The sequence below is a fragment of the Schistocerca serialis genome, chromosome 2, assembly GCF_023864345.2.
Source record: "Schistocerca serialis cubense isolate TAMUIC-IGC-003099 chromosome 2, iqSchSeri2.2, whole genome shotgun sequence".
Lineage (NCBI taxonomy): Eukaryota > Metazoa > Arthropoda > Insecta > Orthoptera > Acrididae > Schistocerca > Schistocerca serialis.
The window spans coordinates 408,559,860-408,704,038 of NC_064639.1; positions in this window are offsets into that span (position 1 = coordinate 408,559,860).

Below are 144,179 nucleotides of genomic sequence, written 5' to 3' on the forward strand. Positions count from 1 at the left end.
ACAATGCCTCTTGGTCACAGGTTCAGTCAACAAAGCATCTGGCTTGTGTTCATGTATTTGACTGTAATTCGGGTTTCTATGTGCAATTATAGTATTTCAGTTTTTTTTATTACTTCAATGTAAATGGTATTTAAAATATCTTGTCTTATTGAGGAAGAACCGTGCCAGATGTGTACGTTGAAACACAGAACAGTAACACTTGTGCTTTGTTGTTTCGTAGCTTTTATAGTTGCTGGGGACTTAATTAATGAATTGTGTTAACGGAAATTTCCTTTCTTTCTTTGTTGTTATTCTATGAAGTCGGATTGCATACTAATACTAGTCAGGGCCAACTGGTTACGAGACTTCGTAACCGGACAGTCAGCGACTAAAATTAAAAATATTTGCATTCTATTTAATTAAGCCCCCATGCAGGCTTCGCCGAATAGCACTGACTTCTCCAAGAGGAACCCCGAAACCCCGCGAACTAGCACAGCCAGGACAAGGGTGGCCTCGCCAAGTACATTACATCAACAACCGTAGCGTCCTGTACGATAAACGTCGGCTCACGACTCTCGCACCAGACGATCCTTGCCCCAGCAATACAGCCAACTGCTGCCCAAGAAGCAGGTACGCTCCGCCGGACACCACTACCAATCCCCGTCAGCCTCGACCACCTCGAGTCCTTCCTTCCTTCCTACCTACCACAGACAGAAACCAAACACAACTGAACCAGCAAAGAAAGTACTCAACTCGCCGGGTGCGAGCTATCGACCACGCGGAAGAACTCAGAAATATTAGAATGTGTGGCCAATGACATCGCTCTCGGATCAACGCCAAAAATGAGACACAAAAATGAAACCACATACACTGGCTTTCCAACTTCACTTAGCAAGGTAGTTACGAGAATGATATCGACCACCTAGTTAATAGCAAATAGTTGCGGAATAGATAAACTACACTTATACATCAGGATAAATGAAAGCAGGGATCGAAAAAAAGGGGGGGGGGGAGGCGTTAAGAAACAGAATAGAGATTAGCATCATTCTTCAAATGAAACATCGGAATGATGGCCGTGGAGAAATGTAGGAGCAGTTACCTAAGAAAGATAACACAATCAATGAAAAGAAACGTATATGGTTGAGGCTGTCTCGCCGATCACTCTCATAACAGAAGTATTAGCACACAGAAAAAAATCTGCAATGGGGTAAAATTCGTAAAAACTTAGATGACAGTTTTTTAAATTGGCACGGAAATAAAAGAGAGGTAGCATTACTGGTTTAGTTTAATATCATTTCTCAACACAAAATAAAACGTGTAAAAGCAGTAAAGTTTAGAATTTTATGTTCCTTCAGTGTCTAGATCATTGGGAAGGCGTGAGAGACCATCAAGTGTTCTAGAGAAATCGTGGAAAACATCAACCATTATAGCCGGACAGGAATTTGAACGCCATAATCACTTCTTCCTCTGCCCAGCCCCTCGCCCCCTATCCCCACACCTTGTTTCTAGATTACCAGTTCGTCGTCTTAGGTTGCGAGTAAAAGTAGTGCCTCAGGAACAAGAAGAAATTGAAGATATCATGGAACAGAGAGAACGCGCATTTAGTAACAGAGCGAAGGGTTCCAGAATGTTCGGTTTGACGTCCATTTTTATTCGCCTTAAATACCAAAATTCCATTTAATTCACGTGAAGCAGAACAGTATCATATTCAGACTCAACAGAGTGATACTGAGACAGGAGATCTTAAATAAGGTGTTTAAAAAACTACGGAGCGTTTAACACGTTCTATTTCATTTAATCACCTTGCGACATATGAAGGAATGTTCTGGACAATTTATGTGTAATAAAGGAAATTGGCCTTTCACATAAGCGTGCCGTGAAAATAATATGCAGCGGAACCAACGAATGTCTTGTAGACAGATGTGAAAGAAATAAGCTATACTGACAGTAGCCATAGATAAAGTAAGTTCCCTCGTGGAATTTGTTGGTAATTAATATCTATTACAGCTCAATAGGACTAATAACTTCGTAATTACAAGTCCATAAGAAAAAAGGAACTTCGTTATCTTCAATTAGAATGAACTTTAGTTCAGGAAGCAGTGAATAATGTTGCCTCCAAAATTTTTCATCACATACCCAACGACATTAAATGCCTGTGAGATACCAAAGCAAACTTTCAAAGTAAGTTAAAGAGGTTCATCTAGTTAATCCTTTCCAGCCCCTCGGAAATATTTCGTCTCGAAACTTTTAGCGTATACGGTGCAAAAGAACAACATATATCCCATTGTTATTAGGTTATGCACTTCCTCTAATGTTGTGTCAACTCGTTTATGAACATAGCAGCCGTAATTAAATACGAATTAATATAACAGCCGATAAATTGACTTATTGTACGTTACTGCTATATATCGTGCTAGTTACCCTTGAAACGTGTCATTAACCTTACTTATGTAAGAGAAGACTTCCTTTATCGTTATAAAGGGCAGGTCAAAGGAAAATAAAATTAGGCATGTCAGCGTATCGGGAAAGTTTTTATTGGGTGGGACAGCACAGCTAACGTGAAGGCGCCTCGATTATCCCTCCGGAACGACGATGAGAAAGAGCAGCGTACAATATCAGCGAATCCACGGCTGCCAGGGAAAAACATCAAAGGCGTAGCCTAATGAAAGCGTTAAGTGCCCTGCAGAGGAACCGTCTCTCTGCTCAGCGTCAGATGAATAAAACGGTAGGCGTGCCAGATCGTGCGCGAAGGAGAGTCAGGCGTTTAGTCCCACCGGCGCGGAACCGGGCTATCGCAGCAGTTTAGAGACCACCGCTGAAGGCGCAACTCACAGCCTGTGTGACGGTGCTGAAACGTCAGCCTTTGCCGTCGCGTAGTTCGCTTGATAACACGTCCCGCTTGAGACAATTCCCTGCGCGTTACGACAAAAAAGGAAGCAGAAAGGAATACCGTGTCAAACGTACAGAGCTTGTACGACGGTAAGAAAGGGACAGAGAGTAAAAAACTACGTGTACAACATTTTAGCGTATTTATGGAATATTTCGTCGATTCGTGGAGGATCATAGACAAATTAAAATCTTGAATACACGGTACTAACGTTGCATAATAATATTTACTTAACAGGCCATTATCGGATAAGTTAACACTGAACAGATGGTCCACACAACTTCAGCAGGAATTCGTAGCTGTAAAAAGACTGTTGTACCAAGGCTGTTGTAGAAAGACATGCACCGAGCAGTTGTTAGAACACTGGATTCGTGTTCGGAAGGACGGCTGTTCGAACCCGCATCCGGCCATACTATAAAACAAGTAACGGAATATCGCATTTCACTCACGAAAGATGAACACTACCGACAATATTATATTGACATTGTAGAAACACGGAAAAACTACAGGAAGCACATCCATGGTGGCATAAAGAGATAACACACTTCAGACAAGATAATGCAAGCAGTTGGGACAATACTAAGCCCTATCTGATTTTCCGTGATCTACCTAAATCGCTTCAGGCAAATGCTGGGATGTTTCCTTTAAAACGGCACGGCCAACTTCCTTCACCGTCCTTTCCTAATCCGATGGGATCGATGACCCCTTTGTTCCCCCCCCTCCTCCCCCCAAGTCAACCAACCAACAAAGATATGGAACACTTTACGTCAATATCGAGTAGTGATTCTCCAACAGAAAGAGGTTCCTACTCAATGGTCTGAAGATGACCAAAGCAGTGATCGGAACCGGTCACCGTGATAAATAAATCGTGATCAAGACTGTTTTTAATAGTAGATATCTATTATGTCTGTATCTGCTGCCGTACAGGTTACTAGTAATGTTTCCTATAATACAAAAGCAATTCTTTTTTATTCACATCTACTGAGTAAAACATTTGCTTGCGAAATACTGCACAAGGCTTGTAGGGAAAAAAAACCACTAGAAGTGATGGCTGTATTTCATCAGGGCAATACAGCTACCCTCAACAGTGCCTCATCAACAAGAAACCTCAGGGATCTGAAGTCAAATTATTGGAACGTTAACGATGTTTACCAGACAAAGTCCGCTCTGACTTTGACCTAGTTTAACTTCTAAAATAGTTCATCGCTAGAAAGAGATTTGATTCGAATGAGAGTTACATCAGCCGTAGGTCGCTATTTTGCATATATTTTAGCACGGCACTTCAGGGATGGCACAAGATAATTGTCAGACGAGGAACATTGTTGTGAAAGAACACTAAGTCAAAAGTAACTGCCTTTTCTTCCCTTTAGTAACTCAATTATCCTTTACTAGATCGAACACATTTATTTTGTCACCGTAAACTTGGTCTCTCGTTTCAACATCTGGAGGAACGGGTTCTTCGGTATTATTCTCATGGAATAGGAAGATCTATGGAGTGAAAACAGCGTCCTGTTGCTACCATCATTCGGGAATTGTTGTGTCACTTCAGTATAACGCCGTCATTTACATTTTGTGCCAAGATTCAAAATATGAGTATCTGTCCCATTTTTATGTTTCTATTTATTAGCAGGAACACGTGCGGTAGCGTTCTCGCTTCACACGCCCGGGTTCCCGGGTTCGATTCCCGGCGGGGTCAGGGATTTTCTCTGCCTCGTGATGGCTGGGTGTTGTGTGCTGTCCTTAGGTTAGTTAGGTTTAAGTAGTTCTAAGTTCTAGGGGACTGATGACCATCGATGTTAAGTCCCATAGTGCTCAGAGCCATTAGCAGGAACAACGGAGTAATGGTTACTGCTACTGCTTACGGATGCAAATTGGAAGTACGTCGCCGCGCGGTCTCAGGCGTCTTGTCTCGGTCCGCGCGGCTCCCCCGTCGGAGGTTCGAGTCCTCCCTCGGGCATGGGTGTGTGTTGTTCTTAGCATAAGCTAGTTTAAGTTAGATTAAATAATGTGTAAGCTTAGGGACCGATGACCTCTGAAGTTTGGTCCTATAAGACCTTACCACAAATATCCAAACTTTTTTCTTTTTCGTAGTACGTCAAGGGAGGAAAAGCTGGTTTATCTAGGTAAGTACTAAAAATGTGTAATTATAGTTATCATACTATTAACAGTTGCGTTAATGTTAAAAATATCGACACATGGTGCACTAAGGGGTTAATATGAACATCAAGTCCATGAAAATCTGCAAATGGTCTGGAAGTAGCAGAAAATAACCACTTCCAGTCAGTGATCGGTTCAGTCGGACCGGAGGACCCAGCCCTTTCCGTGTAAACACAGCCCACTCCATTATGGAGCCTTCAACAGCTTGCACAGTGCCTTGTTGACAACTTGTGCTCTTGGCTTTGCGAGGTCTGTGCCACACTCGAACCCATCGGGACTCATCTGACAGGCCACGGTTTTCCAAGAAGAGGCGCTGCAAGCAATGTCGTGCTGTTAGTAAAGGTACCCATTAACGCCAGATTTTGCCACACCGTTCTAGAGGTTACGTTCGTCGTTCGTTCCACATTGATTTCTGCGGTTATTTCACGTAGTGTTGCTTCTCTGTTAGCACAGCAAATGCCGCTGCTCTCGGTCGTTAAGTGAAGGCCGTTGGCCACTGTGTTGTCCGCGAGAGAGGTAAGGCCTGAAATTTTGTATTCTCGGGACACTTCTGACACTGCGGATCTCAGAATATTTAATTCACTATCAATTTCCGAAATGTAGTGTCTCATCGTCGGCACCCTTTCACATGAATCACCTGAGTACAAATGACAGCTCCGGCAATGCACAGCCATTTTATACCTTGAGTACATGATACTACCATCATCTGTGTATGTGATAACACTACCCCCCGTGCCTTTTGTCACCTCAATACGATGTTTTATTGTACATAAGAGTGAGTGAAAATTAAAGTTATTACACTAGAAAACAAAACCAGAATAATTTCTTTCTTAAAAACGTTTTTGTGTCACACTTCTTTACAAAAATAGTTTTGGTAGGGAGGAGTGTAGAAGCACACACGCAAGTGTTTGTATGTGTATGGGGGGAGAGGGGGGGACTTTATTCTGCATTTATTCACTTCTTTAAATTTTTTACTTATTATTTATATTATGATGTAGAAGGTAGTTATACAAAAGGCTCTGAGCACTATGGGACGTAGCATCTCGGGTGATCAATCCCCTAGGACTTAGAACTACTTAAACCCCTAACTAACCTAAGGACATCACACACATCCATGCCCGAGGCAGGATTCGAACCTGCGACCATAGCGGTCGCGCGGTTCCAGACTGTAGCGCCTGGAACCGCTCGGCCACGCCAGCCGGCCCGTATTCTCATCTCAGTAGTGTAAACGGCATCACCGTCGCCGTATATCGCACTGAATTAGTTCGCGTCTGCAGATTGGCAACAAATGTTCAAATCTGTGTGAGATCTTATGGGACTTAACTGCTAAGGTCATCATTCCCTAAGCTTACACACTACTTAACCTAAATTATCCTAAGGACAAAGACACACACCCATGTCCGTGGGAGGACTCGAACCTCCGCCGGACTGGCAACACACTCAACAGATTTGGTGTCTTTGCGCCTTCCTGGTCACAGCACCAGCTTAGTCTGACCCGAACGTCTGTTAACACTTGAAAATGCACTAATTCACGGAATAATGTAGGCAGAGAGGTATAATTGGACACACATGCCTGAAATGACATGGGGTTTTATTGAAACCAAAAAACGAGTGGAAATACTAGGCAACAGATGGCGCTGGACAGTAACATGTCAGTGACGCCATGTGAGAATCGTGTATAGAACGAGCTGCAGTGAGAAAGGGAGTCGGAAGAGCCAGCAATCGCGACACGTTGACTTTACCAGAAACGGCTCTGTTAATGAGGCTTTAGTATTATAATGGAGAATCCACTTCTATAGCTTTCCGATCCTACCACCAGCAGAAGAGTATTCGAATGGATGAAGGTCCTGTGACAAAGCGTCGCTGTGAAGAAAATGATCACAAACTTCAAAGCCACGGGCTGTTTAGACTATCGGCCAGGAGTGGGCGACCAGATACAAATTCTAGTGCTTCTCGGACAGTTCAGGAAGACATGGGGACCTCAACGGGTTCATCTCCACGTGGTGAAGTCAGCGCTTGTAAAGTCGTACGTCGCACCAGCATTCCACGCACTGCTCTTCGGAGAGCATTAAGGTCTACCCTCCAATACTATCCGTATCAAATCAGGTGTCATCATTAACCGATTTTCTAACATGGCAAGCATTTGCGGTGTGGGTACTATAAAAAATGGAGGAAGATGACGATTGGTTGTTGAATGCGTTCTGGACTGGCAAAGCCCACTTCGAGGGTCCGTCAATACTCACAGCTGCAGAATATAAGCTACTGAAAATCCTAGAGTTGTTGTGGAAACCCCATTGCATGACAAGAAAGTCACGGTGCTGTGTGGATTTATCTTATTAATCGTGATCCTACCCTGTTGCGGGGTACTGTTTTTCAATTTGTCCGTGTGATGGGGCCGAGATATGCCGATATGTTACAGAGTCGCATCATACCTAGTCTGGCTGAAAATGTGTGCTGGAAAGTAGAACTTTTCTGATGGCGCTGCAGCCCATAGTGCTACACATGTAAAAGGTCTCTTGTTCAGATGGTTTGGCGAGTATCGCGAGATGTGTCACCAAATCCATCATGTTTGGCATCCCATGTCCGCAGACTTCAATCCGTGTGATTAGTGGTTGTGGGCTTACTTGAAGTCGCAAGTCTACCGCAATCGTGTGGTCTCATTTTTTTTTTTCAGTCTTCTGACTTGTTTGTCGTGGCCCACCATGAATTCTTCCCCCTTCCTCATTAGTGATGCTAAAAGACAGTATCCAACGGAAGTTCTCTCCGTAACTACTGATGTGCTGTTCACAACATTTTCTCTGGACTACAGATATTGTTGTTGGATGACGGCTGATATGGTGAGCATTTGTTATAAAAATCATCATCTTTGTTAAAAACCAATTTTTATGCTAATTATTGCCTTTTTATCAAATGAAGCGGCATCTCTTTTTAATTTTATGCACTTATAACGGTTCTAATAAAACCCCTTGTCATTTCAAGTATGTCTGTCAAATTTTATTTGCCTACCTGCGTTATTCCCTGAAGTATTTTATCTTTAAACGTTGACGGACTTCTGGGTCACCCTGTACTTCAGTGAACAACACACATGTATTGACATTTGCCGCACCACGAACTCCTGTAATGCAAGTTAAAAACTTGCAGAGATGCTCTGTCCACTGATACGTGTGTGTTTTCAGTATGTATTGTAGTGTGAGTGCATTTGCCTTCTGAAACCCTGAAGAAACTTATGAATAACCCTGAACTTCCTTCTTTTCTTCCGCTTACTATCGATTAAGATGACATGAAGGTCAGGAACGTCATTCCCCCAGAGAAATAAATAATGTTTCAGATGACTAAGACTCTATCAACTTTACGCTAACCACTACGCCGATTGCGAATGATGTAGTGTGGTCAGCTATTGTTTTCGTTTCCATTCTGGTACGGATTGTTTTTAAAAGATTATTTGCTGTAGAAGTTCCATCCCATGGCTAGCCTACTTTCTATTTCAAGGGCCCCTTTCGTCGTACCTTCCAGGTCAACAACGGGAAACTGAGTGACAGTCCGACGTCACAGACAGGAGCCTACCATTCCGAGATGAGAGTCCTCGGACAGCCAACAACTAGTTGGCAGGAGTGAGCAGCGCAAATTAAGTGCGTGGTGTTGTGTGTGAGTGTGCGTGCGTGCGTGTGAGTTAACGGGCTGCCAGTGCCTCATTAGGCGGCGGCAGGGTCCATCCATCACGAGCCCTTCTCCCGGCGTCGGTCGTCGACGTTATCGTCTGCTGCAGCGCAGCGAAGCTCCCACGCGCCGCGGACCACGCACGCTGCCGGCCTACCACAGCGCTCTTGCACCCGCTGTGCACGTCATGACCGCAGAACGTGACTCCGATTCCCGATAGCGCCCACACTGTATCGCACCTGCCGCCATTAAAAACTGTCTGTGCGTAGCTGGGCATGTTTTGCTGCCCACCACCGAACTACACAAACGCTTCTCGTTTGCCAATGGAAACGCCATATCCCCAAATCACTCGCAGCAGTCCACGTCGCTCAGTTCGAAGTTTGTTGGTTGGAATCTGGAGGTGTAAGATATTTCTATCATGTATTGTTAAAGCCCCTTTCACCACGAAGATTAAAATAGTGTGCCACAACGGCACTCGAAATCGGGACCGTTGTCTTTCGCGGGAAAATGCTCTACCTCCTGAGCTACCCAAACACGACGCACGATCCGTCCTCACAGCTGTGCTTCCGCCGGTAGCTCGTCTCCTACCTTCTTCGCACTTGCCCGCCAGAGACAAAGGTCCGAGTTCGAGTCTTGGTTCGGAACATACCAGGAAGTTTCGTATCAACACGATCTCTGCGGCACTGTGGAAACCTCATTCCTTACCATCAGGCTTGACCACATGTATTGTGCGTTATATATCAGTATGCTGGAATTTATACTGCAGATGGAAAGTTCAAAACAGGGACTACCATTCTGAAATTCGAGATAACTAGACTATGTACATGTAAACGGGCTTCAATCTGTCACGGCTGCCTTGCTTGCGGTCCCTGTTGCCTGCAAGGTGATCGTAAGTCCCTCTCTAATAGGGATGGGATAGAACAACCCATGGAAACCGTACCTATATTTTAAATCTGAATAACCTGTAATTTTTGGTATCTGTTTGGTCTCGGTCGGAAAAGATTTTTTATGTTTCACTAATGACCGGGGAAAATGCAGGTCATAAATTTGTCATAGAAACAGCCCTACAATTTTCCGTTTTTAAATAAAACTTTTTTTAGTAAGAGTAATAATGATTAGCAAGATTTCCATTGCTTTGAAATCTGGGATATTATAAAAAATTGGGAAAGCTAGCAGTGCTCGTTTAATAACAACGGCGACAGAAATGAGCAGTGCACACATTGTATAAGAATAGTTAAAGCATTGCTGAGCCAGTAATGTACCTGTTGTTCATTATTACCCACAAGCAGCGATACTTTCGCTTTTTGGGAGCAAACTGAAAAGTGTGTGCCAGGCTTGCTATTTGTAGCTCAAAAATATTTACCATTGGTAGGAAGTTCCGTGGATTCTCTAAGGTTGGTGTGCACTTTTGAATGATATTGGTTCTGATGGAAATGGACCTGCAGTTCAGCATGTAACAGAACGACTGTTTATTAACAGATTGGACAATAAATATTGGCCACTGGATTAGGTCATTATTGAGATTTTAAAGTCGTGTTATTGTGCCTCTTGAATGTTCTTTTTTGCCTAATGTTTAAATTATTCATTTAAGTTTTTTGAAAGCGCGTTCGTAGTTTAGTCAGCAAACATTAATTGCATTCAAATGGCTCTGAGCACTATGGGACTTAACATCTGTGGTCATCAGTCCCCTAGAACTTAGAACTACTTAAACCTAACTAACCTAAGGACATCACACACATCCATGCCCGAGGCAGGATTCGAACCTACGACCGTAGCAGTCGCGGGATTCCGGACTGAGCGCCTAGAACCGCTAGACCACCGCGGCCGGCTAATTGCATTCAAATTTCTGTTAAATAGTAAATAAATATATGCTCCCTACAAAATGAGTTTTTCATTAGAAATAATTGAAGAAGAATAACGCTACACATTTTGAACAAAAGCTTATTATTTGTCTGTAATTTCTATGAAATAATAAAAGAGAAAGGAAGTTATGGCAACAGCAATAAATAAACAATCTCACTTCATTCATGGTTTGTAATAAAAATAAAATATAGCTTTTCTACTGCCTACCTCTACGTAACATGGCTAAATCAGCAAGTATACCTTGGAATCGTACAACTTAACACTAAAAATAGAATTAGGCAATCTCAGTTTTCATCTTTCTGCACTGATCATACGTATTGCTCAATGATGGTATGATCCTCGATTACAATACAGTTTTTGAGCAGAGTTTCAAAAAATTTGAATCTGGTGACTTTTGCATTCCGCTCCTCAATGCTTTTCCAGTAAAGCAGCGAATGGAAACTATTTGTTTTTTAACTACCTATTTTATTTCATATTTTGATTCTACATATCTTGAAATGTATGTTGCTTAAGTCTAAGGGAGTCTTAGGAGGACTTCCTTAAATGTGAGGTCGCAGGTTCAAGGCTTATTTCAAAGTGTTGTATTAACAGATATGACAGGAAAAATAGTAGCTGCTAATGACTCAATGTGTGCATCAGGAGGTGGACAAAAAATGAGCGTCCTGGGGGTGCACAAATCAACCATATATGGGATGTACGTATTATCCTTAACACATTGGGCGTCGTCGACATTCAAGAAATGTCCAAAACAAATCATTAAGTTGCCCCATGGACACCGAATGAAAAATGGCGTGTCACATTGACGACAAAGGTTCGCACCATCCAGATCGCAGACGAATTCCTTGGGACTTACAAACTGGTATACACTTAATGCCTGTAGAATCGTATTGTTATAACGTGGAGATGAGAAATGATGGAATGTGATGGCATGCAACTGAATGTGAAACAGTCTGTCGTGCCGCATATGATAAAATTGGCTATCCTTTAAGATTGAAACGTCCCCTTAGAACAATTATACCTGACTGTGCTTAAACTGACACACAATATTTTTAGCGCAACGCAATCTGACTTTCAAAAATCTCTACAAAAATATGGCCCTGACTAACATTAACCTATGCGTTTCACAAATCGCTTACCTCACAAAAATCTTGGTTACTCGAACTACTGCAATACAGCTAGCGCCACTACTGCCAGCTAAATAAAAGATTCAAACTACGGAAGGCACTAACTACTGATAGGCACAGTTAGCAAATGAAAGATTTTGACAGAGAACAAACAATGTATTTACCTTAATAGTCATAATATATATAGCAGTTCATGACATCCAGTCTTACAAATTTCAAAACTCCGCCATCTCTCTCCCCACATCCACCACTGCTGGCGGCTCACCTCCAACTGCGCAACGCTACGCGCTGTTCACATCCAGCTGCCCAACACTACAATGGCAGACAACAATGCAAACTAGCCACAGACTGCACACAGCACAGCCAGTGATTTTCATACTGAGCGCTACGTAACGTTGCCAATAAGAAAATATAAACAGCCTACTTTCAAGATGAACTACAGATAGTGCGATAATGTGTTTTACATGCACGGAAGCAACAACCAGATGCCGAATTTGTCCAGTGGTTCTATGTGGTACGAACTTCAATACCACAGACTTTTCAGGAGGGATAATTTGCTCTAAAAGAGTTTGATTTTTATACGCAGACCCGGAATCAAGCAAAAGCAAGTTGTTTTGACCAACTGTTGAGCAAAATCAATGCTCATACCATAGTTTTAGTTCTCTTAGCCATTTTTCCCACTCTGCCCTTGCAAGATCACGCAAACGAGACAGAATAGTAGGGGGCAGAGCACCTCCAACTTCTCGCAGCACAATAAATAACTTTCCAGTCGAAGCATTGTTTTAGTTGATCCTAATACAACTCTCTTGGTACCTCTTACTTCCAGGGTCCCTTCCATATGCATTTCCTCTTCAAATCCCGATTGCTCTGAGTTGACAACAAATTCCTTCCTGAACGATTGTATAAGTTTGTTTATCTAATCCACAAATTTTTCCGCCGATTCCACTTTGTTATCTTACTCTGCAGTTCTATAGCTGTTTTAAGTTATGCAACCATTCACTGTCCGCCCCCGGTAGCTGAGTAGTCAGCGCGACAGAATCTGAATCCCAAGGGCCCGGGTTAGATTCCCGGCTGGGTCGGAGATTTTCTCCGCTCAGGGACTGTGTGTTGTGTTCTCCTAATTATCATCATTTCACATTTCATCCCCATCGACGCGCAAGTCGCCGAAGTGGCGTCAGTTCGAAAGACTTGCACCCACCGAACGGTCTACCCGACGGGAGGCCCTAGTCACACGACATTTTATTGAACATACACTGGCTTCCCTGAACACTCTGAAATCTGTGCTGCGTGCAATTTGATGTGCATGACGTAGTAGGTCACTACCACGCACATCCTGTAAATTGTATTGAGCACCCTTGAAACGGGCAAGCACCATTTTTTGTAACAAGTGCCTCTTATCCTCCCTTGAATATTTGTAGTTATTCTTATACACTACACGGTCATATTGCTGTTGACTTATTCGAAATCTGTTCATAATTTTTTTTCTACTCTGTGTATGATCTTCTAAGTAATGATGTTTAGTACCCTCTCCTTGGGCAACGATTGTCCTTTACTACGCTTCACTGAAGACGGGATTTGTGGCTCCCTGTCCAATAAACATGATGAACTACATGGCTCGCTGTTGTAATACCACTTTCACTTGTTAAGCACTTATTGACGTCATTGTACTTCTCATGTATACTGTCCGGACATTCGAGCGTATAGACCACCACACATTCCACTGACTCCTCTTGCAGAAACATTAAGATTTCATCTCCCACTTCCTTACCACTCTGCGAAATTCCTTGGGTTTCTTTCTGACGAAATGCCGACTTCAGCAATTGTTGTTGTAGGTTTAAAGCATTGTTTGCCTTGTTTATCGTTGCCATTGCTCTGTTTTGTATCAACACCACTAACACTGTAGCACTGTTGTAAGTTACTCATAAACTACGATCAGCAGCCTCATACTGTGCTCATCACTGGATACCTCCAGTCACGCCCCTGTTGCCATTAGCAGCCAATATCGCGGTTGATGGTAGACAATATCTGGGACGTCGTATGCCGTAAACACGATTGGACATTTGCGACTTCACACCCGGTCACTCTGAACGCCTTAGACACACTGTCCAGCGCGTGCAGCAAGGTAGAGTTTCCCTGCTGTTTTGGGGTGGCATTACGTGGGGCCGACGTACGCAGCTGGTGTTATTCATGGAAGGCGCCGTTACGGCTGTACGATACATGAATTCCATCCTCCAACCGATAGTGCAACCATATCGGCAGCATATTGGCGGGAAATTCGTCTTCGTAGACGACAATTCGCACCCCCATCGTGCAGATCTTGTGAGTGACTTCCTTCGGGATAACAACATCGCTCAACTAGAACGGTCAGCATGTTTTCCAGACATGAACCATATCGAACGTGCCTGGGATAGATTGAAAAGGGCTGTTTATGGACGACGTGAACCACCAACCACACTGAGGGATCTACGTCGAATCGCCGTTGAGGAGTGGGACAATCTGGACCAACAGTGCCAGAATTACTTATGAATAGTATGCCACGTCGAATACAGGCATGCATCAATGCAAAAGGACGTGCTATTTGGTATTAGAGGCACGGATGTGTACAGCAATCTGGTCCACCAACTCTGAAGGTCTCGCTGTATGGTGGTACAACATGCAGTCTATGGTTCTCATGTGCAATAAAAAGAGGGGAAATGATGTTGATGTTGATCTCTATTCCAATTTTCTGTACAGGTTCCGGAACTCTCGGAACCGAGGTGATGCAAGACGTTCTTTGATGTTTGTAATAATAATACTATGCAACTCATGTTACATTCCAGCATTCGGTTTAGTCATAATGGTAATCAGGTGTAATAAATCTCAGAGTAATAAACTGCTCCACCGACCCTTCTACCTTCCACTGAGGACTGGGCATGAGTTACGCAGTACTTTTCGACCAAGATATACTTTACCTCTGTTATACCTATGCAAGTGTCTCCAGTCTTTCTTTGTGTAACTAGCGGCATAGTTATAGAGGTCTTGGATGTCTCTATACGTTTATTGAGTGAACAGCACACAATTTTAATCAAATGGTGCAGAAACAATGCCTTACAAAGTTTGTTTCACCATGAGAAACAACGAAATTTACAGGTGATGTCAAAACAGGAAGTAACAACGTTCCGGTATATACAACTCAACCAAATTATTATAAATGAAATAAACTTACAGAGGGATCCAAAACCTGTATGATTACATCGCTAATTACAGAAAGGCAGATTGGAAATACTTTGATAACTATGGCAAAAGTGAGGTTATCTTGCGCCAAAAACACCATGTAACTCTTGGCCAATCCTCACTTGTAATTCGTCTGTGTGAGTCCATTAGCTAACAGTTGCCCGAAGCTCTGAGAAGAAACTTATGTCGATTATATACCTGTCGGCTCTCTGGATTTCGTTCCTCATACATACATAGTGAGGGTTGCATGAAACGAATCAGTCGGGGCAGTTGGATCACCCTGTACTACTAGAAACATTTTCGACACTTTTTCTCGGCAAAATCCTCGAGAAACAAAAATAATGAAAGGATAAAAGGTTGTCAATTATTACATTTTCGCCTCTCATGCACTAAAACTTCAGCATCATGCGCAACGCGTTTAATTTATTACGCCTTGCTGGTAACTCTTGTCATAACAAATTTTGTAGACTGTATCTAATTATATCACTGAATGACATACTTGCAGAATTATATCAATGTACAACAACACAGTAATCAGCACATTCTGTCTGCCCGCGCGCGCTGTTAGCGCGCGCGCGCGCGCACACACACACACACACACACACACACACACACACACACACACACACACACACAGAGAGAGAGAGAGAGAGAGAGAGAGAGAAGAACAGCAGACGCTTCCACAAACACAAAACAAAGGAAATATACCACGATATCCAGACAAGGTATGCGAGGCGCAAGTGGATCTATGCAATGAAAACGAAAACTTATTCGGTTTAAGTTAAGTGCAATGTATTAAAAATCGAACACCTATGCCTAGAAGAACATTAGATATGAAGTAAGAGACAAAAAATCGTCAGTAATAATTATAATTTAACACTTTTTTGTAAAAGCTAACAAAAACATGAGAAGTTCTTAACGATCTTAGCAAACAGATTTGTAAGAAAAACCACTTTGTTACAGAGACCACTGAAGATTCTTGGAAATAAGGCGAAGCGCGTTCGGTCCGAGTAAGACTTGTATTACTGTCGCAAACGACGTTAAACAAGATAATCCAGCAAAGTTTCAGACGTGATAGTATGAATCAAACCAAGGAAAAAAGTCTGGCAAATGTAGGTTTTAAAATGGATGCCTTAAGAACGATGAACAGATGTTCATCTTCCATACTTTGAGTCACATCTCTTCCACTGAAAGCTCTTTGCCTTCCATATTTTAGAAGGTGATAATACGGACCAACAGTAACTTGGGCTTTGCAATGGATATCTTAAGAGATATGAGCTCTTCTTCATTTCGCAACTGTGAAACACATCTCTTGTACTCAACAAGTATTCATAGCTGTTGAGGTATGTATTTTAGAGCCGGTGTTTAATGGACATTTTTTTCTTGGCTGGTTCAAATGGCTCTGAGCACTATGCGACTTAACTTCTGAGGTCATCAGTCGTCTAGAACTTAGAACTACTTAAACCTAACTAACATAAGGACATCACACACATCCATGCCCGAGGCAGGATTCGAACCTACGACCGTAGAGGTCGCTCGGCTCCAGACTGTAGCGCCTAGAGCCGCACGGTCTTTTTTTCTTGTTTTCATGGTTTTTGTTTCTGGAAGTTGCCGGTAGGGTTCTGGTTCACCCCGTATAATCTATACTACATGTCTACTGAGTAGACAAAGTCAGGGAATAGCGATATGCTCATATACAAATGGCTGTACCATCACGTACACAAAGTGTAAAAGGGCAGTGCATTGGCGGAACTAATATTTATGTTCAGTTGATTCATCTGAAAAGGTAGCCAACGTTACTCTAGCCAAACAACGGGAGTTAACAGACTTTGAAGGCAGAATGGGAGTTGGAGCTAGACGTATGGAACATTCTGTTTCGGAAATAGTTAGGGAATTCAATATTTCTAGTATTAAGAATATGCCTGAAATACGAAATTTCAGGCATTACGTCTCACCACGGACAACGCAGAGACCAACGGCCATCACTTAACGCCCGAGAGCAGCAGCGTTTGAGTAGAGTTGTCAGTGCTAACAGACAGGCAGCACTGCCTAAAATTGAACCGTGACGAAATATCACGGTTGGTTCTCTGCGTTTCCTACTTGTCTGCAGCGCGTTCATTTTGAAATTCCCGCTTCGCGCTCTGTTGTTTCCTTACCATAGCTAGAGGGCGCTGTGGCATTGCTGCGGCCGGCTGCCTGCCGTGTTTGCGAGAGCGCGTCGGTCGGGAAGAGGAACTCTAATTGCGGACGTCTGGGAGCGTGGCCACGCCATTTTGTTGATGTTCGGCGTGACTCGTGTCAGGTAGGATGCATCGTTAAGGCCGTGATAGCAGCCAATCTTACTGTCCTGGTCGCAGATGGATCAAAGGGGATGAGGCCCAGTTGTCCATTGAAACTCCTATCCTACGAATGTCGTCGGACTTGAAGTAAGACGTTTTGACCATTATTTTGAGTTATTTGCAAGCAATTGGGCATTCTGGCGGCTAGAGTAATTCGGTGAAGATTATTTGTATCGTTAGTGTGTAAATGACTGAACGAGGAGCAGTTTATTTAATGTGAAGATTATTTGTATCGTTAGTGTGTAAATGACTGAACAAGGAGCAGTTTATTTAACGTTCACCTTACGCTCGTGTTCTGCGTGTGCTGCTTGCGAGTTTGAACTTGACTCTCACCTTTGTCTGTTGATTTTGAGCGCATCGTCAAATACTGGATCCAAGTAGCGAGTTTCAATTAATTAGCTGGATTTTTCCTTTTCCTCGTCACGACGCGTGTTAAATGGCAAAGTAGAATTGTAGACCTTAACTTGCTACCTCATTTGCGTGGCTTCAGTAACCTGCTAACTAATTAAGGCTTTTGGTAAACAAAGATATTTAAGTATGTTGTTTTAAAATATTATCTGAAATGTGTCAATGGTTTCTGTTGTGCTAGTTGATTCTGGGGTATGAACGGATGTGTTGGCACGTCTGCTGTGTAAGGGAATCCTGCTAGTTTTGATTACCTTCTGACCAGGGTCCTTGCTCGACGTTTGTCTTTAAATACGCCGCTAACCTGGTTAGCGTATGTTGTGGCAATTTTAAATTAATCAATGCTCAATAGCCCAACACAGTTTGTCGGCCGTCAGAAGCCGTGTATGTGTTATTTATTCCTTCTATTTTAGTCAATCCATAAGCATGCTGTTCTTAATTTGTTACTCTAGGTAGCCATTAAGTTGTTATTTTTGGGGTGTTTAGATGGAGTGCGGCTCCTTTGAGGATAGATTTGAAAATTTCCAATTCATTGGTTTTCATCAGTTTTTAATTGTATATATACACTAAATTTTTTATTACTATTGAGCTGTACTTAATGTCATATTGTGAAGAAAGGAACTTATTGGCGGTTAACTGTCACCGTAAGGTGTTATGGACGGTCCACTTCCCTGATACTCATTTTAATGTTCTAGTCAGTGTGTAAACTTGCTAATTATTTCCTCTTTACCTGGTGTGCATGCCTTGATGTTATAAGTAACTGTTTCATAACCAGCTCTTTAACGCGCCTACGCGCATATTTATATTTAAAGGAGAACTTAAAGTGTGTTCCCCTGTTGAACTTTAACTAAAGTGCAGAAAACTGAATAAGGTGAAACTTCCTGGCAGATTAAAACTGTGTGCCCGACCGAGACTCGAACTCGGGACCTTTGCCTCTCGCGGGCAAGTGCTCTACCATCTGAGCTACCGAAGGAGCTTCTGTAAAGTTTGGAAGGTAGGAGACGAGGTACTGGCAGGAGTAAAGCTGTGAGTACCGGGCGTGAGTCGTGCTTCGGTAGCTCAGATGGTAGAGCACTTGCCCGCGAAAGGCAAAGGTCCCGAGTTCGAGTCTCGGTCGGGCACACAGTCTTAATCTGCCAGGAAGTTTCATATCAGCGCTCACTCCGCTGCAGAGTGAAAATCTCATTCTGGAAACATCCCCCAGGCTGTGGCTAAGCCATGTCTCCGCAATATCCTTTCTTTCAGGAGTGCTAGTTCTGCAAGGTTCGCAGGAGAGCTTCTGTAAAGTTTGGAAGGTAGGAGACGAGGTACTGGCAGGAGTAAAGCTGTGAGTACCGGGCGTGAGTCGTGCTTCGGTAGCTCAGATGGTAGAGCACTTGCCCGCGAAAGGCAAAGGTCCCGAGTTCGAGTCTCGGTCGGGCACACTGTTTTAATCTGCCAGGAAGTTTCATAAACTTATAATATTTAATTGTTTAAATATTGGAGGGAACTGCGTGTGTCTCAAGTAATGGTGAAATCAACGTGAGTCGTACTACGAACGTATCCATTACGACAATGCGGCGAAACTTGGGCTATGGCAGGAGAGGACCGAAGCGAGTGCTTTTGCTAACAGCACCACGTCGCCTACGGCCCCTCTCCTGGGCTCTTTACCATATCAGTTGGCCCACAGATGACTGGAAAACTGTGGCCTGTTCTCATGGGACCTGATTTCAGTCGGTAAGAACAGATGGTAGGGTTCATGTGTGGCTCAGAACCCACCAAGCCCTGTACCCAAGCTGTCCACAGGGCACTGTGGAAGCTGGTGGTGGCTTTGTGGTCTGTGTTTACATGGAATTAACTGGGCCCTATCGACCAACTGAACCGAACATTGTCAGGAAATGGTTATGTTCGGTTACTTGGAGACCACTTGCAGCCGTTAATAGACTCCATGTTTCCAAACTACGATGGAATAACAATGCGTCATGACACCGGGCCACAATTGTTCGCGATTGGTTTGTAGAACATTCTGGACAGCTAGAGCGAATGGTTTGGTCACCCAGATCGCCCGACGTGAATCTCATCAAACATTTATGAGACATAATCGAAACATCGTTTCGTGCACAAAATCGTGCACAGGCAACACTTTTCCAACTACGGACGTGTGTGGAGGCAGCATGGATCAGTACATCTGCATGGGACGTTCAGCGACTTCTTGTGCCCATGCTACGTCGAGCTGCCGCACTTTGCCCGGCAAAAGGATGCGCGACACGATGTTAGGAGACATCCCATGAGTTTTGTCACTTCAGTATTTAACTGCGACTACGGAAAGCAAGCCTAAAAATAAAAAAGAAAGACGACATGGTTTACGAGACGTTTTTGATTTTAGGAGCTGCCTAGGCAGTAGTGACGTCAAGAAATGTGTAACGTTGCCCAATATTTTATTCGTACTCTTTTTGTCAATGTTAAGAGCGATGTAGTTTTCGCTCCTGATTTGTTACTCTGAACAGGTACAACTGTAATAACACGAGGAGTTTGATATTAACGAACGAAAGGAATATCGACCGATTTTTACTGCAGTGAAAGTGTGCAGACAAGACACGGGAGATGTTATAAACAGAATAGGTCAGTCAGCGCGCTGATGTTACTTTGTAAGACTTCACTTCTGTTTGTGCACAGCTCTGTGAGCAGACGCTACTGACACGGCAGCCTGTAGCGCTGTACGGTGCAACCACTGCCTCTGACTCGTTAGACGTGTAAGCTCCCTCTCGGCTAAACCTGTCCTCTACGGGCCACACTGCCCACCAACACGCCAGGAATCGCTATGGTGGTCGGTTGCTGGTACCCAGACGGTGCCGCAGAGCATTGAACGTCAAAACACCTTGTGTTATCGGCATTCGGAAATTTTTTACCTGTCAACTGTTGGAAAGAGCAGTTTTTTATTACCAAAGAGTTAAATTTCAGACAAGTCAGGGGTTTATTTGTATGATGTATCACTCTTTTTCTGTAATTACAAGCAACAAAACTAACCGAATGTTTTGAATAAAAGTCTGATACGAAGTATGTGACAGCAGCTACTACGGTCAGCGTACTTATGGAATATAAGAAGCACTTTATTCTTCAAAAATTTCCTGCAAAATTCAGGTGGTTCTTATACTCGAAAATAATATAAAAATGTCCACTGTCTGATTTAAAATTCTCTCCAACTTTTCAAATGCCCACATATTCGATGCCGCGGGAAACCTATGAGTATGTATATCTGGCAACATTGGATTCAACTGGCAGCAGCAGTGCATCGATGCGACGAAAGTGAGCTGCGAGGATTCACAAACTTGCCAACAGTGTCTCCCACCATCACAAATCCAGAACACTGTCTAGCCTGTGATGTGTCATTGCAGTCAGTGTATGGTGCCAGCGACCTTGAATTGAAAGTGATTTGTGTTATAGGTAACAAAATGGCTCTGAGCACTATGGGATTTAACATCTCTGGTCATCAGTCCCCTAGAACTTAGAACTACTTAAACCTAACTAACCTAAGGACATCACACACATCCATGCCCGAGGCAGGATTCGAACCTGCGACTGTAGCGGTCTTGCGGTTCCAGACTGCAGCGCCGTTAACCGCACGGCCACTTCGGCCGGCTATAGGTAACAGTATGCTATTTTTGTTAATGGCTAGTTTCGTATTGCAAAAATATATAAATTGAAAGTAATAGCATATGCAAAAGAACATGGCAAAAGAGCAGCTGAGCGGCATTTCGGCCCTCCAGCAACAGAGAAAACCATTCGCGATTGGCGTGGTAGTAAAGAAGAACTGAGAAAAATGAGGAAGGCAAAACGTGCAAAGAGAGTAATGAATGCAAAATGGCCGAAAGTAGAAGATGACGTATTGAATTGGATTCGAAGACACCGTAAAAATGGCACTGGAATTAACACGAAAAGGATTCAAATACGCGCTCGCAAGCTACTGTCACATTCGAAATTAACAGATTTTAAGGTGGCGTTGGTTGGTGCTACAAGTTTATGAGGCTTCATGGACTTACTATGATAACCAAAAGCAAAATACATCAGAAAATGCTACAATATTATGAAGGGAAAGTATTATATTTCCATCGATTTATTATTCAACATCGAAAGAAAACCAGAGTCGAACTAAACTAAATAGCGAATATGGACGGAATACCTCCGGGTTATAAATACAAAATCAAATAGGGGTAATGCAGGAGTCGGTTTAATAATGAATAAAAAAAGGAGTGCGGGTAAGTTACTACAAACAGCATAATAGACGCATTATTGGGTCCAAGATAGACACGAAGCCCACGATTACTAAAGTAGTACAAGATTATATGCCAACTAGCTCTGCCGGTGACGAAGAAATTGAAATAATGTATGAAGAGATAAAAGAAATTATTCAGATAGTGAAGGGAGACGAAAATTTAAGTCATAGGTGACTGGAATTCGGTAGTAGGAAAAGGGAGAGAAGGAAACGTAGTAGGTGACTATGGATTGGGGGTAAGAAATGAAAGAGGAAGCCGCCTGATAGAATTTTGCACAAAGCACAACTTAATTATAGCTAGCACTTGGTTCAAGAATCATAAAAGAAGGTTGTATACATGGAAGAAGCCTGGAGATGCTGACAGATTTCAGATAGATTATGTAATGGTAAGACAGATTTAGGAACCAGGTTTTGGATTGTAAAACATTTCCAGGGGCAGATGTGGACTCTGACCACAATCTATTGGTTATGAACTGTAGATTAAAACTGAAGAAACTGCGAAAAGGTGGCAATTTAAGGAGATGGGACCTGGATAAACTGACTAAACCAGAGGTTGTACAGATTTAAACGGAGAGCATAAGGCAACAATTGACAGGAATGGGGGAAGGAAATACAGTAGAAGAAGAATGGGTAGCTTTGAGGGATGAAGTAGTGAAGGCAGCAGAGGATCAAGTAGGTAAAAAGACGAGGGCTAGTAGAAACCCTTGGGTAACAGAAGGAATATTGAATTTAATTGATTAAAGGAGAAAATATAAAAATGCAGTAAATAAAACAGGCAAAAATGAATACAAACGTCTCAAAAATGAGACCGACAGGAAGTGCAAAATTGCTGAGCAGACATCGCTAGAGGACAAATGTAAGGATGTAGAGGCTGATCTCACTAGGGGTAAGATAGATACTGCCTACAGGAAAATTAAAGACCCCTATGGAGAAAATAGAACCACTTGTATGAATATCAAGAGCTCAGGTGGAAACCCAGTTCTAAGCAAAGAAGGGAAAGCAGAAAGGTGGAAGGAGTATATAGAGGGTCTATACAAGCGCGATGTACTTGAGGACAATAATATGGAAATGGAAGAGTATGTAGATGAAGATGAAATGGGAGATACGATTCTGCGTGAAGAGTTTGATAGAGCACTGAAAGACCTGTGTCGAAACAAGCCCCCGGCAGTAGACAACATTGCATTAGAACTACTGACAGCCTTGGGAGAGCCAGTCCTCACAAAACTGTACCATCTGGTGAGCAAGATGTATGAGACACGCGAAATACCCTCAGATTTCAAGAAGAATATAATAATTCCAATCCCAAAGAAGGCAGGTGTTGACAGATGTGAAAATTACCGAACTATCAGTTTAATAAGTCATTGCTGCAAAATACTAACGCGAATTCTTTACAGACGAATGGAAAAACTAGTAGAAGCCGACCTCGGGGAAGATCAGTTTGGGTTCCGTAAAAATATTGGAACACCTGAGGCAATACTGACCCTACGACTTATCTTAGAAAATAGATTAAGGAAAGGCAAACCTACGTTTCTAGCATTTGTAGACTTAGAGAAAGCTTTTGACAATGTTGACTGGAATACTCTCTTTCTAATTCTGAAGGTGGCAGGGGTAAAATACAGGGAGCGGAAGGCCATTTACAATTTGTACAGAAACCAGATGGCAGTTATAAGAGTCGAAGGGCATGAAAGGGGAGCAGTGGTTGGGTAGGGAGTGAGACAGGTTTGTACCCTCTCCCCGATGTTATTCAATCTGTATATTGAGCAAGTAGTGAAGGAAACAAAAAAAAATCGGAGTAGGAATTAAAATCCATGGAGAAGAAATAAAAACTTTGAGGTTCGCCGATGACACTGTAATTCTGTCAGAGACAGCAAAGGACTTGGAAGAGCAGTTGAACGGAGTGGATGGTGCCTTGAAGGGAGGATATAAGATGAACATCAACAAAGCAAAATGATGATAATGGAATGTAGTCGAATTAAATCGGGTGATGCTCAGGGAATTAGATTAGGAAATGAGACACTTAAGGTAGTAAAGGAGTTTTGGTATTTGGGGAGCAAAATAACTGATGATTTTCGAAGTAGAGAGGATATAAAATGTAGACTGGCAATGGCAAGGAAAGCCTTTCGAAGAAGAGAAATTTGTTAACGTCGAGTATAGATTTAAGTGTCAGGAAGTCGTTTCTGAAAGTATTTGTATGGAGCGTAGCCATGTATGGAAGTGAAAGATGGGCGATAAATAGTTTGGACAAGAAGAGAATAGAAGCTTTCGAAATGTGGTGCTACAGAAGAATGCTGAAGATTAGATGGGTAGATCACATAACTAATGATGAAGTATTGAATATAATTAAGAAGAAGAGGAGTATGTGGCACAACTTGACAAAAAGAAGGGACCGGTTAGTAGGACATGTTCTGAGGCATCAAGGAATCACCAATTTAGTATTGGAGGGCAGCGTGGATGGTAAAAATCGTAGAGGGAGACCAAGAGATGAATACACCAAGCAGTTTCAGAAGGATGTAGGTTGCAGTAAGTACTGGGAGATGAAGCTTGCACAGAATAGAGTAGCATGGAGAGCTGCATCAAACCAGTCTCAGGACTGAAGACCGCAACAACAGCAACCTCTGATGTTTGATGTGCCGCGTGACAGAACTGTTGACATGAAAGGTGTTAAAACTAACCATAAAAACAAGTGGACACGAAAAAATGAAGTACGCTATTGTCCTTCAACGTTGTGCTCACGATACTAAATTTAATCCAATGATCATTTTCACGCTCAATACCATGGCAAAACCTTCTGAAATATTGCCAGGTGTTGTTTTTCAGGTATATAAGAAGAATTCGACGAGACTGAAATGAAATTATCGTTTAACAGAGTATGAAAAAGAAGGAAAAGTGCTTTATTGTAGAAGAGTTCTCTTCTTGTGCTAGATCGGTTTAGTAGTAATTTGGAAAATTCTGTGAAACAGAAACTGAGATAGGCAAATGCAGAGCTTGCTATTATTCCGGAGGGACTTACTTCAGAGCTGCAAACTCTTGATGTCTTGATAAATAAACCGTGTAAAGTGCATATGAGAGGAAGAGGAACAAATGGGTGATGGTTGAAAACTTGAATTCGCGGGGAAGGGAGGTATAAGAGACCTAAAACCAAACAAGTGTCAGAGGATAAAACTGTCGTGGTGAAGAGCGGGAGAAGACACTATCGTTAAATCTTTCAAGAAGTGCGACATAAGTAGCGCTGTCGATGCTAGTGAAGACCATCTTAAACACTGAAGCGCCAAAGAAACTGGTATAGGGAAGCGTATTTAAATACAGAGATATGGAAACAGGCAGAATACGGCGCTGCGGTCGACAACTCCTACTTAAGACTACAAGTGTCTGGCACAGTTGTTACATCGGTTACTCCAGCTATAATGGCAGGTTATCAAGATTTAAGTGAGTTCGAACGTGGTGTTATAATCGGCGCACGAGCGATGGGACACAGCATCTCCGAGGTAGCGGTGAAGAGGGAATTTTTCTGTACGACCATTTCACAATTGCACCATGAACATCAGGAATTCGGGAAGACATCCAGTCTCTAACATCGCTGCTTCCGGAAAAAGATCCTGCAAGAACGGGACCAACGACGAACGAAAAGAATTTTTAAACGTGATAGAAGTGCAACCCTTCCTCAAATTGCTGCAGATTTCAATGCGGGACCATCAACAAGTGTCAGCGTGCGAACCATTCAACGAAACGTCATCGATATGGGTTTTCGGATCCGATGGCCCACTCGTGTACCCTTTATGACTGCACGACACAAAGCTTTACGCCTCTCCCGGGCCCGTCAACACAGACATTGGACTGTTGATGCCTGGAAATAATGTTGCCTGATCCGACGAGTTTCGTTTCAGATTGTATGGAGCAGATGGACGTGTACGGGTATGGAGAAAACGTCATGAATCAATGGACTGTATGTCAGTAGCGGACTGTTCAACTGGTAGAGGCTCTGTAATGGTGCGGGCCTGTACAATTGGAGTGATATGAGACCTGTGATACGCCTAGATATGACTGACAGGTGACACGTATGTAAACATCCTGTTTGATCACCAGCACCCAATCGAGTCCATTGTGCATTCCGACGTTCTTGGGAAATTCCAGCAGGACAATGTGACAACCCGCACGTCCAGAATTGCTACATGGTGGCTCCAGGAACACTCTCCTGAGTTCAAACACTTCGGCTGGCCACCAAACTCCCCAGACATGAACATTACTGAGCATATCTGGGATGCCTTGCAAAGTGCTGTTCGGAGAGATCTCCACCCCCTCGTACTCTTACGGATTTATGGACGATCCTGCAGGATTGATGGTGTCAGTTCCACTAGTACTTCTGCGTGCTTCTGGAGCCCTACACGATATTAGGCAGGCGTATCGGTTTCTTTGGCTCTTCAGTGTATATGAAGAGGACAAGGATGACGACTACGAAGAACGATTAGAAGAGGAGGAGGAAGAAGAAGAAAGTTAAGATGTTGATTTTAAGGGATTTCGAAGGTGATTTCGTTTTTATAAACTAAGAATTTCCTTTAGTCTCTCATTGTAATCTAATAATAAAAATGGCAAAAACGTCATTTTTTTAAAAAAATTGCTTAAAATTCAGGTGCATCTTTCAGTCAGTAAGATACGATACACTTTTTCAGAAGTAAGAGTGATCACGGGTGCGTGAGTCAACAATTTTGGTGGGAGGTGGGGAGTGGGCGGGCAGAATCAACAGGCTTGTGGCTTGCGACTTGATACTGCCGATGTTGGCAGCGTGTCAAGCGAGGCTCGGCGCCGTGGCACTATGCCAAGGGTGTGGCGCCACCTGTCCAGTGCTCCCAAACAAGTGTCCCTGTCCAACGACGAAAGCCACTTATTCACTTCCGAAACCAAAGTGTCCGTTCCATGCATCCTTCTGTTGTTCTGCATGTACTAGAAGCACGTCGTACAGGTTGCTTCCAATTGATACGTTACATTTAAACATTTCTTCCCACGTAACCTGTACACAGCATATTGCCCTTGTTCTTGTTCACGTGCCTTAGGGCTGTCTGAGCGATCATGGGAGATGTCGCAAATTGAATATTGAGCCGAATATAGAATAAATTTCCTTTACTTAACATCTATGGTCACAAATTTTTTTGTCGTCCGATTACCGGTTTCGGTCTTTAATGACCATCTTCAGACCTGTTTTACAAAAGCATGTCCTAATATACTGGAGCCATAGTGCCATCGTGAAGTGCTCAACACAAAACCAGCATATTAGGGCACTTTTTATAAAAAAAAAGATCTGAAGATGGACATTATAGAGCGGAACCGGTAGTCTCATGACAAAAATTTGTGACCTTAGAAAATTTATGCTATAGAAGGTGAGACTATTGTGGGGTGTTGGGGTTAGGGTGGAGGTAAGGTAGCAGGTAGGACATTTTGTGTAAGAATTTGTGTGTGTGTGTGTGTGTGTGTGTGTGTGTGTGTGTGACAGTGAGTTATGTTAGGGCATAAAACTGTCATGTCTGTTTCTTTCCCACTGTGCTGGTGATTTTCTCTTATTAGATGTTCCGCATGTGATGAGCGGGTATGTGCACTCTTCAATGCCCTTATACTTTCTTTGTATTTGGTATTAAAATTTCTTGCAGTCATCCAAATACATTTAGAGTTGCAGCTATTACAATGGTAATTCGTATAATCCTGAACTGTCGTATTTATCTTTCTATTCTTCACAGTTTTTAATTTCTGTCGTACTGCATTCTGTTTTGTATTGTATTGTATTTTATTGAAGAATATACTAATTTTATGTTTTCTGAAGATGTTACTAATCATGTGTGGGAGATCTTCGTGATGCATGATGCTATACGATTTTGTGTTTGTATTGTGGGATGTGTTTTCTTGTGTGAGTGTGCATTGTGCGTTTCTTTTGTGTGTCTGTATACCGGGATCATTTTTAATTTTGCTGTCTTCTGTCTTTATTTTCTTTTTAATGGTGTCATGCAGTTTGTTTGCTGTTTTTGTATGCTCAGTTTTGCGCTATGTTTAGTTCTTCTTGATGGTTCTTTTTGCTTAGATGTGTTCTCCATAGTACCGTATGTCTGACGGCTGCTATTGTGGGAGAATGTGAGTCGTCTGATTTCTTTTGTATGCTATCATGTCTTTAGCTGTTTCCTTTCTGAAAATGTTGAAGGCGAATGTGTTGTTAGATTCTGCGATTTTGACGTTGAGGTAGAATATTATTACTTCTATTTGTTGTTCCACAGTGAAATGAATGTTGTGGCGCATGGTACTTAACTGCAAGTGTAAACCGTTTTTATGTTCTTGTGGTTTGCCTGCGAAGGGTACGATATCGTTTGCTTATCTGTGTCAGCGTAATGCTTTTTTTCCTTGTATTTCAGGAGAAATTCTGTTTCCAGTATGATTCATTAGGAAATTTACTAGTGTATGTGAGAGGGTGGCAGGGCAGGGGTAAAATACAGGGAGCGAAATGCTATTTACAATTTGTACAGAAAGCAGATGGCAGTTATGAGTCGAGGGGTATGAAAGGGAAGCAGTGGTTGGGAAGGGAGTGAGATAGGGTTGTAGCCTATCCCCGATGTAATTCAATCTGTATATTGAGCAAGCAGTAAAGGAAACAAAAGAAAAATTCGGAGAAGTTATTAAAATCCATAAAAACCTTGAGGTTCGCCGATGACATTGTAATTCTGTCAGAGACAGCAAAGGACTTGGAAGAGCAGTTGAATGGAATGGACAGTGTCTTGAAAGGAGGATATAAGATGATGATCAACAAAAGCAAAACGAGGATAATGGAATGTAATCGAATCAAGTCGTGTGATGCTGAGGGAATTAGATTAGGAAATGAGACACTGAAAGTAGTAAAGGAGGTTTGGTATTTGGGGAGCAAAATAACTGATGATGGTCGAAGTAGAGAGGATATGAAATGTAGACTGGCAATGGCAAGGAAAGCGTTTCTGAAGAAGAGAAATTTGTTAACATCGAGTATAGATTTAAGTGTCAGGAAGTCATTTCTGAAAGTATTTGTATGGAGGGTAGCCATGTATGGAAGTGAAACATGGACGATAAATAGTTTACACAAGAAGAGAATAGAAGCTTTCGAAATGTGGTGCTACAGAAGAATGCTGAAGATTAGATGGGTAGATCACATAACTAATGAGGAGGTATTGAATAGGATTGGGGAGAAGAGAAGTTTGTGGCACTACTTGACCGGAAGGAGGGTTCGGTTGGTAGGACATGTTCTGAGGCATCAAGGAATCACCAATTTGGTATTGGAGGGCAGCGTGGAGGGAAAAAATCGTAGAGGGAGACCAAGAGATGAATACACTAAGCAGATTCAGAAGGATGTAGGTTGCAGTAGGTACTGGGAGATGAAGAAGCTTGCACAGGATGGAGTAGCATGGAGAGCTGCATCAAACCAGTCTCAGGACTGAAGACAACAACAACAACAACATGTGAGATTGGGTTTCCTATTGGAAGGTTTTTCATTTTTTAATAGAATGAATTGTCAGATTGAAAGCTGTTTTATCTTTTATAATTTTTTCTGTAGTGCTGATTGAAATTACTGTGCTTCCTGTCAGTTATTCTTTTATGCTATTAATCCTTCACCAACCTGAATTAAAGGCTTTATCGGTAATTTCGTATGACCTGCCTCCGTACCCGTTGTTGAGAACTCAGCTGTTGTAGCGGGGCACAAGACTAAAGACATTCCAGTTCCAGTTGCAGCTGGGTAATTTTTCCATCATTGTTATTATTCTGGATGTAGTAATGAAGTTCGTAACTACTGGTCACCGCTCGCTGCCTCAGTGTCACGAGTTGTCTCAGAACTCCTGTTCATTGTCTCTAGCAATGAGAGCGAATAACGGTAACACTAACACTGCCAGTATTTGCAACCAGTCTTCCTCAGTTTGCTACTTCCGTCATGTTTGCCACGCAAATCCCAAATGTAATCCGTTATTTCCAATTGAATGTTTATTCTGTTTTTAACAAAACCGATTTCTCATAATCTGGGTGGCATCACTGGTGTTCTACGTAATAAAACAATTTAACTATATATATTTTATTAAAAGACAAGAAGTGTTTGCTGTCAACCATATCTAAAATGTCTAACTATTTGCAATTATAGGATTCAGATTTATCGCTTACTTTTAGTTTTCTTATTCATTTCGTTTCATTATACACAATGTTCGTAATGGCACACGACGTTCCTCCAGCACCTGTGGCCTGGGAATAAACTCGATGGCCTCCTTTGTTCTGTTAAAGAGGAGAAGGCTCTATACCGACAACAGATCTCAGCGTTCAGAAAGGTGAAATTCCGATCTCTGCCGCATTCTGGCAATGAAAGAATTGACTGGCGAGAAGTGACAGTTCGTACCACGGCCGAAAATCGAACCCGCGTCTCCTGCTTACCAGGCAGACTAGTTAACCACCTACGGCACCTTAGCACAGTGGTTAGACACAACTGCACCGTCTACCCAAGCACGCCTCATTCCTCAAACCGAATTCCTATTTACCACGCACTACCAAAGCAGCGTCCCATTTATCTTTTTCGTCTTTGTGCTCGTCGCACCAAGAGCAGAGGTCGGGTGAAGAGTGGTCTGCACAGAACGATCACAGTAGTCTTCATGGCGTGTATACAGGGTGAAGAGAAATTCAGTCACCCGGACATCGCAAGACGATTCCTCACATATTTGCGATACAAATATGTCTGTCACAAAATTTCGTCCCGCACCTATTTCCTGTAGTAAATGGGTGTTAAAGTTGGCAATCTGGCAACACTGTGATCACATTCATGGTAACTATCTCTGTCAGCAAACGGCAGTAGTGCTGTGCAGTTGGTGCAGAGTATAGTGTTTTGGGTTAGTATGCAGTTTCAAATGGCTCTGAGCACTATGGGACTCAACTGCTGTGGTCATCAGTCCCCTAGAACTTAGAACTACTTAAACCTAACTAAGCTAAGGACATCACTCACATCCATGCCCGAGGCAGGATTCGAACCTGCGACCGTAGCGGTTGTGCGGTTCCAGACTGTAGCGCCTTTAACCGCTCGGCCACTCCGGCCGGCTAGTATGCAGGAAATGGAGGGTTCGTTTCTGGGTCGAGATGTATTTGTTGTTGTTTGCCACTTTCATTCTGCTATATAATGCTTTAGAAAAAACCGTTCCTTAAGCCACATGAATCCGACCTTTACATAGCACATTTTTATCAATTATTTGCGAAGCATGTTGCTAACGCTACTGGTGGTGCAAAGCCATCACTAAATGTAACGGACCTGAACGTGGCAACAATAATAGTTTGCACTAATCGGTGGGACCATTGTGACAGGTTAACTCGCGTCCACGACGTGTAAAAGGTTTAAGAGATGAACAGTGAAAACGATTGTACTGCCATATCTGTGTTCGTAGTATGTAAGGTGAAATGTTTTGTAGAAGACCCACAGTAATCTCTGTATGAAGATTAAGGCACAATATCCCATACCACGCAGACTACATTTAGCAAATAAAAGAAATACGCGTAGGCCTAGAGTTGACCCCTTCATCTCCTGCATGCTAACCCAAAACGCTATCCTTTGCACCAACTCTACAGGACTACTATCACCTTCTGACAGAGGTACTTAGCGTACATGTGACTACAATGGTACCAGACTGACAATCTCTAATGCCCACTTGCTCCCGAAAACATGCGCAGCACAATAGTATATGCGGAATCGTGCTGCGAAGTCCGAGTGCACGAAATTTTCTTCACCCTGTATAACTGTATTAGTGGTGTGTCTCTTCTTTCGGACATGTCTCCGTTGATCCATTTTCATTCTCTACACCTATACCCCGGAAGCCACCTTACCGAGTGGGGCGCAAAATATCCCTGACAGCAAGATCACTTCCTTCCTTCTCCCTTTCCTGTTCCTTCCGCGAATGGTGCATGGTATCAACTGTCGCAAGCGCCCTGCATGAGCTCTGATTTCAGGTGTTTGACCGTCGAGATTTGAAGTGGGAAGTAATATGTTGTCCGGCTCCTCTGGAAAGGTACGCCTTCGGAATTTCAGCTGTTAGTCTACCTTCATACTGACGACCTAGTCGCGGCAATTCAGCTGCGCGGTGCAGTTGCGACCATCATGCTGTGGAGTCGCGTGGCTGAACTGCCCGGCTGCGACAGTGTGGCATGTGATTAGAGCCGTGTGCTTGGGCAACCTAGTTACGGAGTGACAACAAAATAGTCAGTGTTTCGTCGCATAACTAACAGGACCTCTACAGAGTAATAATTAGAGCACGGTGCGTTCTGAACAACTTTGTACGCCAAAGAGATGGATAACTGGTTTAGAAGACGTAAGAAGCACCTCACATACAAAAAGCCGCTGTGTCTAGAGTACAGGAGACAAGTTCAAAATGGTTCAAATGGCTGTAAGCACTATGGGATTTACCATCTGAGGTCATCAATGTCCTCGACTACTTAAACCTAACTAACTTAAGGACATCACACATATCCATGCCCGAGGCAGGATTCGAACCTGCGACCGTAGCAGGCGCGCGGTTCCAGACTGAATTGCCTAGAACCGCTCGGCCACACCCGCCGCCGCAGACCAGTTCACAGATTACTTTCTTAGCGTTGACGGTGATGCTAATTTACAAATAAACGAGATATGAAAACTATTCTCTTAAGTAACAAAATTATACATACAAGATCCGTTTTTTTTATAAATTCCTATTTTCGAAGTGATGAACAAATTAATGTACATCTCCTTTCAAGCAATACGTTTTTCGATCTCATTGCTGTAGTTCTTATTAACTGAATCCCGAATTATAAGACGAAGATTCTACCTTAATAATGAAAGCGTCCACGTTGAAAATGATTCTTGCAGCATGGAAGATGAACAAAAGTATTTACAAAGGCACGGGAAAAGGTAGTTGTTCAATAGTCATGAAGGGCTTACAAACAACAAAATATGCAGCACAAAGTGTTTGTTTATTCCCGCCCTTTGCAGCCGTGCTGCTGGATCGCCACTTGTAGAACTGTTAAACGCAGTTGAGACGCCGCGACCAGTTCCGGGAACCGGCGGGTGCACGTTGGGTTGTGTAGTCAAGTTGCCAGGGTGTAACGCCTTGTGAGAACGACGTGTCAAATGAAGAACGCGACTCCGCAGCGAGGGCACCTCGCGCGACCAAATCGCTCGTGTTTAAGTATCCATGCTCTCCCATAATGTAACTATCAGGTAAACCCACCTAAGGAATACACCACTATTTTGATCGGCTTTGGATATCTTGTTGTATAGGGCGACATAAGAGAGCCAACATTTTTTTGTACGTGCCCATAAGGCTATTAAGCAGGTGAAATACGTCCTTCAAAAAATCTGAGTTTAATGTTTGTGAATGAATATGTTGTAACGGTAACAGACAAAAAAACCTCAAATAAAAATTCTATTGTTTTCAATGTACGTTAGAACGGTGCGTCCATATTTGGCGAAAAAGTCGTTTTTTCGAAATCCCCGCTACCGTTCGGCATTTTTTGACCTAAATAGTGCTACGCTTCCTCAATGAACAGGTTTACAATAATGTTACAACAATGAGCTGCTAGCCATATCAAAAATAACATAATTAAATCTGAAAAGGTTACAACTTGAAAACAGAAAAATAATACACAAAACGTCAAAGGAAAACAAAGGAATACAACAAAAGATATTTTATATTTCATAAAATTAAAAGAAAATTATATATATATATATATATATATATATATATATATATATATATATATATATATATATATATATATATATATTTAGAACATATTTGTCTGGTAAAGATATAATAAAAAATTCAACATTAGAACTGGCACTGAAACGGATACATATCGTGTGCGTGTATAATTATACAGAGGCATTTCTAGCTTATTTCTGACCAATGCGCCTTTGGAATAACACTTCATCATATGTGATTGAATTTGGTATTAACGATACTACACGTTTGCCCATTACTCAAATGTGACAATGAGAAATAAAATTGTGTGGAGGAAGGGAATTCGAAAAAATTACTTTTTCGACAAAAATGAGTTCACTTTTGTAATTTACATTAAAAATTTTTGTCTGCAACCATTTCAGTTGCATTCGTTCAGAAATATTTTTTTCGTCACCCCCTTAACGGTCGTACGGGCACGTATAAAAATGTTTCCTTTATGTTGCTCTAAACTACAAAATATTCGAAGCCGATCATAGGTAGGTTTACTTATGAGCGCAACCATTTCCAAAGGCGCGTCTGTAGTAGCGTAACAGCAGAGCCTCGAAAACGGCACGCTTCAGAGAAGTGCAATTTGACAGACGCACAGTTACTTCCACAGAATCACAAGTTTTGGCACTGAAGCGCCTAGAGCCGCTCGGCCACACTGGCCGGCCTTCCATTAATCCAAACTGGTGAAGATCCCTGACTGATGTGTAGTACTCTCGATCGTGCGAGTGTTTCTGAAGCCACTTCTTTCACGGATGAAAGATCATTATCCACAAGAATGTCAATATAGTTGTGGTCTTCAATGTACAAGCAATCACAGACGATTCGCATAAAGTTAATCTCAACATAATTTTTGCACCCTTTTCACTACAGATTATGCACTTAAAAAAAATTAAAAAAAGAGGGGGAATCCTAGTTCACTACTTCATTACATATCTCGAAGCCCCGTGAAATTTGGCTGCAAATATCTGATTTAGAGATAAAAAGATCCAGTGCTTTAACACGATCTGACGCATTGTATGGATGGGTGACCGATCGACCCTGTGTGCTGGGTGAGCCATGAGCTAAACAACTCAGAGTTGAACTGCTGTTTGTGTGACATATGTCACCATGTGTCCTGTGAGGGTACGCTTCTTCTTCTAAATAACGTCAGCGTATTTTAATTTCCTCTTCTTTTTTTGTCTGATGACAGACATGCACTGCAATTTATTCCTGCTGTAGTTGACTTGGTGCAACAGTCACAGTTGCTAGTGTTCTGCAAAATTATCTGGAGCGTTATCTGATATTTTCGCAAAATGAAGTTAGTTTGCGTCCAAAGCTTTATTCCCTTTCTGAATTAATGAAAAGGATTGCGCTAACTCTAGTAGTAGATGTCCGCTTTTAGATTTACTAGATTTACTACTTTCCTTAAGGGCTGTGAAGTTGGCGAGATGAACGCTGTTTTACGATAACTTTTTTTTTTTAATTTAGGTTGAATGCGCTAGCTTCTGATACGACTACGCTGAACGATGCATCCTAGAAATATGTACAGTAAATTTATGACAGTAAATATACTTTATAATGAAGCCTACATTTGTTTTCCTTCCGTTTATGCAAACTGCCCGTGACAACCGATTGCTTCCATCGGGCCATTCTACTGCTTTTAATTTTTTGGTACTGACCTCTTCCTATCGCGGATTATATAACAGTCTTTTCATGTAAAGTGCAGGGCTATTTATTATGGATTGCGTCAATTAACATCAAATTGAATATGTAAAACCTCTTTCAGCCTACAGTAAACTTTTTGTGCAAAATTCGCGCGAGAAATGGCTCGCATTAAAAATACGTTCAGTGAAAGTACTACATAAATTTCTTTATCGCGACTTGGGATCTATATTTTATGTCTTCTCCATGCCCTTTTCTTGGCTTTACACCCGTTCTTTACATAGCAACGACATTAAGAGTGACTGTAGGAGATTTAAATGAAGGAGTTTGTACTATAAGCAATACAAGGAAAAGGATAGACTGCTACTCACCATAAAGATTACACTCTGAATTGGAGACAGGCACAACGAGAAGACTGTTACACATTTAGCTTTCGACCAAAGCCTTCTCAGAAATGAAAACACACACACACACACACACACACACACACACACACACACACACACACACACACACGTCATTGGCACTCCGGTCCGAGTTGCCGGAGATTTTGGTCATGTGCACATGAGGTGTGCTTGCTAGAGGGAATGAATGTTTATGAAGCAGCCTATCCTTGTTCTTATATTGTTGATTTTACAATATGGAGTTTCCATTGTTTGGAGGTTGTACTATAACATTTAAGGAAAGAAACTAAGTCAAATGAAATTTAATTTGCTCACGAGATAATCAGAAAAAAGCAAGAAGCTAAGTTATGCGATGAAGGACTGAGAACGGATGCACGATTCAGATACAAAGATTGTAAAAACAGACGCCTTGAGTATCTTATGGACCATAAATAAATCTTTCCAAGCCCGTCGGAATGCACAATGAACTTGAATGGATGCAAGTGATCCGACAGGATGCTTACGTACATGTCACCTGTCAGAGTCGTTTCTGGACGTATCAGGGGTCCCATATGACTCCAACTGCACCCGCCCACACATTACAGAGGCTCCATCAGCTTGAACATTCCCCTTCTGTCATTCAGAGTTCATGGATTCATGGGTTGTGTCTATACCCATACACATCTATCGCCTCGATATAATTTCAAACGAGATTCGTCCGATCAGGCAACATGTTTCCAGTCATCAACAATCCAGTGTCGGTGTTGACAGGTCCAAGCGAGAGGTAAAGCTTTGTGACGTGCAGTCATGCCATCAAGGGCGCACGAGTAGGCCGTTGGCTCCGAAAGCCCATATCGATTATGTTTCGTTGAATGGTTCACACGCTGACATTCGTTCATGGTCCAGCATTGAAATTGCAGCAATTTGTGGAAGGGTTGCACTTCTGTCACGTTGAACGATTCTCTTCAGTCGTCGTTGGTCCCGTTCTTACATCAACTTTTTCCGGCCGCAGTGATGTCGGAGTTCTGATGTTTTACCGGATTCCTGATATTCACGGTACACTCATGAGACGGTCGTACGGGAAAATCCCCTCTTCATCGTCACCTCGGAGATGGTGTGTCCCATCGCTCGTGAGCTGACTATAGCACCACGTTCAAACCCACTTAAATCTTGATAACCTTCCATTGTGGCAGCAGTAACATTTAACAATTGTGCCAGACACTTTTTGTCTTAGGTAGGCGTTGCCGACCGCAGCACCCTATTCTGCCTGTTCACATACCTCTGTATCTGAACAAATACAGAGATATGTAAACAGGCAGAATGGGGTGCTGCGGTATATATATATATATATATATAATCTTTCACATACCATACGGAATTCGTGAATGAATTAGTTCATTTTTAACTATAAGATACTGCACAAGGAACTGAATGCAGTAGTAGGAAGAAAGCACACCTCACAGCTGTCAAAAATATGGATAACACAAGTGATGGGCTAAACGATCATCTAGTATGTTTGAAAAACATCTGTTGTAGGATCTTAGAACATATACTGAGATCAAACTTAAAGAAATACCCCGCAGGCACAATTCCTTCGCGAAGTATGAGAACAGTATGTGTTAGTATACCTGTTAAGTGTTGTTGACTGTAATGACGTGTGTTTAGCGCAGAGTCTTGTTCGTGTTGGAGATGATGTGAGGAGGGAGAGGGTGAAACACGATGCCGGAGCATAGCCTACTCTTTCCTAAGAGCACCAGGGGACCGCCAAGTTTGATGTCCCCGTCCGACCGACGGTTCACCATCAACAGTGCCACATGCCCTCACTTCATGAGACACTGCGGCGACCTTTGGGACTGAATCCAGAACATTGGCACCAAGTTGGTGATCAGGTGCTCCACACCACCACCTTCCCCCCTTGCCGGCAAAATACTCGCATTTAAAAGTTGATCCACCACCAAGATTCGATCTGGCTTACATCCGGGGCGACCTTTTTTCTTTTCTTTAATCTCAATTTGTTCGTTGCATTTGTTCGCGGCAGACGTCCCGGGACACTTTGTTGAATTTCATTGTTGATCCACTCACTCACTTTATTATTATTATTGTTATTATTATTATTATTATTATAACAGAGAGCAGCTAACTATCTGACCGAACGCGCTCAGCTTGCACGCCGGCATCTCGACCACGGAAACGGTCTGGCATTATACCGGCGCTCCATACGCGATTAGAACGAGAAGCAACTCCAACATCTTCAGAGTAAATTCCTGGCAGATTAAAACTGTGCGCCGGACCAAGACTCGAACTCGAGGCAAATATAGCAATAAATAATATCCGCCTGAACAGCGGTTCACGAGATTTTTTAAAAAACCTTTTACAGACGGACAGAAACGAAGATGAAGTAGTCAGGAAAAAACTGACGTAAACCTACGGTAGAAAGAGCAAAAAACCCGAATGGAAATTAGCTGGATGATGTCGTGGGACAAAGCTAGTACAGATGAGGGCAACAACCAACTCGGAACCTGCAAAAGATTTTTGATACGGAAACCAGGAAGAGGGACATGTGTAGCACCGATTTATAGTGTACGGTAAGAATATAGACTGCACTGAGTGATTTTGAGGAAGATCTCTGCCCCACAGCAAGGCAGTCAAGGCAAAAAATAGTAACAATAAAAGGTTCTGAATCGAGACGAATTGGCTGACGAATGAATGGTTACTCAGAATCTAAAACTTCTGACGAACAGGAACACAATTCAGAATTTGTCTCTACGTAGTCTGCATCAAAAACAGTTGTTAATATTTGCTGCTACAGGTTACATACAGGGTGGTCGGAAATTCCCGTTACAAATTTCTAGGACATGTTGTCAGTAGGTAGTGAGTACATAACATTTTGAACAGGAACCCATGTCCGGAAACTTATCGCTTCCGTTCTACGACAATTTCAATGCAGATGATTATCTCATCCACATCCACGTGAGAAATGTACTTACACGTGACCCAGTACAATTGTTGCAATCCATTTGAAAAAATGCTGACCCGTTCCGTTATTACTTACGCATTTGCATTACAACTTATATCTTATGGTCTAGATTAGTCGACAACAACAAGAATCCAGCATCTACGGCACCAGCCGCAACGTACCGATGCATTTCAACAGCGACTCGATGTGGCGACCATCAACGTTGTTACAGACATTGTACCTCCGAAGCATGTTCTGGTACACTCTCTCCATCCTACCTAGTATCTCTTCAGTGTCTTGTGCAGCGGCCAGAACTCGTGCCAGCAGATGTTCCTCAGTCTTTACAGGCGTCTCATGAATTAGGCTCTTCATACGACCCCACAAGAATTAGTCCATAGGGGTTAAATCCGGCGATCGTGGCGGCCACGCCGTTGGACCACCATGGCCTTTCCATCTTTCACCATACCGTCTGTTGAGATGTCTCCGGACAGCCAGTGAAAAGTGAGGTGGTGCTCCATCATGCTGAAACCACATTTCCTGACGGACATTAAATGGCACAGCTTCCAAGAATGGGTCCAGTACGTGTCGTAGGAAGACAAAGTGTGCGGGACCCGTGAGCTTGGATGGAAGGAGGTATGGTCCAATCACATGACCGTACAGAATACCTGCCCACACGTTAATTCCAAACCTGTCTTGAAATCCCTGAACATGCGTGGCATGAGGGTTTTCGTCCGCCCAAACATGGATATTTCGAGCACTCAGAACACAATCCCTTGTGAACCTAGAGTCATCTGTGAAGAGAACTCGACGTGGAAACTGGGACGCCTCGATGCAACGGTGCAGGAAGCATGTGCAGAAGGCGACGCGTTGTGGAAAGTCTGCTGGACCCATAGCGTGTATCCTTTGTAAGTGGTACGGATGTAATTGTTGCTCATGCAGGACGTCCAAGACGGTACTGTGACTAACAGCCTTGCACTAGCAATTGTTCGCGAGCTCGTTGCGGGCTATCTTCAGTGCGACGCAGTACACCTTCTTCAAATTCGGGAGTGCGGCGTCGCCGTGGGGCACCACAGTCCTGCCTCTTCACGGTGAAGGCACCCGTTTCTCGTAGCCATTGTGTAACTTTGGAAAACAGTTTGTGCGATGTAGTGTGACAGTGTGGAAAACGTTCGTGATACAGCCCACTAGCAGCTCTTCCGTTACCTCCAGCTTCGCCATACACAAGGAGCATGTCCGCGTATTCAACAAACTTGTACTGCACCATGTTTGCTCTATCGTTGATGCACAGGTATTGACTCGGTCTCACAGCAAAGCGGACAATAAGTGACATCTTGGGATCGTTTGACGTACTACGCGTCATCGTGTCTACCCTGTTGCATACCAGGTCAGGGAACTCTGAGACATTTCACTTTCCCTAAGCAGACTTTGACGAGGTACACATCTGAATTGAAACTGTGGTAGAACGGAAACGATACGATTCGACTCCGGACATGGGTTCCTATTCAAAATGTTCTGTACTCACTACCCTCTATACGTCCTAGAAGTTTGTAACGGGAATTTCAGACCTCCCTCTATTTCTTCAACTGATTCATACACAAAACAATAAGAAAAATATCATTTCCATTACTTCATTAATAACAAATCGATGTCGAATAAGTCATATATCTGACACTATACTTAGAGTACAGACATATTTACGCAAACAACATTTAAAGTTTGTAAGCTTGTTCTATTTATTATAGATAAGGAGATATGCCCATCAACAAGCATCTCTAGGTGACCTCCTAAAAAGAAAATAAAAAAAGGAAACTCGAGTAACTGATTTAACAAAACAGTGATGGGCTGTGAAATTTGCATCAAGCACCAGCTCTGACAGCTAAGTCCACAAGAAGGGAACTTTACGCACGACGGCTACAGTGTAGTTGCTTTGCTCTTGAGTCAGTCTGTTCGAAGCTTTTCAGGAGTAGCATAGGCATTTAGGTCTGCTGAATTAGAGAATGTTCGTTTCACCCTCTTTCACGGTTGACGAAGATTGATAATTTTTGCCTTTTGAAGTCGTCTGTTTAATCACCTACAAATCAGGAAAAGGGTTACTGCCAATGAACTATAAAAGATAAGCATATGCTCTCGCAGACTTTTTTGTAGTTCTTTTTTTGATTTACAATTCAGTACTAAATGAAATTCATTTTTGTGTGCCGGCCGCGGTGGTCTAGCGGTTCTAGGCGCGCAGTCCGGAACCGCGCGACTGCTACGGTCGCAGGTTCGAATCCTGCCACGGGCATGGATGTGTGTGATGTCCTTAGGTTAGTTAGGTTTAAGTAGTTCTAAGTTCTAGGGGACTGATGACCACGGATGTTAAGTCCCATAGTGCTCAGAGCCATTTGAACCATTTTTTTCATTTTTGTGTAATAGTTCAGGCAGCGTATTGCAAGTGAGTGCGCTGGCGGCTCCCTTCCTTCAGACTCGATTTGCAGTTATCGCCACTGCTTAGACCTAACTTCACCTAAGGTAGGTAAATATAAACCAAATGTAGTCAATAAATATATGTTAATTATAAAAAGGAACACGCACATGCATTCCACAAGTAAATCTCGATTTGTAAGTGCCTATCTGTGTACCTGGTTCTGAACTCAGTCTTCACAGGCCACGATTCAGCCAGACAGCATCGAGGGCATTGTTAAATTTGAATAAATTTTTCTTGTCTCACAGAGAAGCCAATAAATTCTCCAATTGGCGCTTGCGGAATAAACATTCAACAATTACGCTGCATACATCAGTCAGTTCCAGTTCAGTAGCTGCATAGTCTGTTCTGCTCTGAACCGACTGCATTGTTATAATTTGTTCGTATTTTTTATTTAAACTAGGTGACTGTGATTGGATACGATAATTTGCTTGTTACGTATACCTCTACAAAAATTATTGACTGCTTTAAACCTAAAAGACAAAATATTTGTGAGAACAATGAACACCGCAGTTTAAATTTAAAATCTACTTCAGCTGTCGTTGGAAAATAAGCCGCAAACAACAAAGAAGGTAACTCTTCACCTAGGTTGTCGGCGCTAAACGAAAATGTTTCCAGGTTAGTGGATATAGGTATGGATAAATCATCCTTAGAAAGTAATGATAACTGTAATGATCATAAAAATGAACAGTGTATGCATAAATATTATAAAAGTGGATATGCGCGCGAGCGTGTGCGTGTGCGTGTGCGTTTTTCCACATCGCCTCCTAAACCACTGGACCGATTTCAGCCAAACTTCATACATTTATACTTTACTGTCAGGCATCAAACACTGTAGGCTTAAGAACTACTAACATATTTCAGGAGATATGACATCATGAACAGTGATATGCGTGAAAAACTGCCGCATCATGTAGGACGTATAAATGTATTACTTCGGTGCTACCAACACTTTTCGCAGCATATTTCCCTGACAGTATCCACATACGCCGCTGAATGTACCTACACAAATGTATCATTGTGCGGCACATAATTCAAGAGACAGATGTCATAAACACTAAGATGCGTGAAAGATTGTCGCATCATGCATGAAGTTTTAGTACAGTAATTTTTTTTTTTACTAGTAAAACACTCAAACATTCGGGTCAGATTAAGGATGTCTCTGCCACCTGTCAGCGCTTTGCAAAGCGCAAAGGGCTGTAGGCGAAAAGAGTAGTTGTAGAGTTACGGAGATGTGGCGTTACAGAGACGTTTACAAAATCATGCTGTCAACACGCGAATTAAGAAGACTCTCAGCAAGAAGCACAAACTTGCGACCAGGGCGGACGTGGCAAGCACATCGACGCTACGACAGATTCCGACACCCACGTCTTCGAGAACGCCGGCGCGCGGGCGCGGATGGCGAAGAGAGCGGCCCTCGGGGGAAGGGTATTTAAATCGGCCGCCCGCCCTCAGGAGCTCAGTAGCAGGAGGACGACAAGATTCGCGTGAGAGATGTCGAAGCGAACGGAGCTACGTACTGCGAAGGGTGTGGCAGATCGCCGTCCGGCGGAGCTTTCTACGTCGGCGGCCCCATCTGGCCCCCCACTTATGACGGACCACGCAACGATTGAGGATATGATGGATATCGCTATGGATGCGCTTACAGTTCCGCTTCCGGAGTCGGAAGAAGACGAGCCGTCTGCCGTACCACCACCTCGTCGGCAATCCGGCAAAAGCAGAAGAGAAGACGATACGGCCCCTACCGGCGGGCGCAGCTCCCCGGCTGAGAAGCGATCGAAACGAACGCCTGCTGACGATGCTGACGGATTCACTCGCCCGAAGCGACGCCATACAGCGCGACGACGGGTGCTGTCCACCCACGAGCCGGCATCCACTGCCAACACTTTTGCTGCCCTTGAGGATGCCCCAGAGGAACCACCGCGCCCTTCCACGGCGCCAAGGAGGGATGCGCCACTTCCGCCGATCGTTCTGAAATACGAAGGGACCTTCCGGCAGCTGCAACAGCTTCTCAATAGCTGGACGACGGCAGTCTACAATGTGAAGGTCGCCGGACGAGACATGTACAAGATTACGCTGCGCTCAGCAGACGACTACCGACGCGTCACGCAGGAGGCGTCTGAAAGGGCAATACCTTTCTTCACTCACGCGACCACACCGGACCGCGTCCTGAAGATTGTCATCCGGCATCTGCCCTTCAACATGGAGCCGGATCACATTCACGAAGAACTCGAAGAGCTCGACTTCAGTGTCAGAACTGTGGTCAAGATGAAGCAGCCCAAATCACGTGACTACATGCCCCTGTTTCTCGTCATCGCAACCGATACAATCGAGAACAGGAAGCTCTACCAGCTCACCCGACTCGCCAACGTCTCGGTGACCACAGAAGACTTGCGCGCCAAGAGAGGCCCTGTTCAGTGCTACCGGTGCCAGGGCGTCAACCATGTCGCCCGGCATTGCTCCATGCCTGAAAAATGTGTGAAGTGCGCCGGTGAACACCCAGCGAAGGACTGCCCCATCCCTCGGAAGCAGCAGCCAACGTGCGCTCTCTGTGGGGGCGCTCACGTTGCCAGCTACCGCGGCTGTGAAGCTTGGAGACGCGCCAGTGCTCGTCAGCGAGGCCAGCCAGTCGCCGCGAAACAGAAGAAGTCTACCAAGGGTGAACCTACAATCTCCCACGCCACGGTTGTCGCCAGAGGACTGGCGCCCCGCCGACCCAACAGCGATGACGCCGACCATGCAGGCCCACAGGCACGTCACCGCATTGAAGACTCCCACACCCGCGATGTTTTTGACGACGCAGGGGCACGACATCCACTACTACACTGCGCCACTCCACCTGTGCAGAATTCGTCGGACCCGGAATCGGGCCCCTCCTCTGCTGCCCTACCCGTGACGTCTGGTGCACGCCCCCAACGCCGCGGCGGCCGGCGCAAGACGGGGGGTCGCACAACCAACGCCCCAGAAGAAGCCACATACAATGGCGAAGAGGTGGCCACTTCCATCGGCGCCAGAGAAGATACGGCTCCTGCCGCCTCCGCCACGGACATCGCCAGTCTGATTACTCAACTCACCGCCCTTGTGGCGAGCACAACAAAACTGCTTGATGTCCTCACGCAGCACCTGACCGCTGCACAGAAGATTGCCACTCCGGCAGCCACCAGACGCTCCTCCACTACTCATCATGGGAAGTGTTAGAGGACTCACGGTCGTCGCGTGGAACACCCTCTGTCTACGCACACAAGCTGGCGGATTTCGTCAATTTCTTCGTGATGAAGCCGTGGACATCTGTCTGCTCAGCAAAACCCGCCTTAAACCAGGCATTGCAGTCAAAGCGCCGAACTACTCCTGTTACCGTGCTGACAGGCCAACTGCCGGCGGAGGAATGGTCATCTACATACGGAATGGGATCCGTCACCACCAGATTCAACTGCTGCCGCTCGTGACTGGAGGCGATTGGAGTTGTCGCGCACACGTCAGCGGGAGCCATAACCTTCATTGCCATCTACAAACCACCGTCGCATCCATGGGTAGATGCGGACTTAGAATCTCTTCTCTCCATCGGAGGCAAGCTGTTCATCGCTGGAGACTATAACTCCAAGCACGTCGCTTGGCGTTCACGACTCACCAACAGAGACGGACGCCGCGTCCTCCGAATCGTGGATCGCAATGACGCCGTGGTAGTGGGTCCCTATGATCCCACCATCTTCCCCGCTAATGGACAACCGGACATCGTCGACTTCGCGGTCGTGAAAGGCATTCCGCACCGCATCCTCGCCTCGACACGGAATGTTCTCTCCTCTGACCATGTGCCAGTTGTTTTTGACGCCGACCTCGACCCACTGCAGTTACCCAGGCGTGGGGTGTCACTCTCTGGAGTCAACTGGGATCTCTTTCGCCACAACCTGACCGAGTCCCTAGCTGGGATGCCACCTGTCGACGACGCGGAAGCTGAAGATTCCCTTCTCCACTTCACGGACGCCGCCCTCGCCGCAGTCAATGAAGCGGCTCCGCCCAGACGCGAGCGCCAGGACCACTCTCGACAGCTGCTCCCCGATCTCCTTGCACAAATTGCCGAGAAGAACAGAGTATACCGCGAATGGCAGCGTACACGGAACCCCGCCACCAAACGGCAACTCAACCGTATGCGGCGGGAAATCACGGTGGCTGTGGACAATCACCGCAACCGGGAGTGGGCCAGCCGTGTGGCGACTCTTCAGCTTGACGACGGGTCTGCCTGGAGGACCGCGAAACACTTCCTACGGCGAACGCAGCGTATGCCGCCTCTCCGAACTGCAACCGGAACTGTCTGTGAACCAAACGCGAAGGCTGATGCCCTCGCCGATGTTTTTGAAGAGAACTTCAAGCCTGTAGAGGATCCACTGGACGCAGAACATGAAGAGATGGTCGCTGCCCGGCTCCCTCGCTATCTGGAAACGGAGGGCGATGATGACATAGAGGCCACAACTCCTGAAGAAGTCTCGGCGGCTCTGAAGGCCCTCAATCCAAATAGAGCTGCAGGCCCTGACGACGTCTCCACTGCCATGCTGAAACAACTGCCTGAGGACGCCTCTACTCACCTGGCTGCACTCTTCAACAAGATCTTTCGCACCGGTCACTTTCCCCTGCAGTGGAAGCATGCTGAGATTGTGGCTATTCCTAAGATGGGAAAAGATCTCCGGCAGCGGAAGAGCTATCGCCCGATTAGTCTGCTGCCTGCCATCTCGAAAGTTTTCGAGCGCATCTACCTGAAGAGGCTACAGCAACACGTCACCGCCGAAGCTCTACTCCCAAATGCCCAGTTCGGCTTCCGTAAGGGCCACTCTACGGAGCACCAACTTCTCCGACTCGTGGAAGAAGCCTTCGATTCCCTGGAGAGGCGCGAATACTTCGGAGCAGTCTTCCTTGATGTCTCGCGCGCTTTTGACAGCGTCTGGCACGATGGGCTGCTCTTCAAACTTCTCGAAATGGGGGTCCCTGGATCCCACATCCGTCTGCTACGGTCCTTCCTCGATGGACGGACTTTTCACGTCCGTGCAGAAACTGGCCTGTCGACAGTCCGTCCCATCAGAGCAGGCGTGCCACAAGGGTCGGTCTTGGGGCCGTTCCTGTACACGCTCTACACGGCTGATACGCCGACGGTCCCTCGTGTGCATCTAGCACTGTACGCCGACGACACTGCGCTCTACTCACGAAGTATGCGCGCGGACACACTTCGCCAGAGGTTGCAGCACGCTGTCGACACCCTAGCCGATTGGGCCGTCAAGTGGAAACTGCAGTTCAATGGCGCCAAGACGCAATTTTTCATTGCAACCCGTCGTGTCATCCCAGCCGCTCTGCCCCCACTCGTCGTTGGAGGCAGTCCTGTCAACTGGCGACCGACAGCGCAGTATCTTGGGGTCACCATAGATCGCCGCCTCACTTGGGGCCCACACGTGAAGGGCGTCGTAAACAAAGCAAGGGGTCGACTTCTCCAGCTCTACCCCCTGCTCAACCCGACGTCGACTCTTCCTCCGCGACTGGGCGTCACGTTGTACAGGGCGCTAATCCGCCCTGTCTTCGATTACGCGGCTGTCGTCTGGGGGAATGCGGCAGACGACCACCTGAAGAAACTACAATCTCTGCAGAACAGGGCTCTCCGCCTCGCGCTGCACCTGCCGCGGGACTTCCCATCTGGACCACTGCACGACCTCGCTGAGGTCCGCAAAGTCAAGGACCACGTCCGTATGGTTGCCCGCCGCTTCTACGAACAGGCGCGGCAATCCGAGAACCGGTACATACGCTCTCTGGGGCAGAAGATACGGCGCAATGCCAACACACGCTGGCCCCAGCTCCTTACGGCATAGGCTGTAACTGAAGAAGACGACAGAGTGGAAACAATCAGAAGCCAATCACTTCTAGAAGACGCACCACCAGAATAAATAGGAGGCAAAACATGTATATGTTGCGAACTCCGCTTTACTCGAAGACTGAAGTTTCTTCGCGAAGAAGCCACGCAGCTCAGGAGCTCAGTTCGTCAGCGCTTCTGACAGTGGCGACATGTCTGATCGCCGAAATATTGTGCCCGTTGGACACTGTGAACCGGCAGTATACCCGTGGATTGTTCGTGCAAGTTTCCAAAAATTTACCTACAGCAGGTGCTTGAAAAAAAAGAAAAAAAAAGAGTTGAAACTGAATGAGCAACGGCTTTTAGGAATTGTGAGCTCATATGGGGCAAATGAAAACAGTTACAAACATCTCTTAGGGGGAAAAGGAATTGGTCATCGCACGTCTGTAGCGCGCTATTTAGCTAGCAAAATCCAGACTAATGCCAAAAGCGTCAAATGCATATTCAAGATGGCCGCCGAGTGAGATCACATGTATTTTCGTCGTCCGCTAAAAGAACTTAATGGTTCAAATGGCTTTGAGCATTATGGGACTTAACATCTGATATCATCAGTCCCCTAGAACTTAGAACTACTTAAACCTAACTAATCTAAGGACACCACAAACATCTATGCCCGATGCAAGATTCGAACCTGCTACCGTAGCGGTCACGCGGTTTCAGACCGAAGCGCCTAGAACCGCTCGGCCATACCGGCCGGCTAAAAGAACGTATTCAAGAGGAAATAGTGTCAAATTTAAATTTTCTTTGTTTCTTATACTTGCTATTGTGTCCGTTCTTGTCTCACAATTGAATATTAGCGTCCCAGCAGAGCTTTTCTTGAAAAATCATCGTGTTATCTGAAGTCCCGATAGCCTCGACATAACCCGATATTTTGCGTGACAGAAGCACAAAAAATTATATTAAAGTTTTCTTGATAGTGCAAAATTCGTTCAAAAAGACAGCTACTAGTTTCATCAATGTCTTTTGTCGCAATAAAAGTGTAATTAAACGTTTGTAAATCATATTTAACTGATACATTTTGTACTTTTCGTTAGTTAGTTAGACTCGAAGAACGACTAAATTTCCCGTGTTAGAATCGTTTAAAACCCTAACCGAATACGCTTGATAACGTAAACTTTCTAAAAGCAAAATAGTTAATAATTAATTCTTCTGTCATTATATCTCTAAATCAGTACAAAAACAACAATCGCACACTGGACCTTTGTGTCGTTTTTTGTTTACATACAGCCAGTCTCGCGTCGTTGACAAATTTAAAACATTCTTCAAAAGTAATAATTCTTTCGAAACTGACCATGAGAGAGAAATGTCGGAGTTGTTATATGGTAGTGAGTAGAGGAATTTGTTGCCAATCTTGTAGGACATATTTTCACTGTGTGGGGGGGGGGGGGGGGGGGTTGCAGCGGGTAGAATTTAGAGAGAACAGAAGAGGCTCTCTCCTGGAACTGCAGAGTATTCAGTAGGAACATTTTGATTGGGGAACAGGAAAGGAAAATCAGTGCCCTTCAGGCACAGTTAGAGGAAGAAAGGAATCAAGGGAGTTAGGGGGAGGAGGATGCTTGGGAACTGGCAGCTGGTAGGAGGATAGGAACAAAGAGAACGTGATCTAACGGTTTTCTCATCATTAGGAAGAAGAAAGTGCTGCTGCTAGGTAGTAGTCATGGGGGAGGTGTAGGCCCTCAGTTAAAGGAAAGTTTAGAGGCAGCGTACCAGACCACCAGTATCTTCAAGCCAAATGCAGGGCTAAGTCGTGTGATAGAGGACTTTACAAAAGAGGACCACGTAATGATACTGGGTGGGGCGGGAAACGGTTTGGACAGGGAGGGGTCATAAGTCGTAAGTGGTGACCTGGACAAGATAGCTTCCCTGACTCAAGGCACCAACGTACACTTTGTTGGGCTGTTCCGGCGACATGAACGACTATATCTTGATGGTTCTGTGAGGAGAATCGATGTGGGGTTAGAGATAGCTCTGAGGGCAGCCAACGGTGCTCATGTTTCTCTGGTACCCGTCCGAATTATCAATTGATGAGGTTTCACTAGGCATGGCCTACACCTAAACAGGACTGGGAAGGCCAGATTGATACAGCTGATTCATGGTAGTATAGGGAATGGATCTCGGGCCACACATGGCTAAGTACCTGTTGTCATGGGTAGCAAAAGTAAGTCTTTTTAGGATAAATCCAGACAACAGGTTCCCTTGCCCAAATACTATCTCCAGCAGTTTAAAAAATACTGAAACACTTACTCACAAGACAGATTTTAACACTCCAAATATCACACATACCAAATGTCACAGAGAAAAACAATCCACTGGAAAGGTAACTTGGGGCATTTCACAGACTTAACAATCCTCCATCAAAACATGCAATCAATAAAAAATAAAATACAGCTATTAGAAGCTGAGCTGCAATCTTCGAACTGCTAACTAGTATGTGTTACTGAGCACTGGTCTAGAGACACAGAAAACCGGCATATAGCATTATCACTGTATGAAACGGCAGACTCTTACTGCAGAACTGCTTCAAGGGGTGGATGATCATGCATTTATTTCAGAAAAGGAACACAGTTCAAATCAAGACATGACCTCAGTACAGTAAGTGAAGACAAACAGTTATTGAATTAACAGGGCTTGATATCACCAAGAAATTAATAATTTTGTGTGTGTATAGATCTCCCAGTAGTAGTGTAGACACTTTTTTTTATAAAGTAACAGAAGTTCTAGACAAAATCTCAAGTACAAAGGTCAACATAATTTTGTGTGGGGACATTAACATCAACACTAATATCATAAATGAATCCAGCAGCACCCTCATAAATATCCTTCAAAGTTTTGGCATATCACTATTGGTCAATAGTGCAACAAGGGTTACTACAATGACTGCATAAGTAATTGACCACGTGGTCACAAATATGGACAGTGAAAAATGTGATGTAACTGTAAAAGATCTTTGACTATGAGACCATGTCTTTCAAATAACAACAATGAAGTCAGGCTTCGAATCATTCCCTAAACTACAAGCCTACAAACGACATCTATCAGAAATCACAATAAAAGATTTTTCAAAATAAATAGCAAAACAAAGTTGGAATGAAGTGTGTAAAGAAACCAATGTGAATATGAAATTCTCTAAATTCTCCACATTATTTAAAGTGAACTTTGAAAAGGCATTTCCGAAAGTATGCATGTCTGTATCAACATATCACGAAAACAGATGGATAACAGCAGGTATCACGAAGTCCTCCCAAACACTTAGATACCTCATTTCCATGAAAAAGTCGAAAAGATTCAGAATTCTTAAATTTTTATCATACATACAGAAAGATCTGTAGGATGGTGCTGATTGCTGCAAAAAAGTTAATTAATGACAAAATGACATATAAGCGGAGAATAAAAGCAAAGCAGTCTGGGATGTTATAAAATAAAAAGGAAACGGGGAGAGGCAAACAAATGCAGAATAATATACTGCTAAAGGAGGGGGGTAAGGTAATAAATGATCCACAGCACTTAGCGAACTATACAAACCTGCATTTTTCAAGTATTGCAGAGAAGTTACAGCAAAAATTCCTCAAAACAAATATAACACCTGTAAATAATGCTGCACTAAATACAATGTTGTTACTTCCAACCACAGAGAATGAAGTCAATAAAACTGTTCAAAAACTAAAAAACAAAATGTCAGTAGGCTTTGATGGAGTACAAATGTGTGTACTGAAACAATGTGTAGAGATTATACAAGGCCCCTCCAAAATTATAATAAATGAATCCTTCACATCAGGGTCATTTCCAGAGTACTTAAAACAGGCAAGAATAGTACCTTTGCTTAAGAAAGGTAATGCAGAAGATATATAAAATTATAGACCCATTTCCCTGCTGTCACCATTCTCAAAAATTATAGAAGCAATTATGAAAGATAGATTAGTGAATTACCTGAATAAATACAATCTTTTAAGTGAGTCACAGTTTTGTTTCCAAAGTAGCAACAATACCAAATCAGCCATAGTAGAATTCACAAAAGTTGTACTTGTTGATCTTGACGAAGATGAGTGAGTCACAGGCATATTTTTTGGCCTTTCTAAGGCCCTTTATTCAGTCGACCACAAGATTCTATTAAATAAATTAGAAGCATTAGGAATAAGAGAGGTAGCTAATGACTGGTTTCGATCATACCTAGCAGAGAGGGTACAAATAGCAGAGATAACACATACTTAAAATAGATCTTAACATTTACTAAAACACTTATCAGAACCAAATACCATTAATCTAGGGGTTCTGCAAGGTAGCATATTAGGACCAATACTATTCCTGATATACATCAGTGACTTACCCAGTAGTGTTAGTCATGGTAAAAAAATTCTCTTCGCTGATGACAGCAATATTATAGTCACTGAGAAAACAAGAGAATTCCTTGTAGAGAAAGCAAATGAAACTTTCAAAAAAGTTTACAATTGGTCAATAAGCAATAAAGTGACATTGAATATAAAGAAAACTAATGCCATGTATTTCAGTTTGAAGAGGGAAAATGAAATGTTAATTTAAATGTAGATGGCACAACTACAGACTGTGTAGCAAATGCAAAATTTCTAGGAAAGAATATTGATTCTCAGTTGAAGTGGCGTGAACACAGAAAGATACTTGCAAACAGAATGTCATCTGCATGTTATGCCCTTAGAATCCTATCATCAGTGTGTAACATGCAGTGTCTTATTTATATACTATTCATATGTACACTCAATTCTTAGCTATGGCATTCTATTTTTGGGACCAAATGCACAAAATATGAACACATTTTTCAAACTCCAGGAAAGAGCCATAAGGATAATAACCAAAAATAGTAGTTGGGCTCAGTGTGAAGATCTGTTCAAAACACTAGGGATTTTAACTGCTCTATGTGAATACATTTACCAGTCAGTTGTACACATCAAAAATAACGTTGGTAATTACTGCATGGACAGCTCTTTCCATGACCATGGAACATTTACGAAGAAAAAATAAAAATAAAACTCAAACCAGTATTTTCTACCCAGGAATAAAACTGTACAATAAATTAACAAAAGAGATTGGCAGCTAAAAAGTACCTGCTATGCAATACATTTTATACATTGAAGGATTACTTAGATTAAACAGAGTAAAGGTTTGGTAAAAAAAAGTTACACAAGTAAATAATAATAGTGATTATAAAACATTCAACATTCCACATAACACCTTTACACTGTTTTTTCCTTCTTTTTTCCCTTTCTGGAAACTGACCCCCAAGCTATGCATAGCACAATACTAACACTTCTTCCTCTCTCTGAGCTCAGTATCTCACTCATTACAGTGGGATGCTGACTCAATTTTTCAGGGTAGCAAATGGGAAGTTATGGTACAGAAAATAGCCCAGAGATCACCAGTGTGTGTGTGTGTGTGTGTGTGTGTGTGTGTGTGTGTGTGTTATGAAACAATGTGTGTAAAGTGTGTAGACATGGTGAGACATGAGTGAACAGTGTGGCATTACATTATTCAATAAGTTTTTTAAAGAAAGTGTTCCATACCACGAGTAAACTTAATGATTGTCTCTAACTAGAAGTCTGTAAATGTATGTATTAGTTTATTTTAAATTGGTTTAAACTTGTAAATACTTTGATATGACCTACATCCTTGTAAAAAGATATCTATGGATGAATAAAGTTACTACCACTACCTCTACCACTACCACTACCAATACTAAAACTAAATACAGAACTCAGCTGCCTCCAAGGCAAAGGAACAACAAACTGTTACAGAGTGTGTTTTTCATACAGCTTGTGAGCCAGCAAGGTTGAATAGACCATTTTATGAGTTTGAGACAGAAACTGAGCTCATTATTAAAATGGTTTGGGTATGAGCCATGTTGCGTCTAGGAGTCCTGCATACCCGTTCGCTAGAGAAACAATCAAACAACTCGTTTTAATGAGTTTTATTACACTAAGACAAGATACAATTATTTAACTTTGATGGGTGTCTCGCAAGCAAAGGGCGACATACTAAATAATCAGTCCTCTTCAGAATAGACAAACATAAGTCTGTGCTACGTAGAGAGTACTAATAAAGTGGGTACGATTGAAGCTGCCATCGAAGTGGGACGCGGCGCTTATGTCCTTTTCACATTGGGGCCGCCGCTGTCATGTTGTCCTGGAAGGAGGTTGGTCAGCGTTCAATTGGCTGACCTCTTCTCACAGCCGTCTCTTCTCTGTCGTTCCCGACTGGCGTTCCGGCGCTTACTTTACGCAGTAACATGCCGAATATTACTTTCAAATGTTGCTTGATTTAATACAGTGCCTAATATTTATGACCAGATAACATCAGATCGAAGAAATAATTTAATAAAGAGTGGTTCAAAAATTTTACTGCTTCTGGATGAAACCATTTCTCCATCAAAAAAACTTGCTCTTATTGTATGTATTACAAAGAGTGGAAAACCTTATGACATTTTTGTCATTTTTGAGCTAAATGACGCAACAGCATGTGGCATTTTGGGAGAGAATTCCAAGGAGTTAAGTGTAACGACGTCTACGTTGTGACCTTTTGAAAGACCATTTCATCGCTTTGACTTGAGGTGGAGCTCCTATTATGTTAAAAAGGATTGTGGTCTCGCAAAGTAGATGATGGAAATGTTACCAAGAATACTGGTCTGGCATTGTTTGTATGCCTGGGATCAATCAGTTTAAAACACTCATGGTTAAAGTTAGAAATATCTTCACCTGCTCTCCGAAGACAGCAGGGACCTCTCATTTGTTGCCAAAGCTCTGGAGCAAGAAATTTTTAAAAATCTGTTGTGTGCTTGTTGGCTGGTCTCCAGTTTGTTCGCATTACAATTGTCTGTACAAAGCATTTTAATCTTTTCTGTAATTTATGAAGCATCAGAGGAAACCAAAAGGGACTCGGAATAGCTATATTTTTACAAAGGGCTCTGTAATAAATAGTCATTTACATCTTTTGTTTACAGTTCAAAGATCAAGTCTGAACCTCATTGAAGCTCACAACGACATAACACTTATGAAAGTGCTTCAAAGCTTGGTTTATGCTAGCCTGCAAGCGCACCTAAGATTTCATTGTACAATACGAACTTTCAGTGTTTCAAACTTTGCGAAACAACAAATATTCCTAAGTTTGGTGATATATAGTTTCATCGCAGCTTGGTGAATAAATTGTCATCCAGGCTGCTATCAACAGTGAACGCACCAGAAAACTACAACGATGTTATACAATAAATACACAATGTGACTCATAACTAATTGGTCACATGACACTGACTTTAATCAGAATGCAACAGCAAATGTTTTTCATTGTAAGTTAACACGCAATGTTGAAAACGTGATAAAACTGAAAGGGAAATGTCTAAATAAAATTGTTACCTTTAGGTCAAAGATATATAATAAACGTTGACAAGACTTGTTATTTTATCAGTGAAAGGAAATTATATTCGTATTTCAGTCTACATAACTGTAATGTCAGAATTAGGGCTGAATACTGTTTATTATCAGTGCAATGTTCATTATCTGGAATCATCCGTAATTTTATTATAAATGACTAAATAGGTCGGTACTAAATTCTATCGATTCTGCTTATTGCTCGTCAGTGTCTTAATCGTTGAACAGCAAATCGCCCCAAAAAAACTACTAAGGTGCGAGTTTCTTAGGGTTTTATCATTGGTAAATATTTCGCTGCTGTGGACTAGAAATTCATCATCAGGACAGAGTTTCCTACCATTGTGATAGAGGTTTTGCCCTTATAGAGAAAAAACAGAATATCCTTTAGTCCAGACGACTGGATTCATGTCATTGCAAACGCCAAGGACATCAGAGTCCTTGTCTGCGAGATTGAACCAGAGGATTTGAGGGTTCTTAGCGCACTAGACCAAGTGTTACACGGAGCCTAATTCATAGTAACTGAGTATGTCTGGCTACACATTTCATCTCACAACCGTACTACAGTAATGGTTTTAAAGGATCATAACATCTAGTAACCATGGATTTGTCAAAGCACTGCAAAGAAGCCGAGAGGATCCGGGAAAAGAATCTGCTGCTAGATAACATTTCAATCGCCCTATATTATATGATAAACTTCTGTCAACAAAAGTGCAAAGAAGAATCCCTTACTTGACATGTGACCGTGTATTTCACCTGAAAAACGGAATTTCTGTGAGCAAATTTCAACTAAATAGTGTATCTGCACGTCTGTGTGACAAAACCCATTTATTGAGGGCCGAAAATGTAATACTGATTGTACATGTTTAATGTAATTACAACACGAATAATGTTAATTTTTTTGTATCGTCTGCTGCTGCTGCTTGCGCAGATTTGTACTGTAATAAACACTGTATGATTTGATCCGTGCTGTTGTACTTTCTCAAAATAAGCTTTATATTTCTGTAATAAGCAAAACAGAAAAGAAGGGAGTATTTCAGCAGCACAACGTGGTAACTGTACACATTGAATGTTGTTCGTCCAAGAAAATAAAAAAAATGAAATTTTTCCCAAGATAACGTAATTAATCAGTTAAAAATTACAAAAATATGGAAATCGCATTTTATCCCGTACACAATGAATGCATCTAGAAAGCCGATAAAGGTAAGCATAAAATAGGTAAGAATGAAAGATCCAAAACACACCATACTTCAGTTACATTAGTAACAAATTATCATTTCACTGTCTTTGCTCGCTGAAACACACACCATTTGCTTGGCAGAATATAAATAAAAACGGTTACTGAAGGTTACCCAAATGAAATTTCTGATGGACACACGAAAAAGTGACATACATAGTATACAGTTAACTGTGCCGCTGGATCTGCTGTTGTCTGTCTATTTTTAAAATGAAAATTGCTTTTAAAGCAATGTTGACTTTAAATCTGAATGTTACATAGTTCGTAAACAACATACAAAAGTGAAACGCGAACCACAAATCAGCATAGAGCGCGACCATAACGTCGAGTGTTGTGCGTCGTAGATCCTCGCGACCAAGCGTCCAAATATCTCTTTTATTTACTCAGGACTGAAAGAGGTTTCGCTCTCCGTCAGCCGGTAAAACCAATTTCAATATGTTGGCTATATTTCATATATGTTCTAAAACACACCAAACGTAAACTGCCCAGCAATTACTTTCTTCAGTTGCAAACTTTTCAAATATGCCGAGTGGTTTACTTCTTTGAGAAGAATCAAAATAATTATGGGTAATAACGGAAGTAAAAACAGTTCACAATTAAGATTTCGTGTCAAACTATAAGATGCGGCTTTTTCTTCTTATTCCGAATAGTTTTCTTAAAATCGAATGAGGACCCCACAGCGAAGGACAAGCGCGAATTCCAAAACAGTGGTTTTTAGAAGTAATAGTTTTACTGAGAAACTAACTACAGAGACGGATGTAGATCTAAATCATCTCGCATTGTGGCACTTCAAGTTAATGAAAACAGCACAGCGTTACTTGAACGTCTCCACCTACGGTCGCTCGGTGGCAACAAAACGACGTGGCAAGGACCGCGAAGCGATGCCTACCCGCCACGATGCCTACCCACACCTCTTTGTGAATTCCTTCGTTTGTTAATACTGAGGTAGCCTGGAACAGCGCCACGCTTCCGGCACACCATTTGTGTGTGAACTGCGCCTTGCTCTCTATAAAGAGAACAAGTTGCAGCGTCAACAATGAATGATTATAGACTAGGCAACTGGCATTATGCACCAAGATCACTTCTACTCGAATTTCCTTGTGTGATCCTACACTAACCGTTATCTTGGTCTAGCACACTTTTCTTTAACGTTAGAATCACTTTCTGTAGCGTGCTCCTCTAAAATATTAGTAGGAAAGTTTGTTTGCTCTTAAGTGGCAGATGATATGGAACTGTGTGACAAAAAGTATTAATAAAAGTAGTAGGGCTATTTGTATCACAGTGCTTCTGTAGGTTAACCAACTGATGAGTCCTTAAAATTCAAGTGACAGACACTAGAAATCATCTTGCTGTCGCACTCTCTGAATAGTGTTAACAGAGTGATACGGAAATACTGGGTGGGGCAAATAAAAGAGGGTACAACTGAAAGTGAAAGTGAATGTATGCATATAACTATACCCCTTGATCTAAAGTTACTTCCAACACGACGGAGCAACGGCCATACAGCCAGCCGAACCTTGGAGCACATTTACCTCACCTGACCTGTCAGTATGCGATTACTTTGTGTGGCGAGCCATAAAGTCTAAGGTGCATCACAATAACTCTCATAGTCCTCAAGAACTGCAGATGAGACTGCAGTAATTCCAGCAGTCCAGCTCCTATACGCCTCCAGTGACTTGTTGACCTAGGCCCAAAAGCGCCAAGAGATGAACTGTGGTCACTTTCAACATCACCTACAGTCAGGTTAGTACTGTATTTCCTTTCCTCTGTTGTGATTCTTTGTACCCTGAAACTCTGTTCTCCGGGCCACTTTTATTTAGCCTACCCTGAACTAAGTAAACTCAAATGGGAATCCCTGGAGGACAGAAAACTTTTTTTTTCGCAAAACATTGTAGAGAAAGTTCAGAGAACTGGCATTTGCAACCGACAGAAGAACTCTCCTATTGCTACCAACATACATATCGCGTAAGAACTGCGAGGACAAGATAAGAGAAGTCATGGCTCGCACAGAAGCATACGGCCATTTTTTCCTCGCTCTGCTAGCGAGTGGGACAGGAAAGCGAATGACTAGGAATAGTATAAGGTACCCACCGCCATGCACTGTATGGTGACTTGCGGAGTACACTTTCCGTGATGATGTTACAAACTTTCAGGGATGATGGAGAAGGGTAAATGTCTCTCTGGTCCACAAACGATCGGGTCGAAAATTACAAGCGAAAATCGTTCTAATACCTCTGACAGTGAACCTCTTCTGCTGCAAGCTCTATGCTTTCCACATTTTGGGTGGAGGTATTATGGACCAAGTAAAAAAGTGCCCAATTAACATGGGATCTAAAGTACATACCAGAAGTGCTACGATCACTATAGATGTAACCTGGTACTATGAAGAAGGTGTCTTTTTTTTCCGGAGAGCTTATAAAATAAATCTAAGGAGAATAAGTCCTAATCTTCCTTAAAATGAGAAACTAAGAAGACGGAAAACGAAGGAACATAGTTTAAGGAAGCAGGAAATACAAGTAAATACAGAACAGTTTACTGACCTGGGAATATAGGCCAGGCTAGCCTAGAAGTGGAAAAATAATCAGGAAAATTGAGCCTATTTTCTTAAGAGAACATCGGCAGTTTGAATGAAATCATTTTGAATGTTAGGCGTCATTAAGAAACTACGTAAAACCGCCATTAAAACCGATGTTTCGATCCTCTATGCAGCGGTTCTCTTCAGGGTTACTTTTGGCACAATATCGGAAGGTTTACTGAAGAAAGTATAACTTTACCACAAAACATTGTGCAACCCTCTTCAGTTGAAACTTCCGGGCTGAGAGGCCGTGGTCTATTGAAACAGAGAATACACACTGAGAAAAAAATTAATACAACCAGACAGTTTCCTGCACAGCAACAAACCAGTTAATATGCTTAGCAGTCTGTCTCATCTCTTACAAACAGCTGTGTTGAGAACTGGTAGGCTTGGTGATAGTCGATAAACTGCAATTGAGCTTCCTAGAGCTTTCTGTGAACGATTAAGACCTGGACGTCTCACTGTCCGGTTTGTGTCGTGTTTGTCTTCACCTCCGAGAAATTCATCCTCCACCGCAGTTGTATAAGGGAGGCTACTGTCGCCATGACGAAGAAATTTGGAAACACAGACGCTCACAAGTTCCAACATGGTCGCCAAAGATCACCTCGGTACCTGTGGGCGTAGGTAATGATTGTCTGACCACCAACAAAGACGTGAAGTTCTCAACCCTCCAGAACCATCACCATCACAAAATCTTAGTTTTTTTGACCATCTATGTACAGTTTGTCGAAAAAATAAAATTCCTGAAACAACCATGAGATCAGAGGGAGACTGTCTTGCGGTCATCGTCGATGCAGCGCAGTCGATGCTGTTGCGAAATGCTTCTGGTCAACGTTGCAAATTCCTTCGTCTCCGAGCTGTCAGTAAAGCCTTGAAAGGAGATTTTCTGATACACTGAACACTGCTGAAAACACCATTTGTGTCTGACCAACTTAATGTGTACTGAATATTCGATCTGGCAAAGCAGAGCGTGCACAATGTTGCACACGTCAGCGAGAACCTATGCTCTGTCCACAGTGGAACTGCAGACATGAATGAGATATTATAGGCTTAACTCACAAATCTTCGTTATCTTTAGGTATTCAAAATAGAAGGGTAGCAAAACATCGCTTTCCAGAGAACTTTTGACGGCTGTTTACGAAAATTAGTCTCTCCTCCTTCCATTTTTTCCCGCTTTCCAATTATTCTCATAGAAGACGTGACAGAGATTATTCTTGGACACTAACTGAAAAATATGTGACTGAATGAAGCTTCGAGCACATTCATATTGAAGGAGTATTTGCGCTGACGTATTCCATCTTCTCAGCACTTCCATACGTGGTAACTTTTTTCCCCTCCAGCAAGATAGAATCTTTTGCAAAAATGGTCTCCAGACAGCTGTACATAACGAAATGTGTTCATCTTGTGACTAGGAGATCTGTTGCTACCATCATATGAGCTCCTTAGAAATTAATTTAAAAATGATTTTCCACATGACAGGATTAAATGTGTGGCTCAAGTCAGGAGTAGGGTTATTGGATATTTAATATACTCACCTCATTCCTGATTGGTAACAGCGAATGTTTAAAAGTAATGGATTAATTAAGTACGTAATTATCGAATTAATTATCCAGAACTCATTTTTGCCGTGAATAGAAGAGCTGCGAAAAGTGAGTATAAATTTGACGTAACAAATTATAGGGGAGAGCAGCTACACATTTGTAACTCATAGAAATAACTATAACACCTAATGTTTTCATTGGTTTTCCTATTCCGTAACATGCGATCTTGCTAGCATTTCTAACACTCCTCACACCATTGTGATACAGATTTACTGTTTTCGTTTTGTTTAAACATAATTTTATGACTCTCTTATATATTCTGGAACTTAAAGGCACAACAGAAGGCATACATATTACAAAAATGAATATACTTGGGTATGTATGTATGTATATATGTTCCTTAATCTCCTCCTTAACCACCGGCCCTATTTCAACTAAATCATACATCTCTCTCTGACTGGATTGAACCGCTGTGATAATACGAACAAATTAGCTATCAAAGAGGTTAGGAATGGGAGTCAAAAAGTCTTTATTCATCCAGTGTTTGAGAATGAGAGCAGTTAGTAACTTGCACTAAATTTTACACCCAATTTCAAACCTTTACGAAATCTTTTCACGCTGACATCTCTCACAAAATGATGAAAGGGAAAAAGTTTATCGCTTAATACATTTTCGCTGTGTATGTAGTAAAACGGCCACATCAGGTAAGACGTTTAAATTTATCACTTCTTTGCTACTAATTCTATTCGCAACACATTTCACAAACATTATCCGCCCATGCCACTGATTGTAACTACAAAATTGTATCTCTGTACGACACACAGTCCGGGAGATATGTCGTCATAAACATAGAGAGGCGTTAGGAACGAACTGCAGGGCGAAATTCGCTAAAGACACAGGTGAAAAACGTCTACATGCATGTGCGAAATATGTGACGCGTGCGTATACGGTCGATGCTGCCGGTATGAAGCGCCTCCTAACCCCTGGACATGTATTACTATCTGAAAAGAAATACATTGGGTGTAAGTACCACCATCCTCCTATTGGTCTGGGAATGAGTTCGATATCGTAATGATGTACAGAGATGGGTGAAGGAGGAGATGGACAGAGAGAGGGAGAGAAGATGGACAGACAGCACGGGAGATGTGTGTGTGAAACCATGTGGGACAGAGTGTAATGAAGGAGGGCGAAAAGGGGAGAGTGGAGTAGAAACGTTATGGCAAGTTAGGAAAAAAGTTTCGATTTTTCTTGATTATTTTGGTGAATCAGCAGAGACACAGACATTTGTGTGTGCTACAAAGCAAATACAGTTTCCAGATTTTTTATTTGTTTGCAACCTTACGGATCTGGCTCCGTCTGCCGCCACCAGCAGCCATAATGGCGTTGAGAGGGAGGATGGTCTGAGGAAAGTGCCGAAACCGGTTACCAACAAATGAAGAAAATCTGAAAACGCGATCGAGTTTATTTTTATTTGATTTTTAGCATTTCTTATCTATCGCTGTCCTCCAATTACAACATGATTCCTAAATTTGTGTGTGCAGTAACTGTAACAAACATGTACGCGGGCAAAGCCAGGGATAAAAGCAGACTTCGTATACATGTCACTCAGTACCTGGAAAGAGACATTGAGACTGTACTTCGGAAGTAAAACAGACAGAGAAAGGAGAAGGAGACGGAGATGTAGATAGATGGGGAAAAGAGGATGTATGGAAGAGGAGGGAGATAATCAAGTATAGTGTCTGTGGGTCAATTGCTCGATGAAAAATACTGAAATATTCACCCGCAGACTTCAAGGTGGCGGTTGTAACATCTGTTATCTGTCTCATCTTCTGTTTTTATATCAAACGTGGCGTTAGTGAGCTATGGCAGCAGATATCCGACACGAGGGCTTTTGCTAACAGCACATCTCCTGCAGCTTCTCTCCTGGGCTTGTGAAGACATTGGGTGGATCCTAGACGACTGGAAAACCGTGGCCTGGTTTTATGAGCCCCGACTGCAGTTAGTAAGAGCTGTGGTGAGGTTCGAGTGTGGTGCAGACCCCACGAATCCATGGACCTAGGTTGTCAACAAGGCAATGTGCAAGCAGGTGGTGGCTCCATATTGGTGTGGACTGTATTTACGTGGAATGGATTGGATTCTTTGATACAGCACAACCGCTTAATGACTGGAAGTGGTAGAGATGGGCTACTTGTAAACCATCTGCAGACACGCGTGAACTTCATGTTCCCAAATAACAAAATTTTTTACGGATGACACTGCGCCACATCATCGGGCCGCAACTGTTTGCGATTGGTTTGGAGAAGATTCTGGACAGTAAAGCGAATGACTGATTTGGCCACCCAGTGAACATTTATGGGACATAGCCGAGTGGCCACTTCGTGCATAAAATTTTGCACTAGAAACACTTTTGCAACTGTGGAGGGTATAGAGCCAGTGTGACTCAATATTTCGGCATGGAGCTTCGAACGACTCGTTGAGTCCATGTCACGTCGAGATGCTGCAATACGCTGGGCAAAAGGAGGTACGACACGATATTAGGAGGTATCCCATGACTTTTGTCACCTCAGTGTATGTATGTCGATATCCAATAAGGGCGCTATTGAACATGCAGTTGAACGCCCTGAATTCAGCATCGAGATCGTAAAGACTCTACACTCATTCTACACTCCTGGAAATGGAAAAAAGAACACATCGACACCGGTGTGTCAGACCCACCGTTCTTGCTCCGGACACTGCGAGAGGGCTGTACAAGCAATGATCACACGCACGGCACAGCGGACACACCAGGAACCGCGGTGTTGGCCGTCGAATGGCGCTAGCTGCGCAGCATTTGTGCACCGCCGCCGTCAGTGTCAGCCAGTTTGCCGTGGCATACGGAGCTCCATCGCAGTCTTTAACGCTGGTAGCATGCCGCGACAGCGTGGACGTGAACCATATGTGCAGTTGACGGACTTTGAGCGAGGGCGTACAGTGGGCATGCGGGAGGCCGGGTGGACGTACCGCCGAATTGCTCAACACGTGGGGCGTGAGGTCTCCACAGTACATCGATGTTATCGCCAGTGGTCGGCGGAAGGTGCACGTGCCCGTCGACCTGGGACCGGACCGCAGCGACGCACGGATGCACGCCAAGACCGTAGGATCCTACGCAGTGCCGTAGGGGACCGCACCGCCACTTCCCAGCAAATTAGGGACACTGTTGCTCCTAGGGTATCGGCGAGGACCATTCGCAACCGTTTCCATGAAGCTGGGCTACGGTCCCGCACACCGTTAGGCCGTCTTCCGCTCACGCCCCAACATCGTGCAGCCCGCCTCCAGTGGTGTCGCGACAGGCGTGAATGGAGGGACGAATGGAGACGTGTCGTCTTCAGCGATGAGAGTCGCTTCTGCCTTGGTGCCAATGATGGTCGTATGCGTGTTTGGCGCCGTGCAGGTGAGCGCCACAATCAGGACTGCATACGACCGAGGCACACAGGGCCAACACCCGGCATCATGGTGTGGGGAGCGATCTCCTACACTGGCCGTACACCACTGGTGATCGTCGAGGGGACACTGAATAGTGCACGGTACATCCAAACCGTCATCGAACCCATTGTTCTACCATTCCTAGACCGGCAAGGGAACTTGCTGTTCCAACAGGACAATGCACGTCCGCATGTATCCCGTGCCACCCAACGTGCTCTAGAAGGTGTAAGTCAACTACCCTGGCCAGCAAGATCTCCGGATCTGTCCCCCATTGAGCATGTTTGGGACTGGATGAAGCATCGTCTCACGCGGTCTGCACGTCCAGCACGAACGCTGGTCCAACTGAGGCGCCAGGTGGAAATGGCATGGCAAGCCGTTCCACAGGACTACATCCAGCATCTCTACGATCGTCTCCATGGGAGAATAGCAGCCTGCATTGCTGCGAAAGGTGGATATACACTGTACTAGTGCCGACATTGTGCATGCTCTGTTGCCTGTGTCTATGTGCCTGTGGTTCTGTCAGTGTGGTCATGTGATGTATCTGACCCCAGGAATGTGTCAATAAAGTTTCCCCTTCCTGGGACAATGAATTCAAGGTGTTCTTATTTCAATTTCCAGGAGTGTATTTGTAGAACGAAGCAGCGAGAGCGCCCAATTTATCACGTTAGGCAGGCTTTTGATAACCATCTTCAGTGTAGGTTTGGGCGGCGGAATTGTGCAGCAGAGGAGATGGAGCGGGGAGCCGTGGCGCAGGTGGCAGCGGCGATTAAGCCTGGCTCCCAGGTGGCGCCTGTCCCCATTCCCCCCCCCCCCCCCCTCCCCACCCCGTCTCGCTCCTTCCCACCCTCGTGGGCGCCAGCCAATTACGCGGCGACACCACACCACACAGTGATTACGCCGGGCCGCGGACTCCCGCCCAGGCCCTGAAAGCGCCTCTCCACTCGCCCCCACTCCATTACTCAGCTTCCACAACAGTCCAGTGCAGAGGCGTCGTTTTTTCTCTCACTTTACATTCATCCACCCTCCCCACCTCTCCATCACTCGGCCGACTACATCTACTTCTCCATTCGTAGTGTCGTACCCAACACTGTAATCTGCTGAAACTCCGGAGGAGTCGCATCGTAACAGTGGAAATGCGTAGTCCCTATCTGTCCACTCCTCTGGTTGGATCCGTAGACATCTCAGTGACAGGTCATATACTAAAGTTTCTCGAAATGGCTACTGCAACCTTCACAGCTATTTTTTCATATATTTTTCCCTTCGTCACTGCATTCCTCAGGGCAGCGTGGACAGCCGAATAAGTTGTCTGTCGTTTGCTGCCCTTTGCAGTCACATTGCCTCCGTCCTTTCGAATATCCCGATTTGACAAGGTTGTCCCTGAACTTATCTAGCTTTTTCAATGGCCTCCAGGTGGACCAGCAGGTTGCATTCATGTTTGAAGTTGGTCACGTACAGCTACCCACATTTGTTCTCTGGTAGCGCATGGAGACATAGTTACGAGTTGGAATCAAACAATACGTGAACAAATTTCTTTTTAGCAGCGACTACTGACACTGCACCCATTTGGCGTGATTTATCTGATAGCATGATCCGTTGATACAGGCAGCGTAAGTTTGAACACGTTCCTGACTTGTCAGTCAGAAGCCAGAGACACTAGAGAGAATGTGTGTTTACTATGTCTGTGAAACATTAATTTCTGTTTCACGTTGTAAAAATGTGCCGCAGAAACTCATAAAATGATGAAACTTGAGTATAGAGATAATGGTGCAACTCTAAGACTGCTTACAAATGGTATGAGCGATTTTAAAGCGGAAATGAGTCGGCAAAAGACAAACAGCGTTTTGGACGTCTGTTAACTTCAAAAACAGAAGAAAAGGTGCAAAACTTGTTTGCTCAAAAAGGAAAATAACTATTCGAGAGCTTACCAAACAACGTAGCATCTCGTACGGGTCCATGCAAAGCATTTTAACCGATACTATGAAAATCAGACGAATGGGTGCAAAACTTGTTCCAAAACTTTGTAGTGATGAACAGAAGGAAAATTGTGTCTCACTTTGCACAGAGTTGAAGGAGCGTCTTCCTTCACATGTTCAGTTCCCAATGGAAAACCAGTGAATTTCCTCGTCCTAAAAAAACGAACTTCAGTCGAAATCGAATGTCAAAGGATACTCATTGTTTTTCTCGATACTAAGGGCGTAGTGCGATCATACTTTCTAAGGGCAACGAATGTAAACGCCGAATTTTACAGGAGCGCACTGCAAGGTTTGCGGAATAATGTATGAAGGAAGAGAACAGACAAAAGCCCAGTGGTTTGCTTCCTCACGACAACGCTCCGTGCCGTACCTTACTTTTGATTCGCGAGGTTTTAGCTGGAAAAAGTGTTCCTGTCTGTCCATCTCCGCCTTCCCAGTTGTAGCATCATGCGACTTTCGGTTCTTCCCAAAATTAAAACTGTGCTTAAAGGAAAATGTTTTGACACCATTCCAGACACAGAGGGCCTCGACGGGGTATGATGCCCTTCCAAAAGAAACCATCCAGAAATGCTTGCGGTTATTGATTCAACGTTGGGATAAGTGGATTGCCAGCCAAGGGGAGTAATTTGAAGGAGATTAAATCAAATTCCATGTAAACTTTTACTTTGTTTCCAATACATTTGCCGTATATTTTGACCACATATCGTAGTGCTGGCGTTGAACTGAGTAAACTACTTCTGGATTTCAACCTGGATCTTGATGGACGATAGAAATGGAGTGGGTTTAATGATTTAGTCCATCTTTCCTCACTCAACGTCTCATGAAATACATCAGGTGATGTAATAGCAGCCAAGCAATGAACCTTGTCGGTAGGCATTCGTTTCAGACATCCAGTGGTCATTCGCACACATTTATTCAGAGCGGCGTCCACTTGCATCGCATGAGCAGAGCTAGACAATACACGGCACGCGTACTTCCCTCCACAGAAACAGTGTGCCGAGACGGAGGTTCTAATGACTTGATGTTGGACTTCCCTGTGCTGCCAGTCAGTTTCCCAATGAAGTTATTTCGGGCTGACCCTTGGTGTTGAGACAGCGTTTGCGGTATGTTAAATAGATGTCTAAAATGGTGCCGAGGTACTTAAGTGTAAAGCAGTGTTCCAGCTCGGTGCCCTCCCAACTAACATATAGCTTTCAATTTGCCTATCTGTTTCGGAGATGGATAGCACACGTCAGCGTTTTCTGAGGATTAGTTTCAAATGAAACTATATATATGAAGCGGCATAGAAACTGGTTCAGGGATGCGTATTCAAATACAGAGATATGTAAACAGACAATACGGCACTGCTGTCGGTATCGCCTATATAAGACAACAAGTGTCTGGCGCAGTTATTAGATGGGTTACTGCTGCTTCTATGGCAGTTTATCAAGATTTAAGCGGGTTTGAACGTGGTGTAATGGTCGCCGTACGAGCAATGGGACACAGCATCTCCGAGGTAGCGATGAAGTGCGGATCTTCCCGTACGACCATTTCACGAGTGTCCCGTAAATACCAGGAATGCGGTAAAGAAAATCAAGTCTCCGACATTGCTACGACCAGGAAAAGATCCTGCAAGAACGGGACCAACGACGACTGAAGAGAATCGTTCAACGTGACAGAAGTGCAACCCTTCCGCAAATTGCGGCAGATTCCAATGCTGGGCCATCAGAAAGTGTCAGTGTGCGAACTATTCAACAAAACATCATCAATGTGGGCTCGTATACCCTTGATGACTGCAAGATACAAAGCTTTACGCCTCGCCTGCACCCGTCAGCACCGACATTCGACTGTTGATGACAGGAAACATGTTCCCTGGTCAGACGAGTCTCGTTTCAAATTGTATTGAGCAGGTGATCTTGTCTGGGTATGGCGACAACTTCAGCCGGCCGTTGTGACCGAGCAACTGTAGGCGCTTCAGTCCGGAACCGCACTGCTTCTACAGTCGCAGGTTCGAATCCTGCCTCGGGCATGGATGTGTGTGATGTCCTTAGGTTAGCTAGATTTAATTAGGTCTAAGTTCTAGGCGACTGATGACCTCAGAAGTTAAGTCGCGGTCTACGATATTAGAGTAAGGATGGATGTGACTGAACTTAATTTTGCACCACAGGTGTGTGTGCGTGTGCGCATTATATTTGCTTTTAATGTATAAATGGTTACTAAAGAACTGTTATCAGTCTGTTACCATGACATACCACTGACACACAGACAACTTTTATAGCTTAAGTCTTCCATCTCCAATTTCATACACCGCCGTCACACCTACTGAAAAATGGCGACTGACAGCTAGCTTCTATTATTTTTTTCTGCAAAAATTTCTGATCTTCCATGAGAGCCTCATCGACGGCGAGATGCTGCTTGTGGACTTATTGAAAGCTAAAGCTGGAGCTGAAGCTTAACGAGCAGCAAGGCCGCTGCAGTGCAACAGCGCGATTCTTCTGAACGTCTGCTTCAGCCGCATTGTTTTCGTGCCAACAATAGAGAAGTGTCGGACAGGATTTGCTATATTTACCAGTCGAACACCGTCGTGCACGCCATTGAGAGATACGATGACAGTAGCTCTGCGGCTTATGTAATCACAGTGCACGGTCTTGTAATTGTCTTCATTCAGGTACCTGTTACAGGCTGGCGCACAACGAACGGTAGCGTTGTTTTCATTCAGGTTTTAATTACTGGGGCTTTGTCAGCAGACTGCGGCTACTAAACAGACTGCTTTGATACTGCCTGCTGCATTTGTATCTGCACTTCTCTTGTTAACGTCCCCTCTCTGCTAAACTGACAGTGCTATTCAAAACTGTTTTTACACAATTGCATTTCCATTTTGTTTTAACTCACGTACCGGTGATTAGATTACCTCGCCTTTATATCCTTTCCAGTGAAACAAATATGTCATCATACAGTATTGCGTGATCCTGCACTGATTTAAAAAGTTTCGCGTCGTTTGTAGTGTTTTGCAAAGCTGGCTTCTGTTTACAGAAAGCGGAATGGCGCAAGGGGTGGGGAAGGGGGAAAGGGGGAAGGGGGGAAGGGCGGGAGGGGGGGGGGGGGTTAGACTCTATAGTGTTCATTGACAGGACAGTAGGGATGAGGGCTGGCGTTTTACGTGCTTTTGGTCTGACGCGATAGGCAACCACGCCTTGAGATCGTGATGTAGGGTGTTGGTGACTTACCAGCAAGCTTCTAGATCAGCTAGCTGTGCTCGCTTTCAGGCCTGTAGCAGATGCACTGGATTTCCCTAATCCCAACACAGTGTGCTGCAGGTGTGATACATAGCATACTGAAGTTGCGTTTGGGAATACTAGGGGTTGAATCCCTCCTTTCACTTGTCATTGACTTCAAGTATTCCCTCGAAATCTTTCTTTAATAGTATTGTGAGAAAGCCTGCCATGAGGCAGTACTGTAGGTACTAATACATTTCATTTTCGCCTCTAAATATGAAGTTGCCTAAGTAATTTTTTGTATTATGTTTCATCGAGCTGTGTTTCTTGGCAGTGAACATCATGCAAAAGTTTCTATCGTCCTTAAGTTTTGCACATGAGTATTTTGTGACTTTGTAGCTGAGAACAGTAACGGTGTCATACTGAAGAGTGCTCTTTGTGTAGAAAACTTTTAACTGACAGTACTACGCCAGTATCTATAAACTTTATTGCAGAATTACGTCGCGCCGGCCGCTGTGGCCAAGCAGTTCGAGGCGTTTCAGTCCGGAACCTCGCTGCTGTTACGGTCGCAGGTTCGAATCCTGCCTCGGGCATGGATGTGTGTGATGTCCTTAGGTTAGTTAGGTTTAAGTAGTTTTAAGTCTAGGGAACTGATGATCTCAGATGTTAAGTCCCATAGTGCTTAGAGCCTATCAAACCATTTTTGAATTACGTCGCAAAATTCTCTGAACTTTCTCGTGCTGTAATGAACGATCAACAGTTAGTTCTGACCACGTACGTGAGATTAACCTGTAAGTAGGCTGTTTAGGTTTTTATATTGGTAACGCCGCGTAGTGCTCTGTATGAAAATCACTGGCTGTGCTGTGTGCAGTCTGTGGCTAGTTTGCTTTGTTGTCTGCCATTGTAGTGTTGGGCTGTTGGCTGTTAACAGCGCGTAGCGTTGCGCACAGTGTTGCCAATTTAGCGACTTTGTCGCTAGAAATGGCGACTTTTGCTTTCGTCTTAGCGACAAAAAAACTTTTTAGCGACAAAAATTATTTAGCGACTTATCTGGCGACTTTTGGAGTACTGACGACTTTTGAAGTACAAATCAAAACTATTTTGGGCCAGTATTTTCGTTAACAAAACTAAAATTTTAACTACAGAATGGGTATTACACTGACTTTGTTCTAGATTTAGTAAGTTAAATTAAGTTCTTAGCAGATCATGTAGCATTGTTCAGCATTTAGTAAACCTGAATGTGGGAATTGCCTACAGAGTAAGAAAACCTTGACTATCGAACGTGTCATTATTCATTAGCCACTAGCTCGTTATCGTCGATAGCGTATCGATCTATGATTCTTCAACTTTTTAACTCCCATTATTTTTCAAATTGACAAAAAACATACGTAATATTAAGTATAATAAAATACATTTCTGTCCAGCAACTTCTAATTTTTCGAAATGTTAACTCGCAGTCAAATTATTACCACATGCACAGTGGTAACGCAAGAACAATTCAGTGGGGGTATCTCAGACATTATTACGTTTTAAAAAATGAACAATAGGACTGATATCGAGTTACCGAGTGAGTAGATTGTTTCATGACTTCTAGTTCGCCTGAGTTTTAATGTATTTTCAGTGATTATAAATTGGTGAAACTTATGTTGTGGTGGATTACATAATGGATTTACCGCAGAAGAAGAAGCAGTACGCTCAAAAATGTCGGGATGCGTGGGAAGCAGAACCTGAATTCAATGGGTGGCTGAAACCAGTCATTGGAGAGTTATCCAAGGCAAGATGTCAAGTATGTGCAACAGAGTTTTATGCTAAATTGTGTGATATTAGAAAGCATTCGAAAACTATTAAGCATAAACAAAAAATTGATTAAAAAAAACATAAACCACCTTACCTGTGAAAATTGTTCCGAAAACTATAGTTAGAATAGCAAGCAGAGCGGAAGGCGCCCTTTCTTTATTGCTGAACATTGTTCTATTTTAGCTGTAGATCATTTAGGAATACTGTGCAAGAAGGTGTTTTCCGGTGATGAGGGCGCTGAAAACATGCAATTACATCGTACAAAGTGCACTAACATTATAACTGAAGTTTTGGCTCCACATTTTACACAGTCATTGGTTGAAGATATAGGTAACCAAAAATACAGCGTACTAATAGATGAATCCACAGATGTATCAATATCTAAACTGCTAGGTGTCGTTATACGGTACTATAGTGTAAACAACCAAACCATTAGATCAGCATTTCTCAAACTCGCTGTAGTAGAAACTGCAGATGCAAGAAATCTGGCTGCTGTTCTTGTGAATTCTTTGAGAGATCTCAAACTTCCAATCGCTAATATGGTAGGAATTGGCACAGACAATGCTTCTGCAATGGTTGGAATAAACAATGGGCTCTTCGAACAACTCAAGAGATAATATGGTTTGAAGCATTTGGTATTGATCCGTTGCACTTGTCACTTTCTTCAGCTTGCAGTTTCGCACGCCTCAGTGAATATCATACCTAGAAACATAGAGTTTCTTGTACGGGAAACCTACAATTGGTACTCCGTTTCACCCAAAAGACAAGAGGAATATAAAAAGGTTGATGAGACAATAAATTGTGGAAAACGGCCACTAAAAATTCTGAAAGTCTGTGCAACATGTTGGCTTTCAATTGCACCAGCAATACGAAGAATTCTGGAGCAGTGGAAAGAACTAAAGCTACATTTTTCACTTTCCATGGTTCAAGACAATTGTTACACTGCCGATCTTTTGTACAAGATGTATTGTGACTACTCAAATCATCTTTACATGTTTAACCTTAAATTTGCTTTAAAATACGTACAAATAGCAATAAAAGCTTTTGAAGGAGAAGACTATGACCCCACTAAATTACTAGATACACTTGTATTTCCCATGCAGTCACTCGGACAAAACACAGTTTTTCCAACTGTTGATTTGTTGACAACACCAGTTCCAAGCGAATCTATGTACGCAAACTCGAACCTTGGCTTTATGTTTGAACAGAAATTGTCTGAGTCAAGTTCGTCTGAAGAAAATAAAGTTTATTTGAAGAAGAGATGCATTCAGTTTAGTCTGAAACACATAAAAGAAACTCAACAGAGACTGCCAAGTAACGTTACGATCCTGAAAAAAAATGTCAATGCTGAATGTTGAAGAAACACTAAAAGTGAATAAAAATAATGCTGTAGCGGATGTAGCCAAAGAATTGGGTTTTAGTGGCGATTTCATAGACGGTATGCTGCAAAAATGGCATAATATCAACTTCATTAGGTGGAATAACACTACTAACATTGTTCGATTTTGGAGTGAGGTTTTGCAGTATAAAAATGCCGCAGGGGAGTATCCTTTTCCTTTGATTTCACAGCTAGCAATGACTGTTCTATGCCTACCGCATTCAAATGCAGATGTGGAAAGAATATTCAGTTCTATGAACATTATAAAAACTAAACAACGTAACACATTATCGTTAAAGACAATTAATGCTTTGATCATATTGAGACACCAGCTGAAGAAACAAAATAAAGATTGTGCATCTTTTGACATACTGTCAGACGTATTGGAGCGTATTGGAAAGAACAAAAGTTACTTTTTTGCGACAAAACCAGTCTAACTGCAACATCATCTTTTGAGCGACGTTCAACCCTTTACATCAATTACAGTTCTGTCAGAGCATGAAACAGAAGAGTTATTCGATCTTCTGGGTGACGACGATGAATAGCTCACATACCGATATGTATATTTTGTTACCTAATTTGAGTTCCTGCTTTCTTTTGTTACAAATATAGTCGTATATTTCTAGTATATTTCACTACTGTGATTGAAACAACAATTAATGTGTTATGTCAATTATGATAACATGTTTAATTAAACGTTAGCGTATTTTATATGTACGTTGTTGCAAGCCATGCGTCATTTAATTAAGACAATATAGCAATTACGTATGAGACAATTTTTATTAATATTTTATTACCTCCCCCCTCCCCCCACTGGCTTATTGTCAGTACACCCCTAGTAAAATCAGTTTTAGCGACTTTCTAGCGACTTTTGATATTGAATCTAGCGACTCGGGTTTTTTAGAGTTCGCAACACTGGTTGCGCAGTTGGAGGTGAGCCGCCAGCAGTGGTGGATGTGGGGAGAGAAATGGAGTTTTGAAATTTGTAATACTGGATATCATGAACTGCTATATACATTATGACTTTTGAACACTATTGAGGTAAATACATTCTTTGTTCTCTATTAAAATCTTTCATTTGCTAACTATGTCGATCAGTAGTTAGTGCCTTCCGTAGTTTGAATCTGTTATTTAGCTGGCAGTAGTGGCGCTCGCTGTATTGCTGTAGCTTGAGTAACGAAGATTTTTGTGAGGTAAGTGATTTGTGAAAGGTATAGGTTAATGTTAGTCAGGGCCATTCTTTTGTAGGGATTTTTTAAAGTCAGATTGCGTTGCGCTAAAAATATTGTGTGCCAGTTTAAGCACAGTATTGCATAATTGTTCAAAGGGGACGTTTCATAAACCGTTTTCCAGTGTATGGGATTATTTCATTGAATTTTCAAAAATATCTGAGCGTGTCTCTGAGGTTGTGAGGTGTCATTCCAATTTGGGTTTGCTGTATGCGTAGTTAACGCTGCCAGATACGACCTGCTGTGTGGACAGTGACTGATTGCAGCCTCTCAATCACCGAAAGGGGAGTAACTGACGTAAACTGTGTCGTGCTATGGTTGGACATTAGCGAACACACAACTGCAGCACCTACATTTCATTTCCTAATGCTTCATGTACATGAATATGCAACACGGTGGAATATTCTAACCAAACAATGCCGATACACAACTAAAGGCGCCTACATCCCTGCAACGACCCATCTAACGTAAAATCCACTAAAATATCACAAGATTTTGTTATTTCTGTGAAAATAAGTTCGGTTGGTGCTTTACTTTATCCAAACCACATCACGACATGCCAGTGATTAAGTGGGCTCTGTTAGATAAATGAAGGAAATTTTTACATTCGTAATTTATACTTGTCCTTGGTGTAGCATTAACAGGAATGAGATTCTTAATTCGTAATAAACCGATACACTTTGCTTACACCTTTGCTTTTATTCTCTTGAGCAGCAACGGAAAGTTATAGACTGAAGACGATATTTAACGAGGCATAGACCAGTCGCTATCCACACATGTGATGCCCATTCATCTGCAGCTGCGGCCACCGGCGGACCTCGGCATAGTGGCTTATAGATTGTGTTGCGGTACTCTTGGAGTCGTGAGTACCGCCGTCACCACACTCCCCTTTTGTCATTCCGTGGAGCGGTGAGGGTGAGCTTTAAAAGCTCTAGCAGTATTTTTAAAGCTCTAACAAGAAGTACCTACCTGCTGGGATATTTTATGCGCGGTATCCCATGTACCCCTCGGTATCAAATACCAATCAGTCCAAAGGTGCCTAAGTGAAGGTAAAACGCATGATTGGGAAATAATAGACACATTTGACAGTGCATGGCTATTTGCGCGTTGAGAGACTGAAACGGAACTTCTTGTTCCGTTCCATATTTTTCTCAATAAATTCCGGTACAAGAGAATTATGGCGAGTGTGTTTGTTACTCTACAGAAGTAAGTCTGTGAGTAACAAGCAGGAGAGAATAGACCAAGCGGGTTTATTTATTTATTTGTTTCGTGTGTGCCACTTTTCCTTGCATCCTTTCCCTTATGTGACCTTTGACTGTATGAATGGGATATCATGTGAAGTAGCAGAAAGCTTTGGTCAGAGGTCGTAGCATTGTACGAGTAGAGTGGTTCTGTGGTAGGATAGTACCAACCCCTAACCGCGAACAAGTTTGGCAAAAATAGTGTCCAAGTCAGGTTAGAGAAGTCGCGAACCACCCCCTCCTCCACCTTTTGAACGAACAACGGTTAGGCGATGTGTTCGCAGGCCCACTTGTTCCTGGGTAGCGGCGCTGGACAGACGCGGAGACACAGCTCTCTATTTATTTTATGTTAACAAGGGTACCAGAATATCTCAAAACTGCTAATAATAAAGTCCATATGTTGAAATCAGATGTGAGATTACCACCAAACCCCATAAGGGAGTTTAATTTCATAATTTAGTCAAATTTCAGTAAGAAATTTGCATTTGTGCCTTGGTCAGGCCACGCACCATGGGCCTTAAGCTCAGGGTCGTTTTATTGCTCTGTGTTTAACGAAGTTCACTCACTAAATGTATTTTAATGTGGTCTTTCTTTTACAGTAATATTTTGATGGATTTTCATTTATTTCTGATATGATCTCCCTGTGTACTTGCTTTCCCGCCACGTGACGCAACCACCACACTGGTGAAGTGCAGTTTCGGTCTGAAAATGTATAGTAGACGAGTGAATAACAATACGGTAGTGGGCGAGTGTAGGAGAGGGAAGGAATAATCTTTATGTATGAAGATAGTAACTGTTCTCGAAAGAACAGGTACCATTGATGACCTTGCAGCATCTATGCAATAAATGATAATTAATTGAAACCCTCAGCTGCCGGCAGGTAGTGCTGATATACCTCGATGAGGCCAGCTGAAAAGCCGGCTGGAGTGGCCGCGTGGTTCTAGGCGCTACAGTCTGGAGCGGCGAGACCGCTACGGTCACAGGTTCGAATCCTGCCTCGGGCATGGATGTGTGTGATGCCCCTAGGTTAGTTAGATTTAAGTAGTTCTAAGTTCTAGGGGACTGATGACCTCAGAAGTTGAGTCCCATAGTGCTCAGAGCCATTTGAACTATTTTGAACAGCTGAAAATGTGTCCTCGGTGGCTCAGATGGATAGAGCGTCTGCCATGTAAGCAGGAGATCTCGGGTTCGAGTCCCGGTCGGAGCACACATTTTCAGCTGTCCCTATCGAGGTATATCAACAACACCTGTCGGCAGCTGAGGGTTTGAATTAATTGTCGTCTAAGGAATAATCTTGTGTGTCTGCATTTTTTTGCATGTCTGTTGGCTGGCGCAGCTTGGTCACGTGTATGGAATACTATTAATGTGATAATTAGTTAATGTTTCTTGTGCCCCCCATAACTATTTCATTTGCTGGCAATGTTGCATGTTACATAAAATATACAGGTGAAACTCTTGTATCCAGATAAGTTTAGATTTTAATGACTATTGATGGAATAGAGACTTGCAAAGTTTTCCCGCCATACGATAGTAAATGTTCTTATCCCCAGGTCAGTAACGTGGTGGTGTTTCTCAAGTCAAGATTCATTCATAGTTAAGTGCACCACTTGCTACCCATTCTTCAGTGTACATTTTAAAGAAAATTGAAATATTTAGGCAAATTCTCTACCGGCCCTACCGAGTTCGCTTGTGTCTTTGCTGAACTTGTTCTGCGTGACCTATAGTAATTGATTATAATAAGCGTGGGGTTAGGCATAGTTGCGTTCATGCATAAAATTACATTGAAGCCCGGTCTGCCCTCCCCTCTTCCTTTCCATAATTACGTGGCAAAAATGAATTATGTTAGCTAGAGTTACCAGTTGTGATGTATATTCCAACAGACACACGGGTAGTTATTGAAATGCCATCAGTATTGAATGAATATTAATTAACCTATACCCTATGACTATTTCCTCCTTTCATCATAAAGAATAGGTAAAAGTCAGTACCACAGTTCAGTGCTGGGTCATGAAGTAAATAATGGCTCTATGCTACCTATTAAGCCCTCCACAAGTGCCTTCTGTAGTGGTTCCAACAAATATTGCCTTATCCGTTGCGTTCACATTTTTAACGTTTGGTTGAACCAACCCGCTAGAAATTATTTATACCCCAGCAGTAACTCAGAGGGACCTGTAATTTCGTGGATCACACGAATTTGTTTAACAATTACTACAGAGGGTAGCTTGCAGGAGCTGTAGGACATGACAAGCGACGGTAATCTTCGTACAAAGTTGAGTTATAACTATACCACCACCAGTAAGAAGGTTCCGTTGCAAGATACACTTCTTTTTTCGTTCGCACCTCACAGGGGTTCTCCCCCCCCTCCCCCGCCCCCGTCCCCCTCCCCCGCCCCCGCCCCCGCCCCCCCCCTCCCCCATCTCCTGCCCAGATAGTGATATTTGTACCAAGTTTGACTGAAGTCGACCCAGTGCTTTGGGAGGTGGTGTGGATCTTACATACATACATACATACATACACACACACACACACACACACACACACACACACTTTTATAATATTTAAGGATTATAAATTATTTCGTAATATTTGGCTTGAGCAAAACCTCTCACATCATTTCAATTATTAACGCTGGTTGTAATATAAAAGAAATTTTGCATTTCAAGGAAGTTACTGTTTTTGATAAATTTGAAATTTACTAGACAGAAAGTTTGAACTGCCCCACACATCCGTGTTTACATCAAACGTTATCGGTTTACACAGTTAGTGGAATCAAGTTTCAAATGAACTAAAATTTTTTGAAAAATAATCAAAGTTGAGAATGATCTCAAATGCAAAGACTGTAGAGATTTATTTCGAATAGGAAATATACGTACTTATAGGATAGTAAATTAGTGCTGTGTGTGGTGTGCTGCACTACTATTTGACATTGACGGTGACAGTGAGATTGCACCCATAAAGTTCATATACAGGATTTTCAGTTAGTTTTGGTTCAGTTGGAAGTGTTTCAAATTTTCGATAGCGGGTACACGTGCCAGAACTCTGTGAACACTTCATCGTAGGCGATCCGAATTTTTTAAATACGGAGCTGTTGGGTCTTGGCGCAGCGACAGCGAGCAACAGGTAGCGTGCCCCTCAGGATCTTCCTGCCAAAGAGAGACGGGCAAGCGACGGCGTTTACGCAAACGGCGAGATCCGGTTAACTGGCCCGCGCCTAACACAGTTAGGCTGCCTTCAAAGGGCTCTACCTGCCGGCTGCCCAGAGCGTCTCTGTTCTCCTCGCCCTTCATGGCTGCTCAGACGCGCCCTCACGTACCTTTGCCACTCCGTGTCGAACACGCTGACTCTAGAGAAGTCACCATTTGTCGATAGAAGTTAATCACAATCCTCCCAAAGTTCCATTATCTTTCATTGGAAGTACCAGAGGTAGGATCCCAAAAGCGCTTTCTCATAACCAATGTGAATAAACACGTTGATATCAGCCGAAAATTTGAAGACCGCAGACGACTATCGTTGTCAGACAACAAAATCGTCACACGTGTTTTATGACCTCATTTTTCTGTTCGGTACATAGTTTAGTACTTCCGTCCATCTGAAAACCAATTTGCCTGTGGTGGGTGACAAAGTAAATAACGTTTTTAATATTAGCTATGGTGCAACTGGAGGAAGTTGGAGGGCAAAGCTCCAACCCAGAGTAAATTAATGTCCTTTTAAAACGTTTTTGTTAGGTCACTTTCTTCTCTGTCGTTTCGGGACAACTTTTGCAATTGATTTTAAACTAACTTACTGATGAGCTAGAGGCTTGAGACTTTCAACAATACTCCTAACTGGATGATAATGCAGTATTAACTCGCTTTCTTGGCTGGTGTGTGACGATGGGTACTCAGTTTACCCCTACAATTCCGTAGTTTTTTCCTGTTCCAGGCGCGAATGGTTTGCAGGAAGAAAGATTACTGGTAAGCCTGCGTGTCACCTCGTATGCCTGTAAGTTTTGCCGTATTCGCCTTTTCAAGAGATATACGTAGGAGGAAGTTATATATTGGTTGACCTAGGTGAAGAAAAACTGAAACATCCTGAAATTTACCACATGTATTTCTTCTCTTGTAATCTCATCAGAATGTTAGAAATCTACTGGAAAGCATCACATGCACAAGACTAAAAACCAGAAACTAAATATGTTTATAAAATTTAGTTATTAATATAAAACTTTTTTAAACTCAACTGTAAATTATAAAATACTTTCTCCTAGCCCCATACAAATTCCGCACTGGGACAGTTTGTCTTGAAAAATTTGAGTGTGAAATTTTAATAGCTGTGAAAACACTTATAAGACCTGTATCGAAAAGTTGTATGCATTCAACAGCTAATAATGAGGTCAACTATTTATGTATGTATTGGATGTGCCGCACGTTTTTCGTTATAAATATAACAACTAGTTTTACAGCTATTAAATTTAACAATCACAAATTCTCAGAACTTTCTGTATGGGGCTAAGAATCTATATAGTTCTAAGAGAAATAATTTTGCACTTTTTAGTCCAATTTAAAAGACGTGTTAGGTAGGTACATTAAAAATTGATTTTTATTTAAACATTCGTTTTTGATTGTGAGGCAATTCCCAATCCCCCTACCAACAGATGGTCGAGACTTGCAGAAACTACGTGCATTTTAAGTACGTGTTTCTGCCTTATGTGAGAACTTCACATTGGCCTAACGCATTTTCTTGGTTTCTGCTACATTACCAGAAATTAAGTCAAAATCAGCAAGTTGTCCATGCAATAATGTTTGTTCAAATACTCACCTCAGGCAACTCGGAATTTATCTCGTACAAGGAGAATTAAAAAACAAAGTAAAGAAATAATTACATCAATTATTTGCACTCTGTTCATGATTTTATCTCATCCATTTATATGCTATTACGATTTCAACGTTGCCGACGAAGTCAATAGAAATAGAACACTTTAGGAAAAGACTGTCAAACTTGTTAGCTCTCTCTCTCTTTCTCTCTCTCTCTCTTTCTCTCTCTCTCTCCCACTATTTTCAGTGTGTGACTCCATCAGGCCGAAAGCAAGATATAAACATGGCCACTAAAGTTGCAACATCCTGAATGTGGCATGTAACAATGTTAAATTAGCAAGAAGTGTCCTGAACGCCAGTAGTGGGGCAAAGCTGTTCTGCATCACTTTTGACATCAAATTGATGCACTAATTAAATTGATCGATTATACCATCCTCTCTCTCCTCCTATTAACGTACTGTTATGCTAAGTGGTTTAAGACCACCTAGGATTGATTTATGACCACAGAGAGATAGTCTCCTTCTGAGGAACCCACATCTCCTCCCCTACCTTTCTGGGGCAAGCGACCCTTTTTTGTCATGCCTCTCCAGTTCAGTTCTGTGCTGTATTTCCCCTCCTGGGAAATTCCCCAGACCTCCCTTCCCCTACTTCCCTCTGCCCTTCCTCATTTGGAAATTGACAGGAAAATGACAATCTCTGCTGAGGTGCCAAACATGGAGGATCTCATGACATGAAATAAGAGATAAATTCGAGCCATATTTTGTTTATTTATTTAAAAATTAATTAAACCAATTGATTAAATTGGTGGGAAATGCTGGGCTGTGTTACTTTATTTGGGCAGGAAAAATAGCCCATCCTTATGACATCACAAATGCAATATCAAAAATGGCAAGAAAAAGTCCATTTGCACTACCATAGCAAATTAATTGTTTAACATTTTACAGGAGACAATGTAGGGAAGAAAGGTCTGGAAGGTGTAAGTCAAATAGATCGCTTAAAACACTTACCATCACCTTACCATCATTCTTCTTCATAATAAAACATATTTTTAACGTTTCAGAATCACATGCATACATTTTGCAAATCACATAATTAAATTTCCACTAAAAATAGGTCGCAGAGCTAAATATATCTTGTAGAGACCAATGTTTGAGAACACAAGCATCCTCTTCCACAACAACATTTCCACTAAACATATCTGGTGAAGAAACACCACACTCACAACTGCAAAGTGCATATATCCAACTGAAGGAGTGCCAGGAGCTGCATCTATACCAGCTTGGAAACGACTAGATACCTGCACCCACATCAGGCACACCATCTATTGCGCACCCATCTCTCAGTATGCACATACCAGCAACACCACATGCTCAGAGGCGAGAGAGACTATCACTGTGATTGTCCAACCATCAACTGATCAATTTGCATGGGGGGAATAATCATCATATGAGTACAAATCAACATATTGAACTTCTCAGATTTACAGTTAAAAATCCGAGAACACACGTAAACATGCATCTGATTCTGTCGCCACTCAAACAGCTTACTGGTTAATTCGCTGCTCGGCCACTCAGAGGGTACTGTGAGTGCCACTGCTGGGACCTGTCCCCACAGCAGCAAGCAAGAGCCGACTAGCCACAGCCTTTCCTTGTAACTAACTAGTTGGCGCATGTTAACACCTCAAATTTCTTATGTGAAATGAAGATTCTTCCGTTTTATAAGCGTTATTTTCGAAGCAGAATAAACTGGAGTATACACGCGTTTCCACATCACTAAACTATCGTTATTTCTTGTGAAAATCCTGTACGACAGTACGGCAGATGCTATATTTCCTCTAAGTATTCTCTCATTATGTATTATCAGCTTACTACCTGTTAAGTCCTGCATCACAGGACTAGAATATTAAATTCATATTTGGCTCATTATGGAGTGCCAAGAGCTTGCTCTACATGTCGCAGGATGCCTCCTCACTTTCGAACTCTCTTCCAGCAGGAAAACAACAGCACAGAGGAGTTGTAAGTATCAGGTTAATACTACAAATCGAAGTGTAAATTCATTAATATGGATGATTTTATTACAATGGCTGTGTCTTCCTGTCTAAGTAGGAAATTAAAATTTCCTTAGAAGATCTCACCACAATGAAAAAACGCCTGATTACTGCTCCAACTTGCAAATCATGTGTGTGGTACCCTCGTCCTCGCCTCCACTCGCCTGGTGACACGTCATTGATACCAAACTGATTCACTGATTAATTAATTAAACTGATCTTGAGAGTCCCTTTGAACTGTGAGTAATTTTTTTTCCTGTAGTCGGATTACAATTGTCAGGTAACCACTACAGACGCTTCTGACATCTCTAGGGACTTCCCCACAAGCAAGGTAGTCACTTCCTCCGATACCAAAATGAGTGGTAACCATCGTCAAATAGCTGAAGATATCCAATGCTGATTGGTTGCCTTATCATGCTTGTGGAAGTAAGAGAATTCTGGTATACTGTTCCTCAACTAATCCTGCTGAGACGATGGGACTGCACCATTCGCAGTTGACAAGCCACTGCTTGCCATGCTGGACAGCTGTCAATGATTCCAGACTCGCATAATTCGTCCCATCATTCTCAGGACTGGGTGCTTAAATGTCACTGGGCTAAATACCAAGATATTGGACAATACGCTTCCCCTCCTCCCACCTGCAAACCAAAACACTATGAGATGTGTTTTCGAAATATGCAGGAAAGGCTGACCCAGTGAACAATAGCAATATACCTATATGCTAACCATCGCACCCCAAACGTGTATGAGCCTGCAGACCCAGATTTCCGTCAGAATACAGAGCTGTAGAAGCGATCCTACTGGGTTCTGACAAATGAAGGGTAGTTGCTTGGAGAACACAAATGGGAATCCCTGCAAAAAAGATGTTCTCTTCAAGAAACACTATTGAGAACCAACATTTGAAGCTGACTGCAGAAGGACTATACTGCTGCCAGTATACATGTCGTTTTAAGACCATGAAGATGAGAGACGAGAAATTAACGCTCCTACAGTATCATATAGACATTCTTTTTTCCCCTCAAGTGATCCAGGAAAGGAAGTGACTAGTCGTGGTACAGAGTATCCTCACCCACACACGATACGATGGCTTGTTAAGTATGCATATAGATGCAGGAGCAAATTTAGTGTACCTATTAAGATGTCAGTCCACTCATTTATAGGTACACAAAACTCGTGGAAGAATGTCGTCTCTTACTGAGAAAATAAAAGAACTTATGCTGCTGACTGTCTCTCACTAAATATCGTCGTATTAGCCCCTAATTTTGTCATTGTAGTCAGTTCGTGGGATGTATGTAGGAGGTTGTAATATGTTTGCCTACAACACAAGAAGCAGTATAGAGCTCACCTCTCTTTCTTTCTCTCTCTCTCTCTCTCTCTCTCTCTCTCTCTCTCTCTCTCTCATGTGTGGTGTGGTATGTGGTTCAGTAATATCCATGCCTGTGATTCGTCATGTCTGCTTGCTCTAGTTTAAAGTGTCTAGCAGCCCTCAGTTTAATGGTAGGAGAAGGAGTCCAACAGACAAACACTTTCAATTGTGCGTGGTGGTTTTAGCAGCTATCAATGTGCCAAATTTCTGAAGTTCGTCTCTGTCAGCACTGAGAATCCATGTAACCTACATGGGGATAAGAATGTGATGGTAGTGGGAATAGTAAGTAAAAACAGCAAGAAAGCAGCTGGAGACCCGTGGTGAAACCATGTAAGTTGTAAATGGCTGACATTAAAAATTACTGTTCTCATGGGACACCTTGTCTGGAATATCTCAATAGCCACCAGTTCTTACAATTGTTTTTTTCTATCGATCATGGTTATTTTCTTAGAATTTCAAACATATAGTCACCACATCATCAGAAACCACCCTTCCTGGCTCCGACTGTGTCACAGACTCTTCCCATTTCTGTAGAAATGCAACAGGAAGAGCCTTGTTCTTGAAAGTCTCTTCAGGTTTGCTGCCCGATCCTAAAATCAACTTGACTCGATATTTCGGCGATCCAACTGGTCGCCATCTTCAGGAGAATGCTGCTTCTGCTGATGAGTCCTGCTGAGAACTGACTCCAGGCTGCAAATCGACGTCCTATATAGGCAACCGTTCAGTAGACGGCGCATGCGCTGCCCATCACGGTTGCTGCCCTCCAAGACCGGGAGGTGACGCCGCCCTTAGTAGAACACTGCTGGCAACGATATATCACACCCAGGGTCGCACCGAAGAACGTTCAACTTTGATACGAGATAATACAGGATTCCACGTCTTGCTAAGAGGAAATCCATTGTCTCTGTTGATTTAATTATCCAGCAAACTAATTTCAATCGCCTCTTTATAGACACTGTTCCAAAAACCGGAAATGTTGGCAACTACCACAGTTTCATCAAATTTCATACCGTGTCCGTCATTTAAGAGGTGTTCTGCTACTGCCGATTTTTCCGCCTGTTGTAGCCTCGTATGACGGCGGTGTTCCACACACCTGTCATGAACTGTGCGAATCGAACAGCCAATGTAAGCCTTCCCACATTGACACAGAATTTTGTATACACTGGGTTTCCTAAGCCCCAAATCGTGTTTCACAGAGACAAGTAGTGCCCTCATCCTAGACAGTGGATGGAACACACTCTTAATGTTAAAATTCCTTAAAATTCGTCCAATCTTAAACGATATGCCTCCAGCCTAAGGAAGAAAGGCTACCGATCGATGTTCCTCTTCATGCACCTCCAGAGATGGTCCAAACTCCATAGCCAGACCAATCTGCTTCTCGGAGTATCCATATTCCATAAAAACAGCCATCAAATTTGAAAGTTCTTAGATTAAGCTGTCCTTATAGGGAATGGCATATGCTCTCAGTACCAAAGTCCTAAGGACGCCACTGCGCTGGTGTGGTGGATGACAACTCTTAGAATGCAGATACCTATCTGTGTGCGTCGACTTACGGTGAACTCTGTGTCCGAAAGTACCATCTGGTTTTTTATAAACCATAACGTCTAAAAATGGAAGCATCCCATCACTTTCAACCTCCATAGTAAATTTGATGTGGGGATGAAGACAGTTGAAGTGCTCCAAAAATCTATTAAGAGCATCACGTTCATGTGGCTAGACGAAAAAGGTATCAACCACATATCTTCAAAAGCCTGTTGGTTGCAAAGCTGAAGTCCTCAGTGCCATATTCTCCAAGTCCTCCATAAATAAATTGGTAGCCACTCTGTCATGCTGTTCAAAAATGTTTCCGTTCTGGTGCTACCTCCCTGTCTTGGAGGGCATCAACTGTGATGGGTGGTGCGTGCGCTGTGTACTGAACGGTGGCCTATATAGGACGTCGATTTGCAGCCTGGAGTCAGTTCTCAGCAGGACTCATCAGCAGAAGCAGCATTCTCCTGAGGATGGCGACCAGCTGGATCGCCAAAATATCGAATCAAGTTGATGTTAGGATCCGGCAGGAAACCCGAAGAGACTTTCAAGATATATTACGATACGCCAGGTAAGCCTACGTAGTCACAACAAGATCCTTGTTAATGGTCATATGTTGGAAAAATCTGTGAGAAGTCATACCACAAAATGTACCTCTCAGACCTTTCAGGGGTAGCGATACAGGGATGGGTGCAGATCAGCAACAGCATGCTTTGTCTAAGTGGTTTGAATGTCGAATATGGATAGTGATCTAGAAATAGTGCCATTGTAACAGCTGAACTGTTTAATTTTACCTCATGTAAAATGTGGTAGCAGGGAAGCTTCTACATACCACAAATGAACCACGTAGGATGGAAATGGCTGACATTAAAAGTGCTATTCTGACAAAGCAACTATTTGGAATGTTGCAGTAGGTACCAGTTCTTATAACTCTTTTTCCTATCTCTTACACTTAATTTCTTGGAATTTGGAATATGTGTGCACATTATTCTCGAAGTAAGGTGGTGGTGAGTGTTTTAAGCCATCTATTTGACTTACACCTTCCAGAGTTTTTTTCCTACCTTGTCTCCTGTAAACTGTTAAACAGTTAATTTTATAGGGTAGTGCAGATGAACATTTCCCACCATTTTTCATATCGCAGTTGTGATGTCATAAAGCTGAAATACTAAACACCTTTTTCCAAAGCTGTTTCACAGAGGAAGACCGCACTGCAATTCCTTCTCTAAATCCTTGCACAAACGAAAAAATGGCTGACATCGAAATAAGTGTCCAAGGAATAGAAAAGCAACTGGAATCACTCAATAGAGGAAAGTCCACTGGACCTGACGGGATACCAATTCGATTCTACACAGAGTACGCGAAAGAACTTGCCCCCCCTTCTAACAGCCGTGTACCGCAAGTCTCTAGAGGAACGGAGGGTTCCAAATGATTGGAAAAGAGCACAGGTAGTCCCGGTCTTCAAGAAGGGTCGTCCAGCAGTTGCGCAAAACTATAGACCTATATCTCTGACGTCGATCTGTTGTAGAATTTTAGAACATGTTTTTTGCTCGAGTATCATGTCGTTTCTGGAAACCCAGAATCTACTATGTAGGAATCAACATGGATTCCGGAAACAGCGATCGTGTGAGACCCAACTCGCTTTATTTGTTCATGACAGCCAGAAAATATTAGATACAGGCTCCCAGGTAGATGCTATTTTTCTTGACTTCCGGAAGGCGCTCGATACAGTTCCGCACTGTCGCCTGATAAACAAAGTAAGAGCCTACGGAATATCAGACCAGCTGTGTGGCTGGATTGAAGAGTTTTTAGCAAACAGAACACAGCATGTTTTTATCAATGGAGAGACGTCTACAGACGTTAAAGTAACGTCTGGCGTGCCACAGGGGAGTGTTATGGGACCATTGCTTTTCACAATATATATAAATGACCTAGTAGATAGTGTCGGAAGTTCCATGCGGCTTTTCGCGGATGATGCTGTAGTATACAGAGAAGTTGCAGCATTAGAAAATTGTAGCGAAATGCAGGAAGATCTGCAGCGGATAGGCACTTGGTGCAGGGAGTGGCAACTGACCCTTAACATAGACAAATGTAATGTATTGCGAATACACAGAAAGAAGGATCCTTTATTGTATGATTATATGATAGCGGAACAAACACTGGTAGCAGTTACTTCTGTAAAATATCTGGAAGTATGCGTGCGGAACGATTTGAAGTGGAATGATCATATAAAATTAATTGTTGGTAAGGCGGGTACCAGGTTGAGATTCATTGGGAGAGTGCTTAGAAAATGTAGTCCATCAACAAAGGAGGTGGCTTACAAAACTCTCGTTCGACCTATACTTGAGTATTGCTCATCAGTGTGGGATCCGTACCAGATCGGTTTGACGGAGGAGATAGAGAAGATCCAAAGAAGAGCGGCGCGTTTCGTCACAGGGTTATTTGGTAACTGTGATAGCGTTACAGAGATGTTTAATAAACTCAAGTGGCAGACTCTGCAAGAGGGGCGCGCTGCATCGCGGTGTAGATTGCTCGCCAGGTTTCGAGAGGGTGCGTTTCTGGATGAGGTATCGAATATATTGCTTCCCCCTACTTATACCTCCCGAGGAGATCACGAATGTAAAATGAGAGAGGTTAGAGCGCGCACGGAGGCTTTCAGACAGTCGTTCTTCCCGCAAACCATACGCGACTGGAACAGGAAAGGGAGGTAATGACAGTGGCACGTAAAATGCCCTCCGCCACACACCTTTGGGTGGCTTGCGGAGTATAAATGTAGATGTAGAACAGTGGGCTATTTTTCCCACCCAAGTAAAGAGACCCAGAGCCAAGCATTTCCCACCAATTTAATTACTTAATTTAATTTTTAAATAAATAAACAATATATGTCGTGAGATCCTTACAGTCTGGCAGCTCAGCATGGACTGAGTGGTTTTCCCACTGGTTTCCACATGGAGAGGGATGGGGGAACTGGAGGGTGGGGGTGGGAGGGGAGGAACACTGTCTCCTGCAAACTGGTTAAATGAAGAGTATGCAAACTGAATTGGGAAATATATCATTATGACACTTGAGCAGGATTTCAGTTTCCTTTAGTGAGGTCCTTCCACACCAACAGCTCAGAACAGATTGAGTCTTTTTCCCACCAATATCTGGATGGAGGGGGGGGGGGGGTGGCGAAGTGGGTGAGAGGAGGAGAGGGCTGGGGGATTTCTCAGCAGGGGGAAATGTGGCTTAGAACTGAACAGGAGAGGAGTGAGAAAAAGTGTCCCTTTTCCCAGAGGGGGACAGGAGGAGGGGGAAGTATTAGGGGTTTCCTTGGAAGTCGAGATAATCTCCTGGGGTTCATAAATCAACACCTAGTGGGTCTTAAACGAATCCTGGAGGGTCATAAACAACTTGGAAGAAAAATAAGTTTAGGGGAGAGGAGAGGGAGGGCTGGTTTAATTGACCAATGTAATTAATTAGGGCATTAATTTTAAATAAAAAGTTGTGCAGAAGCGGTTCTATCCCACTACTTATGCCTGTATATGTAAATGACTAAATATTTCACCACTGCTGCATGAAGCAGACGGGGATAAGGCTATGTAAACACTCTATATAAGGAAAGATTACTCTGTGGATTTTTCATTTAGAAATCGCATTTGAATGTTTGTTCTCTGTGAGAAGATTACGTTAAGTCTCTATTAAAAAGGCGGAACTCTACCAACAGACGTCGGAATTGCGACAGCAGCGGGATCAGAGTCTGCAGTTTATTGTTCCGAGATATTGCTCCTTGCGCTGGTCAGGATCCCTCAACTGTCAATCGAATATGGAACTGTTTGACTCAGGAAGACAATATTTAACGACATACAGGATGCCACAGTCCCAAGTAACTAGCTCCTGAGAGAACAGGCAAGTTGTTCAGCTACATCACTTACCTTTAATAAGGATATGGGTTTGTCCACAGCAAGACCAGTACCCTCAAGTTGGTGTTTTGAGGGGTAGCATTTTCTTTAAATCAACAGAGTGACCAAAAATTATATGGCGGACAAAAGGCCAGGTAAACCAGTTCTGGTGCCGCAAGAAGCTCTAAAAATCACTTCAAAAGGCGGTACCTGTCTCAAAAGGCCGTTATTGCGTTTTCCTCCACTCTATTGCTAACTACTGTGGATCAGTAACTAAATGACATACAAGTTGAATTGTCCTCTAAGAACATTCAATCATCATGAAAAAAGTTTCTGTACATGAAGTTGTTCAACTTTCGTTTCTACTTGTTAAAATTTCAGTATTTTATCCATTTTCAGTAGTTGTGCTTGTGTTGTAGTGGTCTCCAGTCCAGAGACTGGTTTGAAGCAGCTCTCCAAGCTACTCTATCCTGTGCAAGCTGCTTCATCTCCCAGTACCTACTGCAACCTACATCCTTCTCAATCTGCTTAGTGTATTCACCTCTTGGTCTCCCTCTACGATTTTTACCCTCCACGCTGCCCTCCAATAATATTCGTGATTCCTTGATGCGTCAGAATATGTCCTACCAAGCAATCCCTTCCTCTAGTCAAGTTGTGCCACAAATTTCTCTTCTCCCCAATTCTATTCAAATTCAACACCACCTCATTAGTTATGTGATCTACCCATCTAATCTTCAGCTTGTGCTTGTATATATCAAAATAATCAGCAACCAGTTGCAGAAAAGAACTTTAATTTGTTAACCGGTTTCAGATAATTTATTGTCCTCCTTCAGGAGGTTGTAACTATTGCATTGTTTGTTGACACTCGCAAATAATGCTATAGTTTTAACCTTCTGAAGAAGGGCACTAAGCCCGCATCTCGTGGTCGTGCGGTAGCGTTCTCGCTTCCCACGCCCGGGTTCCCGGGTTCGATTCCCGGCGGGGTCAGGGATTTTCTCTGCCTCGTGATGGCTGGGTGTTGTGTGCTGTCCTTAGGTTAGTTAGGTTTAAGTAGTTCTAAGTTCTAGGGGACTTATGACCACAGCAGTTGAGTCCCATAGTGCTCAGAGCCATTTGAACCATTTTTTTGAAGGGCACTAAATGTCTTATACCACTTAAGAAACTAAATTTATTTTCTGCAAATAGTTGGCGATTATTTCAGTATATACCTGTTAAAGTGTTGGTGTCTGCGCTCATGTTTGTATTTTTAGCCGATGGTCGTTTGGCGTATCTTGTGACGTTTCGGCAGCACGATTGATTAGCAGAGATCCATCGTCCAGCAATGGATCATATACCTGTAACAGTGATAGTCACTGGTGCTGCCGAAGTGTTAGAAAAACAACTGTACGATCGTCTGCAGAAAATTTGTAGATGAGTGCTAACAGCAACGGGCAACGCGTCGTTTTTCTGAAGTTATAAGCTTTCATTAGGGCTTTATTCCAGTAAATGCGATATCCGGTGTGAGGACTAAAGCTTCTAAGATAACAGCATTTCGGCAGTGTAGCTTACTTTCTTCGAGTGACTGTGTAACACGTTTTTCACAGAAGCATTGCATACGTTACAAAATAGAGTAACTGTCAGTTAAAGCGCATGTCAGTAGAGGAAAAGAAACAAATACCTAATTGAATTGTTGGGTGCTGGCAAAATTCTGGTGACGCAGGAAGAATTCTGCAGAGAGAATAAACAGATTAAACAGCGCGTGTTTCTGTGTTCCACGCCAGTGGTCCGCCAACTGAGCCGTGCCAAATTCCCACATCCGCGCGGTGCTCGCCGACCGCCCGCACATTCCCTATTCGCACCTGCGGCGCGTAAAACATGCACCATTTTCCGACACGTCGCTGTTAACACGGAGAAGGCAAATAAAGCGCAGGCAGCGATTAAACAGAGGCCAATTGCTTATAAATGAATCACGAAAATTGGGGGTTTCTTCGGTATTTTTAAGTCGCGTGAGAATTATCAATTCACTGTCCGCTACTAGTCAATGTTCGCAAATTAGGGTTCGATTTGCTAGCGTGACTATCCACTAGCAAGTACCAATAAAAGCAGACGTATCGTAAGATAATCTTGTCGGGTTTTCAGCCGGATACTGAAGTCAAGTTAACGTAACATTTTGACGATCCAGGTGGCTTTGATCTTCTGATGAGATGTTGCTGTTACTTAGATTCGTCTAACTGGTGCCACAGTGCAGTCGGCGACGGTTTATTGGCCAGCAGAGCGTGCTCGGCGCTTAGAAGGTCCTCCTCTCTGCTGGCCTCTAAAGGGGTGCTGGCTCCAGTGTGGCTCCAGTTAGACGAACGTTGGCAACAACAGTGTCTTACTGGAGATGACGGCCAGCTAGACCGTAAAAATGTAGTAAAATTTAACACCCAGCTGCAAACCCGAGAAAAGCATCATAAATTATTTAGCTAGGAAGCCTAAAAAGTTACCTAATGGTATCTTGTTAATTAACAAACATATCTCTCAAGACAAACGACACACACTACGGAACGTCGAAGATATAGCCACCAAGTGTTACTCTTCGCACACTGACAACGCTGTGTCGTAGCATAATAGGCTACGTCTATGCATCGGACGCTCTAGAAGATCGTGATTACTGGTTGTCGGTGAACAGCAAGCAAAGACCTCTCTATAGCGTCTCTGAGACGAACCCACCGGTCAATGTCATAGCTTAGGCTCTACTGGCGTGATTGGTATTTGGACTGAAAAGATGCGTCAAATAAGCGTTAGTGTCAGTGGTGTTGAGAAACAACTGAAATCGTTAAAGCTGAACAAATCTCTGATGAAATCCTGATCAGTTAGGTGCTCTTTTAACTAAGGTCTGTCGTAGATCCCTCGACCGAAAAGTCGTGCCCAGTAGTTGGATGAAAACACAGGTCTCTCTCATTTGCAAGAAGGGTAATAGAAGTCATCCACAAAACTACCGTCCAATATTCTTGATATCACTTTTGTTGGAAAATCTTAGAACATGTTCTGATCTCAACCATAATGAGGTCTCTCGATAAAAATGATCTTTCTGTCAACTATCACTCGGAAACATCGATCATGTGAAACCCAACTCACACCTTTCTCTCTGCCGCTACTTCTCATTAAAGTGGCTCCTCAGTTGACGTCACGAAGCTGAGCACATCCCTTTGCAGCTCTTCTTCCAACGAAAAATCCCTGACAGCACCGAAAATTGTACCTGGGGCTTCCACATAGCAGTTAGACATTATGACGAATCAGTTACAGAAGCGGCCATAAAACGTCTAGCGTTAGTTTGCCAACATGAAGATGGTTTTAAGAGATCGTCGATTAGCTTCCGATGAGGTGTAAGCGGTTCTGCTCATCCGAAAAATGTTTCCATGAGCGTCTTTGAGAACTTGTGCAAAGGTGGCCAAAGTGCATTGAAAAGCCAGCTGAAAAAGTTAAGAATGTTGTTGTAAATTTTTGTGTAGTAATAAATTACAAAAAGGGGTTACAGATGGGCCTTTAATTACCGTCGTGCTTTCGGTTTTAGTACGTGCATTATGTGACAGAACAAAGACCTTTTCGGTTGACATGTTTGGCTGACGTCATATGCCGTGTGATTCATTGCACACTCGTATTAGTTCCAGAAGCTGATGACTGATTTAAATACAGCGCATGGGACACACGGTTTTTATTAAACCCTGATCTTGTTTCACTATAATGTTCTCTGTACATAGGCTATATTTAATCAGATCTAAAATGGTTTCCATGACAATTACCACTTTCTTCATGTCTAGGAAACCAACTTCGGAGCAGTCATTTCCAACACGTCAAACGATAGTTAACTTTGCCTGTTGTATTTTATTACTGCGTGTTACACATGAGCAACGCTCCTGAGACTATTGCAAGTCGTCTGATATCTCGCAAGGGGTACAGCTCTGTCACGTGTCATTTTTATCTTACTGTCATCCTAACATCGCCTGTTTTTACGATTTTACGAGCCTCGTGATCCTCAGATCTATAAATTATCATGTGGGTTGCCGGTTCTGTTAGCACGGGTATTACTGTATATTTTTAAATATCTTGGGAACAGCCACAACAGGTAACGATCCCAACATCCAAACACACTAGAAAAGTGGATATATTTCCTCTTAAACCAGTGGACACATTTCGACCTACCTTGGTACACATATCCCTTAATGTCCAGAAAGAAAGGCTTGGCTGTGGGTGAAAAATGAACGTAGCTCACGACGTGCCAATAGCTAGACTATAAGCGTCCAGTATCTGAGAATGAGAGCACTTAACAACTTGCAGCAAACTTTACACACATTTCTAAATCTTTAGGAGAGTTCTTCTCGCCGACAGCTCCCACAAAATGATGAAAAACGTTTAGCTCTTACTACATTTGTGTTTACGTAGTAAAACCACAGCATCAGCCAAGACCACTAAATTTCGTATTTCTTTACTACTAATTTTATTCGCAACACGATTTTCAAACGGTATCGATATATGCCACGGGATGTACACGCAAAAATATATCATTGCACGACACAGTTCATGAACACAGTCATAAACACAGATTGCTACATGAAGTTTTAATTTGTTAGAGTTTTTTTACTAATTCTTCTCGCAACATATTCCGCAAACAGCTTTGACATATACCACTGCACGTGCTTATAAAATTATATCATTGTACGACACATTGTTCAGAAGATATGATGTCATAAACATTGAACTGCCAGGAAACGAAACTGCGGAGCGAAATTCCCTAGAATACAAGTGAAATAAGAGTACAAATTTGTGTGAAATATATGCGACATGATCGTATGGGGGGCCTAGTTGCGTCTAGAAAGCTCTTTCTAAAACGCCTGGCTTGATTTCAACAGCCCTTGGTACAAATATTACTTACTATTTGGTAAGAAATTGATAAGAACGCAATCGCCTATTGGAGTGATGTTGATACCGACGAAAGGGGGAGGAAGAATTGTACAGATAGTGAAAGGGAAGGAGGGGCACAGATATGGAGGAGGAGGAGGAGGAGGAGGAGATAGAGGGGCAAGTGGGACAGAGAGATGGGAAGGGGGAGGAAACAGACAGAGGAAGGGAAGAAGAGATCTATGGACATAGAGGTGAGGAGATGGACTTACAGGGGATGAGAAGGCGGTAGAGGAACAGGAGGAGATGGGCAGAGGGGAAGCAGCTTATCGACAGCGAGAGAAGCAGGAGGACATTGTCGGAGAGTGGGAGGGTGGAGGAGATGGAGAGAGGGCGGACAAGGAGATGGAAAGAAAGAGGGGAGGAAGAGATGGACAAATATAATTGGAATAAATAAGTACCCGGGCAACACCGGATACTCAGTTAGTAGTTCCACGAACATGTTGTAATCTATATCACAGAAATTCAAATATAACGTATATTTACCACGGAACATTGCTTTATAGCAGATTAAGTTGTTCTTAACGCTGTTGTGTGCATGTACGAGGTTGCAATAGACAGCTGATTATGTCGCTTTCTTGGTGTTTTCTATCAGTTCTGAGGCTGCAAATGCACGCCTGGCACACAATCTGTGGGGAGTATCCAAGGTAAAGGACTGCGTTCATTTGCAGCCGTTTGTCTGGTTGCAAACGCCAAAGAAGCTACATTAAGAGCAGCCCACTGCAGTGGACAGCTACACCATAGGGTTAATTTTTTGCCTCACTAACTGCGCTGTCGCTCTGTACTTATTATGTGATTATCGCTCCTCGTCGAATAATTTTATCATCATATCTCGATACTTAAGAAGATTGCAATTAGGTCAGACCTGATTTGGACTACTTGTTTAAAAAGTTCAAGGTAACTGTCAAAAATGGTTGAAATGGCTCTGAGCACTATGGGACTTAACATCTATGGTCATCAGTCCCCTAGAACTTAGAACTACTTAAACCTAACTAACCTAAGGACATTACACAACACCCAGTCATCACGAGGCAGAGAAAATCCCTGACCCCGCCGGGAATCGAACCCGGGAACCCGGGCGCGGGAAGCGAGAACGCTACCGCACGACCACGAGCTGCGGACAATAACTGTCTATAGACTCTTTTGTTGTCCAATAGTCACAGCAACTCAGAGCAGTTTCTTTTTCATCTGAACTGTTTCAGTCAGAAAGATTGTCTTACATTCTAATTTGACGTTCGTATCACATTATTTCCTTCGCTATAGTTCTAGGTAGCGTTCCGGAAATTAAATTCTTATTTTTTTGGTTGGCAGGAGAACCAACACCGTGTTACTAACAGGAGGCCGAAAGGCACGCGGTTTAGCTCACGCAGGCTGGCGTGAGGCCTGGAACAGGACAAGGAAATTAGAATTTATAAAAACGGACGTAGCTGCTGGAATACTTAACCTTAATCCGTTAATGAAGAACGTCGGTCATGACGGTACATGAATCAATATCAATAGTAACTGATAATGGCGCCTTGCTAGGTCGTAGCAAATGACGTAGCTGAAGGCTATGCTAAGCTATGGTCTCGGCAAATGAGAGCGTATTTTGTCAGTGAACCATCGCTAGCAAAGTCGGTTGTACAACTGGGCGAGTGCTAGGAAGTCTGTCTAGACCTGCCGTGTGGCGGCGCTCGGTCTGCAATCACTGATACTGGCGACACGCGGGTCCGACGTATACTAACGGACCGCGGCCGATTTAAAGGCTACCACCTAGCAAGTGTGGTGTCTGGCGGTGACACCACACTTATTCCGCATGAAAATTTCTCTCTCATTCACAACGCGATTAATGAGTAGCATCTACTTCTCATACATATCGCGAGCTACGACTGTTCATACTTCGGGCCATTATTCAGCTGCTCGCCATTGGCAGAAGCAAAAAGAGAAATTGGTCGCGGTGTTGGACATTTATTAGAATTCAGTGCACAAGTGGCTGCGAAAAGTTCCAATTAGCGCCACGGCCACGGATAATTAAATTCCTCTCGTGAGCGAGCGAGGGAGGGCCGGCCGTTCCGTGGCGCGCGGCACAGCCTCGCCAGCAACAGTTGGCGCCACCGCGCGCCGCGCCGGCCCAGCTGCAGCAGCGAGTGGCGCCAGGGCGTTGCAGCGCCCCACGCTTGTTGCTGGACGCTGGAGCCCACCCACACACATGCCCAACGGTCTAGCTGAGCTCATACAAACACCTCGTGGTGGTAACTTCCTATGGGACCAAACTGCTGACGTCATCGGTCCCTAGGCTTCCACACTACTTAATCTAACTTAAACTGACTTACACTAAGGACAACACACACACACACACATGCCCGAGAGAGGACTCAGACTTCCGACGGGGGTGAGCCGCGCGAATCGTGGCGAAGCGCCCAAGACCATGCGCCTACCCCGCGCGGCCACACACCTTGTAAAAATAACTAGACTCCACAGGGGCGCTGCAGCCGCGAGATATTTCGAACCTGTACCTGCACACCATTGCAGTGGTAAGAGTCTGATAAGTGAAAGTCTATTGTCGCTTTTAAGGATACAGATCGAAAATTATTTATTGGTGCATATTATATATTTTTTATTCGAAATTGTACTGTCTAAATATTCCAGGGTGACTGACGAAAAATGATGAGAGTTGTACATCATGTATTTGCACGACTAAATTCCGGAAAGGAACTAATACTACCTTACATAGGTACGTGGATACGTTCAGATTGAGCAGTGGTAAAAATTGCTGTTTTGAAGAGCGCGCCGCAGCGAGTAGTGTGAAGCAGTCGCCCTCCGTTTCTGGCGGTGGCACCGCTGTGGCAGTCTCAGTTTTGGTGTCTCCCTCTGGTGAAAAACGGGAAAGGTTGCCTGTTCACGTGCATTTAAGGGGCGCGACAAGCTCGCCACTCGGTCAGTTGCTCAGCCGGGTCAGTGTGGGGCAGTCAGTGTTTGTCTGTCGTCCAGAGTGCGAGTATGTGTTAGGCCGCCAGTCTGCTCGAGTTTCCCCAGGCAGTGGGCATTGGCGGTTGGATCGATCGCACACTGAGACACAAGTTGACTTGTCCGCCTTGAGCGTCGGCGCATGTGAGGTCGCCACGTGAGTCCAGTGGGCCGCGCCGTATTGGGAGGGGCAGTGGCTTCGCGGCCGACACCAGAGCAACAGGAGTCAACCCTCGACATCGGTCTGGTCGGTGCGACCTGCGACCTGCGACCTGCGACGCCGTGAGACGGGAGATCGGCCCGTCTTCCTGCGTCCATTGAAGCGGCTGGCAGCGGACAGTTCGGGAGAGCGTTTTGGGGGTGCTGCGCCAGGCATCGCAGTTTATAAGAAATTAAGTGATTCGTGATATGTTGTTTCATTTACTTGTTAAATTCTACTTGCATTGGTCAGTCTCTCGTCCCCACCTTGCTCATCTGTCTCTCGTCTGCGTTTGTTAGGCAATTAGTGTGTCTGTGTGTCGGTCTGCCGTACGCTAATAGCTGCCTCTGTCATGTTTGTCCGATTCGGTGTTAACCAATTTATTGCTTGAAGTGTAACTGCCGAATTCCTGAAATACGTTTTTATCTTGCCTATCATCTTGAGAGGCGGTATATGTGTAATGTAGAGCATGTTTGTATGTTTTATGGAAGACTGCAAAAAAATGGCTCTGAGCACTATGGGACTCAACTGCTGAGGTCATTAGTCCCCTAGAACTTAGAACTAGTTAAACCTAACTAACCTAAGGACATCACAAACATCCATGCCCGAGGCAGGATTCGAACCTGCGACCGTAGCGGTCTTGCGGTTCCAGACTGCAGCGCCTTTAACCGCACGGCCACTTCGGCCGGCTGGAAGACTGCATTTCATGGGCTTTATTTAAATGGTCATTTTAGTATGTTAAGTTGCCACTCTTCCACCGTAAGAGGGTTTTTTTTTGTAATCAAGTTGCACCTTCCGCGGTAAGTTAATTTTTTTTTAATGTTAGTGTTTTGTACCATTTCCATCACTCCTACGGGGTGCATAGTTTATGTGCTTGTGTGAGTTGTTAAAATTTTTAGTTTACAGTAATCTTGTGTGTTGCAGATTTGCACCAGTGTAGTCTTTCAGAGGTTGTTGTGAGCGGTCGTGACTACGACCGTTTTAAAAGGCAGCGGCAAGGTTTTCGGCCCGAAAGCTCATACTGTCAATATTTGTTCTTTCTGCCTCTGAATAAAATTGTAACTTGATATTTTGAGGATGCTTTCTGATTATAATTTTAAATCTGTTTAAAAAAGAAGGGGCTTTTACGAATAAAATTTCCATTTGTTGAAAGAAATTTAATTTGTTCTCATCAGTTACTGACTGAGAACTACTTCCACTCTCACATAGTGTGATTAAATGTGTTAATGTTCTTGATGAATGGCTAGTAAATAAAGTAAATTCGTAAGAAAAGGTTTTTAAAGTAAATTCACGGTTCACAGATGTTTTATATTAGGGATTTTCAGTTATAGCGCTTCCGTTTTCAGAAGGGATAAATCAGTAACTTCATGTACCTTTCTTCAACGGTAGCTACTATTTTTGATAGTACTAGTGGACATGAGGTTGGAAATGTCTCATTTTGTAGTGCTCTAAGAATAGTTGAGGTGGGAGAATACCACACAGTTGTCACCATTTACTTGCATATGCATATTGCTCGAAACGGTAGTAATATGGTGTACCGCATACCGGAAAAATCATGTCGTTCCACTCACTTCACTTGAAGAATCGAGAGCACTAAACCCGAAGTGCTATAACTAGCTCTCATAGTAATGTAATAACCCCCATTTAGTTACGAATTACGGAAAATTTCGTGTGGTATGTAAAAAGATCTACACTACTGGCCATTAAAATTGCTACACCCAGAAGAAATTCAGATGATAAATGGATATTCATTGGATCAATATATTATATTAGAATTGACATGTCATTACATTTTCACGCAATTTGGGTGCGCAGATCCTGAGAAATCAGCCGTGATAACGGCTTTTATACGCCTGGGCATTGAGTCAAACACAGATTGGATGGCGTGTACAGGTACAGCTGCCTATGCAGCTTCTACACGATACCACAGTTCATCAAGATTAGTGACTGGCGTGTTGTGACGAGCCAGTTGCTCGGCCATCACTAACCGCACGTCTTCAATTGGTGAGAGATCTCGAGAATGTGCTGGCCAGGGCAGCAGTCGAACATTTTCTGTATCCATAAAGACCCGTACAGGACCTGCAACATGTGGTCGTGCATTATTCTGCTGAAATGTAGGGTTTCGCAGGGATAGAATGAAGGATAGAGCCACGGGTCTTAACACATCTGAAATGTAACGTCCACTGTTCTAAGTGTGGTCGATGCGAACAAGAGGTGACCGAGACGTGTAACGAATGGCACCCCATACCATCACGCCGGATGATACACCAGTATGGCGATTACGAATTGGCGTTCATCGAGATGTCGCCGAACACGGATGCGACCATCATGATGCTGTAAACAGAACCTATATTCATCCGAAAAATGACGTTTTGCCATTCGTGCACCCAGGTTCGTCGTCGAGTACACCATCGAAGGCGCTCCTGTCTGTGATGCTGCGTCAAGGGTAACCGCAGCCATGATCTCCGAGCTGATAGTCCATGCTGCTGCAAACGTCGTCGAACTGTTCGTGCAGACGGCTGTTGTTTTGCAAACGCCTCCATCTGTTCACTCACTCAAGGATCGAGACGTGGCTGTAAGATCCGTTACAGCCATGCGGATAAGATGCCTACCATCTCGAGTGGTAGTGGTACGAGGCCGTTGAGATCCAGCACGGCGTTCCGTATTACCCTCCTGAATCCACCGATTCCATATTCTGCTAACAATCATTGGATCTCGACCAACGTGAGCAGCAATGTCGCGATACGATAAACCGAAATCGTGATAGGCTACAATCCGACCTTTATCAAAGTCGGAAACGTGATGGTACGCATTTCTCCTCCTTACACGAAGCCTCACAACAACGTTTCACCAGGCAACGCCGGTCAACTGCTGTTTGTGTATGAGAAATCGGTTGGAAACTTTCCTCATGTCAGCTCGTTGTAGGTGTCGCCACCGGCGCCAACCCTGTGTGAATGCTCTGCAATGCTAATCATTTGCATATCACAGCATCTTCTTCCTGTCGGTTAAATTTCGCGTCTGTGGCACGTCATATTCGTGGTGTAGCAATTTTAATGGCCAGTAGTGTGTGAACACTGGCTGCGGCGGCCACTGTGACCGAGTGGTTCAAGGCACTTCAGTGCGGAACCGCGCTGCTTCTACGGTCGCACTGGGTGTTGTATGATGTCCTTAGGTTAGTTAGGTTTACGTAGTTCTAAGTGTAGGGGACTGATGACCTCTGATGTTAAGTCGCATAGTCCTTAGAGCCATTTGAACCATTTTTGAAACACTGGCTCGTTCTGGTTTGTTTATCAATGAAAGACCTCAAAGGAATGTGTGCTACAGCCAAAGGCGCGTACGTGTACAATCACGATGGCCGCCGAGACGTATTTCAAATTTTCCGCTGTTCACAGAAGATCAAATAGGGGGGTTGTGGGGTCTTGACCTCAGCTTACCTCATGTAATATCAGTCTCCGTCTTAGAGAACCACAGCGGCTGCTTTGGCGTGTCACCGACGGAGCCGAATTTTTACATAGCTGTCATGTGACCTTTCGCCGCTGACCAAAGTCACGGCGGTGAAGTGGTGTGTACGTGTCTACCGGTTTTGTGGTCTACGTGGGCTGTTGTCCATCCTGTCTACAAGGAATGGTTTACCACTCATAGCAGTGTAACAAATGGTAAGGACAGTTTGCTGTAACAAGATGTTTACCGACAGTAACCAAACCGGAATGTCAAACCTTGTCGATGACAGTCGGTTTTGAATGAGGCACAAATTGCTTGTGTCAGTGAAAGCGGTCGCATGTCAGCCAGGTCCCGAGGAGAACTGCGCGCAACTGTCATCCGGAGATGGACATCTCACAAAAGGACATTGCTCATAGAGGCACATAAAGCTGCAAGAATTCAGTGCATCAGGCAAAACACAGACTGGATGACAACTGACTGGAGGCGTCTGGAGTGATCAGATGTGTCGCGATTATGCCTCTCGTCCACTGGTGGAAAGAACCTACAACACCGACAGTCCAATGAACCGTTCAACTAGCAATGTGTGGAGATTGTAGTTCTGGAGGAAGATGTCTCTGTGATATTTGGTGACATTTCCCGTACGAAGATTTCGGCCCACCCGCACTGGTACATACGGGGTGATGGAACTACTGCTACCAATGGGATTTATGTAAATCCGCAACGCCTTCAAACACCACGAACAAGATTTTCGTATTCTCTCCGTAGCTACGAGAAAACTATTTTTGTAGGGAATTTAATGTAGTTAAATTTTGAACTGGGATACACTCTGACTAGAGGTAGTAATTGTCGAGTCATTCACGCAGAACGTACAAAAGCGACCTTCAAAAGCACTCCCCATTCACATACCCTGCCACAACCGGTCAGGACTTTTCGTATGTTCCTCAAAGCACTCCTTCCTACCAATGAACAAAAGTTTGCGACTGCATGAATTATTTCCCACATTCGACCTTTTTTGGTATTCATTGACTGGCCTTCTTGCACCACTGGCTTAGTTGAGAACTTACAAATTGAAAAATACGGTTCTGTAAATTTTCTGAATTTTAGCAGCATAAAATGAACAATTACGTCGTTGTACTTGTCCGACATTCTGACTATGAAACTTGAAAGGATTAAGGTTGCATAGAATTGTCAACATAAATACACTACTGGCCATTAAAATTGCCACACCAAGAAGAAATACAGATGATAACGGGTATCCATTGGACAAATATATTACAATAGAACTGACATGTGATTACATTTTCACGCAATTTGGGTCCATAGATCCTGCGAAATCAGTACCCAGAACAACCAACTCCAGCCGTAATACCGGCCTTGATACGCCTGGGCATTGAGTCAAACACAGCTTGGACGGCTTGTACAGGCACAGCTGCCTATGCAGCTTCAACACGATACCACAGTTCATCAAGAGTAGTGACTGGCGTATTGTGACGAGCCAGTTGCTCGGCCTCCATTGACCAGACGTTTTCAATTGGTGAGAGACCTGGAGAATGTGCTGGCCAGGGCAGCAGTCGAACATTTTCTGTAGCCAGAAAGGCCCGTACAGGACCTGCAACATGCGGTCGTGCATTATCCTGCTGAAATGTAGGGTTTCGCAGGGATCGAATGAAGGGTAGAGCCACGGGTCTTAACACATCTGAAATGTAACGTCCACTGTTCAAAGTGTGGTCAATGCGAACAAGAGGTGACCGAGACGTGTAACCAACGGCACCCCATACCACCACGCCGGGTGATACGTCAGTATGGCGATTACGAATACACGCTTCCAATGTGCGTTCACCGCAATGTCGCCAAACGCGGACGCGACCATCATGATGCTGTTAACAGAACTTGGATTCACCCGAAGAAATCAAGTTTTGCCATTCGTGCACCCAGGTTCGTCGTTGAGTACGCCATCGCAGGCGCTCCTGTCTGTGATGCAGCGTCAAGGGTAACCGCAGCCACGGTCTTCGAGTAATAGTCCATGCTGCTGCAAACGTCGTCGAACTGTTCTTGCAGATGGTTGTTGTCTTGCAAACGTCCCCATCTGTTCACTCAAGGATCGAGACTTGGCTGCACGACCCATTACAGCCATGCGGATAAGATGTCTGTCATCTCGACTCCTAGTGATACGAGGCCGTAGAGATTCAGCACGACTTTCCCTATTACCCTTCTGAACTCACCGATTCCATATTCTGCTAACAGTCATTGGATCTCGACGAACGCGAGCAGCTATGTCGCGATGCGATAAACCGCAATCGCGATAGGCTACAATCCGACCTTTATCAAAGTCGGAAACGTGATGGTACGCATTTATCTTCCTTACACGAGGCATCACAACAACGTTTCACCAGGCAACGCCGGTCAACTGCTGCTTGTGTATGAGAAATCGTTTGGAAACTTTCCTCATGTCAGCAAGTTGTAGGTGTCGCCACCGGCGCCAACCTTGTATGAACGCTCTGAAAAGCTAATCATTTGCGTATCACAGCATCATCTTCCTGTCGGTCAAGTTTCGCGTCTTTAGCACGTTATATTTGTGGTGTAGCAATTTTAATGGGCAGTAGTGTGTGTACCTTTTGTGTAACCTTCACAAAACTATGTTTTCTTTCATTACCATCACAGGCACGTTCAGATTAATGATGTTAGAGAAATAGCCAAAGTAGCCCAATCAATATAGACCAAAACAGGTCGAATATCGTAAATATTTCATGTAGTCGGAAATTTTTGTACAGTGGTAGAAGGGAATGCCACGAACAACATACTAGAAATTCTGAGCGGTGAGCGACGATTGTGAGGGTGAAGGTTCATCTGAAGGTCAGTTTTATATATTTTTCCTGAATAACTCTAAAACCTATGGCCTCTAGCGAAAACATATTCCAGTACAAAATTTAACTACATAAATTGTCCTACGAAAAAGTCCTGTTCAGTTTTTTTCTGTAGCACTAATAGTTTGCGCGCAGCGAGCGAGAGAATATGAAAATCTAGCGCCTGGTTTCTGAAGAAACAGCAGGTTGCATAAAACCCATCGTCAGGGGCACCTGATCACACTGTTTAGTCTGTAGATGACAGAGGGAACCTCCCCAAAACGTTGCTTCCAAACATGCTCCCTCAACTGAAAATCCAAGAAGGCTGTGGCAGTCTTCCTCAGAGAGTATGTTCCAGCACTCCAAAACGCATATTGAAGAGAATGAACGGTGTAGGTGGTGATACGTGGATGTGCCTTGTCGTGCGAGAAATGAATGCTATTCGTCAATACATATCGGCGTTTGTTTCAAACTGGAGCCTTCAACTCGTCACAAGGCATATCATTCTATCGCTGGACGTTTACTGTTCATCCTTTCCTAGGTGATGTTCCAACACTGGACCTCATGTGTCTCAGATAGTTGTGAGAACCAATTTTTTTTAATGCACCGATAATGGCTGTTGATCAGTTGAAATCCATTTGCGAAAGTGAATAAATAAAACATGACTTTGCGACTGGTTGCTGCATATTTGGTAATTTTATGGTTTACAGTCGCTGCACGGCTTGGGAACCACATGGAGCCCCCCATTCATAAGCATCGATATTTTTAAATTACTCCACTCTTCTTCAATATATTGCGCAAACGGTCAATACCGATCTCTGACAGCCAATATTATTACGCAGTACTTAGAACGCGGCTGAAAATATTGAACCTGTGAAGACCCTTTAAGTAAAGATTCTCACAATCTCTCTTCCCTATCCCATCAAAAACCGGCCGCATATGACCTAGCATGGTGGAAGTGAGAAATGGGGAGGTGGACGAGGAGGAAGTGTCACTAGTATACCTATTGTGATCGAGGGTACATGATGCGATACTCAAATGGATGGACACACATCTGACAGAAGCACAGTGACTGCTACTTTCCTAAGTGTATTGTGGCGACAGTAGTGAAATGGACCTACTTTTGATTTGTAGTAAAATGTACACATTTGTTTACAGAACCCTTTCATACAATCGCAACGCTGGCAACGATTTGGAATCGAGTTTTCTGTACCAGGCCCACTGGGGTTCGAGTCCAAGAAGAATCACCCGTTACGTAAATATCAGCGCGCACCGCATTGATGGCGGGATCATATGGACCAATAAGAAAGCTGGTGTCTTCCTTTCACTACATGTTTGCAGGGAAGAGAGAACTTTGGCAAGTGCTTGTGGCACTTTGGCTACAGTCTTCAAGGAAGTAAGTTGTGTTGGAGGTTTTCCTAGGTTCCTAGCAGCAAGAAACAGTGCTTAGGGGTATACCTTAACGTGATGAAAGTCGAGCACATTCATCTCGTCACCGTCCCGTTCAGTTCAGTTAAGTTATGATCTGCAACTTTTATTCCATTCTAAGGTATTTGTTTGGAAGATGGACGAAAACTGTCTTGCGTGTGAAGATGCAATTTCACTTGTACGTCTTCGGTAGCGACTATAACATACGAGTCCTTCAGGAAACATACTGGTAGACTGATGCACATTGTAGGATAGTCATTGCAAAACGTAAATGGAATCTCAGGTAAATTGGTCATTCACGTATTGAAATAAATACTGAGTGAATGGGACTTCACCCCATGTGTTCGTGTGTCATTTAACTTGAAGTTTCTTTTGTGCACGTTCCCGTGCATCGTAAATACATTAGACAGTTTGACGACCCTGTGAAAAATAAATAATTGCCGTACGTCATGATTTTCCCATTGGAGTAGCATTAATAGCGACAGCACAGCACTATAGGTATCTGTTAGCCCAGGCTAAATACATTCCCCTCTAAAAAAATAAGTAGGTCAGTAAATTTGTCCCAGAGCAGCATGTACGACGGATATTCGGGAACTAGGTTCCCATCGGTCAAGAAATGGAAACCACTGTGAAAATTTAATAAAGTTTTGCACATATGTGTTAGACAGTGTCTCTAGTATGCCTGCCAGTTGAAACATTTGGTTCTTCTCAGTTCTGAGGGCTTGGTGAGCGCACAAAGATGCGTAGAAAATAGTCTCTCCCGCCGAGTATGAGGTCCTGGTGAGAGATTTCGCCTGATGTTACGCAACCCACAATACAGAACTGTCATAAGGTTCCTACATTGTGACAATTCTCGGCCGCAATCTGCAGGGCAATGAAAATGCTCGTGCAGCGTTTTCGATGGGAAGTGTTTGATCACCCGCACTACAGCCCGTAATTGGCTCCCTCTGTGTTTCATCTCTGCTCACATTAACTACTGGCCATGAAGACAACATTTTCGCACAGACAACGAGCTACAGATGAGCATAGAGAATTGGCGGGAAGCACAGGCGGCTGCCTCCTATGACGAGGGTATTGGAAAGTAGGTACAACGCTACGACAGATGTCTAAGTCGGAATGGTGACTATGTAGAGCAGTGGCTGGAAGCTGTAGCTAACTGTTGCAGATAAAATATTTCTGATTTTCAAAGTGGTTTCCATTTCGCACGAGATCAGTCGGAAGTTACTTTCCGAACAGCCCTAGTATGTTGAATCATGACAAATAGTGTGATAAAACAGAGGTACTCCATAAAGCGAATTGCAATCTGCCGTGTATTGCCTAAGTGAAAACCCTATCACACTGGCAGCGTCACGTTTGGTACACTTGTTCCAGGCTAGCCATTCGTCAACGCCACCACACAAGTATCGCGCTGTGTATTGGTACACTGCATTGTGCTGAAGAGGAGTTGCCACTTCGCCCCACAGCGTTAAAATGAATTATTCATAATTTTCAGCGAGCGTTTCCTCACTCAACACATACAGACACAGCTGGCCAGCAGAACACAGCCACGTCACGGGTGGGGCGAGGCTGATATATGCTCCAGTTTTTCACGAGGGGCTCTGGGGTGGCGTCCGCTAATGGAACCAGATGCGTTTACGCATAAAATATGCGTTGTGTTTACGCTTTCATTAACATGTAGCACCAGCGGCTCCCACATATGTTTGCAAGGGCACCTTGATGACAACTAACACGGAAGTTCCGTTCTTGCCGTTCCGAGGGTGCGGTAATATGTAAGCCTCTTCCACGTCCGGATGGATTAACGAAAACCGTATGACATAGTCGAATGTGCATTGCTGCAACGGGAGCAGAAGTTGTCCCATTTAGTTCGTGATTAGATTCATGGGACGGCATTGATTACGTATGGCTAGTAGCTCGTAAATGAAGGCTTATAATAGTGCACAGTATTCTCATTCAGATATCACTGATCAGCGCTGTTCCACCCTCACAGGTTCCAGACTAGCTTACGGAGGGAAATAGAAGTCTTTTTCCTGCCATACTGGTTAGCGGGCGAATCGTTCACTTTAACGACAAGTACTACAGTCTGTCTGAAATTCATTATAGAAGACTAAATGAGTAGAGGACGGGATCTTGTGGCATTCTCGTTTCACAAGCATCCAGTGAGTGGATCTTTTAACTAGACAGACAACCTCTGTCAGCTATTGGAGGAATGTTGTAAGGTAAAGATTCTGTTACAACATTGCCCAAGGCGACAGTCTACAATTTCGACCGTATGATGTATAGACCCCAAGGTACATTCGGAATATCAACAGAATGTCGGGGTATGGGCAGTAGCAGAGGATAGGAACTCATTTATGGATTTGTCATCCAGCAACGATAGAGAAATATAAAGTACACTAATGATCGTGAGAACAGCACCGTGAATGATGGGAGGGCTCTTCAGCAAGTAGCAGTCATTTTCTTGTAGCACAAGACGTATTAGGTAATGGAACGGTCACTGTATTGACTCACATAGTATAAGGTGACTTAACCTGATAGGGTAGTCGCGCGTGCCAATGTGACCGCTTCAGGGTCGAGGTAGTGTACCGATCCCTAATCTAATCCGCCAGGCAGGTGAGTGGACGAGGGGTTGGTGAGTCAGCCAGCTTGGATGCGGTTTTTAGACGGTTTTCCACATCCCATTAGGGGCACACCGGACTCGTTCCCACGTTCCGTCTTAGATACACGCTATATAAACATTTAGAACACTTTCTCACACGTACACAGAGAATTTCCTCTATATGCAGATAGATTATGTAAATTGCTTCTGTGCTGGGGGAATGGTGGTGGGGGGAGGGGGGAGGGGGGGGGGGAAGTGGTGAAGGAAGTGTTGCTAAGGTGACTGATGACCTTAGCTCTTTGGTTTCGTTGAACACTTACTCTGCATAAGCAGTGGCCTCAAAGAGTAAGTTACAAATTATTGAGACAGGCTAAGTAGCTTTTACTCAGTGCTGAAGTACACTTCAGTGTGTTCCCCCCCCCCCCCCCCCCCCCACACACACACACACACAACACGATGTAGCCATCAAGCATCTGTAAACAACGGTCTGAACGTTCTGCCAGTCGTTGATATCCTCGTCGACAGAAATCCGCTTCTTGGTCAAGGAGGCATTCGAGAACTACTGTATGAACATCCTCATCTTAGGACAATCTCTTTCCCTCCGCATCTTCTATCAACTTGCCGAAAATACGGAAATCGCATGGTGGAAGAAATAGGCTTCCTGATCAGCGTCACCCATGTCTGTACGGCGTTGGTCAAATTCTTGGCACCATTTCAATATGGCTGATCCATAGAGAAAAGGTGCGTACTGTGAGACACACTGTTAAAATACCAAAACGTAAATGCAATTATATCATGGTGGTGATATCTCACACTATTTAACTTTACGTTTATCATACTTGAAATAATTGACAAACTCTCAATGCAATTATTAAACCTTTGCATACAACGCATTTCATAGAAGTGGGGTAAAGGCTTCCTTATATAAGAAGGTATACGCTTTTTTTTAAATTACTGAATATGTGACACATGAACAAACACTTCTTATATCTTCATTAATTTCTGTTATCTTTCACTCATTTCGCACTATTTATGTTCATGGACTCAGCGATAATGCTTCGTGGACTAAGCCAAGCCGGCCAGAGTGGCCGAGCGGTTCTAGGCGCTACAGTCTGGAACCGCGTGACCGCTACGGTTGCGGGTTCGAATCCTGCCTCGGGCATGGATGTGTGTGATGTTCTTAGGTTAGTTAGGTTTAAGTAGTTCTAAGTTCTAGGGGACTGATGACCTCAGAAGTTAAGTCCCATAGTGCTCAGAGCCATTTGAACTAAGCCAATTTTTCCCCGTATTTGTCGTCAGAAAAGCTCCCTGTATAGAATAGGCACTGTGCATTATCGTCATGACTGCCGTCCGAATCGCCACTCCCATCAAGAGCGGCATCGGATGCACAATCACTACACGGTACTTCCGCTTTACGTTTTTAAGATTCTTCTTCCCGAATAGTGTTCTGGCTGCTTCATTCTTAGCTTCGACTGGTGATTTCTTTCGTTTACGTTCTTGTAATCGCTTCACGTATTTTTTATAGTTTCATTCTCGGTATCACTTTCCTGATGAGGGTTAGCGTAGAGATAAATTGAAAAATCATGCTCGCTAAAGATGTTTCTGTTGCAAGGGACGAGACCTCTTTTTCTGAAGGCATTCACAGATGCTTCCTTTGTTGCTCCTGGGTTGTAAGCTGTTCCAAACAATCTGACTATTAATAATCAAGCGACAATGCGATCTTGGTTTTTCCACCTCTCTGGCATAGCAGTTTTTGAAAGGCCCCGTAAATCCCACACATACCACGAGAAATGGCCGTCAAAACACTTCAGCTTTTCTGATTTTACTTGTTACATTACTTTTTTATAACTACTGTGAGCTGAGAACTTTGGATTCGGAGGACCATTGATTATCTTATAACAAAATGCTGCCGTAATAGAAAGGTTGTAACCTCCCCCCTCACTTATCGACCTTAATGACAGTAAAATTTAAACCGCGTGTACCTAATGGAAATTTGGGAAAAGCAATCGTCACCGAAGTTAATCTGTCGGTAAAGAGGGAGGAAAGGGTTACATCTAAATGAAAAGAAAAATGGAAATAAAACAGGTGGAAATTAATTTTGAAAAGGGGTAAAGTTAATAAAGAAAGTAAATGTGTGGTCGTTACGTTAACAATTAACTGGCGTTAATTACATATTTGAGATTTGGGGGAAATTACGGTCGCCAGTCCTATGGACAACTACTATAATAACTGAAAGAGAAAGGTTATTGCACATATAATTAGCACTAAAAGCGCGGCAACTGAAGGTTGACACGTGTTGTGTGAAAACTGAATGTCAGAAGTAATAAATTTCGCTACACTCTGACTTAATTTAGCAAAAGAATTAATAACACCGGAAAATTGAAGGTTAATTTAGTGACTGAAATTAATAGTAAACTTTGTTTCTGAAGCATTACGAAATTCAATAAAATAAGGTTAGTCTTGGGCTACCTCAACAATCATTTCAAAAGCTACTTGAATCTACGCAATTTAGAAATAAGAGATTTAACTTTGAATTTGAATTAAATGATTCTGAACAATTAACAATAGTAAAATTTAGTACATACCAAGTTGAGCTGCAGTCATGGGTAAGATAAAATATGGTAATAAAACTCGCACTCTTAATTTGTGCTTGTGTAATCTAAATATTGTAGCCAGCTATGAATACTTTAACTGAACTTTCAAATTAAAGCAGTGAAATGGAATGATATTACTTTAATGCTGGCGTTTGAATATCAACAACACACGGGTTCATTTCGGAAAAGGAAGGGACCCTGCTTGGTAATGCAATTGGGACAGTGAGCAACAAAGACTCATGCTAAGTTGCTGTATTTTAGTGATGCAAATGGAACAGTTTGAAAAGCTAAGGTCTGCCATACAGCTCTAAAACTTAACGTGCTTTCAGTCTTCCTTTTTGGTTGACTGAAGGTTTCAAGTCGTCGATCGAGGAGTTGGCGACAATCACTTATTGTCGGCCGTCGCTGTTGCACAAGTTGGCGCGCCTTCTTCTCGACACGGTCACCAGGCGAAACGGACTCTTGATGTGCGCCAGCTAATGCTTCCCGTCCGCGACGCTGTGTCAGAAACAATCATAGCAAGTCGAGGGCAATTACATGCTGCCAAACCCCGAAAGCGCGGCAACTCGCGGGAGTGTCACAAAACACACCTACTCCACTGCCCTACTCCAGCCAGACTCCACCCTGTCCGCGCTCCACGCGGCAGAGTTCACACTACCAAAGATCCTAAACACTTTGGTCCTCCACACGACCTATCGATGTAATGTTTTCCCTAGGCAAGACCCAGCGTAAAAATACAAATAGTATTTACAACACAGACCAATTATACATCGACATAAATTCATAAACATATATATACAAATTGTAAAACAATTACAATATATAAAGACACAGAAATGCCATTTCCTCGGGTAACAAAATAAGGAAAGAATTTACAGTACAATAGATGGAAATAGGAGGATATGCAATTCCGGCGTTACCAGGTCCTTAAAATTTGCTAAGTTTCCACTCATAGAACTATTGAAACTATATTTACTCTTATGCGACTGGCGCGAAATTTGAATGCACTCATCTTTCAGATGTAAAACTTGTTGATAAAACTGTACTTCCTCCAAATTCACCAATTGATCAAATAGCTCTCTTGACAACATTCCACTGTTAAGAGAACCCTTAATATACTGCTGGTGGCTCTTCCAACCCACCACACGAAACGTCAATGTTAACAACGTTTTTGGAAATGAACAAGCAGATGCCTCCGAATTCTGAGCAAGTACAGGTTCCTGATGTCAGTTTGTGGGATGGAGTTCCACGCCTGTTGCACTTGGTCGGTCAATATATGGTTGCTTAATGCTTGTGAGGATGACGCTGGAGTTGTCGAATGATGATGTCCCATATGTTCTCGAATGGAACCAGATTTGGTAATCGAGCAGGCCAAGTCAACACGTCGACACTCAGCAGAGCATGCTGGAATACAACAGTGGTACGTGTGCGAATGTTATCCTGTTGGAAAACACCCCCTGGAATGCTGTTCATGAATGACAGCACAACTGATCGAATCACCAGAATGACCTACAAATTTGCAGTCTTGGTGCGTTGGGTAACTACGAGAATGTTCCAGACCTTAACAGCAGGTGTAGGTCCAGTGTTCCTAGCACATAAACAGGTTAGATGCAGGCACTCTACTGGCCTCATCCTAACCAACACACGACCATCACTGCTACCTAGGGAAAACCAGCTTTCAGAAAAACACAACAGGCCTCCACTTTGCCTCTTGCTTGTCACCAGTAAAGTCGCAAATGTCGGTAGTTTCAGATAAGCGGAATGCAGGCTACAGGGCATCTAGCTTGGCGCTGTCCTTAAAGTACAATCTCTAACAGTTCGTTGTGTCACCGTGGTGCCGACTGCTGTTCAAATTGCTGCTGCGGATGCAGTACGATGCGCCAGTGCCAGACGCCGAAAACGATGGTCGTACCTCTCGGTAGTGCCACGTGGTCGACCGGAGCCAGATTCTGTCGCGGACGAACGTTCTCGTGACTACCGCTGCCAGCAGTCACGTACAGTGGCTATGCTCTTGCCAAGTCTCTCTGCAATATGGAACAAGGAACATCCAGTATCTCGCACCCCAATTACACGACCTCGTTCAAACTCAGTGAGGTGTTAATAATGGCGGCTTTGTCGCCTTAAAGGTATCCCTGACTAACAATTCACCACATCCTATCTCAAAGGTTGGTTCAAATGGCTCTGAGCACTGTGGCACTTAACATCTGAGGTCATCAGTCCCCTAGAACTTAGAACTACTTAAACCTAACTAACCTAAGGACATCACACACATCCATGCCCGAGGCAGGATTCGAACCTGCGGACGTAGTGGTCGCGCGGCTCCGGACTGTAGCGCCTACAACCGCTTGGCCACTCTGGCCGGCTATCTCAAAGGTAACTAACGCTCACGACCGTTACAGAGTGTATTTAAAGCAAACCTGATTTGCATTCTCAGAGTGGCGTTACTAGCGCCACTCATATGCGACTGGCACGAAATTTGAATGCGCTCATCTTTCAGATATAGAAACACGTCTACCAACTGTCACACAACTCCTCGTTGATGTTTCCATTTTTTTCATTCAGTGTATTACCTAGTTTGAAAAGTATTTGAAGGTGGAGCTGTCCCCTTACAGCAATAAATGAGGAAGCAATTACGTTTTAAGGCACTTCTTGAAATTACATGAAAGTAAAAGCTTTTAATTTGAATGACAGTATTTCGAATGCCATAAATAAGCGTAAATCATACGTATCTCTTGGGAGGGCACTATTGTACAAAAAAATTTGCATACATAATTATATATGAAGTATATTTAAATGATAAACAAATAACTTCTTGTTTCTACATGCTTCTTTACCCAAACCACTGAAATGAATACAATAGAAGTTACAAATAATGACTGTCCACGTTTTCACAAAACTATAGAAATTTTACACCAAAATGAATACAAAGAATGTTACAAAAATGATTGGAACGACTTTGCAGTCGTCTTCATCGGCTTCTCTTATAGGCAACGTCGTCAACTGATTATAAAAACTTGGTATTATCTGTAATATACTTTAACAGTTTCTGAATATCATCTTTGTTGTTCTTTTTTATTTGAACCTTCCAATCATATGCTTGTTTCAGGAAGCCTAGTGTTCTTCGGGGGAAAATATGTAATGTAAAGGTACGAACTTCGAGTCCTTTGATATTGGACTTAGCAACTACTTGCCTCTTCTTTTCTGAACTGTGCTCATAGTACACAAACTAATTGGTAGAAAATGACACTGTTCTCTTTTCTAGTACCTATTCCCATTGTTTCAGCTAAGATGAAGACGTTTTTCTATAAAGGGATCCGTCATATTTTAAAATGCACTATTCGCTTGTTTTTATTGCATAAACTTTAAAGCGACCAAGGTGGCTGCATTCGATGATAACTGGCATATACTGATCATCTGGAATAACTACTCAGTCGTACATTCGTTAACACTTTTCACAACACCTAAGTCGCAGTAATATGGTAGATGAGAATGCCATCCAACAGATAAACAGTGGAAGAATTTTCCAAATCTGCAATCGTCTATTAAGAACAATAACAATAATATTCTCATGTGACTGCAAGTTTGGCCTCTGCATGCATTGTTGAGCAAGTGGATTTCTCTTAGGGGCACTAAGTATTCAACTTAATGCTACAGAAAGGTGCACACTATTACGATTTCTTTTACTTACAAGCTTACTTTTCTCTCGTTTTCTTGTTTGTCATCATTATTCGGAACTTCAGTCTTTGTGATGCTCATTTTAACATTATAAGTAGAATAGCTGATCATAGTTTTGGACAAAAATCACCGATTGTTTCAGCACAATTCCAGGATCGCTAGGAGTTAATATCGAAAACAAGACTACTCTGGAGTTGCCCCCTATTAGAAACCACTGCAGATTTAAACCCGCACTCCACAAGCAGCAAGGTAATGATGGTCTCCCGTTTGAATTCCAATTGACGCATCTATGTCTGAAGAAACCGAAAGCGACAAAATCTACAATTTCAGTTTTTGTGGAGTTATGCCATTTTAGTAATAAGCCATTGGATCCGTATATGAGGTGCGTCCTAATTAGCAGCGAACACTTACTGTGAGAACGTATGCGACAACAGGAACAAAAACATTCCAATAAACGGGCTGTATGAGGTTAAGTGCCACCCATGTCTTCAGTAAGAAATACTATCCTCAATGAGATTTTCACTCTGAAGCGGAGTGTGCGCTGATATGAAACTTCCTGGCAGATTAAAACTGTGTGCCGGACCGAGACTCGAACTCGGGACCTTTGCCTCTCGCCGGGAAGTGCTCTACCAACTGAGCTACCCAAGCACGACTCACGACCTGTCCTCACATCTTCAATTCCGCCAGTACCTCGTCTCCTACCTTCCAAAGGTTCGCAGAAGAGCCTCTGTGAAGTTTGGAATGTAGGAGACGAGGTACTGGAGGAATTGAAGCTGTGAGGACGGGTCGTGAATCGTGCTTGGGTAGCTCAGTTGGTAGAGCACTTCCCGGCGAGAGGCAAAGGTCCCGAGTTTGAATCTCGGCCCGGCACACAGTTTTAATCTGCCAGGATGTTTAATATCATCCTCGTTTGTACAAATGTACTTGGAATGTAAATTTCTCGATCTTATTGGTGTCAAACTTCATCCACGGTCTACTTTCAGAAGAAATACGACACTGCTTTAGAACGTCACATGTTATAGTCCACTGTACACTTGTATCGGCTGTTCTCTCATTTGGATGCAACACTGCAGACATCTCATCAGTGAGTTAGGAGCTCTTCCAGACATCTCGTAAACGTTAAGAAGTAGAAAGGAGTATTGCACAAGCCACTTTCGAGATGATTCCAGACATGATGGTCCAGAGGATTGAGGTCGTTTGGCCTCGGAGACTAAGATAAGGCTGTGCTTGACCTGTTCATCCTAAGCCACGTAGGCGGGTTGGACGTCTTATATCAGCAACAAAACGTCACTGTGTCGCATCATCCACGTACCACATGCCTAAATTTGTGCAAGGGCAGGTAGGCCATGGGTAAAATTTGAGTCCAATTAAATGGGAACTTAATGGAAAAATTTAAATTTCAAATACAATTGTACTAACTAGGACAATATTTCATACTGGAGTGGGTGGCAGCTCCCAGCCACACACTCGCAATTATCTCGCAAACGGCTCGTTTGCGGACCAATGTTTACCGGAACTTTTTTCCTTCTGTTATCGTACATTTTCACAAGCGCCAGTCTACAATATTAATGGTGATCCACAATGTTTCTACATAAATGAATTCAGAATCAGGTGAGGTTCACAGCTTGGAGCAAGTCATCTGGCGCCAGTCTCAGTTTAAACTCATGCTACCACCAGTAACGAAACCCAGGTCGTCCGGGTGTAAAGAATGGAGGTTACCATTCACCAACGTAGGAGCAATGTTATACGTGACATGAAAAGCCTCTTCATGTTCTACGGTGCTACAGTTGGAGTCACGAACGATGACGGTTGCATTTACGCTTATTCTGCATACCTACGTCACGCAGTCACCGACAGCCAATGAGGGTTCAGTGATTTTCTGAGCGCTCTCCTGTGAATGTCGTAGCCAATGCAAGCATTAAACGTTACCGTGGCGAGTAATGTAGTCAATTTTTGTGCCTATACAAACAGAATAATACTCAGTCAGATGATGACACGAGTGTCAGAACATGCATCAGAATCGCTGACCGGCCAGGGTGGCCGAGCGGTTCTAGGCGCTTCAGTCTGGAACCGCGTGACCGCTACGGTCGCAGGGTCGAATCCTGCCACGGGCATGGATGTGTGTGACGTCTTTAGGTTAGTTAGGTTTAAGTAGTTCTAAGTTCTAGGGGACTGATGACCTCAGATGTTAAGTCCCAAAATGCTCAGAGCCGTTTGAACCAATAGCTGCTTATAATAATTAATCTTTATTAATGACAGTTTTGGCACTTCTCGTCATTGTCACGTACGTCTAGTATGATGTGATGTTTATGTAAAGTAGTTACTGAACTGTACTTTTAACTGTCACTGTTTTGATTAGATGGTAAATGACGTATATATATTGAAAATAATATCTTTGTAAACATATAACGTCGTGAGAGTAGAACTGTCAAACTACTATCAAACGATGATTAACGTAGTATTTTCAACAGATTTACTTCATTTACTATCTAAATCAAAACAGTGAGTTACAAGACAGACGTCAAATATTTGACATGAAGGGAGCAACTTTGCGTTATGCACTTGAGATGATTCGTGGTGATCTTGAAAAGTAAGAAAGTAAAGACTTTATTTTGCTCTATTTATTTGAATTAGTGAAGACAGACGTCAGTTAACGTTCAATGACTGTCATTCAGCCTACATGTTGAAGACAAGCACAAAGTTTGGAATAAGATACTCTGGGCACAGAAAACACTAAAAAGTGGAAACACATACCATTACACCACGTTTACAAACCACTTCATATGACAGAACCATTACCCTACTGGCAAAAATACGCCAGATATTAGTAATAATTTGTAATATCCGACTACCATAATCCAAGAGAAATCCACTACACTAACTGTACCGGTAAGCACAAAATGCGCCCACTTGAATAAATTATTTATTGAATTAACGATTAAAATTTTCAATAAGACATTTTGCCTGTTTGTTTACAATAAACCTGCGATTTCAGCCCACAAGTTCCGACCTATAGGTTGTTTACAAAAGATGACATGAATTTGGACAGTAATAATTACGAAACATGGGACGTGCCGGCAAGGGAATGTGTGTTCAAAAAAAATGGTTCAAATAGCTCTGAGCACTATGGGACTTAACATCTTTGGTCATCAGTCCCCTAGAACTTAGTTCTAAGTTAAGTAGTTCTACTTAAACCTAACTAACCTAAGGACATCACACACATCCACGCGCGAGGCAGGATTCGAACCTGCGACCGCAGCGGTCAAGCGGTTCCAGACTGAAGCGCCTAGAACCGCTATGGCCAGGAATGTGTGTTGTTTGAATGTGCGTGGTCGAGAGCTCTAGAAAACCTCCGTTAGATGTCAGTCAATGCATCTTCTCAGTTTGCAGTCAGAAGTATGATGGCGTCCACTCAGTACAAGACGTTTCGTGCGCAGCAAGTCTAAGGAAACACAGTGACTGGAATAAGTTGTCTTCAGATGTTGTAGTTGGCTTATTCCACAGCTTCATGAGGACTCTGATGACATCGTTTTCCAACAGGATGGAGGTCCATCACACTGGCACAACAACGTACGTCAGTTTCTCAATGACTCTCCGCCTCAATGCTGGATAGGACGTACGGGACCAGAAGACTCTGCTCTGCATTCTTGGTCTGCAAGGTCGCCAGACATGACGCAGTGCGATTTTTTCTTGTGGGGTTACGTGAAGGAAAGTGTGTTCATCTCTCCTTTCCCTGGTAATATAGAATAAGTGAAGAACAGAATAACAGCCACCATAACTTATGTAAAAGTAGATGCATTGTGTAAAGTCTATAAAGAATTTAGCTATCGTTTAGATGTTAGTACTACTGTTGGTGGACGCACAATGCATTTGTAATACTTTGTGAGTATTTTGTAATTCGTCCCATGTTTGTAGTATGTTTATCTCAATAAATAGTGCTTTGATATCACATAATTCTTTTTGAAACACCCCGATTATAATATTTGTCATCCTCAGGATGTCACAAATTCACTCTTTCTTCGACTAAACACATTTTCTCACAGTCCATATTTCGTGTGAAAATATGTCTATTTGACCTAGGAAAACAAACTGATGCGAATTTCACCTCTTGCCGTCCGAAGTCTGGCACGTAGTGGCGCATTGAAATGCAAAAATCGATTTCGGTGCCACTTGGACCGTAGCCTAAGCGGCCCCCCAGGAAACGCGCACTGGCTGGGTGGGAGGTGAACAGATGGACAGCGAGCTGCGACAGCGAGCAGCAGATGCGGCCCCCGCGACCGTGCATTATGCAGGCCGGCGCCGCCTCTGGCTAATTACGCTGCTAATTGGCGTACGGGACTCAGGCCTGCAGCGGACACCTGCGCACTTATGAGGGCAGCAGCCACCGCTTCTTACCGTGGCCGCAGCCGACGGCGTAACCGGCGCTGATGTCGGCCCTTTTATGCGGGCGTGCGGCAACATGCACTAGCGTACCAAAAAGGAAAAACGAAGTGGAAAACTACCATATGACTTTCGAAATTTATCTGTAGAGCAGTCTCACGATACGAGGGGATGCTGGAGAACACGCTGCTACCCGAACATTTTACTTAGCTTTCACTCAGTCTAACTTAGCCTTTTCGGAAATGCTTCCACCCTTAGCCCGAAAGCTTGAAAGTCAGATAAATAGCTCCGTTTACGCGTTACCTCACGGACATCACTGTTCCCCATGTACCCCCGATTCGCCTTATATACGGTCCACTGCTGATGCTGCCACCTGCCGGCTGTGAGTGGTTGATGCACATTGATGGCGAATATAGGCAGAGATCACATTAATGTGACTAGACCGTGTAGTAATGGACGAAAGTTTAGTGTCTTGTTATGTAAGATTCACTGTAACATGTTTATTTCTGTCAGGTAGGCCAAGTGAGTAGGACACCTACACCCACCTGCATCCTGGTGCACAGTCAGTGTGCAGATGAACCGCTTTTAAACGCACAATTTGAACCCCCTAATTCGAGAGTTCGAGTTCTGCAACACCTACCTGCTCGTTGTTTGTCAAAACGAGACAGCGATGCGTTGTCAAGGAAAAATCAGTGGTTTCATAAGGAAAGGATTTTTGTCGGTGGGCCAATGAGAACGATTTATCGTTTAAAAGGAACAATTTGCTAACCCAATGGCTTCCTAAAACGGCACTTCAAGAACAAAGTACTTCCCCAGTTATACTTATGCCTGGCACCAGAGCAGACAGATCCAAATATAATGCCGAGCATATACCTTTCCTGACACGCTTTCTTTTTCACTATTCAGTCCGCGTGAATTTGTATACCTCTTGCAACCCACTGACAGAATTAACGTTGTGATCTCTTTAATCCTGATCCTGCTGCGTGGGGTCTTACGTATCAATTGACGACTCTCAAAATACAACCAAATATCAGACTAGCCATACCAGAACGTTATTTACCGCGACCCAGCTGCCACCAGTAAGTTCAATACTGCCGTCAAGATGATGTTAACACTTGACGTTAGTATTTCGAAGACTTACTTTTGAGCTGAGGCAAGATGCAGTGTCACGTAGCCATCCCGCACAAGATGGGGGTGCATCAGCTGAAGATATTCTACGACGACGCTGCAGCTGCCCTCAGCGTAATATGTCGCGATGTAACACTAAATAGTAGCTTCCCTGGAGATTTTGCAGGGGCTAGCTGCAAAATATCAATATCAGCCACGGCGTTTCTCTATCAACAAATTTTTTTAATACGGAGGCTTCTGTTGGGTGCCCTGTCACAACGGCTTGTCCCGGAAACTTTACAGCCTCTGTTGAGTCAGGAGCAATTACTACAGTGAATAAATCTTAATCTGTAAGTAACCAGGGAATGTAATTAAGTTCAGTTATGCATCTAGCATCACCCCTTCTCTCGAACTCTTAGAAGAGCACTTGTAAAGTACAACATTGCCGCGCACAATTTGCATCCGCTCGGATAAACGGATGACCCAGTTCTTGAAATGAAGAGATGTCCCCACAGGGAAACTGCGCCGTAAATTGAAGATTTGGCGGGAGTATGAATACATCGATGTTCCAGGAGCTTCCACGCGCGGAACCCGACCTGTAAAGTCAGCCGGCGCCCGGCAATGGATGCCTCCCCGTGTAAAGTCGAGGATATTGGCTCTAAGTGCTGCTGTTCATTTCCTTCTGGTGCATAATTCGAACTCACGGAAGTGCATTAAAACAGTTACAAACACAGAATTATTCGATAAATATTTCATCTCACGTCGTCGTTTACATCCTTAATTACCACATGTAATCAAAGTAATATGCAATAATTATCATCAAGGTAGAATCAGGCAGAACGGAGCATGGACTGCAACTCAGTCCTACCCTACCGACTCAGTTAGGATCACATACTTTTACAGTTAAGCACACTGAATCCCAAAGAGACATCACGCTAATATCGTGCACCACCACCCTTGGCCTTGATAATTGTCACTATTCGGTGAGGAAGAAGGCCTGTAGATTTCTTTAGGTGTGCCGAATTTAACTGAAGCCGCTCATGAAAGACTGTTACACCCTTGTTACAAATTCTCTCACATAATTTCTACGGAATGAAGGTCGGGTGATTTAGCGGGATAGTCAAGGAGCGACAGGGTGCCTCAGTTTCCGCCAAACCAGGAACGTATGTATGCAGTCCAGCGAAGACGGCTGTCATCATCTTGGAAGGTGGGACTATGGGCAGTATGCTCGTCACGAAGTTGTAGAAGGGCAAAATTGGTCATCGACAACGATAAAATAATTGTTCTAGTTCATAGTCATGGTAACCCGAATAAGTGGGCCAAATCATGGTATGAAAACGTCCCCAGTAACACCCCAGAATCACCTTCGACTGAACTCCACGCTCTACATTCTGCTGCTTGAACGCCTCACTGACCGTCAGTGCACTCAATATCTTTCATCATACGAAAAGTGGCGGACCATACTGCACGCTTTCAGACAGCTACTTTGTTGCTTAGCGCATTGAAGATTTGCAAATTTATGCTCCTCTGTGACCAAAGGCCGTTTGAAACGGACATTGCATTTACACTGGATGTACTTCCCTTCGAAATGTTCGCTCGGAAACTAGTTGACAGCGATAAGCTGCCTCCATTATAAATGTGAGTTTGGAAAAACAAGTGACTTTGTTAGGAAACGATTTTTATCGGTGGGCCAATGACAACGATTAATCGTTTAAAAGGAAACAATTTGGTACACCGGCGTCTTCCTGAAATGGCACTTAAAGAACAAAGCACAAAAATATTACAGGATGGGGCAAATAAAAGTGGTCCAGACGAGTGGATACCATTTGTGACAGCATTAACGGAGGAGGAAAAGATCAACAGTTACTCCAACAGGTTGGAGGAACTGCCCATAAAGGCGGCCGAACCTTGAAGCACAATTGCACAGTCTTCACGCCTGACAATTGTTACCAGAGCTCAGTCTGGTCGCTGCCCTAGCTGGCCACCCAGGCAGTTCACCTGATCTATCAGTGTGCGATTACCTTCTGTGTGGAGCCCTGAAGTCTAAGGTGTATCGCAACAAACTTAATGGTCTTAAAGAACTGTAGCAGAACATTTCGGATGAGACTGCAGCAATACAAGCAGTCCAGCTTCTATCTGCTTTCAGCAACTTACTGATCAGGGCCCAAAAGTGCAAAGAGATGAATGGTGCTCACTTTCAGCATTTGCTATGGTCAGTTTAGTACTGTATTCCCTTTAGTCTGCTGTGTTTCTTTGTACCCTGGAACTCTTCATTGCGCCACTTTTATTTGTCTCACCATGTAAAAGCACTACGTCAGAAAATCCATCCACATAGAAATTCATTACAGGTAGTATTCTACACATGAGAGAGATTTCAGCTAGATGGGAGCTGAAATGTACGAATAACAAACTGAAGGCATAAGTTGAGACATCCAGAGATGTTCGAATCATTCTGATGTTGCAAGTGACATTTCCGCTATGTTAGTGACTGAGGAGAAAATCTGGCTCCACACGTAAGGTTCCTAAACCAAGGAACGTCAAATGAATGGTAGCACAGTGCGTCTTTGCTACCTATACAGTCCTACAACCAAAAATCTACCAAAAATTCTTGACGTCTGTTTTCTGAGAGAAAGGCGGTCTTCTGTTGGTGGACTACCTACTTACGGATGTGATATATGCGGACAATATTGGGCCAGTCATCTCAAGCAGCTGAAAAAGGCAATTAAGACGAAAAGTAATGCAAAATAATGAAAGGAATTACATTACAGAAAAATGTACCTTCGCACGCGCCCTACGTTGCGGATGCCAGACTGAAGGACCTGTGTTTCCAATTGGACAATTCCTCTTGTTCATCTGAAGGGCCGTCATTTGGAGGACATCAGACATGCTTGAAAAGCTATAACAATGATGTACCAAGCAAAGAAGTCCGAGGGAAGGGAGGGGCCGTATATGTAGTACCAAATCTGACTCGCAGAACAAGGGACGCTTCAGCCACACCTCGCATCAAAACAGAGTACTCCATACTTTGGATAGTCATGTGATTCAGTGATAATGCTACGCAGTTACACGAGTCCTCACAGTCGCACGAGCATATATATTGTGAGATAAAGAAAAGGTAATATGTAAACTAATATTACAAAGGCGTCTTTTCAGCGCTGCTTTGGAAGGGAAAATCTTCCGAAGTTTCCAAAAAAACCTAGGTATTGATTTCAGTTTCAGGAGCGTCAAAATAGCCTCAGACCTTCATTTCTAGGGTGTGGAATCGGTTCCAATACACTGGAAAAGTTCGTCATACGCCAATACAGAATCGACAGTCACAAAGCATTTGTCAGCAGCATCAGCGCCTGGCCTTAACAGGACGAAGGAATATTCCCATACTTGCAAGCCACTTGTCTGCACAGCGTACTGGATCTTACGAATTGTAGATTCAAAATGGTTCAAATGGTTCTGAGCACTATGGGACTTAACATCTGTGGTCATCAGTCCCCTAGAACTTAGAACTACTTAAACCTAACTAACCTAAGGACATCACACACATCCATGCCCGAGGCAGGATTCGAACCTGCGACCGTAGCAGTCGCGCGGTTCCGGACTGCGCGCCTAGAACCGCTAGACCACCGCGGCCGGCATAGATTCATGATGAACTGTGCATCGAAATAAGCGAGCAGTTCTTCTGACTTCGAGACTACCGGAAGCGTTTGTCCCCCGCAGACAAGCACAGAGATGAGTCTTTTATTGGGCAGTTAGTAACGTCTAAGTTGTACTGTGATGAAATGGAGAATTTGAGCTTAACACATAAATTCCCCTTCAATTAGGAGAATAATTCTCATCGGATATACATCTGGGTGGCAAGACATAGGCTGTAAAATAGCAGGAAAAATTCTAGAATGAAACCAGTTGCATGCTTAGACTCCTTATGTAGGGAGGCAGCTAGAGGAGTTACATACGAGTATCTCCGTTGAGTAACGGGTGTTTACAAGGCTTCTAAAAAAGAAGGAACAGATTTCAAACATTTATTGCTTCCAAACAACAAAAGATAGAAACAAAATTCCAACGTTCCTAGAAAGCGAATAGCTCAAATTTTCATACATTCAATGTGAGCAGCAAGTGTTACATGACAAACATCAAAACGGTGGCAGGCATAGGGGGGATGAAAAATGCAGTCTTTTACGTAATCCAACAGATAGAAGTCACAAGGTGTGAGGTCTGTAGACCTGGGAGTTCACCGACGATGGAGTTCATCTTCTGCTCCTCCTCTTCCAATCTAGCGTCCTGGAATGGTGTCATCCAGGTAACGCTGGACGTGATTAGAGAATTTTTGTTAAAACCTGTTGAGAATTTTTGTTCAAATAAAGCATGTTGAAGCTAAGAGCACGACAGGCGATCGGTTGAGTATCGTGCTGTGTCGATTTTATCATGCAAACTGCTGAAAACTGTTTGTGCCCTGGCAAATCAAAACCTACATAATTTGCTCGATACTACTACTACTACTACTACTACTACTCACTATAATAATAATAATAATAATAATAACATCCAACTGGCTGAGGAAGCCAAGGACATGTGGCATCAGGATAAAGTTGACGTTATACCAATTATACTATCAACTACAGGAGTCATACCACACAATATCCACCAGTCCATCAACGCAATACAGCTACATCCAAACGTATATATACAACAACAAAATCTGTAATTATTGATACACGTTCAGTTACCCTAAAGTTCCTAAACGCAATGTAACATATACCGTACAGTCAAAAGGAAGTCACGCTTGATCTACCTTCTCACAAAATTTGAACCGATTCGCATGAATGTTAAACGAAGGTGGCGCGCGTAAAACACTCACAAAAACTGTTTTACACGTAAAATGTAAATTAAGCTATACATGGGGGTTATTGGGAAAATAAGGTCCGACCAGTCGCGAAATGAAAAACACTGTGAAAACCAAAAATGTTTTGTTTCCAATAATTAGCTACACCTTCAAACTACTTCTCGAAAGAGTCGCCGTTCCTACTTAGACCTTTGTTGCAGCATTGTATCAACTTTGCATTACCCTCGTCATAGAGGGCTCCCATCTGTGCTTCCGTCAATTCTCTTCGCTGGTCTACAGTTCAACGACTGTACCAAAAATTTGTCTTCGAAGCTAGCGGTTCGTGTCAGCAGAGATGAAACTTAGGGGGAGCCAGTTACGGATTATATTGTGGCTGATCAAACGCTACCCATCGAGAACTTCGCAGGAACATCTTCGGGAGACAAAATTTTCTAGGCATCTTTACGTGCTCAATGCGCTCTCGGAATTGAAAAGAATAACGTGACTCCAAACGCATCTGTCCAAAGATTCATCGAATTTCGTGCCCAACCGGAACTTACTTTCCGAATGTTTTTGAAAGCAAGTTTGCAATTCTATCGTAAGAATATATTTTTTGCTTATTTGATTCAGTTTAAACCGTATCCGCGCCTTCAATTCACGTTCAGTTTAGCTCGACTTCAAAGTTTCGTAATTGAGCAGCGGGTAAAGATTATTAAAAAAATTCCCTTTGAATTTATTATTTTATGTACCTTCCTACAGTTTGAACCGATTCGAATGAGTTTAAAGCATATAAGTAGAGCGCTTCAAAAAACTCTCAGAAAAACATGTTCGTACGTAAAATCCAAACGAAGCAAGATTTTTCAAACTGCTAAAAACTCTCATAGACCAAGTTGACACATCGGTGGGCCATATTTGAACCATCGGTCTCGCTCCAGTCCGGAGTTATTTAACATTTAACGGTGACTGTTTTTGTAAGTAAAATCAGAAAGGGGCTGTTACAAATGATGCCATTAGCTGAGCAAACATTTCAACTCAGTTAAAATCTTTCGCAAAAGAAGTTAATCCATTCGTACAATTTGCCTGGATGCTAGCTCCCGTTCGACATTCAAACTTTGATTTATATGCTGTGACACAGCTGCAGTAAGAAGGATGTTCGAATGACTATAGAAATGGGAAATGGCCGGTGGTCCAGGGAAAGACAAAGACTTTGTACCTCACATATTCTTAGCTCAAACAGGAATCGAGTAACCACCGCCCCCCCCCCCCCCCCCCACCCCGCAAACCGCGATTCTGAACGCGGCCTTTTCATACATATTTGTTACAGTGTGTCTGCGTTGTGAAGATGGTTATAATAATGCTGTTATATATCAGTGAAGTCACAACAATAGAGACACAGGAAGAGCTGCAGAGGATAAACGTTGGAGCAACGAGTGGCAATTGATCCCCAACATAAATGTAGCGTGTTGCGACTGCATAGAGGAAAGACGAAAAACAGTATGACACACGATTGTTAGTTCCACGAAATATGTTAGAAATACGTGTTATTGAGCGATTTGAAGTGGAACGACCACATAAAATAAATCGCGGCTAAAGCAGACGCTGATAAGACAGTCATTGGAAAAATTCTCAGGAACTGAAGTCGATCAACAAAGGATAGCTTACGAATCACTCGTTCGACAAATACTTGAATACTGTTTTTAAGTCTGGGATCTGCGCCAATTAGGACTGATAGAGAAAGAAGGAATGAAGCAAAGAAGAGCAGCACGTTTCGTTGCAGGTTCATTTAAGTGTGGAAGTGTCACCGAGATTCTCAGCCAGCTCCAATGGCAGATGCTCCAAAGAGAGGCGCTATGCACCACGCTGTGATTTACTGTTAAAGTTCCGAGAGCGCACGTTCCAAGAGGAGTTAACCAATAGATAGCTTCCATCTGCGTATATCTCGCGGGAAGATCATGGAGATCAAATCAGAGAGCTTTGAGCACACACGGAGGCTAACTAGCAATCAATCGTTCCCGTGAACCATTCGCGAATGGAATGGGAAAAGGGGAGGAAGTGACACTGGTACACGAAGTTGCTCGAAATTAGAATGATATATTAATACCTTCAGCTGCTGACAGGCGTTGATATATATCAACGGGGACAGGTGAAAATGTGTGCCCCGATCGGGACTCGATCCCTGGATCTCCTGCTTACATGGCAGACACTCTATCCATGTGAACCACCGAGGGCACAGAGGATAGTGCGACTGCAGGGACTATCTCGCGCACGCCTCCCGCGAGACCCACATTCTCACTTTTCATTCGTAGTGTCCCTACCCAAAACACTCGTTATTCGTGGAAGACATTCTTACCAAGTCCCGTAAGAGTTCGGGTAATATGTGTGCATCCGCACAGAAATTCAAATGGCTCTCAGCACTATGGGACTTAACATCTGAGCTCATCAGTCCCCTAGAACTTAGAATTACTTAAACCTAACTTAAGGACATCACACACATCCATGCCAGAGGCAGGATTCGAACCTGCGACCGTAGCAACAGCGCGGTTCCGGACGGAAGCGCCTAGAACCGCTCGGCCACAACGGCCGGCATCCGCACAGGAGGAGGAGGTCATGGCCGGTATTGCCATATCCATATAAATACAAAGTTCCTCAGTCGCACACCGTGAGTTGGCTTCAGAACAACTGCTGTAGATGAGGATACAATAACGCATTAACATTTTCTGAAAAGAAATATGTAAGAATAGCGAAACAAGAATATTTTTCCAGAATTAATTTTCACTCTACAGTGCATTTGAAACTTCCTGGGAGGTTAAAAAATTTGTGTGCCGGGCCTACAAGCGTACCCGGCTCCTTTGCCAATAGCGGGCTCTCGCTACCCCTACTGAGGTACCCACTGAACGACTCACGACCAGCCTTCCCAGCTTCGCTTCCGCCAGCACCTCTGTCCTACATTCGAGACTTCGCAAACAGCATTCGTAAATACTGAACGAGTACTGTTCTCTAAATTATCGCTTCACCGTAATCTGGCGGGACAGAAGAGTGCGTGGATAAATTTTTCGGCGTTGTCTCGGGGTACTGGCGCACCGTCCTAACTATTTAGTCCTGTAATAAATAGGGACTCACTGAAAAAGTGCATTACGTATACCGAGGTGACAGAATTTATGGGATACCTGCTAATTTCGTGTCTGACCTCCTTCTGCCCAGCGCAGTGCAGCAACTGGGCGTGCCACGGACTCAGTTTGTCGTTGGAGCTCCCCCACAGATATATTGAGCCATGCTGCCTCTATAACCATCCATAATAGCGGAAGTGTTGCCGGTGCAGGAACTGACCTCTCAGTTATGTCCCATAAATGTTGATGGGATTCATGCTGGACTAGCTAGGTGGTGAAACCATTTGTCCGAAATGTCCAGAACGTTGTTCAAACCAATGGTAAACGACTGTGGCTCGGTGTCTCCATTGAAATTGAAGTCCATGAACGACTGCAAATAGTCTCAAAGTGGCCGAAGATGATAATTTCCAATCAGTGATATGCACCCAATCCATTCCATGTAAACACAGCCCACACCATTATGGAGCCACCACCACCTTCCACAGTGCCTTGTTGTCAACTTGCGTCCACAGCTTCGTGGGGTGTGCACCGCACTCGAGCCCTACCATCAGCTCTTATCAACTGAGATTGGGCCTCATCTAACCAGTCCACTGTTTTCCAGTCGTCTAGCGTCAAGTCCAGGAGAGCCCAGGAGAGGCGCCGCAGGCGATGTCTTGCTGTTAGCAAAAGCACTCGCGGCGGTCGTTTGCTGTCATAGCCCAATAGCGCCAAATTTCGCCGCACTGTCCTATGACAACGCTGCTGCTCTCGGTCACTAAGTGAAGGCGGTAGGCCACTGCGTTGTCCGTGGTGAAACGTAATGTCTGAAATTTGATATTCTCGGCACACTCTTGGCAGTGTGGATCTCGGAATATTGAATATCCTAACGATTTCCGAAATGGGATGTCCCATGGGTCTAGCTTCAACTACCACTCCGCGTTCAAAGCCTGTTAACTCCCGTCATGGGGCCATAATCATGTCGGAAACCTTTTCACTTGTCTACAAATGACAGCGCCGCCAATGCGCTGCCCTTTTACATCTTGTGTATTCGATACTACCGCCATCTGTATATATGCATGTCGCAAACTCATGACCTTCGTCACCCAATTGTATGTAAAAAACTTAAATAATTTAGGCAACTTGAGTATCGACGTAAGTTTAAACTGAGTTTATTGCACTACATACGGTTCAGACAGAGATTTCCAAAGCAGAGACATTTCCAAAGCACAGACATTTCCAAAGCACAGACATTTCCAAAGCACAGACATTTCCAAAGCACAGACATTTCCAAAGCACAGACATTTCCAAAGCACAGACATTTCCAAAGCACAGACATTTCCAAAGCACAGACATTTCCAAAGCACAGACATTTCCAAAGCAGAGACATTTCCAAAGCAGAGACATTTCCAAAGCAGAGACATTTCCAAAGCAGAGAGATTTCCAAAGCAGAGAGATTTCCAAAGCAGAGAGCATTTGCTTGTTCCGGGTACAGGTGTGACAAACACCAGTGATCAGTTCCGCTGAATAATGAAGTTTATTTAATGAAATCGCACCATTAATTTACAGACATTCCTTAAACGTTTCATAGTCCCATTCCTATCTTCAACCCAACGCTATTGTTCATAGGACCTATTCAGTGATCGGCATAGTTTCCGATTTATTTAAAGGTTCGGCCGAGACTAACTCTGAAAATTTTATTAGTACCGAAGAACTTCAGAGTACCGACTGTAGAAGCGAACGATACATTGAACCATGATTACGGGTCAGGAAGTATCGCTGTTGTGAAATACAACGAGCTCATTATTCCCTTGATGCAATGGGTGCTCTCGACAGAGCACCTCAGATTGATTCCATATTTATAGATTATGGAAATCTTTTGACACACTTCCTCACAAGCGCCTTCTGATCACATTGCGTGCCTATGGAGTATCGTCTCAGTTGGATTTGTGATTTCCTGTTACGTAGGTCACACTTCGTAGTAGCTCACGGAAAGTCATCCATTAAGGCAGAAATCATATCTTTCGCTCCCGAAGGATGTGTTCTAGGTCCCCGCTGCTACTAAGAGCGTCCAGAGCCCTCATAGAATGTTTCCAGACGATGTTCTCGTTTACCATCTTGTAAAGTCAACAGAAGATGATTTAGACAAGATATTTTTTGGTGCGGAAACTGGAAATTGACCCTAAACAATGGAAAGTGTGGAGTCTTCGACATGAGTACTAGAATCCGTTACATTTCGTTGACAAAATAAACAGCACAATTCTAAAGGCTGCCAATCCAGCTAGATACATAATGATTACAATTGCGAACAACCTGAATTGGAACAATCCGATTATCAGTAGTTAAGCTGGCTAGATGGGATAAGAAGTCCTACACAAGAAATCTTCAGAACTTCAGCTGCAAAGGTGGCACAAAGAAAATCGTTGCCTCATAGACACAAGGACGGAAGCGTTACCAGTTGTGTACGTAACACAAAACTGGTAACGTTCTTGAGCCACTAGGATTTCCCAAGATAAAAATTATTCCGTAACGCATCATGTATCCTTTGTGATCAATAATGTCATTCTACACCAGCTGCATGCCTTTTTATGCGACCTAGGCAGCTTAACTACAGATCTACCCATATTTACAAGAATAGTCGCTAACTGCTAAGTGACTTGATGCCACACGTTTATTAAATTGAAATGATCACAAAGACAATGTTGTGGGTAAGGCGAACCAAAGACTGCGTTTTATTAGCAGAATGCTTAGAAGATGTAACGAATTCACTAAAGACACTGCCTACCATACGTTTGCACGCCTTCTGCTGAAGTGTTGTGCGGTATGGGATCCTTATCAGGCAGGATTGAGGGAGGATACCGAATAAGTTCAGAGAAGGGCAGCTCGATCTATATTATTGAGAAATATGGAAAAGAGTGTCAAAGAAACGATGTGGCAGTTAGGATGGCAGTCATTAGAATAAAGGCGTTATTCGTTCCGGAGAGCGCATTTCACTAAATTTCAGCTAGCTACTTTGTTCTCTGAAACCGAAAGTATTATTTTGATGCCAGCCTACAGAGACAGAAAGGATCATCTTAACGAAATAAGAGTAATCAGACACTGCACGGGAAGATTTACGTTTCTCCCGAGCTCTTTTCGAAATAGTATGAAAATTGATTCAATGAACCCTTCGGCAAACGCTTACGCGTGAATAGCGGAGTACTCATGTTGAACACAGCTGAAGTGATAACTTGCTGGCAGATGAGAACTGTGGGCCATACCGGCACGCGTGCCCGGAACCTTTGCCTTTTTCACGTAGTTGCCGCGTCTACTGAGGCATTCACTGTACGACCTTGATCCGCTTCTACTGTTCGCAAAACGAACTCGACCGCCTCCGCGAGACTGACTAGGTGCCTTCACAAAACTAGCTGCCTTCAGCCCTCGAAGCTTTCTATTTATATCCCTGGCTTCTGACGTCGCAAATCAGCGTCACAACGAGTGTTACCAGTACAATAGACGCAACCGAAATAAGGTAATTAAAGTATAGTATATTTCACAAAAGTTGTAAGCGGCGTTGCATCCTGGCCCTGAAAATCAAGAGAGAGGACTAACTGGCAGATTGTATGTCTACTATTAGGTTGAGTTTGTGTGGTTTTAAAGATATTAATAGCAGCATATTTACGTATAGGTGATTTTATATTTATATATATGTCAAGTGTCTTTCTTGTAGAAGCATTCACATTAGAGATATTTTTCCACCATTTTCTCACAATTAATGTACTTGAATTTTATAATATTATTTATCATTTTCTAAATACTTGTGAATATATTATGTCTTTTTATAGAATATGACAATGCTCTACAGCTTCTAGCTTGGCATACTGTATAGTGTTATCAGGTTTCTCACTGCGACTTACGTACAAAATAAGTAAATTGTATAATTATAATACTTCGTTTTTCGCCTTTCTGGAATATCGTATTGCTATTCCGAGTACCAGTAGATAAATTGATAGCTTTTGTCAGAAGCAATCCAACAGTACCTTGATTGTTAAAATATGGTGTAAGTGCTTTTTGTATAATTAATTTCACTATTTCTCCTTGCGAATATCTGTATATCCTCTCCATGGCAGCGGCCGCTTGCAGTCCAGATGCACCTTTGCAGCATGTGAAAATATTCAATACCATTAGGGCCTACTCGGCCGATCCGAACGGCATTCTGTCAGAACGCACCCACGGTCCGTCAAACTCAACTGTCATCCTTACCAAGGGTACGTTAGTTCTTCCTTCCAGGAGTGTTAGTGCCACAGATTATGCACGAGGGCTTCCGTGGAATTTGTAAGGTGAGGAAGTAGTGCCGAATCTGCACAGCTCAGTCGGTGAGCAACTGCTCGAGAAAGGCAAAGGTTCCGGGTTCGAGTAGTGGTTCGGCGCACAGTTGTGATGTGCCACTAAACGGTTATGTTATCTGCGAATCTGAATAATTCTAGTAAATAACACAATAAAAAATAAGGTGAGAACTAAAGAAGCCCATACACGGTTACTATTAATTCATAACATTTTCGGATACGGAATAATATTAAACATGGAAGGACGAAATGTTAGGTGATGATAAAGAGCACATCAAAAATAAGAGGAAAGAGCGTTGTCATCAGAGTGCATCGAAATCTATAAATGACTGCCGCCATTGTGGGATGCTAGGGTAGATGTGTAAGAAAACAGTAATGTCAAGAATAAATCGTATGATTCTCTTGCTCATAAAATACAGGAAGCAGTACCTTATAGCCACGAAAGGAATTGTTACAAAAAAATTAAGTAAGGCAAAGTTAAGAATAAAAAATGTTTTTATTTACGTGTATGTATACCTGAATATAATCCTTTAGTGCACGTATTATTGTATGACACCTTTCCATAACTGTCTCAAATACTTTGAGGTGGAACTACACTTGTAAAACTTTGAAAGTGTTGCCAGTGGCAAGGTGTCGTACCGCAATAGAATAGTGCTGAATATGTGGAATTGCGTCTCTCGTTACAGTATTTTGCGTTTTGATGACGGGGATATGGACGTCCGCAGAAATTTATTCGGGAGAGGGGTGCGGTTGGGCAGCGACAAAACTCTTAAATTAACATTTTTGATCTAAATGGGTTAGGCAGTATCGAGAAGTGACATGCCACAAGAACTAAATTTTATACGAGGAAGGGACTTATTCTTTCACAGATAACCAATGGTTATACACGCATTATTTATTTTAAGTAGATGACTATGATACTTCAAACCAACAAATAATCAGAAATTATATACAAATTCCTAAAAATGTAATAGTGTGTCATTGCGATCAGTCGTGTAATGCTGTATTTAGATAAACTGGAGGTTTCGTGGAATCACGGAATATCCCTTCTGGAAAATTGTGCGGGAAAAGAGCTCTGTACTTTATATTTCAGGGGCGAGGGTGACGTCCCAATGCAGGGGGACACACATTTCGAGTAATTTAGCTTATGTCGAACCACCAATACGTAGAAAGTCATCATAATTTTGTTTCTCGTTCTACCTCAGTTCTATCAAACACTCCAATAATACTGCACAATTATTATTTGGCAATATCATTGACCGTCTAGGAGGGCTTTACATCACCTCGTCAATCTCCTGATGTGTACCAATTAACGGTTTAGAAACGCCTACAAAACGTGTGCATGGATTGATCGATGACGGCAGAAAAATCAAATTGTGAATTTCCGCTGTTCAGTACACGCAAAAGCCGTGAAATAATATACATGCTCCGGCAGACTGCACCGCGCCTGACAAAATGTGTTACATAAGCGCTGCGTAATCTGAGTTGGATAAAATCAATGCGCTTGTCCTCCCGACGAAACACGTGTCCACCCAGTAACTATTCATATACGTGTCGCGTCTGCAACCTTTTTTTCCCTGTAAAACTGGTGGAACATGAATGCAGCTCACAATGCTAATACAGTACATCGTAAAAAATGGAGTTGAAGCATCCAGCTGCAAAAACGTATTTTTTTTTAACAGAACTGCCAGATAAAGTAGCCGCTCTTCATCATGCTTGCCAAAACACTCTTGTTTTACAGTATGTCCTAATTCTAAGAGGAAAATCAGATCTGAATTTAAATTTTGCGTGTGACGGTTAGAAAATATATTGAGTGTAATACATCACATAAGCCATTGAAGATTAAGCGTTTCTCAGTGTCTTCCATATCATTTTGGTTTTAACTTTTACGTAACTAGCCCATCTATTCTAGGTCCGTTAACATTCCGTTTCTACCTCTGAGATTGTTCCCCTTTACTGCTGATTCAAGGTATTGTAAAAGATTACAATATGACACATGTAAATGATTTGCTACTGATCTTTCTAGTCACCCGACCACCGTAGTACCTCTTCAATTCGTACTTTATGAGTCTTCTTTTACTTATCTATGAGGCAACGATTTTCTACGGCACCGAAGCCCACCTTCGCTCCCTATGGCTTCACAACTTATTTTGCCACTCGTCGTTCTGAAAGCCTGCTCTTAGCAAGCAACCACACACCTTTTCCTTCGTCTTCCTTATTACTTTCACTTCTCGAAGATCGAGAAATGTCATTTGCAGCAACATCTCCTCCAGTAACCTCCTCATGAGACCGCAACGTGGCAACTGCTTCTCTTCTGTAGCATCAAGAAGAGTTCTTCCGGTTTCTATTCTTCTCTGAATACCTGTCGCCTTAATTTTATATCTTAAAGTCATCCCGAAACATCGTCTCCAAAACCCATTTTCTGTGTTACTTATTCTTGAATTTAAGTTTTTCTTCGGAAACAACACATTGGACAGAAGGTGACAATGTTCCACAATTGACGTAAACATATGAGTCTGTGTCTTTTTCTTTATATTAGTATTCCACAGCGCATAGTTTATGTGTCAATTTATGGAGTACATTTTTTCATCTGTTCCTTCTACACTTGGAATGACCACCAGATATCTAAGTCCCATAGATTTTTACTTTTCCCGTCTCTGCTACCAAATTTTGTTCCAGGTCCCCAACTATCATATAATTTGTGTACAGTCTTCCAGACGCCACTTTGTGTATTGTTCTATGAGTTTCTTCATCAAAGATCCATTATTTTGTTGATCTTCAAATAGGACAGCCTGGTCTATATTCAACGACCTGCAAAAATCCTATGCTGCTGTAACTATGTAAACTGGGAAGAACTTCTTAGCAGTACTGGGATGGAAAGGATGTGTGCTTGCTGTGTGGAAAAACAGGAGGAGCTGGCAGCAGTTGGAACAGCTGAAGGCCCTCTTGGCTAGGGTCAGCCGTCATCACGTTGGTGCCTCGGATTTGTAGCAGTAGCGGAGCACCTGGCGCGTAGCAAGGGACTTCTCAGGTGTCGCTTGTTTCGCCCACTGGCTCTGCTGCTGGGTCACCTTCCAGTGGACTCGTTGCGGCAGATCAGCCCTCACTGCTAGATGACTAGCTAGATGCTTTCACGTCGCTCGAGACGGAGGGCCAACGTGGAGGCTGGCCGTCTCGGCTCGGCCATTCACCCAGTGAGTGGACAGGTGGCCGCTCCTTCAGCAGGGTCCGAGCAGGCACACGGGGTTTGCCAGTTGTCGGGAGCTCCAAAATAAGACGTGTTGTAGAGCCTCTTTGAGAATAGTGTTCAGGGCTGGAAAGAAAGCCAGTCTGCATACAATGTGTCTGCCAGGTGGCCTCATAGGAGCTGTGGGTGAGGTCCTACAAGCGGCTATTGAGCGTGCAGGATGCAGTCGTCTGCAAGTTGTAGCTTTCGTCAGCACCAAGAATGCCTGTCACATGAGTTCTGAAGCCATCCTCAGTTGACACGGGTGGCTGGCAGAGGTGGTGAAGGCTGCTGGCCACACAACCGGAGTACAAACAGAGCTCACAATATGCAGCAATGTTCTCAGAATTGATCAGAGTCCTTCCGTTCGGAGCCGAGCCGAAGGTCTCAGCCAAAGGCTTCGTCAACACTGTGACTGTAATGACTGCTGATATATGGACCTGTACTATGAGATAGAGGGAAGTTCCTAGGACACCATTTGATAGGTCAGGGGTGCAGTGTACAAAGAAAGTAGCTTCAGAGTACTTCTTGAGTACACATGGGGATTTTTAGGCTAGGCTGTAGTATAAGATATACTGATGAGCGCTCGCCAGTCGACGAGCAGGTAGCGAGATCAGATGCCTTCCCAGTAAAGACCTTTTAACTGCCAAAATTCTATCAGTAGTGGAATACAGCCATCCTGCCCCTGATCCAGGAATAAATCAAAACCTTGTAACTAAAAATAAAAACCAATGTTACATAGGAAACTGAGTACTGTTCAACCATTCGTGAATCCTGTGCCAATATTAAAAACAAGGAATATGGAAGGCTATACTTAGTATGAAGGACGAAAAGAAGAGGACATTCCACCAATATATGGAATACCGTCAGTCTGGCTCCACAGCCACATTGTGGAGGTGGCTCGTTACGCTGGAGAAAACAATGAGGGAGCCTAGTATGGCCCATGCGTTGACGGCGTAAGACAGTGGACTCCTCCTGAGAGAAGTGGAAGTAAGTGCGCCAAACTGCAATACTCTACTTGATTGTGTCGTTTATTACTGAGAGCATTAGTGCACCAGACGTCATTCCAATTTTGGGTGAAGAGAGGCTGCGCGGGATTAGCCGAGCGGTCTGAGGAGCAGCAGTCATGGACTGTGCGGCTGGTTCCGGCAGAGGTTCGAGTCCTCCCTCGGGCATGAGTGTGTGTGTTTGTCCTTATAATAATTTAGTTTAAGTAGTGTGTAAGCTTAGGGACTGATGACCTTAGCAATTAAATCATGCAAGATTTCACACACATTTGGACATTTTTTTGGTGAAGAGAGATTTTATGTGTATCTGCATATCTGCACTTGGAATCCAGAAATGGAAATGGGGGGGGGGGGGGGAGGATCTGTTTCTCTAGGCAAACCGTCGGCCAGTTCATTCTCTGGGATGCCCACATGAGAAAGACAACTGAGCAGGCGGCATGGCCAAGGGCAAAGAGAAGGTCATGGGCAGTAGAGACGAATGGGTGACGAGAGAAGCAATGGTCTATAGCCTGCAGGTTGCTCATTGAGTTGGTATATATTAAAACACCGTGGAGGGAGACCTGAGTAACGAAATGGAGGGTCCTGTTAATGGCTAGCAGCTCTGCTGTGAACACACTACATCATCATGGAAGTAAACTGTGCTCCATGCTAATAGGAGACGTAAAGTGTATCCCGCCTCATCATCGTTTTAGAACCATCATTGTTGAAGATAGTAGTACTCTGAAATGCTTCAAGGATAGAATGTACAAGACGCCGGAACGTCATAGGGGCGACAGAGAGCCTCGAATAGGTCGGTCCTAATCCGTAGTCTAGGCACCATCCACGAGGAGATGCGAGAGGAAATACATGAGGCACTTTCCAGTGACTGGAGTGGAAATCCCGACAGAGGGAAGTGAGACGTATTCCAACCGGCAAACCCACCCGAGGGCGAGTATTTGGATGGAGACATCCCTCATCTGCAAAGAGGACGCGGTACACAGTATGGTCAGCGCATCGTCGAGCGGCGGTTTCATAAGAAACCAGGAGTTGCCTCCGTCATATTTGTATAGGGGGAATTACCACTTCTGCGAGGAGACTGACGAGAGCACTAGTATCAAAGCCACAGACAGCCAGACACACCCGATAGTGATGAAAATGGTAATCAGTTACAGAGTGGAAATAACCGCTGAGCTGTAAACCTGATAATCAGAGCACTGTAAAGATGTAGAAGAGTAACATGGTCTGCACCCCAAGATGTGTGGGCCAGGCAGCAGAGAGCTTTAAGTTTCAGCAAGAAAGTAGTCTTCAGGAGGCGAATGTAGGAAAATCACGTCAGCTTTTATGAAAAAGGCCTAAGAAACGGGACTGTGCTATAACATCTAGGTACTGATGGCCTAAATAGAGTTCTGTATTGCGGTGTGCTGTGGGATGACAGCAAAAATGCCTAGCCCGCCTTTTACGTGGAGAAAACTGGAAGCCATGGGAATGGCACACGTAATAGCCCACCACATGGTGCCTTGGAGCTGTCGTTCAGCAGACACTGCCGAGTGGGAGCTGCACCAGATGCAAAAATTGTCGACATACAATATCAGGGTAACCAGAGACCCAACAGAGGTTACAAGTCCATTGATGGCGACAAGGAAGAATGTGACACTTAAAACAGAACCATGTGTGATACTGTTCTTCTGGTGCTTATGGGTGCTGAGGGATATGCCAACTCTAACCTGGAAGAGCCGGTGGAATAAAAACACGCAGATAAAATCGAAAGGGGGCCGCAAGAGCCCCAGTAGTGGAGGACAGCTAAACTGTGACAGCGCCGAGCTATGTAGTGTGCCTTATGTAGGTCGAAGAATACCGCAACAAGGTGCCGGTGTTTCGAAAAAGTCTGTCTTATTGTTGTTTCCAGTAAACGGTCAGTTGTAGATCGTCCTTCCAGAAGGCACACTGATACGGAAACAAAAGGCCCGAGATTCGAATATCCAAGATGATCTGAAGCTAACCGTCCTCTCAAGCAGTTTACAAAGTTTGCTGGTCGGGTTAACAGGTCGGTAGCTATCGAGAGCCTTTGTTTTCTTCCCAGGCTAAGTATGGGGATAACTGCGGTGTCTCACCATTGCTAGGGAAGACACCTGTGAGCCAAACGTTGTTGTTGATTCTGAGGAGCTGGTACCTCTGCGTAACGTCCAAGTGTTGGATCACCTGGTGGTTGATGGAGTCCAGGCCTGAGGCCATGTCATGTGAAGTGGTAAGAGCCTGCAAGAATTTCCATTTAGTGAAGGGTTCGCTATAGGCTTCAGTTTGGTAGGGGTTACAACAGAAATGGGGGGGGGTTCTTCAATTTGTTTCTTTTGGAGAAAGGTAGCAGATTGGAAGAGGGCTCTGATGCTGTCACAAAATGTGTTGCGAGGTGTTCTGCAAGGACTGATGGATCAGTACAAAGAGCACCCTGTACTGTAAGACCCTGGACAGTTGATTGTCGCTGGCTATGGATCTTGGACCAAACCTGAGGTGTAGAAGCACATGTTCCCAGGGAGGAAAGATAGCGCTCCCTCCATTGCTTTTTACTCTGTTTAAAAAGGTAGTGAGTCTTAGCGTGGAGATTCGTCACAGACAAGGGTGGGTGACATCCATAAAAACTGATGTAAACTGAGAAGGAGTAGGAGGTGAAGCCCCCCAGGATGCCAAGGAAGCCTTATCCTTGGACTTGTGCTGCTTTTTCTCCTCCCTCGGATGGAAGGAGGTGGTGTTATCTGGAAGAACAGATGGCAGCGATGTCCAGATCATACAGAAAGTGAGCAGCTTTGGGGCGCTTGGAGCGTGGTTCACTCATCAGAACCAGGGTTACAGGATTTCTACCTTGAGAACACCAGGGAGGGATGTTCCAAGAAGGATTTCTCCTGTGGCGGAGGAGGAGAGGAGGAGGTGCAGTTCCTTGAGGAGTAGGGATGAGAGCTACAGGGGAGGGGGTAGGAAAGGTAAGGGGACAGGAGGAGGGGGAGGGGGAGATGGGGAAAAGGAGGAGGGAACTGAGGCAAAGATAGATGAGAGATACACAGGGAGAAGTCTGCTGAACTACTTCTCAGCCTCAAAGTAGCTGAGACCATCCAGGATCTTTATATCCTTGATTCTTTTTTCCTTTGTATACACTGGACACTCCAGTGAGCAGGGGGAATGTAGACCAAAATAGTTCACACAGTTAAGCAGTGGGGTGTAAAGGCTCCCCACATCAAGATGTCAGCCACGGTCACCACATTTTGGAGTGGCATCGCATCGGAGAATATGTGGCCAAACTTGATGCAACAGAAGCAATGCATGGGAGCTGGAATGCATGGTTTGATGTCACATCCGTATACCATCACCTGACCTCAGGCAATATATATCCCTCAAAGGCCAGGATGAAAGCGCCAGTGTCTACACAATTATCCTTAGGGCCTCTCTGGAGACGCCATACGAAATGAATGTCACATCGTTCCAAATTAGCCCTAAGTTGCTCAACAGACTGGAGGAGAAAGTCCTTTTGGAAAATTACACCCTGTATCACAGCGAGAGACTTGTGAGGATTGATATTCACTGGGATGTCAGGCATAGGAGGAGGCCGAAGGGCTTACAGAATCTCTCCTCTTGTTTACGGACTGAATTTCACTGAAACTGTCCACAAAACAAAGGAGTTTGGTGGTCTCCCTGTCAGTCCTTGTGCAGATGAAGCCGCCAGACCTGACCCTCCTCCAAGGGGGTACCTAAGGGCGTAAATGCTGGGAAGGCAGATACAGGAAATGAGAGAGAACTATTCCTCGCAAGAGAAGAGCGGCTAGAGAGGGTAACGCTTTTCATGTGCCAAACGTCCGCCCTGGTACCATCCACTCCCATTATGGGCGCACTTCCTGTGCCCACCAAGCCACAGCAAGAGCTGCCTATGATGATCGTTGGTGGGAGTTCTTAAGCTCAAAAAGATAGGCAGCTACTCTTAGGCTTTAATGAGGCATTCACAGTGCAGGTACCAGCAGTGTGACCCCTATGGTGTCAGGGGGCTCGCCGGGATGGGGTCGTAACAGCCCCATCACACTATTGGCTACTGAGCTGGTGACCTAGCAAGGAGGGGAAATATCTATGTGGCGGGGAACGTGGAGAATTTGGAAAAGGGAGAGGAAGAGGGGGAGAGGGACCCACGCCAAAGACGATAGGGTTCACACTATAGATTTCAAATTTAGAGATGGAGGTCAAACCCCTGAGAGGACCAAAAAAGAAAAATCGAAATGGAGGAGGAAAAGCAAACAAACCGTAACTGCAAGACGAAACAGTGTCAGGAGGATAGCTGGGCTGACATAAGTAAGAACACCAAGAGAGGGAAAGGAAGGGGGCAACGGGAAAGGAATAAGGGCAGGGAGGGAGAAAGGAGGTGACGGCAATACAGCCCAAAAAGAAGAAAGGCTACAACAGCTCGGGGACCCGTTTGCGCCACACATGTACCCACGAAAGAGCAGTGGGCTGCCTGAGGGCGACCCAGATCGAAGGACGGGACACTGCAAGTAGTTTGAAGATTGTCTTGGCGAGGATGAACGGTTTGCAAGGATGGTTATCTGGTCTGACGAGGCGCAGTTCAAACTGAACTTTACTGTAAACCGCCACAACTGCGTGTTCTGCACTCCTGAAAATCCTCACGTTCATTTGGACAAACATGTTAATCTACCAGATGTTAAAGTGTGGTGTTATCTGTCATCACGCGGTTTGATGGGCCCATTCTTCTTTGTAGGTATCGTAACTAGTGAGGTTAGCTTCACATTCTGCAAATATAAGTTTTATCTGTCATCTGAGAAGTGTTTGGAAATAGTTTTTACCTACAGAAAGATGACACTCCACCTCACTACCACAGATATGTCAGAGACTACTGGATGAAAATCTACCTGTACGATGGATAGGTCGTAGATGAGCTGTTGAATACCCACCGCGATCTCCAGACCTTACACCTCTTGACTTCTACCTATGTGGGACCTTGAGAAATGAAGTTTATCATCAGAAGCCAGCCACAATGAAAGAGCTACAGGAAACCATCGAGGAGTCCTGTGCGGCTATTATAGTGGCAACACTGACAGCCGTAGTTCTGGCAACAGTTAAGATGCTTCAAAGTTCTTTGACTGCTAATGGGGATCACTCTGAACTCATAAAATAATCTTCCAACCGTGCAAGAATTGTAACTGAATGTTAGTTTGTGAAGTTCGCTATTGAGTATCACAGGGAGAGTATATTTTTCTGGATCCCTCTGTAGAAATAATTTATGTATTACTTGATGTTACGTAAATGTACGTATGTTCTCTATCAGAAGTGTGAATGTTGGATTTGATGAACTTTTGTTGGCTGAGGTCCTTACTGACAGGACAATTATCTTAACTTTATTCACGGATACCGAAGATTTCATTTATGTATATCACAGACAGAACATCAGTAGCTTGTGGACAGGGGAGGAAATGTGTATTATAATAGAGCTAACGTCGGAATCTTACGTGCGTCCATTTTCGTGAACGTACTGCATTATTTGCGAGCCGAATTAAGCCGACAATGCCACTGGAGAGCTCCGAGAGCGCAAAATCACGCTAACCATCTAGTGCCGTGTGCCGACGGCGCTGTGTCTCGCGACGTGGGATATCCGGTTTGCGTGCATGGCCACGATAGCTGCCACTTCCCATGTTTATCATAGAAATTTACCGACCTCTACACTTCTCGATACAAAGGCACCTGACAGCAACGACCACTTTTGTGTAACCCCATTATTGTACAGCAGATCCAATTTCCGGATGCGAATATAAATTTTTAAATTATTACTTGGGGCAGACAGCAGAGAATCAGATTTGGCTCATACCGTGTGTCACAGTCAGTATCTGGGGTCACACTAAGATCTGCCCTGAGGTCAGGGTGCCACTCTTAAGACATTGCTACATCGAACCCAGCCGTAATCGTGGAGTGCAAACGGCGTATTACGACAACACCCAATATGTTACCACACGAACCTTTCAATACGGAGTCATAACAAGTAACGTCCGAGACCGGCCACTCTACAACATCCTAATACTGAAGGGATGTGTGAAGGCAAGGAGAGACACCACGGTGAGTGTAAGTCCGATGACACCTCTGGATAATGAGAACGAATGACGCATCGCCGGCCTTGATGACATGTCCAACTTAAACACCCTCGTTTCAGAAGCCTGAGCCTCCACGTCTGACAATCCCATGTCTATCTCTGATTCCGACAAAGTGACAGAGTCACTAGTTACAGGATAGCTTGGTTGGCGAGTCGTGATGCGCTCCCTGCTGCCGAGAGAAGAGTTCGCCTCCGAGACCGTTGCCGGCCGCGTGCAGTGGAACTTCGTATCCGTGACTGATAACAGATGTGGATGAGAGGGGGCCTTGCCCTGGCGAAAGGCCATAGCACGTGACTGCAAGCTGCGGCCTTCAGCCCGTTGGGCGACACTAATGAATACCATGGCTGTGCACTGTGTTGCTGATTTGGGTCCTGAGCTTCCGCCTTGACGACACTCGCAGTCAGTTACAATGCTGCTGGTACTCGGCTAAGCACACGTCCGTCTTCTAGAGTGCTGGGGCCGGCCACACTAGTTATTGCTGAGTCGTGGTAGGCTGGCGCCAGCGCACTCCTATTCAAGCTACTACATGACACCGCTATTGGGTGCTGACCTACACAACGGCCGCGGCTGACAGATACTTATAGCCAAATTCATTGTCATACCTAAGTGTGCGGTTCAGTAGGCCTTCTGCTGTGCAGCAGAAAAGAATTCGTACTGTAAAATAACGATTAATAAGATTAAATATTTCCAGAAAACGCTGTATGACAGCCACCCTCACCAGCTCTTGAGCTCAGCCTTCTGTACTTCTGGCGCCACAATCTCTGCCCAGCCTCCATGTCTACAAATGATCCTGATCCGACGTCTGACCATTACATCTGGTGTCTAGAAGAGGGCCTCACGCTGATGCAGCTATAGCTGGCGTCTCAACTGGCCAACACTGCTACAACTGACGTCGGCACAATCGCCACGGCAGCTTCCCTCATCTTGCAGTCAGCGCTTCACACAACGCAGGGCGACGAGTAAGAAGCATTTTGTTTACCCTGTAACTGGCCGTTTTCACTGTGTAATTCACTGGCCATGGTGGATCGTAGGGACATTCATTTTAATTTGAGGGTAACTTGTACAGCGGTGTGCCGGCCGAAGTGGCCGTGCGGTTAAAGGCGCTGCAGTCTGGAACCGCAAGACCGCTACGGTCGCAGGTTCGAATTCTGCCTCGGGCATGGATGTTTGTGATGTCCTTAGGTTAGTTAGGTTTAACTAGTTCTAAGTTCTAGGGGACTAATGACCTCAGCAGTTGAGTCCCATAGTGCTCAGAGCCATTTGAACCATTTTTGTACAGCGGTGTACTCCTGAACAGCCTGTTTCTAAGCATAACTGTCATGAGTCGTACTTAACACCTGTCAGATGCACATTTTGCAGTCTTTCCGAGCGCGAGTTGCTGTGCACGGAGGCTGTGCCAGACGTATTTCGCTTGCGGCGTTGGGGTCATTTGGCTCTAGATACTAGTGAACGTAGATGGCGTTTGATATGTTGTAAGAACAAGAATAACATGTTGATTATTATGTAGTGGGTAGTTGTGTTGGGTCCCAACATGCGCCGGGGGCATCCTGAGGCGAGGGCCGCAGATTCGGACGCCGGATGGCGGGCGGTTGTTGTCGCCGTGATCTTAGCCACACCGTCGAGGAAGCACCCTGCGACCGCCTTGCAGCTCCCAGCAGGCGGCAGGGACAGAGACTGCCGAGTCAACTGCCGGTGCTTCCTGACGTCGTCACAACTCTGCGGCCGTACAAGGCCGACACGCAGCAGGACGCTGAGGCAGCCATTCCATGCCAAGCCGTTTTGCAGACAGTGAAGTGGTGTCGTCAGCATTGCGGGACCCAGTGATGCAGACCGAGAGGAATGGTGCACTCTAGCTGGAAATAATACATCACTTGGAAAACTCGGACGAGTTTTAATACGGCGCATCCTGACAGTTACCATCCTCGTCCAACATTCCTCTATGATTGTGTACTCTGTAGTGTGGACCTGGTATTCCTATCCTTTTGTATTATCTAGAGTCATCAGGAAAACTTTCTCCGATATTTGGCAGATTTTTGCAGTTGTGTTTTTTCAGTATGTAGCTGGAGTCAACCCAAACAAATATTGCTGATCATATCATTTATGCAGAACCCAGTGTCAGCAGAAAGTGTCAATTAGTTTCCCATTCCAAACAAAAAATTAAGCGGAATCTTACGTCCATTCAATGGAGTGCTCCCAGATTAGGGTGGTGGGACATTCTTATTATCTAAACATATTGACGGGGACAGTAAATCATTTAGAATAACCAGTATTCCAGCAGCTACAGCTACAGCACTGCCCTGGCCCACGCTTACTGCTACTGCAATGCAGCAGCACTACCAATCGCTGCTGCAGTACTGGTTAATAAGTGCAGATAATAAGAATATTGCACTACACTAATCTGGGAGAGTTCGATAGAACAGGCATGTAAAATTCCGCTTTAAAAATAATTTTGTTTGTAACGGGAAAAAAGCCAATGCTTTCTGTTGACACTAGTCGTCGCATGAAAAACATGATGAGCATTAGTTGTTTGCACAGTCTCCAACTATTCACAGCAAAAATAAATTCGATTATCTGCGTAAATACCGAATAAAATGAGCGTGACGACTCGGAGGGATACCAAGTGTGTATTCCTTTGTTGTTTGGGCAGTAGCAGAATACGCAAGATGCCGGTAGAAACGTGAACTGATAGTACAGGTGATTCTGTTGCCGCTATGCTAGAGCAGATCGTTAGGCTACAGGCAGTGCTTGAACAGAAGGCTGGGGAAATAGAACATTAAAAGGGTCAGGCAGAGGTACCAAGTGCAGCGAAACATCAAGTACTGGGGCAGCTTTAAGTTAATACTGTACCAAGTGTACTATCTCCTATCGATCCTGCAATAGAAAATTTGAAAATATCTGTTTTCTGACAATACCACAAATGACATAACCGCGTCGGTCACTGACGTCTTAGCTACAGCCAAGTTGAGTGGTTGGTCAGATAAAACTTGCCTTTATCGGCCCAATATGTGGTTGAAATTAAAGCATATGCTACTTACCTTGAAACCTTGTGGAAGTCACAAACATTCGAACAGTTTGCTCAAGGCTTATGACAGCGATATTGTAAGCAGGACAGCACTCGCTGCTTTGAGGAGAAACTGAATACATTAACGGAGAAGGATATCCAAAAGCATATCTGAGAAGCATTCTCGGATAGGGCCCAAAAGATCAATGTCTAAATGTATGAGCTAAGGTAGAACGAGGAAATTAACACTGTGGTACACCGAGAAGCAGAGAGTAGGGCTGTGACGTAGTTTTACGTGGTATTCCCGCTGAAAAGTCGTGTAGGGTTAGGATGGAGAATCCTTCTGATATGGCCACAGCCATTAGCATCGCTACATAGTTGGAAGAAATAGGAATAGCGACCAGGGGTCGTGAAGACCGCTGTATACGTGTCTCAGCAATAAAACGTCACAGTTGTGGACGTGAGGGCCACTTCTAACAACACTTTCGTCAGCCAGAGTGCTACGAGTGAGAATGAGCGGGTTACGAAGCTCTGGAGTGAAGGAGTAAGAAACAGAAAAACCGCTCTCAGCAAAATCGTTCGTTAAAGGAGAAGGGAAACTTATGAGCCGTCGGATAACGTCCCCCAATAGAGTGTTGTATTGCATGAGTAGATGCAGAGACGGAATGGTGATTGTAAACTGTTAATGCCACAGAACATTTGTTTTTTAATCAACATGCGGCATATGTATTGGTCGTTGCATTAGATCTGTTTGGTAGAAAGAGACTAGGGTCTTACTTTAGAACTAGGGCTAAGACTTTTCCTGAGCTTGCAGAGATGTTGTCACGGGTTGGTGAAGCGTACTCTTCAATTCACAGCTTTATCTCCGCGTTAAACATTATATTAAAATCGATCTTTTGCAGTGTACTGTTGAGCTGCGGGGAACTTTGTCT